This window comes from Astatotilapia calliptera, chromosome 14, assembly GCF_964374335.1.
Source record: "Astatotilapia calliptera chromosome 14, fAstCal68.1, whole genome shotgun sequence".
NCBI classification, from domain to species: domain Eukaryota; kingdom Metazoa; phylum Chordata; class Actinopteri; order Cichliformes; family Cichlidae; genus Astatotilapia; species Astatotilapia calliptera.
Genome location: NC_137435.1, coordinates 9,495,582 through 9,638,345, shown reverse-complemented (window position 1 = coordinate 9,638,345; position 142,764 = coordinate 9,495,582). Strand labels below are relative to the sequence as shown.

Genomic DNA, 142,764 nt, shown 5'->3' with positions numbered 1-142,764 from the left:
AATTAGTCTATATTAGAGATGGCACGATACCACTTCTTTATGTCCGATACCGATACCGATATCATAAATTTGGATATCTGCCGATACCGATATGAATCCGATATAGTGTTTTTTAATCAACAAAACTGTTTTTTAAAATATCTTGCTGCATTTTGCAAGTCTGCAAGTTCATACTCAAGTTTAAAACAACAACTACACTAAAGCTATTCTGTTATACCTGTATACAAAAAAAATATTTCATAGTTCAGCAATACTGATCAATCTAATAAACTTAAACCTACACCATCCTCCCTATTCTGGTATTTTAAAGAGTACTTAGCGTAAATATTAAGCAACCTAAAAGAAATAAATAAAAAATAGGGAACCACCCCTCACGCTCCACCTCATGATGCTTAATCGACGTAATCAACCTTAATTTGATGCAGTGTGAAAAAAAATGCATAGAAATCAATTATTTTTCAAGAAATATTAAATAGATTCAACATCTTTCTTCAACAAAATTGCAGACTGCACAGATGGTACCTTCCCAAAGTAAAAAGTACTATAGCTTACTAGGGTATATATTAGACTTAATAGTCACTATATACAGTAATTGACTTCTATTCATTTTACATCAAATTAAAACTTTGGGTGTCAGATAATTATTTATTAAAAGCTAGACATTTTAAATGAGAATAAGAAAGAAAAGTATGTCTTTGTGCCCCCTTTTCCCTGTTCATGCCCTATCGGCCCCCCTGGCTAAACTTTGCTAGATCCGCCCCTGCACAGTTACCAGCGTCAGCTACGTAGAAAAAGATCCTCGAGTAGAAAGTAATAATAAATAAATTGTAACAACAGCTGATCAAGCTTAAACGTGCTGCTGTTGTTCAGCCGCTGGTTTCCTCTTTCTGGTGCAAAGTGGGCCAAAAACAAACAAGAGACACGGACTCGCGACAGAAAAGCCGATCAGCTGATCATTTAAGCAGTTTCACGATTGAAGTAGCAGCCGGAGAGCGAGAGGCAGTCGCTTGTTAAGCTTAACGTGGGAATGCTTTACAAACATTCAGAGATGGACTTACACACTTGCTTTACTTCTCTCGGGGATAACTTTGTCGGAGATGAAATGCCAGGTTGCTAGCCAAGCTCCACATGCTATCCAGACCACCGACAGGTCCCGCATGCCACCGCTGCTCTATCACGTGATGCATACTGCTCCGACTGCTAACGTTCTGAGGTGAGTTACGGCGTGTTGCAAGTTTTGTGAGATGCTTTCGTGATATTTAATGGATCGGATTACATTTTTTATTTTTCTCCGATATCCGATCCAGTAATTTAGGTCAGTATCGGACCGATACCGATACGTAATATCGGATCGGTCCATCTCTAGTCTATATTGCATCAGATATTGCAAAAAGATGATATAGAATACAGGGTGGGCCATTTAGAAGTCAGCCATCTTAGATACAACTTTTGTTTTTTCAATAGGAAGAGGGTCATGTGACACATCAAACTTATTGGTAATGTCACAAGAAAAACAATGGTGTGCTTGGTTTCAACATAACTTTATTCTTTCATGAGTTATTTACAAGTTTCTGACCATTTATAAAATGTGTTCAGTGTGCTGCCCTTTGTGTTGGAATTTCAATGTAACCCTCTTCTCCCACTCTTCACACACTGATAGCAACACCGCAGAAGAAATGCTAGCACAGGCATCCAGTATCCATAGTTTCAGGTGCTGCACATCTCGTATTTTCACACCATAGACAATTGCCTTCAGATGACCCCAAAGATAAAAGTCTAAGGGGGTCAGATCGGGAGACCTTGGGGGCCATTCAACTGGCCCACGATGACCAATCCACTTTCCAGGAAACTGTTCATCTAGGAATGCTCGGACCTGGCACCAATAATGTGGTGGTGCACCATCCTGCTGGAAAAACTCAGGGAATGTGCCAGCTTCAGTGCATAAAGAGGAAACACATCATCATGTAGCAATTTCAAATATCCAGTGGCCTTGAGGTTACCATTGATGAAGAATGGACCCACTATCGTTGTACCCCATATACCACACCAAACCATCACTTTTGTTGTTCCAACAGTCTTGGAGGGCTCCATCCAATGTGGGTTAGTGTCAGACCAATAGCGATGGTTTTGATTGTTAACTTCACCATTCACATAAAAGTTTGCCTCATCACTGAACAAAATCTTCTGCATTAATTGAGGGTCCTGTTCCAATTTTTGTTGTGCCCATTCTGCAAATTCTGTGCGCCGATCTGGGTCATCCTCGTTGAGATGCTGGAGTAGCTGGAGTTTGTAAGGGTGCAATTTATGAGTAGCTAATATCTGCCGAAGGGATGTTCAACTAATGCCACTCTCCAGTGACATGCGGCGAGTGCTACGCTGAGGGCTCTTGCTGAATGAAGCTAGGACAGCCACTGATGTTTCTTCATTAGTGACAGTTTTCTTGCATCCACAACACTGAACCAGTTTCACGAAACTTAGCAAGCAGTTTGCATGGGAGATGAGTGGTCTCGTAGGGTGTCTTGCATTGGAATCTGCTGCAATGATCCAGTTACTGCGTTCACCAGATATCAACACAATTTCGATCCGCTCCTCACGTGTTAACCTCTTCGACATGTCAATGGCTGCGCTAACGGCTGTCTAAATGACTGGGGTAAAGTTTGTATCATGCGTGCTTGTTGTTTTTGTCTGCTTCCACTTGTGTTTGCACTAGGATGATGTCGGCGTAAATGTGTAGTCATATTCGTTGTGTTCCCACTAGTGCTATCAGCGTTAATCTCGTTAAAATATCATTAACGCCTTAACGCCGCAAATCTCCTTTAACGAGTTACTGCGGATCGCCCCGTGCGTGGGGCTGGACGGCGTCAACACGTTAACGAGCTAACTGCGCTAACGCACTAGTTCCCACCAATTGAGCATTGCGTGGCACATCCAACATACGGTTTTACTTTTGTCCATGACACACTTACCATCAGGGTCATGCTTCACAAGAAAACCAAAATAGTTCCAAACGCCAGATCTGAATGAGTGTGGGGGAGGTTCAATTTTGGGTAGCGTTGAGGAAGTTGCCATGTTGCAACGAGCTCAACTTCTGTCTCGCTAGCTTGCGCTGCGCTCAGTGGATCTGCACTCGACAGTGCAGCCTAGGCGGAGTAGTCGAACACTGAGCTCTCAACACAGTCAGCATCGTCAGAAGAAAAGTTGATAAAATAAATTAAACATTTTGTATTGTTCGATACATATGCGTACCGAACCGAAAGCACTGTATCGAACGGTTCAATATCGATATGAATATTGTTGCACCCCTAATGGTTACGTGTGAGTCCGGAGTTAGCGCAGTTAACCACAACTCTGTGAAGCACATCAGGCTGCACTCCCTGTAGCTCCTCTGAATTCGGGTAAGAGCCGCCAGCTCGTCTACTTTGTTGGGGAGAGATCTCACATTCCCCATAATAATAGATGGAATTGCTGGCCAGTACCTCCTAACTTTACTGCGACACCCGATCCCAGCCCGAGTACCGCGTCTCTTCCTCCTCACCTCGCAGGGAATGTTGGCTTGCTCAGCGGAGGCCCTGAGGGCTAACAGCTGATCCCTGTTTAAACAGTGTTGGGAAGGTTACTTTTAAAATCTATTCCACTATAGATTACAGAATACATTACCCAAAATGTATTTTGTAATGTATTCCGTTCTGTTACTCAATGAGAGTAACGTATTCTGAATACTTTGGATTACTTAATATATTATCATGCTTTTTTACAACCAATGAATGTCCTATTGCTGTGTGATTTAGTACTATTACTGAAGGCTACTCGCCATACCAATAGCAACTAGATTTTAAAACCTTAATATAAAATGAGTAACAGTAGGGTGGACATTACGCAAGGCTGCACTTTTTGCAGTCATCTCATATAGAAAACTATTCCGCGCGTATATAAAACAGGCCCGCAGCTCCGAACCGTAGTAAAGGGACCTTTGGCTAGTACGTTGGGTTCCGTGTCAGGCTCGTAGCCAAAAACTAGCTTTACTTTGTTGTCTGGGTCAACTTTGCTAGCGAGAGACAGAGAGAGGCATTTAAAGGCTGCTCCAGCGGAATTTATTGTTTCAGAGCAAAACAGGAACACAGTGTACAGTCGAGTCTTAATAGCTTTCCTTTCAACTGGGTTCGTCAGGCACTCTTTTTGGCTGCAGTGGTTATTATTATATTTACATGCTTCCAGCTCCCGTTTCTGGTCGGTGACAAGTCGTACTTTTCCACTCTCCCTTTTCAACCTCCCTTGCTCTCACAGACACATAACGGGTATGGCAGTCCATTCTCCCTGCAGCACGGACTACACTGCCCTTGAGGGTACATTCTTTAGGGCAATGCCTGTAACACTCTTCTATTGCCTTCATATTAAATCATTTAAAAAATGTTTCTTCATGTCATTATGAGAAGCGAGATTGAGAAACAGGCATTTGAGCCTCTTAATGTGTGTTTTGTTTGAAATTAAAAATAGAGACGGCATAGCCTAACATATGAAACAGGAAAAGACCGCCGTGTAATCCCTTTATTTCAACAAAGTAACTGTATTCTAAATACCACCCTTTCAAACCAAAGTTAGGGGTTAACGTGTGGGCCATTTTTTCGTTGTTGTGTTTTGGTTTGTTTTTTTTGGCACAACGGTACTTGAGCATCTTACTAGTGCTACTGAAGAGGAGCAAAAACCACAGAGAACAGCCTGTATACTACTGAAAAGCCACTCTCTACAATGTAGGGAACAGGAAATATGTTTTATTTTCCTTCATTTTCTTCAGATTCATTGCATAAAAATAGAGACATTGTTCTGCCTTTTATAACTTAAATTGGATATTATAGTTATAAACTGCCCTAGAGCTCCCTCTAGTGGCTGCTTTGTAATATGGGTTCGGTTACTTTGGGAAAGGAAAAAAATGAGAACGTGAAGAAGAAATAAAAGATGGCGGAAAGTGATACCATAATGTTATTGTTCTAAGCTGATACGGACCTTAAAATGTTGTTGACTTAGACAAGATATGTCTGTAAGTATGAGTGTCGATAAAATAATTATTATCTTTTGTTTTGTGTAAAAATGGTACGATAATTTGTACATTTGAAAGTTTTATCTTGTTAGCTTGCAGTAAGAGTGTAACAAGCTAGTTTACAATGTTAGTTAGCTAATACAGTATTTTGTACTTTCAGTTTTACGATGGTCAAAGAGAAGACAATGGTCAGAGGCCATTCTTCAATAAATCAGCGCAAAAAGGAAAATAAGTCTGGTTATTGGAGCATCGTTATCTCACTGTCTAGCTGGTGAAACCAAGAGACTCAGGGCGAGGACAGCATAGACATCCTCCAAAGAGATACTTTTTTACTTTCTTACTTTGAGTAGATTTCAGTGCCTGTACTTTTTTTAAATTAAATAAAGAAGTTGAATCAGTACTTCGACTTTTTAGGATTTTTTAACAATAGTATCTGTACTTTTACTTAAGTACAGATTGTCTGTACTTTTGCCAACTCTGAAGCTCACCATGCACTAAAAAATGGCCCAAGACTCCATAGCACATACAGCCTGCTCAGTTTTTTTCATTGTAAATGGCATTTGTGTTGTTAATCCAGTCAAGTTTATTGGTCAGATGAACATTCAGGTACTTATTTGCGTTCACGATCTTGATGTCCATTCCCCTCAGAGCTGATGCCATCTGGATCTGTTGCTATCCTTGTTTTGATCCTCCTGAGTTTACACTTTACCTCGTTTATTGCGGGTTGCATGTTGGAACTGGGAGCAACTGTGTATAGAGATTGACAGACCACGTGACTTTCGCGCATTGCATGCCGTGAACTCGTGGCAAAACAATCCAAGTACCGCATCAAATGCAAGCATTTGCAGCACCGCAAAACATTCATTCTTCGGTTCCAATAAATTCTTGCTTTTTCTTTGCCCCCCAAAAAGGTATGTACAAAACGAAGGAGAACAATGCCGGTCCGTACAAAGACAGACTTGATGAAAAGTCAAAGAAAAGATACGAGGAAAAAAATCAAACCAGTGAAAGGGTCAGACCCTTACGAGCACACAGAGGGACAAAATACGTTAGCGTGCTGCCCAACTTTCACCACGCTCATATTTATAATTATACGTTCTTGGAGTGAGTGCATACACTCATGAAGTTTAGTAACTTCAGGTCACTGCAACAAGCCCAGGAACAGTTTACCGACAGATGGGTACAGGACCTTGAAATGCACCGTGTAGAAAGTAAAGACCATCGTACATATCATAAGTTTACTAGTCTCACAAATCGTCTTCATAAATACACATTCGTTAACCGTTTATTAATAGGACCTTTGAGCTCAATGGTAATTAATTAGTAGTGGAAATAATTTCTGGTACGCATTACAGAAATGTAGCAGTGACAATAAAATTGTATGCTGTAATTGCACTGGGCAATTAGTGATACAAAACAACTGTTTTATCCTGTGAATAAAAGTATATGTTTTTGTCAATGTACCATGGTAATAACAGAAGCGAAACACAATATTGTGTCAGGACAATTCACTATTTATGCACAATAAACAAAGGAGCATAGCGCGACAATTTCTGTTCAGCGCCAGACTTGCTTGTAACCTATATCACTAATTATGTTAAGAAAAATGACGCATTAACTACAACAGCAGACTGACCTTTGTGGGAATGCTTGGAGCAGACTAACCTGTGAGCTGGAGTGTTCTGGGACGTTATATTTGATCTTTGAATGGCTGCAATCCAGTCGCCTCTTTGTTACTTCGGAAACATGGCTCGAACAATTTCTCTTCAACGACGTAATCCGAAAACAACCGATCTCTTTACCCGTCGGCTTCCTGTGGCTGTCATGCGACCGGCTATTTCAGTTAATAATGCAACAGCTTCTTGCCATTTTTTGTGTTTCTTTTTATCGCTGTATAACTGATTTCAATTGAAAGCCTGCGTGCGCTAGTACCTCTTGCCACGAGTTCCCAGAATTCTTTGCGGTTTTACCCCTGAGTGACGTCACATTTTCAATCTCTATTGAAAGTCATGGTTGAGGGGGAGGGGCAGCACACTGGGAATGTAGTGGAAGTGCAAAGAGGAGCTGAGGTGGGAGTAGAGCTGGGGCGCTCCCCAGGGGCGCCATGTTATGATGGCAGTAGCTGTAGGTACAACAGTGGGGACAAACATGGGAGAGGGGTTGATGATGAATCAAATGTGCTGAAAAAGGGATTCAGCTTTTTTCTGACTTAGTGTTCCTTACATACGGAGGACTGTGTTCATTATAACTGGAAATGATACTAAGACATCTCTACACTGCACTAATAGCCCCTTTCCACTAGCACCTACTCAGTTTTTAGTCGAGCCGCGTCAAGTAAAGCCGAGTAGCTCATAGTGGGAAAGGGCAATAACTCCCAATCACTGCTCTCACAGCTAGAGATTGACGAGGTACAACACAAATGCTACGGCAAGGAGGAGTCAGGACGCCAGGTCAGGGGGGCGATATCATCATCCCCACCCGAGATTGGGTACATAGCCCCAAGTGCGATAGGAGAAGGATCGTTGAGTGCGAGAGGAACTGACCTGAAAAATAGGATCATGGCCAAGCTTGAAACCTGGATCCCCCGTAGCCGGTTACCAAGATTACGTGAAGTTCCCTCAGAAGGTCTGCTAGATGATGTTAATGCAGCACTACGGACAATACCTACAACCACGATTACCAACACTAACAAGCTGATCTACAATACGGCAGCAGTGATCAGTGAGATGCTTGGCTACAAGTTGAACAGCGACAAGGGGCAGTACCCTCCATGATGAAGGAGGCTAGAGGGCAAGATCAAAGTAGCACGGAGGGAGGTTAGCCAACTAACGGAGTTGCAGAAAGGTGCGACAAATAAGGTGCCTAAGAAATACAGCAAGCTGTCCATACCTGAGGCCTTGGAAACTGCCAAGCAAAGACTCACAGCCTTGGCCAGCCGCTTGAGGAGGTACACCAGAGAGATAGAAGGCAGGAGAATAAACCAGCTGTTCTCCACAGAACCAGCAAAGGTGTACTCTGTGGCAAGGGAACAATAAGAGAACAGCACCACCAAGGCTGGAGACGGAGCAATACTGGAAGAGCATATGGGAGAAGGATGCAACCCATAACGGCAATGCTCAGTGGCTAGAGGATCTGAGGGCAGACCACAGCGACCTCCCTGAACAGGGTCCAGTAACCATCACAGTGGCAGATATCCAAGAAAGGGTCTCCAGTATGAAGAGTTGGACAGCACCAGGGCCCGACATGGTTCACGCCTACTGGCTGAAGAAGCTTACTGCACTCCACGAGCGTTTGGCAGCACAAATGAACCAGCTGCTAGTTAACGAGAGACACCCGGAATGGCTAACTGAAGGCCGGACGGTCCTGATCCCCAAGGACCCCAAGAAGGGACCGGTCCCCTCCAACTACCGACCAATAACCTGCCTCAGTACTACATGGAAGCTCCTTTCAGGCATCATAGATGAACAGGCACATGGGTCAATACATGAGCGGGACACAGAAAGGAATTGGCAAGAATGCCAGAGGCGCAAAACACCAGCTACTGGTAGACAGAACAATCAGCCGAGACTGCAAGACCAGACTGACCAACCTGTGCACTGCCTGGATTGATTACAAGAAGGCCTATGACTCAGTGCCCCACAGCTGGATACTGGAATGCCTAGAATTGTACAAGATCAATGGGACCCTAAGAGCCTTCATCAGGAACTCAATGGGGATGTGGCGTACAACACTAGAGGCCAACTCCAAGCCCATAGCCCATAGGAGATGCTCTGTCCCCACTGCTGTTCTGCATAGGCCTGAACCCCCTCAGTGAGATCATTAACAAGACTGGCTACGGATACCGACTACGGATAGGAGCAGTTGTCAGCCACCTCCTGTACATGGATGACATCAAGCTGTATGCCAAGAGTGAACGAGACATCGATTCACTGATCCACACTACCAGGCTATACAGCAATGACATTGGAATGTCGTTCGGACTGGAGAAGTGTAGTCGAATGGTAACAAAGAGAGGGAAGGTAGTCAGAACTGAGGGGATTGAACTACCAGAAGGCAACATTGCAGACATAGAGGACAGTTACAAGTACCTGGGGATCCCACAGGCGAATGGGAACCATGAAGAGGCCGCTAGAAAAGCTGCAACCACCAAGTACCTGCAGAGGGTCAGGCAAGTCCTGAGGAGTCAGCTGAATGGTAAGAACAAGATCCGGGCCATCAACACGTACGCCCTGCCCGTGATCAGGTACCCTGCTGGGGTAATAGGCTGGCCAAAGGAGGAGATAGAAGCCACTGACATAAAGACAAGAAAGCTCCTTACCATGCATGGAGGGTTTCACCCCAAGTCCAGCACCCTGAGGCTGTACGCTAAGCGGAAGGAAGGGGGCCGGGGACTGGTGAGTGTCAGCACCACAGTCCAGGATGAGACAACGAACATCCAAGAATACATTGGGAAGATGGCCCCAACTGACCGAGTGCTCAGTGAATACCTCAGGCAGCACAAACCCAAGAAAGAGGAGGGAGACGAGGAACCATCATGGAAAGACAGGCCCCTGCACGGTATGTACCACCGGCAGATAGAGGAGGTGGCTGATATCCAGAAATCCTACCAGTGGCTGGACAAAGCTGGACTGAAAGACAGCACAGAGGCACTAATCATGGCAGCACAGGAACAAGCTCTGAGCACAAGATCCATAGAGGCTGGGGTCTATCACACCAGGCAAGACCCCAGGTGCAGGCTGTGTAAAGATGCCCCAGAGACAATCCAGCACATAACAGCAGGGTGCAAGATGCTAGCAGGCAAGGCATACATGGAACGCCAAGTGGCCGGCATAGTGTACAGGAACATCTGTGCCGAGTATAACCTGGAAGTCCCGAGGTCAAAATGGGAGATGCCCCCAAGGGTGGTGAAGAATGACCGAGCTAAGATCCTGTGGGACTTCCAGATACAGACGGACAAAATGGTGGTGGCTAACCAACCGGACATAGTGGTGGTAGACAAACAGAAGAAGACGGCCGTAGTGATCGATGTAGCGGTTCCGAATGACAGCAATATCAGGAAGAAGGAACACGAGAAGATGGAGAAATACCAAGGGCTCAGAGAAGAGCTTGAGAGGATGTGGAGGGTGAAGGTAACGGTGGTCCCCGTGGTAATCGGAGCACTAGGTGCGGTGACTCCCAAGCTAGGCGAGTGGCTCCAGCAGATCCCGGGAACAACATCGGAGATCTCTGTCCAGAAGAGCGCAGTCCTGGGAACAGTTAAGATACTGCGCAGGACCCTCAAGCTCCCAGGCCTCTGGTAGAGGACCCGAGCTTGAAGGATAAACCGCCCGCAGGGGCGTGCTGGGTGTTTTTTTTTTTTTATATATATATAAAATCACTGACTTTCAGCTTGTTGTGTTTGTGGATATATGACTGACTTTAATTATTAAACATTCGCACATAAATAAGTGACGTCATATTCAGTACTTTTGACAGTTCACTCTTTGGCCGCTCCATCTTATTAGGAAAATTCCACATACATAAATGTCAATTTCAAAACTCAACCCCATCATTTAATTTGTTTTTGATTGAAGTTGAATATTACTTAAACTCTCTTAAATTAACTTCCAATAAAAAAAGGTTTATCATTGATTGAAATTCATTCAGAAATGTTTAACAAATGAGCTGTCACAACTTTCAAGTACAAAGTTGTTATGAAGTCTGTCACATTTCCCCCCTTTTTTTCTTTTTTTCTTTTGTATCCTTTATTTATTTATCCTTCTTATTTCATTGTACTGTATATTGTTACTCTTATTTGCCTTGTATGTCTACTGTACAAACTGAACTGGAATGACTGACTGTTCGCTTTATAATTTCAATAAAGTTTTGAAAAGAAAAAAAACCCCTCTTCGGCCGCTCCCTTCTGCCGTATTTTGCGGCAAAATTATCCACACCCACCGCCGCGCTATGCATTGTGGGATATATGGGACCACGAAGCGTGCACCGGACCACGCTATTTGGGGAAATCGACGGCGCATTTGGAGTATGCATTTGAAGTACACTTCAAATTGGGACAGCTATCGTCGCGTGGCGGTGACGTAACCGCACTTAAAATGCGTACTTCAAGCGTGCAGACCCTGAATTGGGACACAGCCTGTGTCTTCCCCTACTCGGTGTCACATTGTTAACGTCTGTTCTCCCTCTTACCTCCCTGTGTGTTCTGTTTACCTGCATGCCAGTTTAGTTATTTTCCGGTATAGTTAGTTTTCTGTTCAGTCACCACTGCAATAAAGCCGGTTTTTCTTAATTCACTTTCGCTTCCGCGAGTCCTGCATTTTAGGTCCTTCTCCTCTGTCACACTAACCATATGCCTGTCCTTGTTCACTTCATCCATGAACCTGCTTTGAGGCTGTCATCTTTTCCTCCTGCCTAGTAACTCCACCAATGTCCTTTGCTCAATATATTCACTGTACATACTCTGCAGATGTCGACAGTTTAAAATGATTAATGCATTTAATGATTTGTTGATTCTCAACTGTTTGGGACTCAGTGCTTTACAATTCTGATAAGAAGAAAAAAAAGTTACCAGTTAAGAGTTAAAGGTTAACAAAACTGAATAAATAATTTTTTGAATATCATATAGATTTAATTTTTTATTTCTTTTGTCCTAAGGCAGTACACAAAAGGATTTACAACAGATGGCCCAAGGATATTCGCAGTCAGGCCATTTACTTTATCAGACAAAGTAAAAGAATTTGAGAATTAAATATCATATCCACTTATAAACAGCAGCGGATTTTTCACGTGCTCAAAGCAATAGTCACTTTTCTTTGAGCTTCTCCAGTGGTCAGTCAAAAACACACTGGCTCTTTCTTTTTTATACATGAGCATAAAAGGCAATACAAGGCAAAACAAAGCTGAAAACTATCCCAAAGAGACCTTAAAGGGATAGACTGTAGAAACAAAAACAGGTACAAATTGAGGCTACAATTTTGCAGGCCTGACTACTTATCATTACCAGTTCTACCTGTTGAAGTTCAGAATCTGACTGCTGGGCTGTGGTCAGCATGCACTCAACTTTAACTTCACTGTTGGTTTTTGGCTAGCTTTATGTTAGCATGCCGTCTGTGCAGCCAAAGTTGTGTTAGCAGCCAAAGAACCAAAGAACCTTTGCAGCAATACATAATGACATGATTGTAACTCTAATGTATTTGTTTAATGTAGTACAGTAACATCTAAAATTACTGCATTACTGAAAAATATAATGTGATTACAGTAACATGTAATACCTTGCCATCATAAATGGCACATTTTATTTATATAGCAGCAAATCACAACAGCACATCACTTTCAAAAGTCGATCACTGTTATCTAGTCCACTCTAATGATATTATATATCACTGATATGATACTTTTAGTAAGAAAACTTTCTTTAGGTTTCTCATTTTTTAGGTTATGTGAATGCTATAGGTGTAATATACAATTAACTGTTGTTGTGTTCAGCTGCTGGTTAACAATCAAAAAAGTTTTGTCTTTGGGGCAAAGAAACATGTTGCCTCAGTCTACAGATACTCAGAAGCAACAACACAAATGAGCTACACAAGGGAGCTAATTACCATCTTATGGCAACAGTGGTCTCATGTGTGTAATTAAAGTGTGTGTCTTCTATATTTGTCTTTGCTCCTCACCGTATTCTATTCTCAAAACACTCTTATGCAATGTTGTTTTCACCTGAACAGCCGTGGTTATTTTTAAGTTTAGCATTTGAAAGTATCTAAGAACTATAAACATTAGCTCACCTTTTAGTTAAGTTCAACAGAAAAGTTGAAATATGAATGCTGTAAAGTGCCAAAAACAAATGAACCGAGACCACACACACACACACACACACACACACACACACACACACATATATATAGAAAAAAGAAAAAATTGGCTTTCTTACCCTTTTTCAAGTCAAAAAAAATATTAAAGCACAAAATATTAAACAGCAGGTTTCTTAAAGACCATTTTTACTGAGAGGTGTTGCTGTTTTTCAGCTTTATTTAAAAAAATTTGAAACAGTGTTAGGGCAAAAAACCTCATCATTTTTGTTGCGGGGCCTACTCATCTTCTAAGCAATTACAATAAATTTTAATCGTATTAAATGAAAGAACACAAGAAGACACATTATTGTGTGTTTCGCGCCCCTTACGTGGGCTTACAATTTTGTGCATGTTATGTGCTTATGACCTTGGGCCTTATGTTGTGAAGCAATCTAAGATGTGTGATTAGAGAGCATCATTAAACACAAAGGGGTTTCAGCACTTCTACCACAGTATCAATTTAGGTGCACATTGGGGTTTCATTAAGGTGCAGTTGTTTACTCCTGTGGGATTTATAATCCATTAGCTTCAGAGCTAATAAGCGGTAGGGTAAAGTTTTCCTCCTTAGACTGTCTGTGTCTTTTTTTTTCCTATTATAAATCACAACAAGTAATATGACCATTGCACTTTGTTACTTATCCTTACCCGTTTTGCTCAAGTAGCGAGTTGAGCATAATCAGCCGTTGTACAGTTGATTTTAAGTTCAATTCAATTCCATTTGAATTATATAATACTAAATTACAACTGACCCCCCATGGCACCCTATACTGTAAGGTAAAGACCCTACAATAATAGTCAGAAAACCCATCTCTTTCTGAAAAATAAAGACTGTTCCATGGGCAAAAGAATCAATAAAAAACCCACAAACTTTAAGATGTCATAAAATAAGATTTTAACTTTTAATTTTCCAAAATGCAGGACAAGTTCATGAATCTCTAGTTTGACAAACTGGGGCCTCACTGGTCCTCAGCAAGGATCTTTAAAAAACAAAGAAGGTGCTTTAACTTAAATCCAGCTCAAACAAAAACTGCACTTTATATAATATGATCGAGTCATACAATCTTCAGCAAATACACAACTATTCTTTTTCCTAATCTTCTGACTTATTGTTGAAGATCTTTTTTGTTTCCTAGAAAAAAAAATCATTAATCTGGGTCTGATTGACTGTATATTGAGCACTGACTGATCCACAGAGAATATAACAATGGCCTATAGCACACCTTCATCACAAAAACATACTGCGAGAAGTTTTTTAAAAAGAGAACCAGCGGGCAACTCAGCAGATTATGCTGCCACGGTGTATGAGAAAGGTAAGTTTAAAGTGAGCGAAAGGAAGTCTGAGTCATTATTATGTTATGTTATGTGTTATTCATCCCATAAAAAAGATTATGTCATGTATGTTATGCAGTCAGGAACATGTTTAGTTGTAACATAAATTCCCAGACCTAAAGGAAAAACAAATGAGAACTAAAACTTACTAAAATATTCTTAACAATATGCACAAAGTACCAAAAATTACTTTAAAGCACAATGATTTCAAGGTATTATAAATTTAAATGTTATCATTTATCTTAACATTGTGGGTTTTCCAGTGTTCTCAGGAAATTTCTGCTCTGTCATGCCTGAGAGAAATCATAGCAGTGTGACTGAGTTCATCCTTACTGGATTCGCTGGCCTTCATCAAGAATACTATGGTCTTGTCTCAGCTGTATTGTTTTTTGTATATTTGGTAACTCTGATAGCAAATGCTACAGTTATTTTTTTATTTGCAACCAACCGCAGCCTCCATAAGCCAATGTATTATATCATTTTAAATCTGAGTGTATGTGATATTCTCTTTAGCACAACCACTTTACCTAAGATCATAAGCAGATATTGGTTTCGATCAGGAAGCATTTCATTTACTGCCTGTTTTATCCAAATGTACTTTGTTCACTATCTTGGTTCAGTCAATTCGTTTATTCTCTTTCAGATGGCTTTAGATAGATATTTGGCTATTTGCTATCCTTTCAGATATTCACTTGTTCTTACAAAATCTAATATTTTAATTCTCAGTATTACTGCCTGGATTATTTCCAAGGCATTCCCTCTAATGATGGTTATTAGAGCATATCCTCTTCCTTACTGTGCCTCAAATATAATCACTCACTGTTTCTGTGACCATATTGGTATAACAGTCCTGGCGTGCACTGACAGGACCCCTTATGCCACTCCTGCCTTTACAGCAGCAATGGTTACACTACTGGGGCCTCTGGCATTTATCATTTTCTCATACTGCTCTATTCTTATAGCAGTGTATAAGATAGCAAATGTGCAAGGCCGCCTGAAATCATTGTCCACTTGTAGTACTCAGCTGATTATAATCTCCCTTTATTTTTTACCCAGATGTTTTGTATATTTAGCCAGTGTGGTTGGCATTACATTTAGTGCTGATGTGCGAATAGTGATCATCATGCTGTACAGCCTTGCCCCACCAATGATCAATCCACTCATATACTGCTTAAGAGCAAAAGACATGAGAGAAAGCTTGTTGAAGCAATTTTGCAAAAGAATTGTTCCACGAAAAGCTCAGGTTGCAGCTATTAGTAACTCATAAGTTAACATATCTTTTAAACAGGCCTTAATGTAAATCATTCTAAAGGGAAGGCAAATAGATTGTCTTCTTGTACTGCATTTATGAAAGAAACCTTTGCTGGATTTATGTAAAAAAAAAAAATTCATGTAGTTGATGTTCAGTGGTGTCTGTTGCAGGACACAGAGGAACAAAAACTAAAAAAATATTTGTAAGCACTTCCTGGAATGTGACAGAATATGTTTATTGCTTCTATTGACCCCGTTTTTCTACTGATAAAACAAACCAGGCTTTGAACTTCTCACGTGCTTTTTTTCATGTGTGTATGCCCTCACCAAATTTAAAATTCTTCTTACCTACTCTTTGTTATTAAAATCGAGTAGTTTTTTATGTCCATTTTTTTTTTATTTAAAGTTATACTAAGTAATTTCTTAAGGTTATCTAATATAAAAAAATAATAGTTTCCTGTTAAATATACTTTAATTAATGTGTAATTACACCACCCAATTATTCATTTGGAAATATAGAGGAGCAGGTGCTGGTTTGTGGAAGTTTCCCCACCATCTTGAATACAGTGGCCAAGACATTCTACCTAATAACATTTTTATGTATGTTGCTAGAGACCAGGCACATACGCAGTACTCTTTGTAAGTTTTTAAAAGTTGTAACTTTTAATTTTAGGATACCAAATATGTTTTTCAAACTATATGTGATCACTTCATATGCATCTTTCTCATAATGCCTTTCACCATGCGCTCTCTCCTGCCTTATTTCCACTTCATCCACTTTCTCCTCACTTTAAGCTTCATCTTCTGAACTAAAGTCTGGACTCTAACACAAAAAATGGCCATAAACATGCTTATTTATCCTCCATATTCCCAATCGCAATTATTTATTGTCATCAGATTACACACGCGACTCTCCAGTTTCCTGACAGCTGAAAATGGCTGACTAAACAGCAAGAACAGCTTAGCTGCGAGTGTACTAAATTCACATTTTTCCCTCTGATAAGCAGTTTGACTGTATTCTCACATCACATGAGAGTTTATTCACTAAGTTTCCAAGTGCAACAATGTTTGATCGACTTCAAAGGAAGCTTCACTAATGCTGGCTAACAGCAGATAACAGCAACAAAAACAGCATTGCGCACTGACAGCCTCCTTCAGAGTAAATCAGTAAGGACACTAACAGCGGTAAACAGAATGATGAAAGACATCTATCAAATATCTATACTGTTTCACAAGTTTAAAATGTTTTCTGACTGCCCTTGTAACAAGGTATCCATTTGTTTTTTCCTGTTTTTGCTTCATTCTGTGGCTTTAATTTTTGTTGAGTTTTTTTTTTTTTTTTAAGAAGAAAATCTTTTCACTGTAACTGTGGAATGAATTAATTCTGCTGGCTGTAAAAAAATATGCAGTTAATAAATTATTTTTTTTTAAAAACATGATTTTAACCTATTTATTATTGAATTTAAAGGACAACATTTAGAATAGTGTTATATTTAAATTATAGCACCAGTGAAAATTCACATTAAAAAAAAGCTAAAATTGCTGTTCAATGGGGGGAAAAGCAAACAACATTTTTGTGTGTCTCCATGTTGGACGAGCATGTGAGTATTTGTATGTGTGTGCATGAGGCTGGAAATGCATGCTTGTGACATAATTTCCTAGGGGTTAATAAAGTATTCTGATTCTGATTGTATATGTCTATGTGTCAGGTCAGGTCTTACACTCTCACTCTCTCAGAACATCTTAGGCTCCCTCAGGTGTGATGGCCTATTTCCCCCCACCACACTCACTGCGAGTTGCTGGTGCCAACACACACCGCTGCATTGGTGGTTCTCTGTGTCTCTGGGTGGGTGTTTGGCTGTTTAGTGGCTCACTCCTGGTGGCTGCTTGGTGGGGCCTGGCTCTATTGGGCCCCTGCTGGGGGTCTCTGGGCCCGGTACACAGTCTGCTAGCCAGATTGCCTGTGGAGCCCGCAGGCTCGCCGCTGAGGCCTCCTGTGGCTTCTGCACCATGGCCCCTGGGTGATCCCTGTCAAGGGCTCTCCTTAACACTTTTCTAGGTGGGTGCTGTGATTGCTCTTGTACTCTAGGGGGGCTATGGATGTCTGGGGCCTGGGTCTCCTCCATGCCTGCTTTATGAAATGGGGTCAAGGCTGTGGCTCCCCAAACCTACTATTAGATACTTAAATGGAGAAATCTTATGAGCACAAGCTCACACACACAGGTGCACACAAGCGTACAAGTTTTCACACATGTGTACAAACAGGTACTTACAAATGCACACTATATTAGTTTACTGCTGCCTCGAAACATGGCGTGTATCATTAATACTGTGTCAAGTTGACCAGTATAGTAAAAGCCGTAATGGTGCAGTTGGGAAAATAAATCTGTTGATCATTTTTTCTGACCTTCAAACAACTGTTCTGATTGCTACACTGCCAAACAGTACAGGCAATAAATCACATGTTTTGTAAGGCAACAAGTTAGCAAAAAAAAAAAAAAACCTGCACCAGGGCAAACCTCCACATGCCCCACTCCTGCTAAACAGGTGAAAATAGAATTATGAGCAACAGGACTTAGTGCCACTAAGTCTTTGATTTTATTTATTTTCTGCTGTGTTTTACTTGCATCTATTTGAAAGAGTGAGTGTAAAAACAAAAAATGTTATTTTATATGCTGGAATATGCAGAAAATAGGTTTAAATGTTAAACAAATTTCTTCAAGTCAAAGACTGTTGCATATAACTTTTGCTTGATGCAATGTGCATAAAGTTAAAAGATTAAAACTAATAAAACAAGTTTTAAAAAGAGACTTTTTCATTTGATTACATTTTATATGATAGATTATGCAGAATAAGTAGAAAGGTCTGGGCTAAAAGTTCTATTGCTTTATTACGTAATCAGGTTTTGTATCATATTTTTAAAATGTAATTAAGTAGCTAAGAACTTTTGAAAATAAGTGATCAGTAAAGTGATGGGGTACTTTTTTGGAGGAGTAATCAGCAATTAGTTACTGATTACTTTTTTCAACTAACTTGACCAACACTGTAAACAAACGCTGTGCTTTCAAAGCAAGAAATATCATTTTCTAACAACAACAAAAACAATCCTAGATGGCTTTCAGCTTATTTACGACTAAATTTAGTAGTAGTAAAGGACTTTTTCCTAAAAAATACCATTAATGATGCTCTCATGGACTGACTGAATATTGAGCACTGACTGATCCACAGAGAATAGAAAAATGGCCAATAGCACACCTTCATCACAAGGCCATATAGTGCAAGAAGTCTTTTTAAGCAGAGAACCAGGAGACAAGTCAGCAGAGTCTACCCCAAGGCTGTATGAGAAAGGTATATATAAACTGAGCTAATTAAAGTCTAAATCATTACTATGTTAATTTATATTGTTAAAATTTAACACAAAAAAGCTTTGGTTGTATACAAACATTCATGGATCGAAATCCTTTGTTAAAAGAAATAAGTAATCAAAAAGGATTAAAAACAATAATTTATAATCTTAGCAATATAAATGCATTAAATGGTACAATAGGGTTAACAGTACAGTGAAAAGAATCTAAATGAATTGGTTTGATGCTGTACTTTATTGTGAGTTTGAATGTCATCATGTAAATGATGAGCCTTAAGTGTTTTATCTAAAGTATTATATTTACTAGCGTTTTAAGGACGTCTCCCCTCCATCATGCCTGTGGAAAATCATAGCAGTGTGACGGAGTTTGTCCTTACCGGATTCCCTGGACTTCATCAAGAGTACTATGGTCTTGTCTCAGCTGTATTGTTTTTTGTATATTTGATAACTCTGATAGCAAATGCTACGGTTATTTTTTTATTTGCAACCAACCGCAGCCTCCATAAGCCAATGTATTTTATCATTTTAAATCTGAGTGTATGTGATATTCTCTTTAGCACAACCACTTTACCTAAGATCATAAGCAGATATTGGTTTCAGTCAGGAAGCATTTCATTTACTGCCTGTTTTATCCAAATGTACTTTGTCCATTATTTTGGCACAGCTGTTGCATACATTCTCTTTCAGATGGCTTTAGATAGGTACTTGGCTATCTGCCATCCTCTCAAATATTCACGTATTCTCACAAAATCGAATATTTTAATTCTTAGTATTACTGCATGGACTGTTGCCAAGGCATCCCCTTTAATGATGGTCATTAGAGCATATCCTCTTCCTTACTGTGCCTCAAACATAATCACTCACTGCTTCTGTGACCATATTGGTATAACAGTCCTTGCGTGCACTGACAGGACCCCTTATGCCATCCCTGCTTTAGTATTTGCAATGGTTACACTACTGGGGCCTCTGGCATTTATCATTTTCTCATACTGCTCTATTCTTATAGCAGTACATAAAATAGCAAGTGTGCAAGGTCGCCTGAAATCATTGTCCACTTGTAGTACTCAGCTGATAATAATATCCCTCTACTTTTTACCCAGATGTTTTGTATATTTAGCCCAAAATGTTGGCATTACATTTAGTGCTGATGTGCGAATAGTGATCATCATGCTGTACAGCCTTGCCCCACCAATGATCAATCCACTCATATACTGCTTAAGAGCAAAAGACATGAGAGAAAGCTTGTTGAAGGTATTTTGCAGAAGAACCATTCCACAAAAAGCACAGGTTGCAGTTATTAATATCATAAATCACAAATAACAGATCTTTTAAACAGTTTAAGTCATTGGGATTCTTGTATTGCATGAAAAAGTCCATGAGTTGTTGGAGAAAAATTACATATAAAAATTACATATACTTGAGATCCAGTGCTATTTGTTGCAGGTTACAGATGAAATAAAACCATTAGCAAGCATTTCCTTACTTGTAACCCGGTATCTTTATATGTTCTCTTGACCCCAGATATGTATGCAGAGTTCTGTCAAGTTTTTAAGGGAGCACAAACAGAGTTCGATATTCAAAAAACAGGCTGAGCTTCACACTCACAGTGTCTCACACAGCTTTCCATTTCATGTATTTGTGACCTGAATAGATTCAAATTTTGTCTTACCCACTTGTTAAAGAGCCTTTAGGCACCAGTTGTGATTTAGCACTATATAAATTAAATTGAATCAAATTGTTACTTAGATAATGTACATTTCATTTTTGACCTGAGGGCAGAATTTTCTTTTGTAAATGTCAAAACATACCACAACATTTGTACTGTCCCAGGAAGGGGGGGGGGATTCTTTGTTTTTTCTTAATGAGACAATCACTTGATGTGTAACTATAGAATAAATTTATTGTGTTGTGTGTAGAAATAAATAAATAAATAAAATAATTTTAAATTTTGCTGTCTTCCTCTGCTTGTCCACCACTGCTATGTCAGGTTGGTTAGCCACCACCAGTTTGTCTGCCTGTATCTGGGAATTCCAGGCCGTACTCGGCACAGATGTTCCATACTATGCCAGCCACGTGCTTATGGTATTCCATGTATGCCCTGACTGCTATCATTTTGTACCCTGCTGTTGTGCTGGATTGTCTCAGGGGCATCTTTATACAGCCTGCACCTAAGGTATTGCCTGGTGTGTTAAACCCCTGCCTCTATCGATCTTTTTTTTTTTTTTTTTTTTTTTCTGAACAATACAGTCACAAACAAAATAACACCTTATAGTGCAAATGAACTCTCGTGGAGGATTAAAAAAAAGAACATAGTCAATACAACAAAACTAACAGCAAGGATATGGGGGGAGGGGGCTAGACAAAAGATCCACAGTATTAATGGGGAAGAAATTAAAAGGAGCACAGGTTGATACACAATATAGGTAATAATCAAAACAGTAGCAAATGGGAAATGTCATTATAGATTGCGGCAAATCTGCTTGACTTCAGTTTTTTAAGTGACATGAAATAATGTTTAAAGTCATTGATGAACCAAGTAAAGGATGGTTTTCTATTCCTCCATTTACAACAATGTATATGGTATTTACCTAACAGGATGACAATGTTAATCACAGTACAGACAGATGGATGTTGTTTAGCCATATAGAAAATAATATCAGAAATACTAAACTGGGGAATATCGTTGATCTTGAGGGATAACCAGCTGTGTAGTTCTAACCAAAAGGCAGCTGACACAGGACATGAGAAAAACAAATGGTGTAATGTTTCACAGGCTGAATCACAAAATGCACACTGGTTAACCTCAAATTTAAACCTCCTCTTTAAAAATTCAGACACAGGATATATATTATTAATTATCTTGAAATGAGTTTCTTTTACTTTTGGGGAGACAGGCCACTGAATGAATTTTGAGAACGCCTTTTCCATGAGTGACTGGTCCCCATGAAGGGCCTGCAAATATCTACCTGAGTTAAACCCCTGGAAAAGAATAGATTTAAAATTTACACTGATAAATTTATTGTTACATTTACTATCATTTAGGATGCAGTTACCAATTTTTAGGTTTGGCAGCGCTGGATTGACCTCAGAGTGTAGCATTGTGTTGCGTATCAGCTGCCTTAGGGCCAAAGGGATAGCACAGCAAACTTTTCTGTATTCTTTTAATGGACAATTAAAGTTGTGTCTCTTTGAGAAAGACACGTAATCCAATAGAGCACCACTCAAATCCAGCAAGTCAGTTACAAACAAGATACCACTCTCAAACCAGTTCCTGATAAATAATGATTTTTTGTTAGCAGTTATCACTCTATTGTTCCATAGGGTCGACATATGAGGAGAAAAGTTGTGTGTAAACATCATTTTCCAAAAATGAAGAATCTGTTTGTGAAAATTAGAGAGAAAATTAGAGGCCCTCCTGGCCTCTATCGATCTTGTGCTAAGAGCCTGTTCCTGTGCTGCCATTATTAGTGCCTCTGTGCTGTCTTTCAGTCCAGATTTGTTCAGCCACTGGTAGGATTTCTTGATGTCAGCCACGTCTTATACCTCCCCGTGGTACATACAGTACAGGGGCCTGTCCTTCTACAATGGTTCTTCTCATTGATCCTCTTCTTTCTCAGGTTTCTGCTGCCTGAGGTATTTAGTACATACATGGTCAGTTGTGGCCATCTTCCTGATGTACTCATGGATGTTTGTTGTCATCATGTGATCATGGATAGTGGTTTTAACACTCACCAGTCCTTGGCCTCCTTCCTTCTGCTTAGCGTACAGTCCCCACAGTCTCGTGGTGGTGCATTTGGGTTAAAATCCAAGCTTCCTTGTCTTGATGTCAGTGGCTTTGATCTCCTTCTTTGGGCAGTTTATTATCCCAGCATGGAACCTAATCACCGGCAGGATACCTGATCATTGGCAGGGCGTAGGTGTTGATTGCAGGGATCTTGTTCTTACCATTCAGCTGACTACTCAGGACATGTCTTTGGGATTCCCAAGTAATTGCAGTTGTCCTTGATGTCTGAAATTGACCTCTACTATTGTTCGCCATATCCCCATTGAATCCCCGATGAAGGCTCTTAGGGTCCTGTTGATCTTTTATTGTTCTAGGCATTCCAGGATCCATGTGTGGGCCACTGAGTTATAGGCTTTCTTGTAGTCAATCCAGGCAGTACAAAGTTTGGTCACTCTAGTCTTGCAATCTCGAGACTGTTCTGTCTACCAGGAGCTGGTGTTTCACCCCTCTGTTATTCCTGCCAATTATTTACTGTGCCTCACTCATGTTTTGAGTCATATCCCTGTTCATCTTAGCCGCTATGATGCCTGGTCCTAGTGACTGGACCTACACAAGTATGTGGATATTACATTGTATGTTGTTTTATCCCATCATCGGCCTGTTTCTAACTTCATGATTTTAGATGCCGTGTTTCAGATCATAAGCTTGTGTTATTTGACATTTCATTGTCCATGCGGTGTGTTGCTTAGAGTTGTTAAAGACACCCTCCTGGCTACAACTTTAGGTAGTCATGTTATCTTGGTTTTCCAAGATAGCTGATTTTAGAACAGTAATCCATTATTTTATTACAACTCAGCTGCATTACTGTAACTTGTTGTACCTTGGTAGTAGCCAGGCACCCTTGTCATGTCTTCAACTGGTGCAAAATGCTGCTGCACGGTTTTTAACTGGTAAACGGAGAAGGGAGGGAGCATATTACTATTGTTTTATGCTCACTACACTGGCTACCTGTGCATTTTAGGGTTCAATTAATAATTCTTTAATTTGGTTTCAAAAGCCTTAAATGGTCTTGCCCCACACTACCTCTCTTAAGTACTGCACCTTCACACCCCTCGTCGGTCTCTCAGATCGGGCTTTTGCAATTGCGGCTCCCAAATTCTGGAATGCACTGCCATTACAAATTACAAAGTCTTTCCAATTTGATATCTTTCATTTTGGTCTGAAGATGCACCTTTTTGGTTTGGCTTTTAACACCGTATAGAAAGGCCAATTTTATTTGGATTTTAATGTCTTTCTGATGTTGGTGTTGTATATTGTTTACTGTCACTGTTTTTGATTTTATGTATTTTTATTTTTTATTGTTTTATTTTCAGCACTCTGGTCAGTGTTCAGTTAGAGTGCTTTATAAATAAAGTAGGCTTGGCTTGATCCACAGAGAATATAAAGTGAACCTATCGAACACCACCATCATGATACCACACTGCAAGAAGTCTTTTTAAGCAGTGAATCAGCAGGCAACACAGCGGAGCCTTCTCTCATCCTGTATGAGAAAGGTACATATAAACTGAGCTAATTAAAGTCTTTCTCATCCTTATGTTTATGTGCATAGTTAAAGATTTACAATAAAACGGAATGTTTATTTTTCACATGAAACATGATTAGATCAAAAGGCTTTGATAAAGAAAAAGAATTGAAAAAGAATTGAAAAATAATAACAATAACAATTAGTCGGATTAAATCTTTGAGTTAATACTATACTGTATTGTAAATTTAAGATTGTGTAATTGATAAGGCTTAACGGTGGTTTCTCAAGCATTGTATGTTTACCAGTGTTTTAAACAAATTTCTGTTTCATCATGCCTGAGAGAAATCATAGTGTTCTGACTGAGTTCATCCTTACTGGATTCCCTGGCCTTCATCAAGAGTACTATGGTCTTGTCTCAGCTGTATTGTTTTTTGTATATTTGGTAACTCTGATAGCAAATGCTACAGTTATTTTTTTATTTGCAACCAACCGCAGCCTCCATAAGCCAATGTATTTTATCATTTTAAATCTGAGTGTATGTGATATTCTCTTTAGCACAACCACTTTACCTAAGATCATAAGCAGATATTGGTTTCGATCAGGAAGCATTTCATTTACTGCCTGTTTTATCCAAATGTACTTTGTTCACTATCTTGGTTCAGTCAATTCGTTTATTCTCTTTCAGATGGCTTTAGATAGATATTTGGCTATTTGCTATCCTCTCAGATATTCACATATTCTTACAAAATCTAATATTTTAATTCTTAGTATTACTGCATGGATTATTTCCAAGGCATCCCCTTTAATGTCAGTTATTAGAGCATATGCTCTTCCTTACTGTGCCTCAAATATAATCACTCACTGCTACTTTGACCATATTGGTATAACAGTCCTTGCGTGCACTGACAGGACCCCTTATGCCATTCCTGCTTTTGTATTTGCAATGGTTGTGCTACTGGGGCCTCTGGCGTTTATCATTTTCTCATACTGCTCTATTCTTATAGCAGTGTATAAGATAGCAAATGTGCAAGGCCGCCTGAAATCATTGTCCACTTGTAGTACTCAGCTGATTATAATCTCCCTTTATTATTTACCCAGATGTTTTGTATATTTAGCCCAAAATGTTGGCATTACATTTAGTGCTGATGTGCGAATAGTGATCATCATGCTGTACAGCCTTGCCCCACCAATGATCAATCCACTCATATATTGCTTAAGAGCAAAAGACATGAGAGAAAGCTTGTTGAAGCAATTTTGCAAAAGACTTGTTCCACGAAAAGCTCAGGTTGCAGCTATTAGTAACTCATAAGTTAACATATCTTTCAAACAGGCCTTAATGTAAATCATTCTAAAGGGAAGGCAAATAGATTGTCTTGTTGTACTGCATTTATGAAAGAAACCTTTGCTGGATTTATGTAAAAAAAAGTTGCTGTAGTTGATGTTCAGTGGTGTCTGTTGCAGGAAACAGGGGAACAAACGTTAAAAAAAACATTTGTAAGCACTTCCTGGAATGTGACAGAATATGTTTATTGCTTCTATTGACCCCGTTTTTCTACTGATAAAACAAACCAGGCTTTGAACTTCTCACGTGCTTTTTTTCATGTGTTTATGCCCTCACCAAATTTAAAATTCTTCTTACCTACTCTTTGTTATTAAAATCGAGTAGTTTTTTATGTCCATTTTTTTTTAATTTAAAGTTATACTAAGTAATTTCTTAAGGTTATCTAATATAAAAAATAATAGTTTCCTGATAAATATACTTTAATTAATGTGTAATTACACCACCCAATTATTTATTTGGAAATATAGAGGAGCAGGTGCTGGTTTGTGGAAGTTTCCCCACCATCTTGAATACAGTGGCCAAGACATTCTACCTAATAACATTTTTATGTATGTTGCTAGAGACCAGGCACATACGCAGTACTCTTTGTAAGTTTTTAAAAGTTGTAACTTTTAATTTTAGGATACCAAATATGTTTTTCAAACTATATGTGATCACTTCATATGCATCTTTCTCATAATGCCTTTCACCATGCGCTCTCTCCTGCCTTATTTCCACTTCATCCACTTTCTCCTCACTTTAAGCTTCATCTTCTGAACTAAAGTCTGGACTCAAAAAATGGCCATAAACATGCTTATTTATCCTCCATATTCCCAATCGCAATTATTTATTGTCATCAGATTACACACGCGACTCTCCAGTTTCCTGACAGCTGAAAATGGCTGACTAACCAACAAGAACAGCTTAGCTGCGAGTGTACTAAATTCACATTTTTCCCTCTGATAAGCAGTTTGACTGTATTCTCACATCACATGAGAGTTTATTCACTAAGTTTCCAAGTGCAACAATGTTTGATCGACTTCAAAGGAAGCTTCACTAATGCTGGCTAACAGCAGATAACAGCAACAAAAACAGCATTGCGCACTGACAGCCTCCTTCAGAGTAAATCAGTAAGGACACTAACAGCGGTAAACAGAATGATGAAAGACATCTATCAAATATCTATACTGTTTCACAAGTTTAAAATGTTTTCTGACTGCCCTTGTAACAAGGTATCCATTTGTTTTTTCCTGTTTTTGCTTCATTCTGTGGCTTTAATTTTTGTTGAGTTTTTTTTTTTTTTTTTTGTTAAGAAGAAAATCTTTTCACTGTAACTGTGGAATGAATTAATTCTGCTGGCTGTAAAAAAATATGCAGTTAATAAATTATTTTTTTTTAAAAACATGATTTTAACCTATTTATTATTGAATTTAAAGGACAACATTTAGAATAGTGTTATATTTAAATTATAGCACCAGTGAAAATTCACATTAAAAAAAAGCTAAAATTGCTGTTCAATGGGGGGAAAAGCAAACAACATTTTTGTGTGTCTCCATGTTGGACGAGCATGTGAGTATTTGTATGTGTGTGCATGAGGCTGGAAATGCATGCTTGTGACATAATTTCCTAGGGGTTAATAAAGTATTCTGATTCTGATTGTATATGTCTATGTGTCAGGTCAGGTCTTACACTCTCACTCTCTCAGAACATCTTAGGCTCCTTCAGGTGTGATGGCCTATTTCCCCCCACCACACTCACTGCCAGTTGCTGGTGCCAACACACACCGCTGCATTGGTGGTTCTCTGTGTCTCTGGGTGGGTGTTTGGCTGTTTAGTGGCTCACTCCTGATGGCTGCTTGGTGGGGCCTGGCTCTATTGGGCCCCTGCTGGGGGTCTCTGGGCCCGGTACACAGTCTGCTAGCCAGATTGCCTGTGGAGCCCGCAGGCTCGCCGCTGAGGCCTCCTGTGGCTTCTGCACCATGGCCCCTGGGTGATCCCTGTCAAGGGCTCTCCTTAACACTTTTCTAGGTGGGTGCTGTGATTGCTCTTGTACTCTAGGGGGGCTATGGATGTCTGGGGCCTGGGTCTCCTCCATGCCTGCTTTATGAAATGGGGTCAAGGCTGTGGCTCCCCAAACCTACTATTAGATACTTAAATGGAGAAATCTTATGAGCACAAGCTCACACACACAGGTGCACACAAGCGTACAAGTTTTCACACATGTGTACAAACAGGTACTTACAAATGCACACTATATTAGTTTACTGCTGCCTCGAAACATGGCGTGTATCATTAATACTGTGTCAAGTTGACCAGTATAGTAAAAGCCGTAATGGTGCAGTTGGGAAAATAAATCTGTTGATCATTTTTTCTGACCTTCAAACAACTGTTCTGATTGCTACACTGCCAAACAGTACAGGCAATAAATCACATGTTTTGTAAGGCAACAAGTTAGCAAAAAAAAAAAAAACCTGCACCAGGGCAAACCTCCACATGCCCCACTCCTGCTAAACAGGTGAAAATAGAATTATGAGCAACAGGACTTAGTGCCACTAAGTCTTTGATTTTATTTATTTTCTGCTGTGTTTTACTTGCATCTATTTGAAAGAGTGAGTGTAAAAACAAAAAATGTTATTTTATATGCTGGAATATGCAGAAAATAGGTTTAAATGTTAAACAAATTTCTTCAAGTCAAAGACTGTTGCATATAACTTTTGCTTGATGCAATGTGCATAAAGTTAAGATTAAAACTAATAAAACAAGTTTTAAAAAGAGACTTTTTCATTTGATTACATTTTATATGATAGATTATGCAGAATAAGTAGAAAGGTCTGGGCTAAAAGTTCTATTGCTTTATTACGTAATCAGGTTTTGTATCATGTTTTTAAAATGTAATTAAGTAGCTAAGAACTTTTGAAAATAAGTAATCAGTAAAGTGATGGGGTACTTTTTTGGAGGAGTAATTAGCAATTAGTTACTGATTACTTTTTTCAAGTAACTTGACCAACACTGTAAACAAACGTTGTGCTTTCAAAGCAAGAAATATCATTTTCTAACAACAACAAAAACAATCCTAGATGGCTTTCAGCTTATTTACGACTAAATTTAGCTCATTTCTGTCAAGGTTGGCTGAAGGAGAACCCAAATGCTGGACTTTTAGAATGGAGAAAGTTTGTTTATTTACACAGAAAAAAGTGCCAACAATCCACAGTGTGTGCTTTTCCAATTCCCCGTGCGGTGATTCCTCTCCGTGATGCGTGGTAGTGCTTCGTCCTCCCTGGTGCTTGTGTTCAACTGTGTACTGCTCCCTGCACACGTTTCCGTAATCAACCTGGAAACAAGAGATGCCACAATGAGTACTGTCCCATCCACCGGCCAACTAAACACGTTAACCATTCCAACAAGAGAGTATTGAAAACACAAGCTCCACACTAACTGTATTTCTAGTTTAACAATCCCATGCCAACTGCTGCTCCACTGCTCTCTTAAGTAGAGCCCCTTGATTAGGCAGATCAGCAACAGGTGAGTGATTATTGCAGGTGTGGCTGGCTCCAAGGCAGGGACTCTCCAGTCCTGATCGGGCAGCAAAACTGACACGACAACACACAGGGAAACGAGGAACCAGGAGCAGATCACACCACAACCATAAATGATTAAGAAAGACGAATAAAACTCATAATATTCATTAAACTCAAAAAAATAACACATGATCCCCAGATCACAGACCCAGGACCATGACAGCTTCTACTAAATAATTATGCATAATCTTTATTGAAGTCCAAAAAGCTGAATGACACCAAATGTAAATAGATACACATATAAATACCTAAAATATACTTTTTTTTACTTAAGCATGTCACACAATTAGTACTTTGAGCATGTATACAGTTTTTAATTAATCTTAAGAGTAACTGGTAAAGTACGGAGCCCCACAAGGGACATGGGAGAAAAAAAAATTAAGACTGACTTTTGCGAGATCTCGCAAAACAAACTCGGGATCTTGCAAAACTTTTACGAGATCCCGAGTTTGTTTTGCGAGATCTCGCAAAAGTTCATCATAATTTTTTTTCTCCCATGTCCCTTGTGGGGCTCCGTAGTAAAGGACTTTTTCCTTTACTAAAAAATACCATTAATGATGCTCTCATGGACTGACTGAATATTGAGCACTGACTGATCCACAGAGAATAGAAAAATGGCCAATAGCACACCTTCATCACAAGGCCATATAGTGCAAGAAGTCTTTTTAAGCAGAGAACCAGGAGACAAGTCAGCAGAGTCTACCCCAAGGCTGTATGAGAAAGGTATATATAAACTGAGCTAATTAAAGTCTAAATCATTACTATGTTAATTTATATTGTTAAAATTTAACACAAAAAAGCTTTGGTTGTATACAAACATTCATGGATCGAAATCCTTTGTTAAAAGAAATAAGTAATCAAAAAGGATTAAAAACAATAATTCATAATCTTAGCAATATAAATGCATTAAATGGTACAATAGGGTTAACAGTACAGTGAAAAGAATCTAAATGAATTGGTTTGATGCTGTACTTTATTGTGAGTTTGAATGTCATCATGTAAATGATGAGCCTTAAGTGTTTTATCTAAAGTATTATATTTACTAGCGTTTTAAGGACGTCTCCCCTCCATCATGCCTGTGGAAAATCAAAGCAGTGTGACGGAGTTTGTCCTTACCGGATTCCCTGGACTTCATCAAGAGTACTATGGTCTTGTCTCAGCTGTATTGTTTTTTGTGTATTTGATAACTCTGATAGCAAATGCTACGGTTATTTTTTTATTTGCAACCAACCACAGCCTCCATAAGCCAATGTATTTTATCATTTTAAATCTGAGTGTATGTGATATTCTCTTTAGCACAACCACTTTACCTAAGATAATAAGCAGATATTGGTTTCGATCAGGAAGCATTTCATTTACTGCCTGTTTTATCCAAATGTACTTTGTCCATTATTTTGGCACAGCTGTTGCATACATTCTCTTTCAGATGGCTTTAGATAGATATTTGGCTATCTGCCATCCTCTCAGATATTCACATATTCTTACAAAATCGAATATTTTAATTCTTAGTATTACTGCATGGATTATTGCCAAGGCATCCCCTTTAATGATGGTCATTAGAGCATATCCTCTTCCTTACTGTGCCTCAAACATAATCACTCACTGCTTCTGTGACCATATTGGTATAACAGTCCTTGCGTGCACTGACAGGACCCCTTATGCCATCCCTGCTTTTGTATTTGCAATGGTTGTGCTACTGGGGCCTCTGGCATTCATCATTTTCTCATACGGCTCTATTCTTATAGCAGTGTATAAGATAGCAAATGTGCAAAGCCGCATGAAATCATTGTCCACTTGTAGTACTCAGCTGATTATAATCTCCCTTTATTTTTTACCCAGATGTTTTGTATATTTAGCCCAAAATGTTGGCATTACATTTAGTGCTGATGTGCGAATAGTGATCATCATGCTGTACAGCCTTGCCCCACCAATGATCAATCCACTCATATACTGCTTAAGAGCAAAAGACATGAGAGAAAGCTTGTTGAAACAATTCTGCAGAAGAATCGTTCCAGAAAAAGCTCAGGTTGCAGCTATTAGTAACTCGTTAAAAACATCACCTTAACATGCTTTAAATTATCCTATTCTAATGGGGAGCCAAAGTGATTCTTGTATTTCATTAAGGAGTCTTTTGCTTGGTTAGTGTATAGAAAAGTTTTATATAGTTGATTTTCAGTGGTATCTCTCGCAGGGTACAGAGTCGACACTTCCTGGCATGTGACTTAAATTATTTATTGCTTCTACTGAATCTAGAAAATAATCTCAGAGCACAAAGTAGTTCTATGTTAATCAAATTGGCTGTTTAACATTTAGTTCCTTAGTTTTGCTTTTTAATTTAAAAACCACACAATAACAAGAGCTTTGCTGTATAATATTAAGGTGTATGTTTTACTTTTTCTGTTTTTGGGATGCTTCACTTTGTTTATAATTTTTTTAAGGAGAAATTGTATTGGAATGTAATTATAGAAGGGATTAATTGTAGTGTCTGTTAAATCATTTTAAACAGGTATGCAACTGAATAAATTAGAGGGGGAAAATGCATCATTTCTATTATTTACTGTGATATTTTTATGTTTTAAATAATGATGCAGCTTAATCATCATTTATAACAAATTTTGCTAATATATGTATGTGTGTATGATTTCAAATTTTAATTTCAATTAAATTTAAAATTCCCCCTTTAGCACCATCCCTTTTACACCTACTGTCACAGTCTGGCGAGAGCAGACTGTATGTATTGTGAAGAGTGGACCCAAAATGCAGACACCAAGGAACTTGGATCAAAACTTGAGTAACAAAAAGCGAGCCGTTTAATGAGGCTGGCAGAAAAGGTACAAATAACGGGCAAGGCAAACAGAAATAAAACTAACATTAACCTAAACTGGGAGAACTAAACAAACAACATGGAAAAACCTGGACATGAAACCTAGAAACATGGCATGGAGAACATGGCGTGAACAACAGACGACCTGACAAACACACACTGAAAACAGAGGACTTAAATACACAGGAGGTGATTAGGGGAAGTGGAGACACATGAGGAAACAGCTGGCACACATGAACATAATGACGTCAGTGGGAAAGTAATTGAGCAGGACGAGGCAAGGGAAGCAAAACTAGAAACATTAACATAGAACAGACTGTGAAAGTAAAACAGGAAACACACTGACGGAACTCAAGACATGTGGACTTAACAGACTGGGGGAGACAGAACATAGGGATCTGAAACATGGAACAGAAAGGCACAGTAGATCAACATGAACATAACAACGCCACAGGGGAAGAGTAAAACTGAACACAGAAACACCAGACCTCTTCACAATAAAACAGGAAACATAATGAGACGTAGACATGACAACCCAAACTTCACAATGTAAGACACAGACATGAAACACATGAAAAGCAGGGGAGATTTACCATAGTTGGAAACACGAGGGGGAAATAATAACTAGAAACACTTAGGCATAATAATACAAACTTGATAACAAATGACACGCAGCATGAAACACGAAGGTTGAGGGGAAACTTAAATACAGGGGAAGAAAACACAAGGAGTCTAATAACCAAATGAACTTAGATAACCTAATGAACAAAATGAACTCAAACTTAAAACGCTGGGTCAAAAGACCCAGGATCATGACACCTACAGTTGAGATAAAGTGAGGACTTCTGAGAGTAGAAATCAACACAGTGTTCTTGGAATCTTGAATTGAAGTGTTTGAAATTGCGTAAGGAGTTTTAAACACCAGTCTGGTGGTGACTCTGTGGAGGTAACTACAGCATCTGAAAGACGGTCATTTATATGGGCAGAAATCTGTGCCATCAGAAACTGAATTTGAATAAGTTAAATTTGAATTATTCGGACTGAATCTGAATTGTAGCTTGAATAAAGGCTTTTAAAAACTAAATTTGAATTAGCCTAATTTGAAATTCAATTTATTGGTTTGAAAATTATCATCACTAAATTGAACTTCAATTTTATAGTTTGAAAATGAATTCATTTGCTTTGAAACTGTATTTTATCCTTTAAAAATTTAGTTCTCGAATAATTTCAGATTCACTTCTCACCATTCAGTTTCAGTTCTACAATTCAATTTCATTTCCAAAATTCCGTTTTCTGTGACTTGCATCCGGTTCCGGTTCAAGAGTATGAACCGGAACCAGAGCGCAGATTAATAGAACTACGTTTTACTAGTGGACCGAAAGTGTCACTGATGGGAATCTACAGCATCTTGAGCTGAATTAAGACTTCAGAAGTCATGTCGAATGACCAGCGGATAAACTCTCAGGTTGGTAATAAATGTATTACATGTATAAGAACGAGCGTCATGTTAACAAATGATAGCCATACAGTAACTTTTATGCTTATTGTAGCTTTTAGCTAAATACGCCCTGGATTCAGCTTTGACAAACAAATATGCTCGACTGTTTCTAGTAGAATTCCAAAGTTGTCATCTTGTACCCTCTTAGAGCCCTGTATGCTTGCAGAGACCCCTACAGTAGGGAAACATGCAAAACAGTGTCCAAACCTTTGTAGTTTAGCTTTATTTATGTCTTACAGCATCCCAACTCTTTAGCTAACTTAATAACTTTAGCTAAAGTGAATAGTTAGTCTAATTCATTAGTGCAGCATTACCTCTCTCAGTCAGGAATTCATAATTCAACCCTTTCAGAAAAAACAAACAAACAAAATAAAACAAAACAAATTCCTGAAGCAACTTTAAGGAAAGTATATAGTGTTCATATATGTTATTTGAGGAAAAGAGCTTTGCATCATACATGTCTCTCTTTATCTGATAAGCAAATTGGCATATTATAGATTAGTAAATGTTATTCTGACTTTGTTTTTAATTCCAAAGCACCATAAATTTCAGACACCTCCACAGACTTTTTCTGCTGTGAATTGTTTGTCTTCTATTAGCACTTGTATCACTTTCATTATGGGAAAGTCTTAAATCAATCCTCAATCAGAATAAGAACATGAACTTGGGCTCTATTAACATTTTTTTTAACCACATCAAATTTACCATTGCAGGGACGCTAGGCAAATAGCAGCAACCCCTGCAGAGGGCATCGCTCCATCACAGGGATAACAGAGAGACAGACAATCAAACACTCACTATCACATCCTACAGCCATTATAACCACTGAATTAATTCGCATTTCATATTAAATATCTCTCTCTACAACTGTCCACTCTCATCTAAATAACATCTTGAGACTCCAGCCTTATACCTCCAGCATGGACTACTGCAAAGCTGTCCAGTTTTGTCTGCCTATTAAAGCCCTGGACATGCTGCAGTTTGTTCAAAACTCAGTTGCAGAGTTCTTTCTACTGCTGTGACAAAATAAATACATAAATCCATAAATAACAAAGACAAGTAATGCCATGTTTCATACAACAATCAACAAACCATCATCTCTTATAATGAATTTCATTCAAAATACTATTATAGAAAAACATTCTCATAGGTCCCATCAAAGTATATCAGCAATAAAGCTAATAAATATTATCCAAAGTTACTCACATATATTTACAAAACTCATTTAATCACAGGTGTTGCACAACAGATTCAATAATCTCAATGGAATTTAACTCCATGCAAAATCTCATAGGCCATTTTGGCATTTCATCAGAAAAGTAACAAAAAACATCCAAAACGGACAAAACTACAAAAATCAAATCACTCGTTAACTCTAGATACATTAAGTCAACATTCGGCCATAATGGAATAAACAAAAACAACAATATTCAATAAATAAAACTAGTAATTGCACTTACTGTTGCTAGCCTAGCATTAGCTTACCGGCGATTTCGGATGTGCGATCGCAGCTCCGCATTTTCATTAATTGTGACAAAACAAAACAAACAAATAACTCACCGTTGAGTCGATTGTGAGGTAGTGTAAAGATGAATGAATCGGCCGGGTTATTGCACGCTGTCAACTGGTCTAGTGTAAAATTTGTCGATATCTGACAAGTACGCCAACCACAGGGACAACAGCAGCCAGAGGAGCAGGGACATGCAGCTGATTGACCCGGAACTTATACAGGGTTCATTCCCGCCACAATAAAGGGACTGGCGGAAGTGGGGTCAGAAGTTACCGTGGTTACACTCTCCCCCCCTAATCTCATGGACGTCCTCGTACATGGACTAGGCTGGCAGCGAATGACTGGTTGGCTGAGGTGTGAAGGCATTGTCTCCTCTTCTTCATCATCTTGAAGAGCGAAGGAGAAGACAGAACTTAACCCATGGAGAAAGGTCTGAACGCTCTTTAACAGAGGCTTACCAGGCTTGATGTATTGCAGCCGATCAGGAGGATTCCTGGTGCGGGTTGAATGCCTCAAGGGTGGTTCTGCCTCAGGACTGAGAGGCTATGATTCAGTAGGTGAGTGTTGTGACAAGTTATTTCTGGATGCTTCTGAATCACAAGACAGACTTTCTTCATCGTGTGAAGTTTCTGCAAGGTCAACTGGCTCAAAGCCAGCTTCCAAGGTTCCGTTAGCAATAACTTGTTCCTCTTCAATAGGTACAGGTTCCTCTGAGAGAATAGCATTCTCTTCCTCTGTAGCCAATACTACAGGGACATCTGGCTGGTTGATAAGTGGAACAGGTTGCGCAGTATTGGGTAAGTCAATGGTTGTTGTGAAGGTGACTGGTTCAGCAGAGAAAGGAACAGGTAGGTATGAGACGAGTTCCTCTTCGTCATTGTCATCAGCATCAGCACATACAGGAGACATGGGTAAGACAGGCATTTTTCTCTTCTGCTTAGTAAGCCTTTCCTTTTCAGGTGGTAAATACCCACAGGGCAGTAGGAGGTCTCGATGTAAAGTTCTCAGGGGCTTGTCTTGGCCTTCGGGTCGAACTGTATACACAGGAAGAGTGCCGGCTTTCTTCACTACAATGTACACAGATGACTCCCATTTATCTGCAAGCTTGTGTTTGCCTCTTAGCCACACGTTCCTCACAAGAACTCTGTCTCCAACATTCAGCTGTGATGCAGTGACATTTTTATCAAATCTGTTTTTGTTACGTTTCATCACCTTTTCTGAGCTTTCGATGGCCAGCTTGTAACTTTCTTCTAGGTGGGACTTTAGTTTTTCCACATATTGTGTGTGGGATGTTGATCCTTCTTTGGCAAGGGGTAGTCCAAAGGCCAAGTCGACCGGTAAGCAAGGTTGGCGGCCAAACATAAGCTCATATGGTGAAAAACCTGTAACATCATTTCTTGTGCAATTGTATGCATGCACCAGGGGTTTTACAAAATCTTTCCAATGGGATTTCTGTTGAGCTGTGAGTGTTCCTAGCATATCCAGTAATGTTCGGTTAAACCGTTCAACAGGATTGCTTCTTGGATGGTATGGAGTGGTTCTTATTTTGTGGATCCCAGCCATTTCACAAAGCTCTCGGATGATTCTGGATTCAAAGTCAGGGCCTTGGTCACTGTGCAAGCGTTCTGGGATACCATAATGCACAAGAAAGTTGTCCCATAAACATTGGGCAACAGTCCTGGCTTTCTGGTTTGGTGTTGGCACAGCAATGGCATATTTTGTGAAATGGTCAGTTATGACTTTGACTCCACGATCTGGTTCCACAGAGAGAAAATCCATACACACCAGTTCCATGGGATGAGAGGTTTTGATATTGACCAGAGGTGTGGCTCGTTCAGATGGAGATTTGCGTCTCACGCATCTTTCGCAGTGTCTTATTTTATTGACCACATCACTCGTCATCTTAGGCCAATAAAACCGGGAACGGACCAAGTCCAGCGTTCTGTCAATTCCCATGTGACCCATTTGATCATGTAGGTGGTGTAGTACAACTGGTCGATATTCCTCAGGTAGCACTAGCTGGTATGTGAAGTCACTTCCCACTTGTCTCTTCCTGACGAGAAGGGTGTTATGGAGCTCCAGTTTATTTACTTCTCGCAGTAATAGAGGTAAATCGGGAAGTTCTTCCCTCAGGAATGGCGGTGGGGACTCTCCTCGCTCAACCTGAGCTATGACATGCCGGATGACAGGGTCAAGGCGTTGTTTGGCTGCAAGGTCAGCTGTTGAGATTTGGGGGAGTACCATGGAGGTGAACTGGATGTCGTCCGTGAAACTGTCAGGCAGACTGTTGACATTGACAGACATGGATAACACCAGAGCAAGATCAGGATCAGTGCTTGAACTGTACACCAGATGACGGTCACAAACTGCTTTGATGGTATGCTGGTCAATAGAGACATGATCTGGTTCATTGAGATGTTGCCATGCAAATCTCCAGATTCGCTCACGTTCTTTCTGTGACAAAGGATCATCAGACAGTTCACCATGAGGTCGGCGAGACAAACCATCAGCATCCGCGTTCTGCTTTCCTGCTCTGTAGATTAATTTGAAGGTGAAAGTGGACAACGCTGAAAGCCATCTGTAACCGGTAGCGTCAAGTTTTGCTGATGATAAGAGGTATGTTAATGGGTTGCTGTCTGTCACAACTGTAAACTGAGCACCATAAAGATAGTCGTGGAATTTTTCAGTCACCGCCCATTTCAAAGCAAGAAACTCCAATTTGTGGGCGGGATACTTTGACTCACTCCAGGAAAGACCTCTGCTGGCATATGCTACGACTCTGTTTTTTCCATCCTGCTCTTGATACAGCACCGCACCAAGATCTGTGGGACTGGCATCAGTGTGGAGTGTGTATGGTTTTCTGGGATCAGCAAATGCCAGAACTGGGGCAGAAGTGAGTTTGTCAATAATGGACTCAAAAGCTTGTTGACACATTTGCGTCCATCGTCCTCCAAATGGCTCTTTGGGGTTGAGGTAATTCTCTGGCTTTACAGTTTGTCTCAGTTTCCTCTGGGAAGGTGGATAACCAGCAGTGAGATCATGCAACGGCTTGACAATGGCTGAATATCCCTGGACAAAACGTCTGTAGTACCCAGCAAAACCAAGGAAAGATCTTAATTCCTTCAAGTTTTTTGGCACTGGCCAAGAAGTGAGTGTGGAAATCTTGTCCGGATCAGTTTCAACACCAGCCTGGGACACTACATGGCCCAGATACTTCACAGATGTCTGGAAGAACACGCATTTCTCAAGTGAAAGCTTCAAGCCAAAATCTTTGAGTCTGGTGAGAACTTTCATCAGGCAAGCTTCATGTTCCTCAAGAGTTGGTGCAAAAACAATGAGATCGTCAATGAAAACCAGGACTTCTTTTAGATTCACGGCCGTGATTGCTGCGTCACTGTCACATGCCACATGGGTGGACCCCAGACAAACTCCGTGGTTGCTTCTGGACATGTAGGCAGCACCTGGACCCACCTCTTCTGACACCTCCCTGTCCCTGGCCCAGGGGCCGGGAGTGTCGACGGTCAGGGCCTATCCCTCTCCCGCTCTCGAGAGAGGACACTGTAGTGCTCACCTGGCATAAATGGTCAATTTTTAAAGGAGTTCATTGACTTTTTATCCTCCACTTTGAAGCTGTCCAAACTGGTTATAGTCAGGGATTTTAATCACACACTGGACCTTGTTTTTACCTTAGGATTGTCAGGTGTTGTGTGGAGGTGAGGAAGAAGGAACCCAAATGCAGGACTCGTAGGTAGGTGAAGACTGGTGAAGGTTTATTTTAAGGAGTGGATGAACAGAGGGTGAACGGACACTGACTGGCTGAACAACTGAATGGCTGACTGAACTGAGGGAACACACGGGAAGGACAACATAACATCAACATCAATGACACGACAGTGAACGAGTAGAAACAGAGGGCTTAAATACACAGACTGATGATAATGATGATAATGAGAGACCAGTGAGTACACAGCTGAACATAATGAACTAATGATAAATGGGAAGAGGACTGAACATAATGCACACAGACCAAGGCTAACACAATAAAACAGGAAGTGGAACAGGCAGTAGATAAACAGTGAACATGAACTGAAAATACTGGGTCAACGACCCAGAAACCCTGACAAGGATTAACCAGTGATTTTATTAGTTCTGAGGACATTTTTATTTTGGACATTGTTGTATTGTTTTTTCCTGTCTTTCCATCTGTCTCTCTCTCCTATTTGACATGTGGTTAGCTCTTGCATTTTAAATTCCTCTACTGCTGCTAAATTTTCTGATGTTTTTAATTTATTTTTACATTCCTATAACAATGTTGATTTATTAAAAAACCTTTTTAATAATCATCGTCTTTCTATCTTTAGGCTCTCTTGGTTTATTTGCAAAATCTTCTATTAGGAATCTTGGTGTTACTTTTGACCCAGCTCTGACATTGGACGCTCATGTTAAATCTCTGGTCCGCTCCTGTTTTTACCATTTAAGAAACATTGTGAAGCTGAGTCCTATTGTTTCATGCTTTGAACTGGAAATGATCATTCATGCATTTGTTTCCTCTCATTTGGACTATTGTAATTCCTTGTTCACCTGTTTATGTAATACCTCCTTGGAACATCAGCAGGATGTTCAGAATGCTGCCGCAAGGCTTTGACCAAGTCTATCAAGTACTCCCATGCCATACCCCTGCTGATCCAGCTGCACTGGCTCCCCATAAAATTCAGAGTCCACTTTAAGATTATGATTTTGACATTCAGGACTCTGCATGGACAAGCACCAAAATATGTCAGTGATCTTTTACATCCTTACATCCCCAGCAGGCCCCTGAGGTCATGTGATGAGGGCTTGCTTGTTGTCCAGCACACGAGGCTGAAAACAAAAGGTGACAGAGCTTTTGTAACTATGGCCCCCAGACTTTGGAACTCTCTCCTATTGAGTTTGAGATCTGTGGACTCACTCACCTCTTTTAAAAAACAGCTAAAAACTCATCTTTTTAAACTTGCCTTTGGCTGATTTTTGTTTTTATGTTTTAGCTTTGGTGAAGCACTTTGTGATTTTATCTTGAAAGGTGCTATATAAATAAAATTTTACTGACTTACTTTACTTATGTACACTCTTGTTTAGTACTTGTTTCTCCAGACTTCAGTTATTGGCATGGAATTTTGCAGCCAATGCACTGCCAAATCTTCAGGGAACAGCACTTTTTGACCAAGAATAATTTATCACAAGCTAGCTTAGCAGGAAGAGAGAAGGGTGTGCTGAAGGGTGTCCATTGAGGATACAACAGGTCAGACCTCATAAAAGATGGATGCTGCCTACCACCCAGACACTCTTTTGAATATAGAGCTGCAATCAGAAGCAAAAGCCATACTCAAAGTATGTAACAGAGATCATCTAATTAATTGCTTTTTTCTAAGACCACCTTTTAAATAGTTTTTTTTAATGATTTCTGGAAAATGATTAATGTATAAATGTTATAGTGCATGTTAATAGTATATTCTCATATCAATATTTCAAAGCTCTAATCAAATTTGTTACTGAAATTATGATCACCAATGTAACAAGGATGAAAAGCTTCTTCATCCTTGGATTTCCTGGACTTTCACCACAGTATTATGGACCCATATCAACTTTTCTTTTTTTTGTTTACCTAGCAATTGCATTGGGGAACATTTTCATTTTATCATTTGTTGCCTATGAAAAGTCCCTGCAAAAGCCAACATATCTGGTCTTTTGTCACCTGGCCCTGAATGACTTGACATTTGGCACTGTGACACTGCCAAAAATCATGTCAAAATATTGGTTTGACAATAGTGTTATTTCATTTTATGGCTGTTTTACGCAAATGTTCTTTGTTCATTATTTGGGATCAGTAACATCTTTCATCTTGCTGGTAATGGCTCTTGATCGATTTGTTGCAATATGTATTCCTCTTCGTTACCCTGTTCTAATTACAAACAGTGTCATATCTGTGTTGTGTGGGTTTGCTTGGTTCATACCTCTGCCTTTGATGATAGCTGTTGTACTCCATGCCCTAACTTTACCTTTCTGCAAATCAAACATCATTGTTCAGTGCTACTGTGACAACATATCCATAATAAGCCAGGCTTGTGGAGACGATGTTAGAATTGTTGTAGTCACTTCACTCTGTTTAGCCATGTTTTGTCTTTTGCTTCCTCTTGCATTCATTTTGTTTTCCTACATTTCTATTATTGTGGTTATTATGAAAATGTCCAGTTCTGCAGGGCGCAAAAGAACCTTATCCACTTGTACTTCACAAATATTTATCGCATGTCTTTTTTATCTACCCAGATGTTTTGTTTATGTGACTTATGCTGTTGGATTTTCTTTCAGTTTAGATGTCCGCATTGGGTTGATATTGCTGTACAGTCTTTTTCCTGCTGCTGTTAATCCAGTCATATACTGTTTCAAGACTCGCGACATTAAACACATGCTGATGAAGAGGCTGAAGAAAACTAAAATCGGATTAGAGATAAAGCTTTCACCTTAATATGTAACTCTGAAAAGTGAATCGATAAGTCAGAAGCAGGATATCTCTTTCTCAGACACTTATGAGAGTAAAGACGTGATGATTTTCACAATGTAGCCCCTTTTCAGTATTTTTCCTCCCAAACATGGATTCCACTCTTGTTTTTTTTTTAATTTATGTGTATATTTCATACATATTATGGCAAATTGTACTGAAAAATGTTACTTCTCTTGTAAGGTGTAATGCTCAAAATCTGTAAAAGTGTAAAAGTATGCTGTTTACCCACAATATTAAACATAGGTTGTATGAAATCAATCAAATTTTGCTATCATTGAAAATACATACATATTCCTACTTTAGTACATATTAGTAATTAGACATATCAGGATGGTTTTTGTTGAAGCTGTTGCCTTGAACCCGTAACCACAGTTACACATTTGCATGTAGGCAAGACACATTTTTTAACTTGTCTTTGTTTTGTTTTTCAAGTCAAGCCTTCATTAGTATCCTGTCATCTAATTTTTAAGATGTGCAAAATCTAATTAAATTTTTTCTTTCATTATAAAGATGTAATGATTATAAAATAGTATGTGATGTTACGGACATAGACTCAGCATATTGTTGAAACTGATCAAACTATTGGTGTATATGTTTATGATGTGTCACTGTGTATTTAGGTAGGCATACAAAGAATTAAATACAGACATATGTGTACAGCGTCTCTGTTATGATTCCATATTCTTTAAGTAACATGCTGGACTGGACACTAAGAGCTGTAGGGCCATTTTGTTTCTATAAATAAAGAGACAGGTATAGGACCAGCATGCACTGGGGTGGGCCTATGTATTTTTTTTTTTTACCAGAGCAGGAGAAGCAGCAGGAAGTAACAAAAATGGATCTTGTTATTGCTTGCCAAACTGGATAAAATAAATCATAAAAACGCAACTTTCAAGTTTGGACAGTGGACTTCTTTTGCCTGCGTACGAAATATTATCTCAGTGCAGCAGTGGCTTGTGGACTTTTAATTGTGGGATGTTTGGTCTGTCAAACAAAAGAAATCCTGGATCCTTGAAGTTCAGGTACATTCTGTACAGAAACCTTGGCAAAAAGACTGAATCTAAAAGGTAAAAAGACCAATATCCTTTTGAGAATAATGAGTCAAGATAGGATTGTTAGTGCACAAGTTCTGTCTGGTTTGGAAGCAAATGATTTCATGCCGCTGCCAGATGTTTTGACTCAAAAGACCATGCCAGTTTCTACAGTCAATATTCCCCAGCAAGGCAACATTGATCAGTGGCCTCATCTTAAACCTGTTAAACTTCACGACATTGATGCAGAGGTGGAGCTACTGATAGGCACTGATGCTTCCAATGTTTTAGAGCCATGGAAGGTGATTTTTTGATTTTCTGATGTTGTTAATTTATTTTTACATTCCTATAACAATGTTGATTTATTATAAAACCTTTTTAATAATCATCGTCTTTCTATCTTTAGGCTCTCTTGGTTTATTTGCAAAATCTTCTATTAGGAATCTTGGTGTTACTTTTGACCCAGCTCTGACATTGGACGCTCATGTTAAATCTCTGGTCCGCTCCTGTTTTTACCATTTAAGAAACATTGCGAAGCTGAGTCCTATTGTTTCATGCTTTGAACTGAAAATGATCATTCATGCATTTGTTTCCTCTCATTTGGACTCTTGTAATTCCTTGTTCACCTGTTTATGTAATACCTCCTTGGAACATCAGCAGGATGTTCAGAATGCTGCCGCAAGGCTTTGACCAAGTCTATCAAGTACTCCCATGCCACACCCCTGCTGATCCAGCTGCACTGGCTCCCCATAAAATTCAGAGTCCACTTTAAGATTATGATTTTGACATTCAGGACTCTGCATGGACAAGCACCAAAATACGTCAGTGATCTTTTACATCCTTACATCCCCAGCAGGCCCCTGAGGTCATGTGATGAGGGCTTGCTTGTTGTCCAGCACACGAGGCTGAAAACAAAAGGTGACAGAGCTTTTGTAACTATGGCCCCCAGACTTTGGAACTCTCTCCTATTGAGTTTGAGATCTGTGGACTCACTCACCTCTTTTAAAAAACAGCTAAAAACTCATCTTTTTAAACTTGCCTTTGGCTGATTTTTGTTTTTATGTTTTAGCTTTGGTGAAGCACTTTGTGATTTTATCTTGAAAGGTGCTATATAAATAAAATTTTACTGACTTACTTTACTTATGTACACTCTTGTTTAGTACTCGTTTCTCCAGACTTCAGTTATTGGCATGGAATTTTGCAGCCAATGCACTGCCAAATCTTCAGGGAACAGCACTTTTTGACCAAGAATAATTTATCACAAGCTAGCTTAGCAGGAAGAGAGAAGGATGTGCTGAAGGGTGTCCATTGAGGATACAACAGGTCAGACCTCATAAAAGATGGATGCTGCCTACCACCCAGACACTCTTTTGAATATAGAGCTGCAATCAGAAGCAAAAGCCATACTCAAAGTATGTAACAGAGATCATCTAATTAATTGCTTTTTTCTAAGACCACCTTTTAAATAGGTTTTTTTTAATGATTTCTGAAAAATGATTAATGTATAAATGTTATAGTGCATGTTAGTAGTATATTCTCATATCAATATTTCAAAGCTCTAATCAAATTTGTTACTGAAATTATGATCACCAATGTAACAAGGATGAAAAGCTTCTTCATCCTTGGATTTCCTGGACTTTCACCACAGTATTATGGACCCATATCAACTTTTCTTTTTTTTGTTTACCTAGCAATTGCATTGGGGAACATTTTCATTTTATCATTTGTTGCCTATGAAAAGTCCCTGCAAAAGCCAACATATCTGGTCTTTTGTCACCTGGCCCTGAATGACTTGACATTTGGCACTGTGACACTGCCAAAAATCATGTCAAAATATTGGTTTGACAATAGTGTTATTTCATTTTATGGCTGTTTTACGCAAATGTTCTTTGTTCATTATTTGGGATCAGTAACATCTTTCATCTTGCTGGTAATGGCTCTTGATCGATTTGTTGCAATATGTATTCCTCTTCGTTACCCTGTTCTAATTACAAACAGTGTCATATCTGTGTTGTGTGGGTTTGCTTGGTTCATACCTCTGCCTTTGATGATAGCTGTTGTACTCCATGCCCTAACTTTACCTTTCTGTAAATCAAACATCATTGTTCAGTGCTACTGTGACCACATATCCATAGTAAGCCAGGCTTGTGGAGACGATGTTAGAATTGTTGTAGTCACTTCACTCTGTTTAGCCATGTTTTGTCTTTTGCTTCCTCTTGCATTCATTTTGTTTTCCTACATTTCTATTATTGTGGTTATTATGAAAATGTCCAGTTCTGCAGGGCGCAAAAGAACCTTATCCACTTGTACTTCACAAATATTTATCGCATGTCTTTTTTATCTACCCAGATGTTTTGTTTATGTGGCTAATGCTTTTGGATTTTCTTTCAGTTTAGATGTCCGCATTGGGTTGATATTGCTGTACAGTCTTTTTCCTGCTGCTGTTAATCCAGTCATATACTGTTTCAAGACTCGCGACATTAAACACATGCTGATGAAGAGGCTGAAGAAAACTAAAATCGGATTAGAGATAAAGCTTGCCCTTTAATATGTAACTCTGAGAAATAAGTCGATAAGCCAAAATCAGGATATCTCTTTCTCAGACACTTTTATGAAAGTAGACTACTCGCTTTTCACAATGTTATTTTATGTACATATATTTTGTACATAATTATGGCGAATTGTACTGAAAAATGTTACTTCTCTTTTAAGGTGTAATGCTCAAAATCTGTAAAAGTGTAAAAGTATGCTGTTTACCCACAATATTAAACATAGGTTGTATGAAATCAATCAAATTTTGCTATCATTGAAAATACATACATATTCCTACTTTAGTACATATTAGTAATTAGACATATCAGGATGGTTTTTGTTGAAGCTGTTGCCTTGAACCCGTAACCACAGTTACACATTTGCATGTAGGCAAGACACATTTTTTAACTTGTCTTTGTTTTGTTTTTCAAGTCAAGCCTTCATTAGTATCCTGTCATCTAATTTTTAAGATGTGCAAAATCTAATTAAATTTTTTCTTTCATTATAAAGATGTAATGATTATAAAATAGTATGTGATGTTATAGACATAGACTCAGTATATTGTTGAAACTTATTAAACTATTGCTGTATATGTTTATGATGTGTCAAGCCTTCATTAGTATCCTGTCATCTAATTTTTAAGATGTGCAAAATCTAATTAAATTTTTTCTTTCATTATAAAGATGTAATGATTATAAAATAGTATGTGATGTTACGGACATAGACTCAGCATATTGTTGAAACTGATCAAACTATTGGTGTATATGTTTATGATGTGTCACTGTGTATTTAGGTAGGCATACAAAGAATTAAATACAGACATATGTGTACAGCGTCTCTGTTATGATGTGTCACTGTGTATTTAGGTAGACATACAAAGAATTAAATACAGACATATGTGTACAGCGTCTCTGTTATGATTCCATATTCTTTAAGTAACATGCTGGACAGGGTTTATCATTTTTAACCCTAGAACACTATCGCCGGGTGATTTTCACCCGAGCAAATGTATTTACATAATTTTCAATATGTTGCGTTTGTCTGAGTGTGGTGGGTCTCTGGGTAGTTTCAGCATTGTCTTTGAAGGCGTGGGTGTTTCCCTACCCCAAATCCCGCTTTTTCCTACAGGCATGTGTTTGGGTGAATTTCACCCGGCAATAGTGATAGAGGATAAAGTAGGTTTTGGGTGGATTTCACCCGGTGATAGTGTTAGTGTATAAAATCAGGCGAGCTTGCCGCATTTCAAGGGTGACAACATTCAGGCTCACCATATTTACTGTCCCTCTTCAACTACAGCTGTCACCCTGTTGCAGGTTTAGTGTTTCTGGCATCCCAGCTAGTGAGTAACACATAGGTAAGGTTTGTTTAACTTGGCAATTGTTAGCTGATTAGATTTCTTTTTCTTTTCTTTTTTTTTTTATCTAAAAGCTAGCTAGATAACTGTGCACATTATTTCTTTCAGCAAATACCTAGCAAGATAGCTAGCTGGTGAAGTTCTAGCAGTCCTCTAGGGAAAAAAATGCCAAAAAGGAAACCACTGAAGTACTTCACCCAAAAAGAAATAGAAGAGATTCTATTCAGGGAAAGCAGTGATGAAGATGTTGATCATGTGGAAGCAGAAGAGATGTATGACAGCGAAAGTGACGTGGACTACATTCCAAAACCGGGTGATGATGACAGTGATAGTGATGGCTTTGAGCCTAGCACTTCAAGTCATCGGAGAAAAAAAAATGCGACATCGTGATTCAAGTAGACTGACCACCAGGCAAATTCCCACCTCAGGACCTTTTGCCTCTAGGGTTACTGCCCATCTTACTTCCCCTGCCACACCTGATGTGGTTCTTGCCACGCCTGATGCGGTCCCTGCCACGCCTGATGTGGGTCACAGGGGGAGAGGACACCGCCATGTGAATGATGACATGGCCTATATTGTCAGACTCCAAAACAAGTCTTACAGGAGTACTTCTGGTTTCCAGGGGAGTTCTCGGCCTCAGACATTGGCAGCTACCAGGACAGCTGCACGATGCCTGCTTTTACACCAGGACCAACACCAGAAGCATCAAATGCTGACACCCCTGAGAAGTGTTTCACATTTTTTTTTTGAGGAGCAAATCATCGACGAAATTGTGACATGGACGAACATCCGTATTGATGCTGAAGTTGTGAAGTATCGGAAGATAACAGGTACTTTCCAGAGAACAACCCCAGCAGAGGTGCGTGCAATGCTGGGGATTTGTATCTTTAGTGGTTGCCAGATGGACAACCATTTGTCTACTAAAGAAATGTGGAACCCTGCTACTGCTGCACCTGTGTACCGTGCTGCTATGTCTGAGGGCCGCTTTTCATTCCTCCTTAGCTGTCTCTGATTTGATGACCCTGACACACGGCAAGAAAGACAGGCCATGGATAAATTTGCTCCCATTAGAAATATATGGCAAATATTCATTGACAACTGTAAAAACTTATATGTGCCCAGTCAAAACATAACTGTAGATGAACAGTTGCTTGGATTTAGAGGGAGGTGTCCATTTAGAATGTGCATCCCCAACAAACCTGCCAAATATGGTATCAAGCTTGTCCTTGCCAATGATTCCCAAAGCAAGTACCTGCTGACAGGAATACCATACCTGGGGAAACTTGTAACACAACGACAGGATGGACAAAGTCTTGGCCAGCATTTCACCAAGGAGCTGACCAAACAATATCACCATACAAACAGGAATGTGACCACTGATAATTGGTTCACTTCTGTGCCACTGGCGATTGATCTGCTGCAGAACTGTGGCATGACCTTAGTGGGAACAATAAAAGCAAACAAAAGGGAGATCCCACAAGTGATGAAAGTTAAAGAAAATCACGTGCCAGGCTCCAGTGCATTTCTTTTTACCAAAGAACTAACCTTGGTGTCCTTCCTCCCTGACAAAGCTTCAAAAAAGAAGGTTGTACTGCTCCTGTCATCCATGCATACACAACCAAGCATAAGACCCACTCGTAAGCCCGAAGTGATTGAATTTTACAACAAAACAAAGGGAGGTGTCGATACTTTTGACCAGATGTGCGCTCACTATGGTTATGGAAGAAAAACCAAGAGATGGCCCCTTTGCGTGTTCTATGGCATGATCAATGCTGGTGTGATAAACTCATGGATCATTCACAATGAGAATGCAATGAAGACAGGTGAAAACCAAATGCAGAGGAGGCTTTGGCATTGGCACTCATCAAACCATGGGCAGAGCAGAGGTTCCCCTCTTCAAATCTGTCACGTCAACTCAGAGTCCTGATCTGTAGCGTGCTCGACATCCCTACCCCTGGCACTCTTGAAGGTGAGGCAGGACCAGTGGCAGCAGAAAGCAGTGGTCCCTTAGTGAGGTGTGCTGACTGCTGTTAGATTATAATATTATTTTATGCCATGTTATACCCCTAATTAAAGATTGTGAATTATTATGTAGTTTTAGTTTGCATTATTCTCCTGAATTAGAAGAAGCTGACAACTATTGCATTAGTTAAACTGATTTGCATTAAAGTAGACTGCTGATTTATTGTGAATGAATGATATTGTTTTATGATGCATTATACTGCTGAGTTATAAGAAATACTGTTCGCAGAAAGTCATCGCCTTGTTTGTCTGATTAGAAGAGAGAGTATACTGGAGTTTTCTGCCCCATCTCAGCAGGAGCAGATAAACAGGGAGCCAAGGTTGTAGCTTAGGCGTCGTGTGAGAGAAAAGCATGTGAGTGTTTAGGCTTTTGAGTGTGAATGTTTAGGCTTTTTATGATAAGGTGGAGGCACCAGAGGCTATAAGAGTTTGAGTAATGCTCCACCATTTTGAGATCTGAGGCTGTCTACATACAGTGTCCATCTCCCACGCGTGTGTGCATTAAAATCATCGTTTGACTCAACCCGGCCGGACCAGTGTTGTTATTGTGGTTTTTCTCTTGTGTCCATCCCCAATTTGAACTCGTAACACTGCCCCACAGGCTTGGACAGGAAGACGCAATACAGGTGCCATGTCTGTCGTCGACCGATGTGTCCACGCCATTACTACCCTGTGTGTACTGACTGCATGTAAGGAATAGGTAAGTAAGAGTGGTCCTGGAATTTGCATGGTATCCTTATTTAGTGCAGTGGTTATGAATAAATATCAACAAGTGGTGATTTCCAAAAGAATTCATATGGTAAAAAAAAAAATTTTAGTCAACTGGTCATTTTTACCCACTCACAAAATGCTATTTTTTGTTTCTCTCTCCTGCAGCTGTTCGCGTGTCAAGGAGACTGTGCCTTTACCAGGGAAGACTCAAATATCCCAGGAATGGGTGAACCAAAACCAAGTTTCCAGCATCATTATATTTTTGTTTAGGATTTGTTTTGTTTTCCAACTACTAATTTTCCAGAAATTTTGGAGCATTTTTTAGGGTCCCCCATGAAACTTTTTTCCCCATTTTGTTAGATATGGCACAGCTGAAAATAATAGAAAACCACTCTAATTTGTCATGTGTTGTCATATATTTTAATGACAAGTACTTTTTGTTGGGTATATATTGTATTGGGTAAAAATCACCCGGCGTTAGTGATGGTGTTACTATTTTTAGCAATAGTGTTCTAAGGTTAATAATACATTTTTTTTAAATCCAAAATAAATAATTTCATAAAAAATGAGACTTCAGGAAAACACATGAGTATAACAGGTGTACATTGCCTGTGCTTTCTTGGTTTGACTGCCCTCACACCTTTATACATAGCTCATTGTCTACAAGAAGCTTTGTAACAGTTTCTCATGAGGCTTCGATGAACAGTAGTATCATGTACTGTGTGTGGACAGGCACGGTGGACCCCAAAATGCAGACTCACAGAGGCAAATGTAAACTCAAAACTCATCTTTTATTGCTGGATTGCAAAAGGAACAGAAAACTAACTATACTGGAAATTATAACAAAGCTTAAACTAGCAGAAACACACAGCATCGGATGAGGGAGACAGCAACACAGGCAAAGGAAGACACGGGGTTTAAATACACAGAGGAGGCAGTGGGAGACAGATGGGAAACACAGCTGGGACAAATCAGACCTAACGAGACAGGGACAGCAACACTAGAAACACTGACATGAGAGACAGACTTTCAGGGTTAAACAGGATGGTTAACACATAGATGTTGACGTGACAAGGGGATACAGCTCACAGGGGAGACAGAGCAACCATGGAACACAGAGACAGACACCAGAAGACAGAGAACTCTAACATAGAAACCAAAAGACTAGAAATGATAAATAATGGCAAAATCAAAGGTAAATGATAATGCAAAACTCAAAACACTGGGTCAACGACCCAGGTACGCTAACAGGTAGCAAAATAAGCTGAGGGATCAGATGGACCTCTCAGATCCTGTCCATGGCCCATGCTGGGTTTTTTTTTTTGTATTTCTTATGGCTTTTTGGATATTGTTCATCTATTTTTTAAAGCCTGACACCTTTTCTCTTTTTCTTCTACTAGTGTAGTTTCTGTGCAATGTGTTAAAGCAAACAAGCTGTTGGAGCTATCTGTTCTTTATTTTTATTATTTTGAAATTAGTTAAAGTTTGTTGTTAGTTTACTTATATTTTGGGGTTTATTTACAAGTTTATTTGTAAGTTAATATTTGTTTCAATGTTTTGTTTGTTTAATGTTACTTTGTTAAATTAGTCAGTAAGAGCTGTAGGGCCATTTTGTTTCTATAAATAAAGAGACTGGTATAGGACCAGCATGCACTGGGGTGGGCCTATGGTTTTTTACCAGAGCAGGAGAAGCAGCAGGAAGTAACAAAAAATGGATCTTGTTATTGCTTGCCAAACTGGATAAAATAAACCATAAAAACGCAACTTTCAAGTTTGGACAGTGGACTTCTTTTGCCTGCGTACGAAATATTATCTCAGTGCTGCAGTGGCTTGTGGACTTTTAATTGTGGGATGTTTGGTCTGTCAAACAAAAGGAATTGCCACTACACAAGCAAACCAAAAAATCAACAACAACAAACACACTCCATACCATGAAGGGATGTGTAAAGTTTTTAACTAACAGCTCTTGGTAGACATCTACTGGATTTCTACTTGCTGTGTCATGAAATCACGCTTTGCACAGTTACAATCCAAGTGCAAACAGACTGAGTAACACAAAGTGAGCATTTATTTTGTCTGATGCAAAGTCCAGCAAAGAGTCCACAAGAAAAAGTCAAACTGAATCCAAAGCAATAGTGATGGGATTTCCAGCTCTTTTTAGAGATCCGGCTCTTTCGGTTCGGCTCACTAAAAAGAGCTGGCTCTTTCGGCTCCGAACAGGCTCTTCAGGTTGTTTTCTTGCTTTAATTAATTTATTATTAACAATAATATGAAATTATGCACAAAAGGAATTACTAACGTAAAAAAAAGTGGTTTTATTTATATATGTTTATATATAAATACATGCGGTGGCTCCTAGAGACAAAACACGTACAAACTCCAAAACACATTTCTAGCATGAACTGAACTTCCAAAGCAGAGCTACTAGATCACTTAAATGACACAATTGAAAGCATGTGTGTATTGTTTGTGTATTACACAGGCACTCATATATATTCAAATAATTTTAAAAAAAAGTTCATTTACCTGTTACTACCACACACCAAATCCGGTTGTTGGTACTTGCTGGCTTGTGTAGCCACAAGATAACAAAAGCTCAACACTGCGCCCAGCATCCTGAAGCACTTCTGTTGTATTTTGTACGTGTTTTGAGTTTTTATGTGCTTCTGAGTTTTTACATGTTTTTACTTGTTTTGGAGTTTGTACGTTTTTTTTTTTTACGTGTTTTGGAGTTTGTACATGCTTCAGAGTTCGTATGTGATTTGAAGTTTGTATGTGCTTTGTCTCTAGGCGCCACCGTAAATATACTTTTATTTATTCACTCCACATAAAATGTAATAAATAAATCATATAATACAAAAATCAACTATTCACATTTCAACTTTTAACTATTTAAATTTTCAGCTTTTTCCTTTTACAAATTTAAAGTGAAAACAACACAAAACAATGCAAACCACAACACAATTAAATATAAATTATAATATGAAAACAAAAAGAACATGCATATTCTCTGTCATATGGGCCCGCATGAATAAACTTTCAGAATCTTTTATCATTTGCAACCAAAAATAGTTGTGGATGATTACTATACCTTTCTAATGTGATGTTGTTGTCCCTGGCTCTCTTTCTCTCTCTCTCCCTCTGGCTCTGTTCCTGTGCTACTGAGTGTAACTGCCCGTCCCCCCCCTCTTTGCAGCGTAAAGCACAAGGCTCGCGTGCAGAGTGAAGCGGGAAAAAAGTGCGAGAGAGAGGGTGAGAGAAAGAAAGAAAAAAAAACCCCACGTACGGCTTGAAGGATATAAAAAAAACAACAACAGCAATAGAATAATATTAAACACAAAGTGAACCCGTCTTCCTTCATTAAATAGGTTCTTTTAGATGTTAAGGAGGAATTGACTTAACCAGGCTGGCGGAGAATGAAGACAACCGGACACCTGCTGCAGATGGGGGAATCAGTGAACTTTTATTGAGACAGAGACAACCTCTCAACACAGCTCACATCAGGAGATTCCTCATATTTGCTGTGAGGATGGGTATATATTCTCTAAAACTTACAGGAGGGGGTTGTGAGGACAGTGCTGCATTAGCAGAAAAACAACTCCATAAAAGGAAAGCGGCCTTGGGTGTTCTAGTCTCTTCGCTTGCAGATATCTTGCACCTGCAGAATGAGGCGATCGCTTCTTATCGCTCTCAAGGCCAAAGTCGTGAGCGCATATTTTTATTACACAGTTGCACAGTAACTTTAAAGCTGAACAATATTTAAAGCTGAATAATGTTTGATCAGATTATATTTTCTTCAAATCCCCCTTTTGACCCATCTTAAATGGGTCAACACACAAAAATAAGTAACATTCAAAGGAACACAGAGACGTGTCGAAGCCTGGCTCGAAAAACTCCTCGGGTCTTATCATTTGTCTTTATCTGTCATTGCAGATGAGGAGAAAAGAGTCCAGGCACCACCCTGCCCAGGGGTCGGCTGCAAGCAGTCTCGGTTCCCGATGAAAGCAGTAACAGCTGTCCTGCACACACGGATACAACGAGTTAGTGCAACCAGGGTAGAGACACAAAATTAACAGTTCCTGTAACCCAGCAACTAAAAAACATAAGTAATGATAAAAATGTGGAGAGTACAGAGTCTACTATAATAATGAGAGATATAAACGTGAAAATGTGAAAGAATAAATCAACCGTAAAATAAACCCAGAACGGTAACTGCTAAGGACATTCAAAAGTGAATATGGTAAAACGTGAGGAAGGGGTGTGGAAAAAAAAAACAATTTATATCCAGTGGTGGGAGTACACATTCGCTCAGGCTTAGGTCCGGAGACCCTGAGAACATCGCTTAACCCTCACAACCCGACCAGACACAGTTCAACCAGATATATCCTTCAAGAGGAAGTGGGTGAGGGAAACAATTAATAACAAGCCTAATACAAAACACCACAGAGAAACAACCATTCTAGAAGCATTTAAACAAGAGAAAGACGATAATGTTCGTCACCCTCACGATCAGAGTTTTCATCATCCGTTGGCGAGGAGGTAACCGTGTCTCGTTTCTTTCTAAATGGATCGGGCGTGGGCAAAACTGGAGAGGAAGTGGTGGGCAAGACCCTAGGGGCTACATTTGTCAGATTGGGACTGTCAGAAGGGGGCGAAGCTTTTGAACTTGAAGGTGTCAGAAGTGTCGGGGGCCCTTCACAGATCAGGATTATGCCAATGGGAATGAGACCCAGGGCCAGGAAGCAAACAAAGACGCAACATCTTTGCCTGCCTGTCATTTCAGGGGGAAAGGGCCAAGACATGTTTACTTAGCTTGGATGTCGTCTAATAGAGGATGATGGGGCACAGAAAGGTGGTCCAGTTCCCCCCACCTCGCCAAGGGCGTGTTCTAGGAGTTAAAGAGCAACAACCTGAGAGAGAGAGAGAGAGAGAGAGAGAGAGAGAGAGAGAGAGAGAGAGAGAGAGAGAGAGAGAGAGAGAGAGAGAGAGAGAGAGAGAGAGAGAGAGAGAGAGAGAGAGAGCCCCTAATGGCCAGTTAGTGGGCTCTAGGTCAAACTGTCCCCAAATTTGTTATTTGTTATTATTACTTGTTTTCATGTCACTTGTCTGTTTTCTACTGCACCCCTCTCACCAAAGCAAAGCAAACATTAGCAGCACATTGACCGTAGTCAGGCATCCTCATTCCATAGGTGCTATAAAACATTTCCTGTAAATACAGTGTAATAGCATCCCCAACTCCTAACCCATAAACACCGTTTCTTCACACATCCGCCCAGAAATCCTGTAATAGAAAAACATTAAAACTGTAACCCTGTAGGGAAGAAAATGTAAATGGTAACGCTGCGCAGTTACCTCTGTAAGCAACACAAGACACAAAAATGGCATTTACAGGTTCACTCATCCTCGAATATTTTGTCATCCTTCTACTCCTGTAAAAGAAACCCACATAAATTCATCCACCCTTTTATCCTATCTAGGTGGAGGTGGTTAACCTTGAGTCATGGTCAAGTCTTGTCATCTTTTACCAGTCAGTCCGTTTGTTTTTATTCCCAGTCTTTCATCCATTCATCCGTTCTTTGCTGATAGTGAAACCTGTCGTCGCATCTAGTTTCCACACTCAGCAAAATGACGTCATCTCAAAAAGAAACAAGAACTTGAGTTTGGATTACCTCGCTGAATCCTTTTTTAAACAGGGACTCTCGTTTCTAATTGTCCCCACAAGTGTTTCCTCCAGAACCCATTTCAATGCGGAGAAACTCACTTACAACAATTTTCTCGCCGACGTGTAATGCTTGTAATTTCCGATGTGCAGATCTGCTTAAAGAAAAGATTCACAAACAAAAATCAGTAAATATAAAACAAAATAAAATGAAAAATAACAAAAACAAAATGCAGACGCCCGGGTCTTAGGACTTGTCACTGAATATTCTTCCCATCAATAAAAATACCAACCTAAACCTACACAGAGTCAAATCAACACCACCTCAACCTTTTCATATTCATAAACCTATATGTTTTGCGTTCGTGAAACAAAATTGAACCATTAAGTAAGTTGAGCTCTTGAAATGTTTTAATTCTCTTAATTCTGCCAGTTTATTTCAACACTTATTCAATGACTTTTATTCAACTGCTACTTGGTCACTCGACTTTTACCTGTTCAAATTGCCTAGGGTTCAACAAAGTCTAGATCCCCGTTATCATGAAACTTGAACGGTGTACGATGATTTACTTACAGTAATTTAGAATCATCACTCAACCTAGCTCTACTACTGGCACTGCGTGACTTTTCTCACACTGGAAACCAGAATTTAGTACAGAACTTTAATGCCTCAGGCAATCGCGTTCAAGGGCTGCCCCCCCTTCTCTTCTTCTTTGTCCGTGTGTTCCTCCTTTATTAAATCTCCATCACAATGACGTGGCGCTCTGAAATAAAACTCACACTGTTAATTCCTCGTTTTCACTCTGCACCACTGCTCAGAGTGTTTTCTTTTCTTTTTAGTGTAGAGTAAACAATTAAGTCGAGGCCTTAAGCCCCAGATATCTCGCACGGGCATCATTTTCATAACCAAACCGCTCCGGACTCTGCTCCCCAGACCACACAAATGCCCTCTGGGCTTATTATTATAGCAAATTCTGTATTTGACTTTGTTGTGTGCAGCATTGAGCCTTTGTCAGTAAAGCATTCTTCATTGCAGCAGCTAGAGCATTGTGTGTCACTTCTTAGTAAATTAAATCAACATTTTGATTTTAGTGCATGGGTATGTATCAGTTTTTACTCCCTCAACAAGTGCATAAGTGTTCATGTGTGTGTTTCCCTTCATTCTAAGTAGGCGCATGCAGAAGTGTGTGTTCGTGTGTTGGTATATGTTTGTGTTCATCACCTTCCTGTTCTGTAGTTTAGGTAAACCAGCGGCCTGACGCATGGCCTAGGGTCCTCCCCTCCTCTTTGGGTCTGTTTTCATCCGTTGTTGCAGCTGCCTGCATCTTCCTTACTTTGCTCCACGGCCTTCTGCAGCTCTGCTGTTCGGCTCTTCTCAGAGGTCAGCATCCTTCTGCTCACCGTCCCTTTTCCTCCGGGCTTAATGCGCGTCTCGTCACAGCTCTGTCAGCTGACGCAGCCTGGGAATTTCCCCCGTGTAGTGAAACGGGCTTTAGGTTTAGTGCTCTCCGTCTCTGCTGCATGAGATCACTCTTTTGCAGCACTGTTGACATCCTCAAGTTGTTGTTGTGAGTCCAGCTGCTGTGGCCTTCAGGGGTCAAAGGGTCAAAGATGGTCGCGGAGAGGGCAACGATGGTAGAGGGGAGGGTAGGAGTCCAGGTCAGCTTCGGCTCTCAGAAAAAACAAAAACAAAACAAAACAGGCGAACAGGAAAATGATGTTGTGTTGGCTGTGCTGTGTTGGCTGTGTTATCCTGAGAGGGGAGAAACAACGAGATCTCGTCTCCCCCCTTTTTTGTTTTTGTTTTTTTTTTTTTTTTTTCTCCATATAATCAACTCATAACCCCTCAAGTTGACAGGACAACACAGGTACGTGTTAAAATTCTTAAGATCCTGTTTAGAAACCTAAAAAGGAATTTCCTATCATTCAGTAGTCATTTGTCTTAAACAATCAACAAAAACATGTCCCAAGTCGACCCTTTTAACCACTAAATTTGTCGTGTCCTCACTTAATCCTCAGACCAGTGTCTTTGTCTTTTGACGTTACGTTGTTGTCCTGCAACCCAAAGCGTTTAATTGTCAGTAATGTATGAACTATATCATTTAAAAACAGGTGTATGTTAAGTGTCGCTACTTTAACCTTGCATGTACGTGCACATGTATGTAAGCTGTTTCTTCATTGCATGTATGGGTGCGTCTGTATATGGGTTACTTTAACTTTTTCTCAAACGAGGCATTTCTCTAACACGCACATGTGTCTGTTCCTCACCCTTCTCATATCTTTCTCTGGTTGTGTGTGGTTTTATTTGTTTCAGTGATTTACCAGGAACATCTTTTCCTTTTCTCCATGTCTTCCGCCAGAGGTTAACACTGGTGAGATTCAGGGACACAGCACCCAGAGCAGGTCAGCGAGAAAAACCCGCCTCAAACTACATTCTCTCTTTTTTGTTTTACCGGGAGGGGTGAGGACAACTCTGGTGTCCAGCCGTGAATTTTAGCCAAAGCTTGGCCTGTCTTCTGCTGCCGTACTCAGGCTTCCAGGTTAAGAAAAAACACCTGTATGAAGACACTAAACATACATTTAGTATTTGTATAAACATAACTGCCTAAATCATTGAACTCTTGAGGAGGGTGTATTTCAGAATCAGAATCAAAATCAAAAACTTTATTGTCATTGTCATGAGACCGACGACATTAAGAATGGTCCCTGATCATTGCATCATCCCTAGTAATATCAAATATAAAAAAACAATAAAATTCAATCAATAAAATAGATAGAATACTTAAAATACTAAGTATTCCCACCGTCATGCTTCAGACCGTGCATAGATTAACACAAGAGTGGCATGGTGGACATTTTTGTAGTATTCAGATGTGTTATTGCAGTTGGATAACAGCTGTGTTTGAGTCTATTAGTCCTTGCTCTGATTGCCCTGTACCGTCTGCCTTAGGGCAACAGTTCGAACAGGGAGTGGCCAGGATGTGAGGTGTCTTTTATGATGTTTTGGGCCTTTTTAAAACAGTGGGCGTTGTTTGACTCTTTACTAACTTTAAAACCCCACCATAACAATTTCTCACTGACAAACTTCTATGCATCCATTTAAACATGCGAAGCCAGCACAAAATCACACACATACCCCTACAGCAAAGCTTTAACATAACCACAATGCAACTCCTCCCTTAAACGGGAGAAATCACCCTGAATCAACCAACTCTATATAAAACGTCAAACAAAGATAAACCACAAACATTTCTACACTTCTGTGTCTTCCACGCAGCACAATAGGCAGAAAAACACCGATTACTCACAGTCTACAACAAAAGAAAAACCTGCTCTTTTCACAACTCTCACAGCTAAAGTCAAAACTCTTACCCAGTGCCTCTGAAATAATAAAAAATCACCAAATACTCGATTACTCTTTTCACTCGCTCCCTCTCACTCCCTTCTTCCTCATACAGCATACACGCTCGCTCCCGCGGACCCGCTCGGCCCCGCGGGCTCACTCGGCCCCCACCTTTTTCCTCTCACAGAGACAGAGAGAGACCCTTTTCCTTTTTTTTTTATTTCTCCAGCACACATACACACACAGAATCCCAACTGAGAGAAAGAGGGAGAGAAGAGAAAAGAGTTGTAGAGAGGAAGTTTTTTAGCAGGAGTTTCAGATCTAACAGATTTATACAACTTATTTACACACACCGGTAATTTATGTTCTATTTATTGATTTTAAAGGAGAATTTGGGCCAGCTGGGTTTCTGCCTCTGTTAGGCACTAACAGCTGGGGCGCTGCTTTAAAGGTGAGTCAGCACTGAAATATCCCTTCAGGTGTTACCAAGCTTCTACCAAACCGGAGTCTGGCGGGTAACCTTGCCTAGAGCTTCCTGATAGGGGTGCTAGTTGGTTGTCACCTTGTTCACACGTCTCATTCACACTTCATACATTACCTGCAGTCACTCATTACCCTCCTTATGTATGTAATAAATGTGTAAAAAAAAAAAATTCTATGTGTGGTGTATTATTTTAACCAAAAGAGGAACCTAGTTCCTTTAATTGTGTAATCTGTGAACAACGGAGAACCAAACTGTCCTGCCCAGTGTTCCACAGCAAGCATTCAGCGTGTATTTATGTGTGTCCAATATCAAACAGAACATCAAAACATTTAAAACACTAAAATCATCGGGGTTTTAAGAAGAGATCCGTTTTCTCCTATTGATCAAAGGGACCCCTCCTTTGGACTCCAACCAGTACTTCTCCTTTTTAAGTTTTAGAGGATCTTTTCTAATAAAGTCCTCTGGGCCTTCCTAACCCTTCTGTAGTTTAGAGAATATTACTAAAAAATATTCTCAAGGCCTTTAACCTTTTAATTTGTTTAGAAAGGCGTTACTAATAAACCCTTTCAAGGTCCCAGACCTGCACTGAGGTATGTATCCGACACCGGAGAGCAACCCGTCGGCTGCAACCGTGGTCAGACCTCAGTTCACTCTTATCTTTATTCACTTATTCACTTATTTCTTATTCACTTATCTCTTATTCACTTGTCTGATTCTCAACAAGCCTTAAGTAAGCCAGACAATTTTGGTTATGAATTACTAGGAGTTTGGACACTAAGTATTTTATAATGTTCAATATAGCAGAAATAAAAGGTCTGCTTACCTTGTTTTTGTGTGCACACAGCTTTTGTCCAAACTCCGTTCACTCAGACCACTGCCGATGTCCTCCCTCCGTTCCAGTTGCCCTGGAGCGGATCCTGTTCCGTGACGCCAATTGAAGGATATAAAAAAAACAACAACAGCAATAGAATAATATTAAACACAAAGTGAACCCGTCTTCCTTCATTAAATAGGTTCTTTTAGATGTTAAGGAGGAATTGACTTAACCAGGCTGGCGGAGAATGAAGACAACCGGACACCTGCTGCAGATGGGGGAATCAGTGAACTTTTATTGAGACAGAGACAACCTCTCAACACAGCTCACATCAGGAGATTCCTCATATTTGCTGTGAGGATGGGTATATATTCTCTAAAACTTACAGGAGGGGGTTGTGAGGACAGTGCTGCATTAGCAGAAAAACAACTCCATAAAAGGAAAGCGGCCTTGGGTGTTCTAGTCTCTTCGCTTGCAGATATCTTGCACCTGCAGAATGAGGCGATCGCTTCTTATCGCTCTCAAGGCCAAAGTCGTGAGCGCATATTTTTATTACACAGTTGCACAGTAACTTTAAAGCTGAACAATATTTAAAGCTGAATAATGTTTGATCAGATTATATTTTCTTCAGGCTCGCGATGAGGAGCCAGCTCGCGTCGTTCACGTCAAAGAGTCGGCTCTAAGAGCTATTTCGTTCGCGAACGACCCATCACTACAAAGCAAGCAGTGAACACAAAGGGCTGTTAACCAGACAACACACAGCTTTTGACTGCAGACATGATTTGTGAGAAGTCAAAGGAGCTTGCAAAGAAAAGCTCAGGCTCAGGCGATCCTCTAATCGCCTGAGCCAAGGTGTGAGTGGGCGTTAACACATCCTGGGCCATCTGACCTCAGGAATTCGCATGATAAGGTGGGGCCAGGTTTCACAATGAACACACCCGAAACTCTGGCTGATTGGGACCCACACCCAGTTTCACACCTTGGCTCAGGCGATTAGAGGATCATCAGGGGGTCCTTTTGTCCCTCTGTGGGGGGTTACTCCCACTAGGTTTATATCTGGGACTCTCCACCATTTGACCTTAGAACTGAAGAAGCTTCTCGGATGAGAGGTGAAACGTCTTCAAGCAACTTAAAGAAGTCCAGACGCTTTTCTTTGCAAGCTCCTTTGACTACGATGACCTGGATGACTGAGAACCTTCACAGACGATTTGTGAGAACATTTAATCATAAAGAAAAAAGAACCTAATAATTCCCCAAATTTTTAACAGAAATAAAATTACAGTTCTAAAAGAAATGAATAATTCAGGCTTTAAGGGTGATGTCAATGATGCTATGATCGTGTGTGCGTGTGTTTCCCAAGAGTAGTAATCTTCATTCAGATCAAAGACAACATGTGACAAACATGTCTCTAATAAAACTTAGAGCTACACATCAAGTTATTTCTTCTGTGATTTGTTGGATTAAATAAACTTTTTCTTTAGTTTTGCACAGTGAAGCTCTGACAATCTTCAGTGCAAATCATTTCATTATACAGTAGAAGCAACGAGTCACTTCAAAAGTTTGAGTGCACATGGGAGCTGTTTCCTCTGAGTGTTATTTACCCCACACATCATTAGTTCAGACTCTGTTGGAAACATTTACAATATAAAACCATCAACACTGTTTTGGAAAGTGGGTTATGTTCTTGCATATTTAGAGCTGAGGTGTATTGATGATATGAATAGAGCGAATTAATCATTATTATAATAGAGTATCTAATCCAAACATTTGTATCATTTTTGTCATAGGACTAAAATGTGGTTTGTTTAATTTTACCTTTGGTTTATGATTATTTCTTTGTGTATGCATAAGTGATAATCAATGAAATACACCAATATTACCACTATAAAAGAGTTCATTATTATTGGATTTCCTGGACTTCCTCCTGAATATTATGGTCCAGTGTCTGTTCTTCTTCTTCTTGTTTTCCTTGCTATTGTAATTGGAAATGGTTTCACTATAGCTGTTATCATTTTTGAGCGGACTCTGCACAAACCAATATACGTAATCTTTTCTAACCTTGCAATGACAGACATCTGCTTTGGCGTGGTGACTCTTCCAAAAATCATTGCCAGATACTGGTGGAATGACATGATCACTTCTTTTGGAGCTTGTTTTACACAGATGTATTTTGTTCATTCTTTGGGAGCTATTCAGTCTTTAAACTTGCTGATGATGGCTTTGGATCGTTTTGTTGCCATATGGTTTCCATTCAAATATCCCATTTTATTTACAAACAAAGCAGTGGCTATTGCTTGCACCATGTGCTGGGTTTTAACATTTATACGTTTGCTGGGAATTGTGCTTCTTACCTTAACTTTACCTTACTGTGACCAGAATATTATCATGCAGTGTTACTGTGATCTCATATCAATAACAAGGCTGAGTTGTAGTGATGAGCGGGACTATGTGAACAGTGTTGCACTTGCTAATGCAATGTTCACTCTCCTGGTTCCTTTAACATTCATAATTTTATCCTATTTTTCTGTCATCATAGCTGTTCTGAGGATGTCTCAAACTGAGAGACGTCACAAAGTGCTGTCCACTTGTGCCCCTCAGCTCTTTATTACCAGCCTTTTCTATGTGCCAAGATGCTTTGTTTATATTGCTACTGGTGTGGGATTCAATTTTAATCTTGTTATTCGGATTATTATTACAATGATGTACAGCCTCATACCTGCTGCTGTTAATCCAATCATATACTGTTTCAAGACTAAAGAAATAAAAAATGTTTTGATGCGGAGATTTAAAAAAGGAAAAGTGAGCACTGGATTAAAAACTGAATGCAAATAAATTGTTAATATTTTCCTGCTTCAACAAAACAAATATGTTTTTTGTATTATTTTATTTTATTTAAGAATTTTATTTAGGAATACTAACAACTGATAACGATGCTCATAAGTTATTAATTGCAATTGCATTCATTGCATTATATGTAAGTTGTCAAATGAAATATTTGGGTCTTTATTAATATATATCATTTTAAAATGTGTTTTTATGTCAAATGTTTAGTTTAATAATATTTTTAGAAAGGTTTTTGATACTCAAATTAACTTACAGAATGAAACAGAGAAACATTAACTGCTGACATGTCTTAATGTGATAACTTTATCAAGTCTTCTTCTGATATCAATTTTTTTGCATCTTTTTAAAACTGAATTTTTCGCTTCTCCGCACTTAAACTGCATTAATCCTTATATGAGTAATATGATGATCGTTCATTTTTAAAGGTTTGTCACACTTAAATTCTTCATCTCACCAAAACCTTTAAATATTAGACAAAGAAAACACAAGTTAACACAAAATGCAGTTTCTAAACCAAGGCGTTTATTATCAGGGGGGAAAACATCCTGACCTGAATTCTATTGAGATTGTGTGGCATGACAATGTTTTATGCTTGAAAACCCTCTCTAACCCTCTAGAAATCTGCGCAGATGAGTAGGCCAAAATTCTTCTACAGTGCTGTAAAAGACTCATAACCAGTTATCGCAAATGTTTGATTGCAGTTGTTGCTGCTAAGGGTTTCCCAACCAGTTAGTAGGTGTAATCACTTTTTCACACAGGGTCATGTGGTTAAGATTTTATTTTTTTGCCTTATTGATAAATACCTTCATTTAGAAACTTCATTTTATGTTTTTTATGTTTACCTTTGTTTTTGTTTAATATTTAAATTTGTTTGATGATCTGAAACATTTAAGCGTGACAAACAAAAAAATAAAGACTTTTTCACACCATTGTAGTTCTTTTGAAAATGGTTTGAAAGGTAGGTCTCTTGTTGCCTTAAGTTCCAAACTGAAACTAATCAAACATCATATATTTATCATTCTTGTCTGGGATAACAAAAATTGTCCATACTCATTCTCAAACTTTGACACATTTCATAACATGTTAACTCTATGTGCTTTTCACAGAAGACAAAAACATAGAAAACATGTAGTTTTACGATGCCTTGAAGCTAGAAAAACTGCGAAATGAAACAAAACAAAACAACAACACCTACAAAGTATAAGCCTGTGTGAATAAAAAGATTTTGAGTCTGTTTTTGAATCCATGTAGGGGCCTCTTGTTTCAAGGAATGGGACCACAATAACTGAAAGCATCATTAGCACACTTTGATCTAATTCTGGAAATAGTTATAAGATGTGCAGCTGATGAACTGAAAAATCTGACTAGATTGCAATTAGTGGGCAATTCAGATATATATTGGCTTGAACTATCTATCCATCCATCCACTTCTGCTTATCCTTGGCTGGTTTGAGGGAGCAGGAGCCTAAGCAGAGAAGTCCAGACCTCCCTCTCCCCGACCACTTCATCCGGCTTGTCAGGGGGAACACAAGGGTGTTCCCAGGCCAGCCGAGAGATATAATCTCTCCAGTATGTCCTGGGTCTGCCCCAGGGCCTCCCCCCGGTGGGAAATGCCCAGAACACCTCACCCAGGAGGTGCCCAGGAGGCATCCTTGTGAAATGCCAAACCACCTCAACTTGTTCCTGTCAATGTGGAAGAGTAGCAGCTCTACTCTGAGCCCCTCCCAAATGACTGAACTCCTCACCCTATTTCTAAGGGAGAAGCCAGCCACCCTCCGAAGGAAGCTAATTTCTGCCGCTTGTATCCACGGTCTCGTTCTTTCTGTCACTACCCACAGCTTGCAACCATAGGTGAGGGTAGAGGCGTGGATCGACTAGGACATTGAGAGCTTCGATTTTTACACTCGACTCTCTCTTCACTACAACGGACCAGTACATCATCTTCATCACTGCATCAGTGCAGCTGCACCACCAATCCGCTTTTTGATCTCCTGCTCCTTTCTCCCAGCACTTCTGAACGAGACCCAGAGACACTTAAACTCCTCCACTTGGGACAGGAACTTGTCTCTGACCCAGAGTGGGCACTTCAAGCTTTTCCGGCTGAGGACCATGGCCTCAGATTTGCAGGTGCTGATTCTCATTTCCACTGTTTCACATTTGGCTGCGAACCATTTCAGTGCAAGCTGGAGGCCATCACCTGATGAAGCCAACAGAACCACATCATCTGCGAAAGCAGAGGTAAGATTCTGACACCACTCAAGTGGAATCCTTAATCCACTCAGTTATACCTAGAAATTTTGTCCATAAAAATTCTGAACAGAATCGATGACAAAGAGCAACCCTGGCAGACTCTAACACCCACTGGAAACGAGTACGACTTTTTGCTGGCTATGTAGAACAAGCTCTTGCAACGGTTGTTTAAGGATTGAATGGCCCAAAAATTTAAAACATCCTGTCTCAGAGTGATGCTGAAAAACTAGTTCATGCATTTATTACTTCTAGGCTGGACTACTGTAATTCATTGTTACCAGGAAGTCCTAAAAACTACCTGAAAAGCCTTCAATTAATCCAAAATGCTGCAGCAAGAGTATAGGGGCTAGTACCATATCACCCCATTAGATCACTTCGCTCTCGCACTGCAGGCTTACTTGTTGTTCCTAGAGTATTTAAAAGTAGAATGGGAGGGAGAGCCTTCAGTTTTCAGGCCCCTCTTCTATTGAACCAGCTTCCAGTTTGGATTTGAGAGACAGACAGTATTTCTACTTTTAAGATTAGGCTTAAAACTTTCCTTTTTTGCTAAATCATATAGTTAGGGCTGGACCAGGTGACCCTGAACCCTCCCTTAGTTATGCTGCAATAGGCATAGGCTGCTGGGGGATTCCCATGATGCATTGAGTTTTTCCTTTTCACTCACCTTTCTCACTCACTATATGTTAATAGACCGCTCTGCATTAGATCGTACTTGTTATTAATCTCTGGGCATCTCTGGGTCGCCTGGGCGAGGGTGTATGATGTTGTGAGACCCAAAACACCTGATGACCCCAGGATACATCACTGAAGATGACCCTAGTTTTGCCAGAGGTTTCTTCCTGTTTAAAGGGAGTTTTTTCTTCCCACTGTCAGTGGTATGCTTGCTCATAGGGGCTCATTTGATTGTTGGGTTTTTCTTTGTATGTAAGTAAGTAAGTAAAATCTTATTTATATGGCACATTTCTACATAAAAAATCACAAAGTGCTTCACAAGGTATAAAACAAAAACAGACAAAAGTTAACAAAATGCAATTCTAAAAAGATGTGTTTTTAGTTGTTTTTTAAAAGTGATCACTGAGTCCGCAGATCTTAAGTTCTGAGGAAGAGAGTTCCACAGTCTGGCGGCCACAGTGGCAAAAGCTCTGTCTCCCTTGGTTTTCAGCCTTGTATGCTGAATAACAAGTAGGCCCTGATCACAAGACCTCAGGGACCTACTAGGGACATAGGGCTGTAAAAGTTCAATGATGTAGGCTGGTGCTTGTCCTTGAAGAGCTTTAAATGTCAGAACCAGTATCTTAAAATGGACTCTGAATTCAACAGGGAGCCAGTGCAGCTGTATAAGCAATGATGTTACATGAGAGTACTTAGATGTTTTTGTCAGAAGCCTTGCTGCAGCATTTTGGACAATCTGCAGACACTCCAGGGAGTTTTTGTTATACGTGTAAACAGTGAATTACAGTAAGGCAAGGCAAGGCAAGGCAAATTTATTTGTATAGCACAATTCAACAACAAGGTGATTCAAAGTGCTTTACAGAGACATTAGAAACAAAAGCAAATAAAAAGCATGATTTAAAATTGATTAAAACAAGCAAACAAACAAACAAACTAAACACACACATTTCACACCTGTTCGCGCGATCTGAACCCTTATCGTAAGGGGAGCTACCAGTCCTTCTGTGGACGAGCTACTTTCTATTTTAAATTCCCTGAATTTAAAATACTCTCTAGACCCAGTCAAGACCCAGTTGGGGAGCGACCCAGAGCTCTAATCCCACACCTGTTCGCGCGATCTGAACCCTTATCGTAAGGGGAGCTACCAGTCCTTCTGTGGACGAGCTACTTTCTATTTTAAATTCCCTGAATTTAAAATACTCTCTAGACCCAGTCTAGAGCCAGATGGGGAGCTACCCAGAGCTCTAATCCCACACCTGTTCGCGCGATCTGAACCCTTATCGTAAGGGGAGCTACCAGTCCTTCTGTGGACGAGCTACTTTCTATTTTAAATTCCCTGAATTTAAAATACTCTCTAGACCCAGTCTAGACCCAGTTGGGGAGCTACCCAGAGCTCTGAACCCACTTAACAAACAAACAAACAAAACAGTATATAAAATCAAAACAGATAAAATCAGAACAGTAGATAAAATCAGTAGTTAATGTAAGTTTTGAAATTTAAGCTTAACAAACAAACAAAACAGTATATAAAATCAAAACAGATAAAATCAGAAATAGATAAGATCAGTAGTTAGTGTAAGTTTTGAAATTTAAGCTTAAAAGTGTGGATTTGGTGCTTTATTCAAATGCAGCTGAGAATAGGTGAGTCTTCAACCTGGATTTAAATAAACTGAGTGTTTCAGCTGATCTGAGGCTTTCTGGGAGTTTGTTCCAGATATAAGGAGCATAAAAGCTGAATGCAGCTTCTCCGTGTCTGGTTCTGACTCTGGGAACTGATAAAAGACCGGATCCAGATGACCTGAGGGATCTGGAAGGTTCATACTGGGTCAGGAGGTCACTGATGTATTTTGGTCCTAAACCATTCAGAGCTTTATAGGCCAGCATCAGAACTTTAAAGTCTATCCTCTGACGGACAGGCAGCCAGTGTAAAGACCTCAGAGCTGGACTGATGTGGTCCACTTTTTTGGTCTTAGTGAGGACTCGAGCAGCAGAGTTCTGAATGAGCTGTAGTTGTCTGACTGATTTTTTAGGTAGACCTGTAAAGATGCTGTTACAGTAATCAAGCCTACTAAAAATGAATGCATGGACTAGTTTTTCCAGGTCCTGTTGAGACATCAGATCTTTTATCCTTGAAATATTCTTGAGGTGATAGTAAGCTGATTTTGTTATTGTCTTAATGTGTTTTTCTAAGTTTAGGTCTGCATCCATCACTACACCCAAATTTCTCGCCTGGTTTGTGGTTTTTAGATGTATAGATTGAAGTTCTCTGGTGACCTGTAATCGTTTTTCTTTGGCGCCAAAGACTATTACTTCAGTTTTGTTTTTGTTTAGTTGGAGAAAATTGTGGCACAACCAGTCATTAATTTCCTCAATGCATTTACCAAGAGCCTGTACAGGGCCTCGGTCTCCTGGTGACATTGTGATATATATATTTGTGTGTCATCTGCATAGCTGTGGTAGTTTATTTTGTTGTTCTTTATAATCTGTGCCAGTGGGAGCATGTAAATGTTAAACAGAGGGGGTCCCAAGATGGAACCTTGGGGAACTCCACATGTGATACTTGTCTGCTCGGATGTGAAGTTACCTATTGATACAAAGTATTTCCTGTTTTCTAAGTATGTTTTGAACCAGTTTAGTACAGCTCCTGAAAGACCTGCCCAGTTCTCCAGTCGTTTGAGTAATATGTTGTGGTCAACTGTATCAAATGCTGCACTGAGATCCAGTAAAACTAGGACTGACATTTTTCCACTGTCTGTGTTCAGACATATGTCATTAAACACTTTTGTCAGAGCGGTTTCAGTGCTGTGGTTCTGTCTAAAACCTGACTGGAAGGCATCGTAGCAGTTATTCTGTTTTAAGAAGTAACTGAGCTGTTGAGAAACTGCTTTTTCAATGATCTTACTTAAAAATGGGAGATTTGAGATCGGCCTGTAGTTTTTCATTTGTGTCTTGTCAAGATTGTCCTTTTTCAGTATAGGTTTGATTACAGCAGTTTTTAGTGGTTCTGGAAACACACCTGACATTAAAGAAAGGTTGACGATCAGTAACAGGTCTGACTCTAAAGTCTTTGAGACCTTTTTGAAAAAACTTGTTGGCAGGACATCTAAACAGCAAGAGGAGGAGTTCAGTTGAACTAAGATGTCCTCCAGGTCTTTGCTGTTAATCGGGTGAAACTGTTTGATGGTGTTTAAACTGTTTTTCGGTGGACACAGTACATATCCTGGATCTGCTGTTGATGTACCAACTGCTTGTCTAATCTTTTGGATTTTGTCTGTGAAGAATTTGGCAAAGTCATTGCAGGCCATGGTTGAATGAAGTTCAGCTGCCACTGGCACAGGAGGGTTTGTTAGCCTGTCAACTGTAGAAAATAAGACCCGAGCATTATGGCTGTTTTTAGTGATGATGTCAGAGAAGTAGGACCTTCTTGCATTCCTCAGTTGTAAATTATAATTGTGAAGTTTTTCTTTATAGATGTCATAATGAATGTTTTTCTCCATCTGCGCTCAGCTTTCCTACACTCTCTTTTTTCATTTTTCACTAGTGTGGAGTTTCTCCATGGAGACTTTTTCCTTCCAGAGATAACCTTCACCTTAATGGGGGCAATAGTATCCATTACATTTAACATTTTTGCATTAAAGCTATTGACGAGCTCATTGACTGAACCTTTGGACAGGTCAGGTGTTAATGGGAAGACCTGGTTAAAGATCTCACTACTGTTTTCAGTTATACACCGTTTTGTGATCACTGCTGTTGATATATTTGTGTGGGCTGAGATTTTACTTTCAAAGAAAACACAGTAATGATCAGATAAGCCCACATCAGACACAGTAATGTTTGAAATGCTCAGGCTTTTGGAGATCAGTAGGTCGAGAGTGTGTCCTCTATTATGTGTGGCCTCTGTTACATGCTGAGTCAGCCCAAAGTTGCCCAGAGTGTTACTCAGGTCTTTAGTCCCTTTGTCCTGAGGGTTGTCCACATGGATGTTAAAATCCCCAACAATAATTACACAGTCGAAATCAACACAGATCACAGACAGCAGTTCACTGAGGTCATTAAAAAAGTCTGTGCAGTATTTGGGAGGCCTGTAAACATTAAGAAACACAACTTTGGATGGGGCCTTCAGCTGTAAAGCCACATATTCAAAAGACTGAAAACTTCCAGGAGATAGCTGCTTACATTGAAATGATTCATTAAATAAGACAGCAACCCCTCCTCCTCTCCTGCTCACCCTGGCCTCACTGATAAAACTGTAGTTAGGAGGGGTCGTCTCGATGAGAACAGCTCCACTGTTATTTTGGTCCAACCAAGTTTCAGTTAAAAACATAAAATCAAGGCTGTGCTCAGTGATTAAATCATTAATTAAAAATGTTTTCCCAGCTAAAGATCTAACGTTTAATAAAGCCAACTTAAGTGTTTTAGAGGCATTACTTGTCCCCTCGTGTTTGGGAGCAGTCTGTGGCACACAAGGTATGTTTACTATATTTAAAGATCTTTTAGAGTGCAGCTCTCTGTGTTTTGACCAGGCCACATGTCTCCTTCTGTCACCTAAAAGTACAGAAATTTTAAAACCTTCTAGTAAACAGGGTCCCAGCTTCTCCTGGGAAAAGTCACCACTGCCATAATCCTCGCAGCCCGGACCCTCCACACATTACACATCAGACTGCGGAGACAAAGCATGAAGGTGGTAAGGAGGAACTAAGGGGGGCGAGGCTGGGCAATGTGACTTCGATTGCTCTGTTGAGGGTGGGGCTCGGTGGCGAACCTTTGGCTGCTTTGGTGGGGGGTTTATGGGGGACAAAGAGGGATTGGGCCGGGGGGTAGATCTGAGCCCAGCATTGACACGCTCCATCATCTCTTCAGTGAATTTCAGGTGTGGGGAGGAGGGAGAAAGGGAGTGAGAGGAGGGTGATGGGGGTGATGGCCTGTCAGGGGTTTGGGGGACTGGGGAAGATCCTGGTCCTGGTCGTTGGTGTTGTTGAGAGAGTTGGAGGCAAATAGGGACCCCTCTTCTTGCCTCTTCTTGCCTCAGATGTCTCTCCTTTCTGAGGCTCTTCCCGGGTGGGGGCAGATGGAGCTCCTCCTCAAGGTTTCTGCTGGGCTTTGTCTGTTCTTGGAGTACTGTTTGTTCCTCTTTATGAGATAACTCCTCGTTTATCTCAGCCTTGGCTCCAAGCACAGATGGATGACATATGGAATAAAACAAGTTGGAGGTGAACAGTTTCACCCCTGACTTGTTAAAATTAAATCCATTTGCTTTAAACAGATGCCTGCGTTCCCAAAAAATATTAAAGTTGTTGATAAAATGCACTGAGTGGTCAGCACATGCTGATATAAGCCATTTATTCAGTGTAAACAGCCTGCTGAATCTCTCGTCTCCTCCTCTGACCGGCGGTACAGGCCCACTGATGAATACAGCTGCATTCAGAGAGTTTACAGTGTTTAATAATCCAATAAAGTCCCGTTTCAGAACCTCCGATTGTTGTTTGGACACATCGTTTGACCCTGTATGCAGGACAATGTTTGTCACAGTTGGATATTCATCTGCAATTTGAAGAATTCTCTCCTTCAGGATGTTGACCATATCGTTAGGAAAGCAGAGGACTTTAGTGTTCTTACCGCACATGCTTTGTACATCCTTTACGGCAGAGTCACCCACAATCAGCGTTTCAGGCCTAGCCTTTAGCTTTCCCCGTGGATTTTCAGGCCTTACTTCGCTACTTTTAGATGGATGGTTGTCCGATATAGATCCAGGGTCCTTTGATAGTGGAGCAAATCTGTTCTGCAGTTTCACATTCAGTTGTTTTGAAGGTTTGTTGTTAACCTTCCTATTCACGGTTGTCCAGTCCTGTTTCCTCTCGTATACAGGGGTAGAAGAGCTTCTCTGTCTCGTAGGAAGTGAAGGCCAGTCGGTTTCAGAGATTTCAGCTCACTGTGCCCTGCCTGTGGTACGTCCTCCCCCTTCCAGGAGACATGATTTATGTCTTGGTTTTGCACCAAGACAGTCCAAGGGGGGATTATCGCTTGAGGATTTATAATAGTGCACAAAGTCTACTTTCTTGGTCATGTTATCTGTGCTCCTTAGCTGTGTGCTAGCTTGCTCATCGCCATTGTTTTGAGTCAAAGACAAGGTTGTTTCATTTCCACACAGTCCATTTACCTCCACGTTTACTTCTAAGCGATGAATTTTTGTCTCCAGTGCTGCAATCTTCTGCAGGAGGCTGTGGTAGTCATCTGTGGAGAGGGAAGGCATCTTGTTGCTAGTTAGCCTAGCGGTTAGCACCTTTCTAGGCTATCGAGGCTGCTCGGTGCCCAGACGCTGTAATCAGGCTTCAGCTGTGTCTAGGCCACAGACACACGGAGCGCTGAGGATAAGGTAACTATAAAAATGTTGCTGTTTCTGTTAAGAACACTTTAGTCCTAATGATCTATAAGTGTCCAGAAGCTATCGCAGGTAAGCTCATATGGAAAAAAGGGAAAAAATCAGCATAAAAATCGGTAAAAATCAATAAAAGAAGCAAAGCATTTGGAGAGCAAAGAGATGAAGCGTCCACACTCACAAAGGGGGAGGGCAGTAGTCCAATCGTGGTGAAATGAATGCATGAATAACAATCTCCAGTTCAGTATGAGATACTAAAGGGCTCAATTTAGAAATGTTTCTTAAATGATAGAAGCAGGACCGAACCAGAGATTTGATGTGAACATCCAGGGTAAGAGCAGAATCAAAGGTTACCCCTAGGTTCCTGATAGATGATTTTACAAATGTTGAAAGAGGACCAAGAGCATTCATTATGTTAGGTACATGTCTGTCTGGAGCACATACAAGGACTTCAGTCTTTTCTTCATTAAGTTGGAGGAAGTTGTCAGCCATCCAACCTTTGATGGATTCTAAGCCCTCATTTAGAATCTGCATCTTAGAAACATCTTCAGGTTTAAAAGAAATATATAGCTGGATGTTGTCTGCGTAACAATGGTAGCGAATGTCCTCAAAGGGGCTCAAAGTATGCTGGAGAGGAAGTAGATATATTAAAAACAAAAGGGCCCCAGCACAGAACCTTGTGGCACACCATAGGACAGGGACGTGGAAGATGATCTGAACTTAGAGACCGCCACAGAAAAGTATCAGTCATAGATAGGGATGGGTAACGAAAACTGGTTCTTGTTGAGAACCGGTTCCCACTGTTTCAATTCCTTGGAATTGTTTGCCATTTTTGCAAACGATTCCCTTATTGATTCCAGTTGCCCCTAATGACGTCACCACGTTGCGGAGCGTCATTTACCTGGCAGGAAACATGGCGGCTCAAACGCTCAAAAGTTTGATTATACTTTACGAGAACGGATGACAACAGGGCAACTTGCAATACTTGCAAAGTAGATATTTCATTTAAGGGAGGAAACACTACGAATATGCAAAAGCATTTGCTCACAAAACGCGTGATAACCTTAAATGAATGTCGTGTTTTTAATTCTGCTCCGGACTTGTGAATCTCAACCCAGCAGCAGCGGTAACGTTTGCACGTCCTCTCCTGTTAATGCGGCAGGTAAATAATCAACTAACAGTGCATATTATGTTAGCGCAATCTGCCTCATTACAAAATCTACCATTACTGTGCGCTGCATTTAAGTGACTACGATGAGCGAGACAGAGTCTGGCTGGCTCAGATGCTGGCAGTTCTCGCTGCAGTCTACCGGTAGCGTCTCCTTTCAGGCCAGGATAGACGAGTGTCACTGAGCAGTGACTAAGTTTGTGGTAAAAGGCTTGCACCCATTTGCCACAGCAGATGCCCCCGATTTTCGGTAAGTGAATGTGTTTAATTGTAGGCAGGGACATTACTGGATATTCTTGTGTAATTGCTACAGAATAATTTATGTTATACTTTGTTATTGCTACAGATGAATATTTATTTTTATTATTTTACATTTACAATTTTTTTCCCGGGGGCCCTGTGACCCATTGAAGAGCTGTAGGCTGGATCTCTTAAGATCTCACTGTTGGGTTTGTAAGGCCATGTTACTCCTAAATTTCTATCTTGTTCAAAGAAAAGATATACACAAAGTTCTAAGCTAATCGACCTTAGTGTTCTCCTTTTTTAAAAAGAATCGATAAGAGAATCGATAAAGAATTGAATCGTTTAACAGAATCGAAAATGGAATTGGAATCGTGAAAATCTTATCAATACCCATCCCTATTCATAGAGATATGAGGAGAACCGCTCTAAGGCAGACCCAGATACTCCAACCCAGTACTTTTGTCTTTCAAGCAAAATGTAATGGTCAACGGTGTCAAAGGCTGACGTGAGGTCCAACATTAGGAGTACAGAACATTTTCCTGCATCATTTTGCATCAGAATGTCACTGGAAACTCTAAGAAGGGATGTCTCAGTAGAATGAGCTCTATGAAAGCCAGACTGCAATTTGTCAAATATATTATGTTTGTCTAAAACTGCTGTAAGCTGCTTAGCCACAACCTTCTCTAATATCTTAGCAATTAACTGTATTTTTGAGATTGGTCTATAATTGCTAGTGAGAAATGGGTCCTGCGTGGGTTTTTTTTAACAGGGGGTGTATAGCAGCAGTTTTAAAATAAGCAGGGACTTCACCAGACCCCAGTGAGATGATAACTATGGTGTGCACACAGGGACCAATAGAGTGGAAGACATTTTTGAATAATGTTACAGGTAAAATTTAGAGTGAACAGGAGGATGCTTTCGTTGCATTAACTATTTTTACCAGCTCTGATAGTGAGGGGGATAAAAAGCTTTCTAAAATGACAGGCCGAGCTGGCGTAGGAATTGACAATGCAGATGCTGATGGGGACATTTTTTTCCTTACATTACTAATTTTTTCTAGAAAGAAAGAAAGAAATGTTTCACAGTCTTCATTAGAAGTAATAATGGCAGCAGGTGGAGCAGGAGTAATAATATCAGAAATAGTGTGAAATAACACCTTAGGATTACCTCTGCTCTTTGCGACAAGATGAGAAAAATAAGCAGCCCTCGCATCTCTAATTGCACTGTTAAAAGAGGCTAAAAGATCCTTTAAGTACAGGAGATGAACATTTAAATGAATTTTCTTCCACAAGCGCTCAGCTTTATGACAATCACGTTTTATGGAGCGGATATTGTGTCACAGTCTGGCGAGGGCAGACTGTATGAATTGAAAAAAGGACCCAAAATGCAGACTACAAGGAACAGGGAACAAAACTTGAATGTTAACAAAAGGTGAGCCGTTTAATATGGCTGGTAAAAAAGGTACAAACAAAAGGGCAAGGCAAACTGAAGCAAAATTAACACAAACCTAAACTGGGGAATCTAAACAAACAATAAGAAAAACCTAGACAAGAAACTTGGAAGCATGGCATGGCATGGACAACAGACAACCTGACAATCACACACTGAAAACAGAGGACTTAAATACACAGGAGGTGATTAGGGGAAGTGGCAACACCTGGGGAAACAGCTGGCACACATGAACATAATGACGTCACAGTGGGAGAGTAAAACTGAACACGATGAACACAGAAACGCCAGACCTCTTCACAATAAAACAGGAAACAGAGTGAGATATAGACATGACAACCTGAACTTGACAACATAAGCCACAGACATGAAATACATGAAAAGCAGGGGAGACTTAACATGGTGGAAGCACGAGGGGGAAATAATAACTAGAAACACTTAAGCATGATAACAAATGAACTTAGGAACCTGAAGGGCTTACATAAACTAAAACATCAAAATGAACTAAAACTCAAAACACTGGGTCATAAGACCCAGGATCGTGACATATTGTCATTTAGCCAGGGTAAGGACTTGGAAACAGAAACTGGTCTCATTTTAACTGGACAGATTTCATCTATGATCGAAAAACAATGGTGATTAAATAGATCTGTTAAGAAATCAACGCCGTTTTGTGGGGATAGAGTTAAATTAAAAGCATCTGAGAAATTCTCCGCTGTGGAGGAATTTATGATGCGCAAGATAATTGTCCGGTGGACAGGAGACAAAGGCTCGTGAAAAGACATGTTAAAAAGAATACAGTGATGATCAGAGATAAAAAATGTCCTCAGAACAAATAGAATCAATATTCAAACCCAAAGTAAAAACAAGGTCCAGTGTGTGTCCTTTGTTATGTGTGGGGCCTGACACATACTGGGTAAAATGAAAAGTATCCATAATGTTGATAAAACCTCTGGCAAAGAGGTCGGAGTCATCATCAACATGCATGCTAAAATCCCCAACTAAAAGCAGTCTGGACAACCTCATAGTAGAGGACAGGAAGTCGCTGACCTCTGATAAAAACAAGCTATTTGGGCCAGGTGGACGATACACCACAGCACAATAAAAAGGATCCTTACTTCCGAGTTTAATCAGCTGTAGTTCAAATGAAAGTAAGTGTCCAACTTTCACTGAGCGGCAGGAGAAATGGCCCATTAAATGCCACAGCAAGACCTCCTCCACGACCAGATCCCCGAGGCTGGTTAATGACGGAATAGCCGTTTGGGCACAGTTCAATGAGGGACGAATAGTCCAAGTCCCACTGCCAGGTCTCAGTCAGAAATAAGAAGTCCAGTTTTTTAGAAGATATAAACTCGTTAAGAACGAACAATTTATTAGTCAATGATCGGGCATTAAAAAGCGCCATGTTCAGCGGGGTGGAAGCATCATTTTTAGCAGAGGCTCAAGTTAAAGGACGCAAATACTCGGGGTTTGAACCTTCACGCTCGTAGATTCTACTCAATGAGGGGATGAAAAGCCAGTCAGCAGAAGAGTCTGGATGAATCCTCCTGAGGCAGCACGGTCTCGGAGAGCCAGGCTCTGCGTATCCAAGCAGGGACATGGAAAACAAATTCCCCTCCATGGAGCTATTCTGAGGATAGGTAATAAAGCATGCTCGACATTGCTTTCCAGTCAGACCCCGCCACCAGAAAAGCCTAAGCTTCACCTGGATACCTGCTCTTCTTCCTCTACTTCTCCGTGGTCTGCGGGGATCGCTGAGGACGCTGGCCGAGGATCCAGCCACTGGCGGAGGATGGAAAGTGCCAAAGGAGGAGGAGGATGAGACATCTTGAGCCATCATTGAAGATCGGATGGATAACAGCGTCAAACGATCATAAACCAAGACACCAGTACATCATTGACTCAAATAGAAAACAATGGCGCTATATAAATACAATTGAGTTGAATTGAATTGATCTCCATGCAACATTGTAGAGGCATGCCAACCACGACGGCCCTACAACATCCAGAGCCTCCAGGAACTACAGGAACAGGGAAAACCTCATCCACCCCAGGGGCCCTGCCACCAAAGAGTTGTTTAACTGCCTAAGTGACTTCACCCCCAAAGCTAGACAAGTCATCCCCCAGACTTTGCTTTCTCCACAAAAGGCTCGAAGTACTTCTACCACTGCCCCAAAATGTTTTCACCTGAAGCCAGCATTACTCCATCCTTGCTATACACAGTGCAGATAGAGCACTGGTTTCCCCTCCTGAGTTGCCTGATGGTTTGCCAGAATCTCTTTGAGGCAGTCTAAAAGTCTTTTTCCATCGTCTCTCCAAACTCCTCCCACATCCGAGTTTTTGCTTCAGCAACTGCCCGGGCAGCTTTCCACTTGGCCTGTCGGTACCTACCGGCTGCCTCCAAAGTCCAACTGGCTAACCAAGCCCAATAGGACTCCGTCTTTAGCCTGATGGCTCCCTTCACCTCTGGTGTCCACCATTTGGTGGACCAAACCCCCAAGTGGTGATCAGTTGACAGCTCAGCCCCTCTCTTCACCCAAGTGTCCAGAACATATAGCCACAGATCTAATGATACGTTTCCAAAATTGAGTGTCTTCTGGAGTCCGTTCCCTTATGTAAACTCTTATGTTTGAACATGGTTCTCGTTATTGACAAACTGTGGTTTGCACAAAAGTCCAGTAACTGAACACCCTTCAGGTTCAGATCCAAGAAGGCTGGGTACTTTAACCGTCGTTTGGCACATAAGCGTAGACGGCAGTCAGAACCCATTCTCCGCAGGGAGAAAATGCTCTTGTCCACCAAAAAAACCCCACGTACAGACAGCAAGCCAAGGGCATGCTAAGAGATACACCCCAGCCCGTTGACATGCGTTGAGCTGAGCTCAGCTATATCTAGCTGGTACCTCTCAACCTCACGCACTAACTCAGGCTCCTTCCCCAACAGAAAAGTGACATTCAGTGTCCCAGTTACTTGTCTCGGTAGCTAGGGATCAGTCCACCAGGGCCTCCTGGTGGCCACTGCCTGACACACAATGCACCAGACTCCTACAGCGCCTCCTATGGGTGGTGGGCAGACAGGAGGGTGGGCCCATGTCCCTTTTTTGAATTGTGCCCGGCAGGCCCATGGCCTAAGGCCCAATAACCATGGTTGAGGGGTTTGTGTGTCCCAGGGGTTGCTGGGGCTGTGTTGTGGGGGGGCTTTTGCTGCTTGGTAGGATCTCCCATGGGAAATTAGTCCTGGGTGAGGGACCAGACAAAGAGCAATTCAGAAAACCCCTATAAGTAAAAGGGCGAGGGACCAGCTCACCCTGCCCGTTATAGGGTTAACAGGGCCTCACTCTGGAGCCAGGCCTGCATAACGTGCCCAAGAGGGAGCATCTGGTAATTGGGCCTTAGGCCATGGGCCTGCCGGGCATCAAGAGCATGCTTAACAGCACAGCAAGCTATGTAATTTGAAAGATTTTATCTGTGATTTGTTGGATTAAATAAACTTTTTCTTTAGTTTTGCACAGTGAAGCTCTGACAATCTTCAGTGCAAATTGTTAGGTTTTGTATTGTTGATTGTCATTTATGCTTAGAAATATCTACTTATATATGCTTAGAGTTTTGTAATTAGTTGTAGATTGGTAGAGGTTTGATCCTTGATAGTCTGCAAACTTTGTGTGCATTAGAGAGCACTCTGGGAGCACGAGAGAGGTCGTACCTTGTCTTATTGTTTTACGGTAGGATTAACGTAGCTACGTCTGTTCTAGTCTAAAGCTACAAACCTATCACAAATCATTTCATTATACAGTAGAAGCAACGAGTCACTTCAAAAGTTTGAGTGCACATGGGAGTTGTTTCCTCTGAGTGTTATTTACCCCACACATCATTAGTTCAGACTCTGTTGGAAACATTTACAATATAAAACCATCAACACTGTTTTGGAAAGTGGGTTATGTTCTTGCATAGTTAGAGCTAAAGAGCTGAGGTGTATTGATATGAATAGAGCGAATTAATCATTATTATAATAGAGTATCTAATCCAAACATTTGTATCATTTTTGTCATAGGACTAAAATGTGGTTTGTTTAATTTTACCTTTGGTTTATGATTATTTCTTTGTATATATAATTATGAAATACACCAATATTACCACTATAAAAGAGTTCATTATTATTGGATTTCCTGGACTTCCTCCTGAATATTATGGTCCAGTGTCTGTTCTTCTTCTTGTTGTTTTCCTTGCTATTGTAATTGGAAATGGTTTCACTATAGCTGTTATCATTTTTGAGCGGACTCTGCACAAACCAATATATGTGATCTTTTCTAACCTTGCAATGACAGACATCTGCTTTGGCGTGGTGACTCTTCCAAAAATCATTGCCAGATACTGGTGGAATGACATGATCACTTCTTTTGGAGCTTGTTTTACACAGATGTATTTTGTTCATTCTTTGGGAGCTATTCAGTCTTTAAACTTGCTGATGATGGCTTTGGATCGTTTTGTTGCCATATGGTTTCCATTCAAATATCCCATTTTATTTACAAACAAAGCAGTGGCTATTGCTTGCACCATGTGCTGGGTTTTAACATTTATACGTTTGCTGGGAATTGTGCTTCATGCCTTAACTTTACCTTACTGTGACCAGAATATTATCATGCAGTGTTACTGTGATCATATATCAATAACAAGGCTGGGTTGTGGTGATGGGCTGGCATATGTGAACAGTGTTGCACTTGCTAATGCAATGGTCACTCTCCTGGTTCCTTTAACATTCATAATTTTATCCTATTTTTCTGTCATCATAGCTGTTCTGAGGATGTCTCAAACTGAGAGACGTCACAAAGTGCTGTCCACTTGTGCCCCTCAGCTCTTTATTACCTGCCTTTACTATGTGCCAAGATGCTTTGTTTATCTTGCTAATGTTTTAGGATTTAATTTTAATCTTGTTATTCGGATTATTATTACAATGATGTACAGCCTCATACCTGCTGCTGTTAATCCAATCATATACTGTTTCAAGACTAAAGACATTAAAAATGTTTTGATGCAGAGATTTAAAAAAGGAAAAGTGAGCACTGGATTAAAAACTGAATGCAAATAAATCTTTACAAAATCCAAACAGTACAACACCGAAGAAGTCTTATAATCAGGCTGTTATCTTGGCTTTCTGTAATAAATAACAAGAGTATTTGGTTCTGAAACAACTGACACTACGTCATATGACCACTAGAGGTCACTTTACAATAAGTTTTAAAACTAATTGGCTCAGTATATTTGATGGAGTGAAGACCGAGTTACACTTTTTATTTGCAAAAAATAATTTTCATTTCACAGGAGGGGATGACAGGGCATGTAGAAGGTGGGGAAATATAGTTTGTTTGTTTTTTTCAAATTTAGTGAATTCTTCAGCTGCCTTTGAAAGATGTTTTTGAAAATAAATATATTTATTCATTTTAAATTTAAATTTTTACATTATATATGATTTCAAATTTTACTCTCAATGAGAATAAATTTCCCAATGAAAAAATAACCAGGGTTGCATTTTTTTTAAACCTGTCCTGTCCAGCAGTTGTAGCAAGCAGACTTTGTTATTATTCATAGTTTTATCTGATTGGATATTATGCTGGCACAGACAGGGGGCGAAGGTCAGATTGGCAAAAGGTAGGCGAAGAGGGGGAATAGAAAAGCAGAGAAATAGAAAGCAGAGGAATTGAAAAAGAAAAGGGAAGAAAGAAAGGGAGAAAAAATGGGGTTAGGGGAGGCGGGAGCAAAGGATGAACACACATGCTGGGTCTCCAGTTCCCGCATTTGTAACAAAGCACATTCAGACGACACAACAACAAATACAATTTTACTCCCCCAAGCCAGTGGTTGACAAGGAAAGAAGAGACCCTGGCTGTCCATGGCCCCCAAGAGAGCTGAAGATCTGAGTCCATATCCTGATGACAGCCGTGCATCCACCCCAGGTTAGCGAAAAGGGAGGCCGCGGATGGAGCTCTCGCAGCCAAGGGCAGGAGTGCCAGGGGACCAGAGGCAGCAGGAAGTTGCCCTAGACTCACCTAACTCCAACCGACCCCTCACCGTGCCACGAAGAGGTCTAAGCCACCCTGTATCTATAATCCACAAGCAACCAGGCCAGCAACCACGCCAAAACAGCCCATCAAGTGTTACCAGGTGATATCCTTAATAATATTTTATCACTGAATTTTAGAAAATTAAGATACACGTGGGTATATTGAAGGTATGTGCAGGAGATTGTTTATTTATTTGAAAATTCTAAATGTTACAGGACATTATAGACTGAAACTGAGACTCTCACAGCAGATTTCCTTATCTCTTTAGTAGGGATGGGTATTGTTTAGGTTTTATCCGATACCGGTGCCAAACCGGTACTTTTGAAACGGTGCTGGTGCTTAAACGGTGCTCAAACTGGTGCTTAAAGAATGGAGAACACAAATTTGGTCCTAAAACCACTCATGTTCAGCTGTTCTTTTGTAAAAAGATAACAATGTTAGCTTTTTCTGCATCTATGGGGCATATATGGCATCACTCTTGGCTGGAAGCAGTGCTTAATCAATGAAAAAACACAAACTTTGTCCAAAAACCTCTCACGTTTAACTGTTTTCCACTTTTTCTTTGGTCATTTTAGCCTTTTTGGCCAGGGTGAAGGGAGTATCTGCCATCAAACAAGAAGACAGCCGCATGTAGCTATGAGGATGTTTGCTAGTTCACCTTACATGCATTAATGTAATAACGTGGTGAGCCTACTCAACGTAAATTACACACGAACAACATTAAGCTACTCACGCAGAGAAGAACGGCTGCTGCATCATCATCCGTCATCATTTCTGCTACACTGGCAGGGCTAGGGGCCAGGACTCTACTCTTCGGGTTTTTGGGGGATGTTGCTAACTCCGGGTCCGATAAGAGGCACCACACCCACAGTAGATGTGCTCGGTGTGAGGTCTCGCATTAAGCTATCAAATACGGCGCATTTCTCGGCTTTTAAAAAAACGCTATGCGTCGCCAGGTGTTTCATCGGATTCGAGGTGTTACCTCCTTTGACAGTATCACAGTATCACCTTAAAGCACTTGTTGCAGGCTGCTGAGTTTGCATCTTTTGCTGTGAAGTACAGCCAGACTTTTGACCGCTTCGCCTTGGGCATTTTTAATCTGTAGCTCTGCTCTAAAAGAACGTACATAGAGGAGGAGGACGGGGCAAGGGTAAGTGACGGAAGTGACGGACAAGGTAAGCGACACAAGGCAAGCGACAAGGTAAGCGACCCATGTTGTAGGTGATGTCAGACGCCGGAGATTTTGGCGGAGAAAAAGCAAATGGTAGCATAGAGTTTAACAAAGGTTTTTCAAGCTTCAGTATTACCAAATATACTAATCAATTGTCATATAACTAACAACATCTGTTTTATCATCTCTAACACCCTGGAGGACAACGGGGAGAGTTTAGACGCTCTCCAAGATTACATCGACCGCTGTTTTCAAGATTTAGTAATGAATAAGGCCCAGAGTGCATCTTCCCCAGCCAAAATTGAGACGCCGTCATCGAAGAGATGTCGCCCGGCAGACTCCCCCGGTACAACATTGCCTGCCGGCAAAGACATCGCAGACATCCTGGAGTCAATCGACAAGCGATTGTCCAGTTTCGATGCGAGGCTGTCCCTGGTGGAGATTTTACACCGGGAATTTAAATCTCTGAGAGAATCCCTGGAATTCAGCCAGCAGCAGGTGGAAACGCTTGCCGCTGAAAAGACAGGGATGCCCACTCTCCCCTTCACTTTTTGCATCACAAGATTGGTTCAGATCTCTGGATTCATATATTTCCAAATTCCTTTGGAAAGATAAACCCCCGCGTATCAGCTTAAAAACGCTACAAAGAACCAAGGATAGAGGAGGATTAGATCTGCCTAATTTTCACCAATACTTCTTAGCCAACAGGCTTCAGTTCATCTCAGAATGGTTAAAACATACCTTCTTAGTTGAGCCCTGGCTAGATGTTGAACAGGCACTATGCAAGGATCTAGAGATTTCAGACCTACCATTTATTAGCTCAAACATCAAAAGACATGAATGCTTTAAAAGTATCAACATCAGCTTTTCTCTGACAGCATGGTGGGAGTTTCTAAAAATAACGGAGTCTTCATTAATCCCATGCAAACGTACACCTATCTGGAATAACCCTGACATATTACAAAACAATAATATGATTAATTTCCCAGAATGGAGTTGTAAAGGAATTAAATACTTAGAACATATATTAGAGGGAACAGAATTTATTCCATTTGACAGACTAGTTGCACAATATGGGATCAACAAGACAAGATTTTTAGAATATCAACAAATTAAATCCATAGTAAAAAAGAAATTTAACCTCAGTCAAGTTGAATTACAAACACCACTAAGTGCGGCACATTTTCTTACTCTTAAATCCCCCAAATTATTATCTAAAATATACAGAACACTTTCTAAATTAGATGAATCAATATCCCTTCCTATTGCAAAGTGGGAAGCAGATTTATCAGTCAGCTTAGACCAAAACTTCTGGTCTCAGATTTGCTTAAAAACCTTTAAATTAATTAAAAATCCCAGTCTGCAATTAATACAATACAAAATACTACATAGAGTGCACTATACAGGTCATCGGATGTTCAAGATGGGCTTTACATCTTCCAACAACTGCTCACACTGTCAAGGCAATACACCAGACAATTACATCCACGCTCTTTGGTTCTGTCCACCAGTGCAAAAGTTTTGGCGCGAGATATGTGAAGACTTATCAAAGTGTCTGAAATGTAACATTCCAACCTCCCCCTTAGTGTGTTTACTGGGCAGCTTAGATAATGTCACTTCAGAAAAGAATATAGCCCATATGATTTTCACTGCCCTATGCATAGCCAAGAAAACAGTCCTCATGAACTGGAAAAATAAAAATAATCTTAATTCTAACCAATATAGAAATTATCTATTAGATTACATTAGTCTTGATACAGCCTCTGCCACCACATCAGATCAATTGCTCTGGACTCCTTTTATCAGCTCCATCACCTAGTGGGGGTGGGGGGTCATAATTTGGTCCCGCCTTCACTGTTGTGATTGGTGTGGGGGTAGGGACAGGCTTAGGGCGTCGGGGGGTTCCCCGGAGGCATCGTCCTTGGGGGGCTCAACCCGGGGTAGCGGTCATGTCCGGTTGGGGGCTCTGTTGGCTCTCAGGTGACTGTTTCCTCGCGGCTGCGTGCAGCGGGGCTAGGGGAGGGTCTGTGCTGACGGACGTGGGTTACTGACCTGGTAGCCTGGCTGGCCCTGGGTGGGTCCGGGATGGGCGTGAGGTTCTGGGGGCGCTCCGTCTCTGGGCTGGGGCCCGGGCCGGGCCTCGGGGGCTTGGATCCTGGTTGGTGTGTTGCCGGGGTTGTGGGCGGGTGGGTGCATGGGGGCCCGGCCCTGGAGCGGGGTGCCGCCGGTGCGTCGAACCACCTGGGGGGCTCTTCAACTGGTGGGGGAGATGGTCACATCTTGCAGGAGCTTTCCTCTCTTCAGGAACTCTCTCTGCAGGAGGGGGAGATACAGGAGAGGTGGAGGAAGATCTCAGCCTGGGCGTTTACTGTCTTATGTAGTCTGGAAGATGAGTGGATGGTGGGGTGGGTGCAGTTTTCTCTGTGGTGGGGTTGGGTGGACTGTCCCGGGCTCTGTGGGGCCGGGAGGCGCTGCTGCACTGGGCCCCGGTCTGGATGGGCCTGGGCCCCCTTTCCCTGGCGGGTCGCGGAGTGTGGGAGTGCCTACTGGGGTCAGCGGGGGAGCTGGCCCCAGGGAGGGGTTACCTGCCCCTCCCTTCCTTCCCTCCCCATCTCCAGCTGCCTCTCTCTTCCCGCTCCACCACAACCACCCACACATGCAGGGCCTTGGAGTAGGGGTATGTCACCAGGGTGCAGAGGAGGCTACCCCCCCCTCTGTCCCCTTCTGGCTGCCTCTGCCTCAATTTTATCCCACAACTTAGACATTCACATTATTCACACTCTCATTACACATACATATAGGATCTTGGGGGTGGGCACAATCACGGAGTCCAAATTACCATCAGGGTGTATACCTCACCCGTGGCGTCGTTGCCCACCTCTCAATTTTAAATACACTTAGACATTGAGGGCTATCAGGAGGGACTATGCGCTTACCTGCTGCTCCTTGGCAGGTAGCTCCATGCCCTCCTGGGTTTTAATTGCACCTTAGAACACACATGCATCAACACTACAATGAGCGGGTGGAGGGAGGTTTGGAGTCTTCTCCCACCCCCATTCTCTGCAGCCTGCTGGAGCGGGAGGGCTAGGTGGAGTTGGCCGTCCGACTGCGGTCTGGAGTGTGGGGCCTCCCTGCTGCTACGGAGTCGGGGTGGTCTGCCTCTCCCCACCGCAGGGAAAAGGGTAACACCACCTGGGTCTGGGTGCAGTTCCCCCCTCCAGGAGCAAGGGTACCTAGACCCGGTTTGTAGAGTACGCTTGGGGAGTGTGATCGTGTGTACAGCGTCTCTTTATGTCTGTCTCCACGTTGGTTGAGTGTGGAGTGAGTGCATATGAGAGCATGAGGGGGGGAATGGATGTTTGTGTCTGTGTGTGCCTGTATGTCTGTGTCTATATGTCAGGTTGGGTATCAGACGCCACCTCTCTGGGGACACCTCAGGCCCTCCAAGGTTTGGAGGCCTATCTCCACCTACCACCACTTCCCCTGCCGGTGGCGGACTCCCTCAGGTGTCGGTGCATTGGTGGTTCTTTGTGTCTGGGGGTGGGCGTCCAGGTACACACCGGCTCACTCCTTGGCGGCCGCTTATCGGGGCCTGGAGCCTGGGGCTCGCTCGGGCCCCTTCGGGGGTGGGGTGCCCCCGGCCTCTCGGCCTGGGGCTCGGTCACTCAGGCACAGCTGACGGCCGGCGGAGCTCACGGGCGCGTCACTGCAACTCCCCCTGGCTTCTGCTCCGCGGCTGCTGAGTGAACCCTCATCTGGGACTCTCCTCAGCTCTTACTGGAACAGTGGCGCGGCTGCCCCTCTGTTGGTCTTCCATGGTTTCTTGTGTTCTGGGGGCCTCTGGATGTCTGGAGTTTTGATCTCCTCCATACCTGCTTCACACCCTGGAGGACGGGGCTGTGGCCCCCCCACACTCCCTAGCAGATCGTTACATGGAGAAACCTTTGGAATACAAGCGCGCTGATCCACACAGGTATGCACACGGGTGTTCACTGCTCGTAGACCCAAATTACACCTTTCTTGGCTGCTACTTCGAAGCACATCTGTCCTGCGTGCTGCACAACAACATTGAATATTTAGTATTTACTGCTGTTTACACTTAGCTACATTAATGCGATGGTGTTGTGTTTAGTATGTTGCTTTGTTTTTTGTTTTTTTTTGTCTTTTTTTGCTTGTTTTCTATTCTTCTCTCAACAGGTGATCCAGGAGATTTTTATTTTTTTTCTCCCCCCCTTTCTCATTGTCCCTCTCCCCTTCTGTTTTTCCTTCCCTTCCTCTTTCTTTCTCCCTTTCCTATCTCTCACTCATGACTGTCCCGTCTGTAACATCTGAAAATAAAATATAATAAATAATAAAAACAAAGATCGACCAAATGGACCAATACGGCAATGCCACGATGATCCATTTGGCAAAGTAAATCCATTGGGTATCCTTGTTGGTCTTCAGACAACAATTCTGATGGCTAGAGAACCAAATGGGACAGGCGAAAAAAATAAAATAAAATAAAATAAAATAAAAAATAAAAGAACGTACATACCTGGACCCGCCTACTATCCTTGGAAACGTAAAATGATTGGCTAGAATCTAAAGTGTATCACAGCTAAGGAAAAAAAAGCACCGAAATAAAGCACCGAAATGTGCGCTGCTTTTCGGTCTGGGTACTACCGTTTATGTCAGAACCGGTGCCATCATGGCACCGGATACCGGTACCCATCCCTACTCTTTAGTATAAACCTTCCTTTTGCATGTTTTAACTAGTTCCCTATTCCCAGTATGCAAACAGCATCTTCGTGCAGCATCAAAAAACTGATTAAAAAACAATCGGTGAAAGAAATATGTCTAGATATTGAGAACAATTTGAAGCCTATGAACAATTTTATTGTCCATTAAGATTAAATGCTGTTATTGATCTATGTGTGTTCATATAAAGTGAACTGTGAGACAAAATCTCTGGCTATTCTGAAGATACATAATTAACTTTTACCTGACAAGTCTTTAAAGATAACCAGCAACACATTGATGAAGTAAAAATGAACAGGTTCTTTGTCCACTCAGTAATTAATTTATGTTGTTATGTTATTGATCAAGTAGACATTTTAACTATAGATAATAATATCAAAAATTCTAAAATGTGCAACAGTTAGACTATCCAGATGAAACCTTTGTTAAATCTATATGGGTGATATGAAAATCAAATAATTTCTTCTATGTCACTTTGCATGTCATTACTATTACTGGCTTCACTGGATAGGCATGCAATATCTTCAAATACAGGGGCATAGCTGCTAAAAGGTAGGTGCATATTTAAAATATTTTCCCACTGCTCAAATATACCTAAGGGAATACTCTCTGGGTTGAAAGGTAGGTTCTGTTGTTGCCTTAATGAATGGTCATGTATGTAATTCCCACCAGTGACAACAGAAAACTGTCTGAACTCAGACTCTGAGCACATAAGCACGCCTTGTGTTTCACTATGACATGAGTCATCCACCATTGTGATTTGGTCTGTGACTGCACATTTCAGAGCTGACTGATGCAATGTTTTTTTCACAGGTGTGTTTAGCTTGCTAATTTCTTCAAAAGTGAGACATTGCATTGGCTCCAGGAATTCTGGCTGTATGAATCTCTTTGTGTAACAAGAATCTGTCTGCTGGGACTGTTTTGAATGAAACTTATTCAGCAACTGTTCATTTATCAAAGTAACATTTTGAGGCTTTGGGGAGCTTTTGTCATTACTAGAGCTTTCTTTCTTATATCCTGCAAACAGCATCCTCAAATCTCCCCACTGTTTCGGATCAGCTTTCACACATTTTGAGCTGTATAGATGCTTCTGCCAGCTGAGTTTCAGTGAGGTATCATCTGAATGAAATGCACTACAGATGCTGCCGATTTCATAATACTCAACCTCACTCTTTGGTAATGGCTGAACATTTGACAGACTGTTATCACAGTATATCTCTGCACTTGACTTTGACTGATTGGTACTCATGAGGTCAGGTCTGTTCCCTTTTTCTGGTGACAGAGCTTCTGTGGGCATTGTGCATTTTCGTTTGTCATCAAACGAAAATGCTTTGTTGTCTGCCCCATGCTCTGTTTTCACTGGTAAGCTCGCACTCTGACATCTTGAATGAGAATGTCTTACTTTGTAAAGGCCAACACACATTACTGCAATCACCAGAATGGCAATGAGAGGAAGAACCACAGCAATGAGCCACAGTGGCAGGTTGCCTTGCATTTCAGAGCAGTGATCATGGCTATCCTTTGTGGAGATGCATATATCACAGAAATGGTCAGTAACATTGTGTAAACAGATGCAGGAGTTGTTCTGCACACCAGGTTCACATGTCCAGTGATTTTGACAGTGTGAGAGACAAGTCCTGCTGGGACCATCCTTCTCAGAGCATCCTGAAGCGAGGCAAAAATGCGGAAAGCTGCAGTTGGTCTGGGTGAGAGTCGAGCTTGGCCTGACATCCACCATTATGCTGTGTCCGCTGACAGGCAGAGAGTAACCTGTCACATTGAAATACTGCACACATCCACTGAACCCTGTCATAAAAAACAAAGAAGGTTCAGAGGTCCACTTACTTCCACGTTACTCCTTCAGTTTAACTTTACTGGTACATGTTGCTTTTAGAGTGATCAGTTTAAACAGGTAAGAAGATCCAGTCTGATTAAACAGTTATCCAAAACTCTCATCAAGTGCAATGACAAGACTGTATGCAGTGTATATTTTCTGGCCTTCATTTCACATGTTGTACAAAAGTTGGCATTTTAAAAACTGACTTTAAGAATAAACTTTACCTGATTGATTGACTGTTTCTCTTGTGGGAGCAGCACCAAGAGTGATCTTTTCTACGCTAAGTGGAGTGAGATCCATACTTTGGCCAGTGATGTTCAAAACTGGTTTACCATCCACAGAGAGGAAAGTGTTCTGTCCCCTGCTGAACAAGGAGAGGAGATGCCAAACTCCATCAGCCACAGGACGGTCCACAGAGAAGTCTGACAGGTGTCCCAAAAGTGCATCTTCAAAAATGTAGACAGGCTTCTTGTCTTTTATCTGAATAAAGGGGAAAAACAGTTTCATACTTGAATATAGAATACAAGACGTGTATATAGTTAAATGAATTTCACCTACCTTCAGCATAATATATGCTCTCTGTCCACGGATAAACATCAGCACACCATCATGTTTGGTCTTGAACTTGATGTTAATCGTTTGTTGGTCTCTGTTTAATCCCAAATTTTCATCCAAAATCTCTTTCATTAGGTAGTCTCTCTTAAATTTCTCCTTAATAACATAATCAATGTAGTCACTGCCATTAAATTTCAAAACAAGTTCCTCTGACATTTCTGTTTGAAAAAAAGAGTTTAAAAAAACTCAATTTAATCTTCTGCACCTGATTTTAAAACAGAAGCTCAATATCATATGCACTATTATTTATACCTTTGTCACAGTTTTTTCCTGTAAAAGGGCTTTTGCACTCGCAAAAATAGTTGGACCAAAGGTCATGACACACACCACCATTCTTGCATGGGACACTATAGCATAATGACACTGCTGCTCGAGGACACCTAAAGATAAACAGTAAGACATTTTATATATATATATATATATATACATATATTAGGGGCGCAACGATACACAAAATTCACGGTTCAGTTCGATACTTTGGTGTCACGGTTCGATATTTTTTCGATACAAAAAAATGTTCATGCATTTTTAATTTGTCATTTATTAAAATTATAAATATATATTTTAACTCAAAAGTACAGTTTTTAAATTTAACCCTAACCCTTGTGCGTGTTTTTTATTTTGACAGCGAATGCGCACCTGCGGACCACTTATGTGCAGCCCTGGTTATTTAGCTCGTCATATTGCAGCCACAGAAATTCTTTTGTCCATGAAACCATAAAGCTGCACTTTCTTTTTGCCTTATAGTCTGATTTGTCATAACTTCTCCGTTTTGTGGTAAGCTTTTCTTTGGCTGTCACTTCTTCACCCTGACCTGTCTTATTTGGCTCAGCAGAACTGAAATGCTTTTACACGCTCACTCACATAAGCTCAGCGATTCTCTGCGCGATCAACCTCTCACATGTTTAAGCTTGCTGCGGGAGATTTCACTTGTCATGTTTGCATAGTAAGCTAACGATTAATAAGACGATGTCAGAGGAATTGGTGCACAAATTATCATCACTCACAGATCAGTGCTGTCGCTCTCTATACACAGTTCGCACAATTGCAAAGTGAAAGCAAAAAAACAAGCGCAAATTCAAACGCGACTTCAATATGTCACATATTGACAGTGGCTCACCGATGCCAATGACATAATTACCCAGCTACATTTCTGAAAGAATGCAAAAGCATTGACATATATTTTTCCTACAATAGCCCGACGGGCAGGGCAGAGATAGATTTTGGTAGCCGGACTGAAAAAATCGCTAGCTCCGGGACGTCGGGCTAGCGATATTGCGAGCCCTGTATCTGATTGAGGAATCACTCATCTTTGGAAAAGAGAGTTTATTACAGAGAAATGGCTCTTTCCAAAATAAAAGCTATACTATCCGCTTCTTCCGGGCTATATTCTCAGCAGCATAAGGAGAATCATGTGCTAACAGCTGTCTAAATGACTCGGCTAAAGTTAGTAGCATGCTTGCTTTTTTTTGTCTGCTTCCACTTGTCTTTGCACTAGGATGATGTCGGCGTAAATGTGCAGTCATATTCGTTGTGTTCCCACTAGTGCTTTCAGGTTAATCTCGTTGAAATGACCTTAACGCCACAACACGGCAAATCTCCGTTAACGAGCTACCGCCGATCGCTCCGTGCATGGGGCTAGACGGCCAACACGTTAACGAGCTAACTGCGCTAACACACTAGTTCCCACCAATGTAATTGAGCATTGCATGGCACATCCAACATACTGTTTTACTTTAGTCCATGACTCGCTTACCTTCAGGGTCATACGTCACATGAAAACCAAAATAATTCCAAACGCCAGAACTGAATGAGGGTGGGGGAGGTGCCCTGCGCTCTTCCTTCTGACTATGCTGTCTGTGTTGAGCGCTCAGTGGATCTGCGCTGGACAGTGCAGCCTAGGCGGAGTAGTCGAACACAGATTCACTGAGCGCTCAACACAGACAGCATCGTCAGAAGGAAAATTGATAAAATAAATTACAAATGTTGTATTGTTCGATACATATGCGTACCGAACCGAAAGCACTGTATCGAACGGTTCAACGAATATCGTTGCACCCCTAATATATATATATATATATATATATATATATATATATATATATATATATATGAGCTCAAATATGTATCAAATATGTATCCAGCAATGTTTAAAGTATAAAGACATCTACATGCACTAATTTTAATAAGCCTGCCTGTCAAAGATGTTATATGCCGCTAGAGCCATTGAGGGTCTCAGGAGGATGCCATTAACATGAAAGTTTCGGATACATCCAACAAAGTCATGGGCTCTTATCTGAGAAGGATGCACTAAAATAGCTTCAGTAGTTCTTAATCCTCCAAAGGTCATATTACTGTTGCCAACATCAAGTGTCCTATTTGGCGATAAAGACAAAGAAAGAAAAAAATTGAAAAATGAAAAATATTGCTTACATGAAGATGAAAATTAGAAATGAGGAATATTCCAATTAAATATTTCACTGCTACCTTTCTGAAATACTTCCATCATTCGTTGAAAAACAGAATCTATTGTTTTCGTCATCCGTGCAGTTGTCCACATGCAGTGAACCCATCTGTGAAATGCAATAAATAATAAAAAGATATATGAATGTAACTCAAATTCAATAAAACATGCTAATGTATTAAAGTACTCAAATTACTTTTTCAATGAAGAAACAAAACATTACTTCTGCAGTTCAAGTAAACAGTCATTTTCTTATTTAAATGAGTAATCCATTGATAGTAGACATACTATTAGCCACTTTGTTGGGTACAACAGTCAAACTCATTGTTAATCAACTAATCATGGCAGCACCTCAAGGGATTAAGGCAACAGAATGGGAATGTAAGATGATTTAAATGACTTTAAACATAGCATTGTTGTTGGTGCCAGTTGGGCTGATCTAAGTGTTTCAGAAACTGCTGATCTAAAAGATCAGTATACTCAGAAGTAAATGTATTGCTAAGTTGCTCATGTAATGCAAAGTACTCTAATGAGTAAACATTTCTCTGCAGGCAACCCTGTGACCTGGCAGTTGGTTTTTTTCGTTGTTGTTTTCTTATACTGATATATTTAAAACTCACACTGCCAATCCTCCTGGCAATAACACTGTGAAAATATCCATCTGCAACTTGCTTGTATGTTTGCAACCTCACAGGTCCTGAACCCAGATCATAAGAGAGATGTACTGCTCCATCCAGTATCTCCAGTGCAAAGAACTCTCTGCTGTTTGAACCTCCTGGATTGTAGAGGAGGAGGGAGTCCCTCTGCATTGTGGCAAACTCCAAAGAGATTAAATTAGTCCTACGATCCAGTGGTGGAAACTCCATGAAGGACAGCTCCTCAAAGCCATAACTGTGATCCTCACACCGGACTCCACTGACTCCTAACATAAAGATGAGTTCCATATTATTTTTTCCCATTTAATTCTTAGAAAACCTCTTAGCATATTTCATATATGCGCATAAACAGATAGCATATATAGCCACTGATATCACCCATTGAGGTCTTAGGCTGAGCATTTTGCTGTTGCTATTTTGGTGTTTTGAAACTGTATAACAAGCAAACGGTGGATCTTGCTGATAATGCAAGGAATACTTCATATAGACAAGCTTTATCTTTCTTCTGGACACTAATATGCATCATAGTTTACACAATTAATCTCATCTTATATTCAGTATGACATGAAACTAGTGGCTCAGCCGGAATCTCATGAGGAAAGCTTTCATAGACCAAGCGAGTTGAGAACATCTTTTGCACCCAGAGGAGTCACAAACTGGTACACATGACAATGAATGCAGATTTAAGTCAATTCTGTACTGGTTTCACTTTTTAGACCGAAGCTATGTATGTCTGCTGTGGATGAAAATGAACACACACACACACAAAAAAACTGCCGTTCTTTAAATGGCTACTTGACACTGGCTCCAAAAATCAGTCTGTTCCCATTGACTTGTATGTTTTAAAATAATCAACTTAAGGATAAAATGAACATGATTATAGCCAGGTACAGAACATGAGTTTGGTCTCAATAGTTAATTTCTCTTTTTTTTTAACCACTGTACACCACCTTTGGTGATACAACCACTCTTGAATTTTGTTAAATTTCAAGTTAGGGGTAGTCACTTTGATTGACAGATGTGTTGACAAAGTTACGAGCCATAAAGTAGAGGCCTGTACATCAGTCAGTGGATAAATGACACTTTGGTACCCATGCTTCGACCTCAGTAAATATTTTTGTGTTGATTTTATACTTATTTTGTAAATTGTGGCCCCAGTTAGAGTCAAGAAGGAAAATAAAGCAGGGCATGCTTTAGGCCTGATTTAGATCTTTGTAGAGCCTACAGTGTAACCTACATGTGTCCAAGGGGACTGACGAGTTTGCACTTATGTTGGAGGTTACATTGTGAAGTTTCCAGTTGAAGCATAAATTAGGTGTTAGAGTGGGTTTACCTTGTGACTGACGAGTTATTACTCTTCCTGGATTAAAAATGATGCTAAAAAATGCTCAGCTTAAAGCTTCACAATGAGACATAACTAAAGAGTGGGTGTCATCAGCTTTGCTATGTCCATCATTTGTATACAGTTTGTTACAAGCAACCCTTTTTTTCTAAATATATGCAAGAAAGTGTGTCTTTCCTAAGATTTTACACTTTTGTAGACAAATGTACATCTAGCATTATGTATCATTCTTACCAAAGTGACAATTACAAGAGAATCCTGTTTGTGAATTAATGCAGATACCATGAACACAGGGTGATGATTTGCAGTAGTCTATGAACTCATCACAGGTTTCTCCTGAAACAATTAAATTAAAAAAAGAAGTTTTATTTTAAAAAACAAATTAACAGTTGGTTCTCACATATTAATTTTTTTCCTATCTATCTATACATGAGAAAATGTACCTCCAAATCCAGGCACACAGTGGCACTGATATCCATCCTCGGAGGGGATACAAGTCCCACCATTTTGGCACTTCACCGTCAGGCATCCATTGACATCAGCAGCGCAGTGGGAACCAGAGAAGCCAACCTGACAGTGACAGAAGAAACTTCCCACTGTATTCACACATGTGCCTTTATTCTCACAGGGATTTAGCTCACATTCATCAATTTCTTCTTCACACAGTGAACCAGTAAATCCGGATGGACAAGTACAGTTAAAAATCTCTTTCTTTGGTGCAACAAAGATGACCGCTACACTTTCAAGGACAGCAACCTCCTGGCTGATGTAAATATTTTTGTGGCATGATGCTCCATTTTGACAAGGGCTGCTCAGACATGGATCACTGGTGATGTGAGAAATTGTCACATTGCTCTGAGCCTCCAGTAATTTCTTGTGTCCAGATGATATACCACTCGCCACCTCTCTGCTAAGGTACTGACCGTTGTAATTTTTGACTGCAGCCAACAGAAGGATTTCCCACCCAATATGTTTGATTCCAAATACATGAGTCTTAGAGGCTTGTAGGTTAAACAGACTGTCCAGAGCTTTTACGAACCTCAAATAGTTATTAGACAAAAACTGCTCTACTGAAGATGATGACAAAGAGAATAATATACAATTGTCTATAGAAGCATTTGTAAAACCTTTGTAGTTAACGTAGACGCTGTTGTTTACGGGAAAGTGCAGCTGGTCTGTAGCTTCAATGGAGATGTTAAACGTAGCTTCGCCTTGAAAGGGAAAAGACCACAGCTCACATGTGCCATTAAGGATTGTGAACATGTGAGTTGGCCCACTTTTGATGGTGCAGTTGAATCTGTCAGACTCATCCTGATCCTCAGGATGGACATTACCAATCATGCCACCTTGGAAAGAACTACCAAAATATTTCACCTCAATAAAGATATTTCTTGCCATTGAAGGGTTGTCGTTTTCATCCACAACCCGGATGTGGAAGGTTGATGTTGATGATAGTGGCAAGGGAAATCCTGAATCCCTGACAGCCACAAGCACTTGATATGCAGAGATTTGTTCCCGATCAATTGGGCGGGTGGTGAGCAGAACTCCATCAGGAGTGAGAGAAAAAGCACTGGCCACCGAGGAGTCTAATAACCAGTACATAAAAGGGCCTTGGTTGGGTGGTAAATCAGAGTCAAATGCAGTTAATTTAGTGACTATGGTGCCTTCAGGTTGATTTTCTCTCACATGAGCTTCAGTTGATGTGAGTTTGGGGGCATTGTCATTAATATCACCAATAGTCACAATGACATTAGTAGTCCCAGTGGCTGGTGGAGAGCCATTATCTGTGGCTATAACAGTAAGATTATAGACTGGCCAGACTTCTCTGTCCAGTGGAGAATTCACAGAAATGATACCATTAGATGGATCAATAGAGAAGGAGAAATTGGTGTTTCCATGCTCAATGGTGAAGAAGAAATGATTCCAGTTAACAATGGAGTCCTCGTCCACAGCACTCACAGTTGCAACAGATGTCCCAATTGGGGTGTCTTCTGTAACATTCGCCATATAGCGGGGAGATGTGAACATGGGAGCTTCATTTGTGTCAATCACACTGATGTGGACAAAAGTCTCATCTATATCTGTGCCAGTAATAACACCAGAGTTCTTGGCCAGAACTTTCAAAACTACATGGCTGTTGCCTTGTTTCCTCAAACTATTGGTCGTATATACGTCTCCAGAACGTTCGTGAATTTCAAAGCTCTTTTTTTTTTTCCTGGCAAACAAAAAGTAAAACACTTGACCTTCAGTGCCTCGGTCACCATCTGTAGCCATCACTTTTCCAACAACAGTTCCAATAGGCACGTTTTTAAGTACTGAGAAGTTAAATTCTTTTTTGATGAATCTAGGCGTGAACTCATTAACATCTGAGATTTGGATGACAACATGTGCTAAACTAAATAAAGCATGTCCTCCAGTATTGGAACCTTTGATTGTTAAATCAAACATCTGCTCTTGCTCATAATCAAACATGGCCAAAGTGGTGATGGTGCCATTTCCTGAATCAACTGCAAATTTATCTATATGGCCACCAATGAGAGAGTAGAATATTTGTGCATTTGCACCTGAGTCAATATCTGTGGCTGTTACATCGAGAACATTCGTTCCAACAGCTGAGTTTTCACGAACTGATGTTATGTACTCTGAGGATGAAAAGACTGGGGGATTGTCGTTCACATCCATGACTAACACCGTGACATTTAATGTGCCAGTTTTAGAGAACCAGCCCTCATCTTTAGCTTTAATTTGGAAATGATAAATACTTTGTTCTTCAAAGTCAAGCTCTCTGATCAGTGTTATCAGTCCTGAAAATTCTCCCACAGATAGTGGTAAAAATTGATTTTCTGGGGTAATGTTGTATGTGATCTCCCCATTGGGACCATAATCCCCATCTTCTGCTTGAATATTTCCTATTACTGATCCTACAGGCAGGTCCTCAGGGACAGAGAAAGTAACATAAGATTCGCTAAAGCTCGGAGTAAATTGATTCCTCCCAGTAATTTGGAAAGTGATTTCAGCTTGGGATGTTAAAGGGGGGGTGCCCTCATCTTCAGCCACAGCTATTAAAGTGAGGATCTGATTTTCATTCTCTCCTAAAGTCTGATTTAAAATTAGTTTTCCAGTGTCACCTTGAATCCAAAAGAAATCAGATGCATTTCCTCCATTCAAAAAATACTTAATGCTACTATTGCCATTGACATCCAGATCTACTGCTGTAAACTGGACCACCTCACTTCCCACAGCCAGGTGATAAGGAATAGCCATCAAGGGTTGTAAAGGGAAAAACATAGGAGGGTGGTTGTTGTAGTGTTCCAATCTTACTCTGATAGTGACATTACTATGTAGGGGGATACTGCCACGGTCAAAAGCAGTAACCATAAATTGATAGATTTCAAAATTACAGTCACGTAACATCATGGGCTGCTTTGTATAGATTTCACCAGTGGTAGCGTTCAGCCAAAACTCCTCATGTGGAGGGTCAATAACATAGAAAATCTCACTGTTTTTCCCAATGTCTGCATCTGTAGCAAGAATCTGCAAAACAAATGCCTCTTCATCTTTTGTTTCAGGGAGGATAATGTTATAGAAATGTTCAGAAAATACTGGTCTGTTATCATTGACGTCTAAAATGACTATAGTCACATCTGTGCTTATACTCCATGCTGAATCATTTGCACTTACTTTAAAGATATAATGATCCTGCATTTCCCTGTCCAAAACTCCTTCAACGGTGATGTAGCCAGTGGTGAAATCAATATTAAAAAGCATGTCATCACTTTGCTCAACTATCAAGTAATTAATCACTGCATTGGCATCAGTGTCATCATCTGTAGAGGTGACTTTTATAATTGTCTGTCCAACAGGGGTATCTTCAGACACCTCTGTGAGAAAAATCTGAGAAAATAGAGGGGCATTATCATTTCTGTCTAAAACAGTGATGATAACAGTTGCTTTGTCTTTGTGAAGCATGTTTTCTAGTTCTTCTGCTTCAACTGTTAAATTAAATTCAGGAATATGTTCTCTGTCTAAACTTACAGTGGTACTCAAGTAACCATTTTCAGGGTCAATTGTGAAGAAGTTACCGTGGTTTCCGTCTGTTATGTTGTATTGCACTGTGCCATAATAGCCAGAATCTGCATCAATTGCAAGTACATCACAAACCACGGTAGGCGGGGAGTTCTCAAAAACCTCACACCTGTACTCAGCTTGAGTAAACTGTGGGAAATTATCATTTGCATCAGTGATGTTTATGTGAATTTCAGAAAAAGAGGAGAAAGGAGGCAGGCCTGAGTCTCTGGCTTCTATCAACAAAGGAAACTCTTTTTTGCTCTCAAAATCCAATGGTCTCTCTACTATCAGGGCTCCACTTGAATGATCGATGTGAAACATGTTTTCAAAGTTTCCAGAAGCGAGATAAAAAGTGACAGGTTCAGCTCTAATACTCAGGGCAGATACCACAGCCACCAGTGTTTCCACTCGCTCATCCTCTGTGAGGGAATAACTCAGAACATCCACGTTCATCTTTGGGAAATCAGCGGTGTTCTGAAACCTGACACTAATAGTTGTGGTGTCAAATTTGGGATCTTCCCCAGAATCTTCCACACGCACAGTGACAATAACATCATCCACTGACTGTAGAGCTGCTGAAGTGAAAACAGTGCCACTGTAAGGATCGATTGAAAACATATCAGAGCTTTCTCCCTGTAACGAATAATGTAGTTCTGCATTGATCTCAGTGTCGTCATCTAATGCTCTCACTGCACAAACAACAGAGCCTGCAGAAAAAAAAAAAAGGGTGGGGGGGGGGGGATAATACAATATTAATACGATTGCCAATATTACCCAGAATAAAACATATAGCTGTAAAATAGAAAGGTAATCTCTCACCTGGAGCTAACTCGATTGGCACATAGGCCACATAAGGCCCATTCATAAACTGGGGCCAGTGGTCATTAATATCTCCAATAAGTACAGTAACAAGCACAGAGCTGGACAGAGGCTGAATGGGATGCTTATCACTCGCAGTCACTTCCAAATTGTAAATGGCCACTGTCTCCCTGTCCAGTATGTTTGTTGTAAATAGCTCTCCAGATGTTTCATCAATGGCGAAAGGCACATTGAGGTTTTCCATAGAATAGCTAAACAAAACAAATAAAAATAAAGCAGTGCACTATGCAAAACCCTGAAAGTTACTCTAATATAACACAGTCATTAAATTCAGAAGATTATCAAAATACTATAAAAGCATTTTGTTTTAAGAAACAAATTATCACATTTACCTTACTTCCCCACTGACACCCTCGTCGACATCAGAAGCGATTATCACAGCAAACACAGTGCCTATAAGACTGTCCTCAGGCACTATGGTGTTGTAGACTTCCTCGGTAAACTCTGGGTGATTATCATTGACATCGTCAACTATGATGTGCACAGTCAAAGTGCCTGTTAGGGATGGCAGTCCTTCAAATGACAGTGGAAGTCATCATCAAACAGTGTGAAGTGAGTATTAGAAAAACATAGACCATTATTTCCATACTGAATTAAGTATCGTGCAATTTTATTTGGATATGTTACCTGAATCAACAGCAGTGATGGTGACTATATATAGCGACTCCTTCTCTCTGTCTAAGGTGTGCAAAATATGAAATGTGCCACTGGGAGTGATAGAAAATAAATTATATCCATTTCCTTTCTCTATAAAATAGGTAAGCTGACTGTTGTTTCCTAAATCTTCATCCAAAGCTGAGACCTGGCAAAATTTTAAAAACAAAAAGAAAAAAACAATAACAGAAAATAAATAAATAAATAAAAAGACAAACATTAAAATGCTGTTGTTTTTCAGCAGAATTTTACTGCACCTGATATGTTAGCTGAGTTGGATCCTCCTCATTCTCCTTCACATGAATGGTCAATGTTTCTGGAACAAACTGGGGTGCAAAGTCATTGACATCCATCACTGTGATATGGATTGCAGCACTAGCAGATCTGGGTATGTTCCCCCGATCTACAGCAGTTATCATCAATGTGTAGTTTGAGTCCCTCTCTCTATCTAGTTCATCCATGACTGTGAGAACTCCTCGAATTATGTCCACCACAAATGGACCAATCTGGGCCAACATGTACCGTACTTGTCCATTGGATCCAATGTCTTGATCGTGAGCCTGAACCTGCAGCAGGCTTGTTCCCCTGGGGATATCCTCTCTGACTGTCAGGTTATAACTGCTTTGTAAAAACTCAGGGTCATGATCATTCACATCCTCAACATGCACTGTGAGTTTCATAGTGGTTGCCAGCATGGGTAAGCCTTCATCAGTAGCTATTATAGTAACAGTCAGAGTATCTACTTCTTCTCTGTCTAATAACTCCTCCAGGTATATCTTTCCACTTCTGTTATCAATGCTGAATATCCCACCGGAGGTGTTTAAATAATACAAAACCCTCCCGTTGGATCCAGCGTCTTCATCCTCAGCATGAGCAGTTATTACAACAGAATGCAGTGCAGTGTCTTCTGGTATACTAACACTTTCGGCTGACACAAACATTGGAGCATTGTCGTTGACATCTTCAGTAATCACAATAACACGCGCTGTACTTGTGAATTGTAAAGATGCAGGCTGGGCACAGTCATTGGCTGCCACAGTCAGATTGTAGTAGGACTGTCTCTCCCTGTCCAGAGGTTTGTTAAGGCATAAGGTACCAGTTGAATCTGTGACAAACACTTCCTCGTCGTCACCACTGATCACTCTCAGTGTCATTTTTCCATTATCACCTTGCAGACAAGAAAATATAGCATGTAAATTATTAAAAAGGATAAAATGGGTTTAGACTTGTTGTCAAGTAAGATATCAGTTATAGACATCGATTATAGACCTTTCTTGGAAGCATAACTAAAAATGATAAATGCATTATATTATACTTTCTGAAAACACATTTGTATCATAATCCTTATATTTTCATTGCAGTTGTCTTAAACCTGTATAAATCGAAGGGCAAAATGAGGCGCTTGAATGTGAACTGTGAAAAATGTGTGGTTTTACATCAATGACTTACAGGGCTAAAGTTCAATCTAGCTGCTGATTCCTTTCTGTCATTTTATTTATATGAAATATGTTTTCTTAACAAATACACTATTCCACAGAATACTTGACAACAGCCTCTCATTAACTTTATCTGAACAGTGAAATACAGGGATGGTTATGGGTGTGATCCCCACTGACTAGATGAATGTATAAATCATTTGCTTGAGGAGCAGCTCCAATAAAATAATAATAATAATAATGCAATGCGGATAGAATGTATCCTGTATTACTACAAATGCAGGATTCATTTATATATTTTATGTAATATAATGTACAGTCATTGGCCATTTTGTTAGGTACAGCTGTTCAACTGCTCTTTAACACAAAGGAATCAGCCAATCACATTGCAGCAACACATTTAGGCATGTAGACATTGTCGTGACAAACTGCTGAAATTGAAACTGAGTGTCAGAAGGCAAAAGAAAGGTGATTTAAATGGTTTTGAATGTTGTGTGACTGTTAGTGCTGGATGGATCTGGAGACCATCTCTAAGGTTTGCAGAGAATGGTCTGAAAAAGAGAAAATGTCCAGTGTGGCAGTTCTGTTAGAGAAAATGCCTTGTTGATGCCAGAGGTCAGAAGAGAATGGCTGGACTGCTTCAAGCAGAGACAGCAGGACAACTGTAACTTAAATAATCACTTGCTACTACCAAAATATTTAGAAGAACATTTCTTCTGCTCTTCTACATACTTCAAAACTTTGAAGCAGATGGGTTACAAAAGCAGGTGACCACACTGAGCGTCATTCCTGTCAGTTAAGAACAGGAAACTGAGGCTAAAATTCACATTGGCTCACCAAAATTGGACAACAGAAGATTAGGAAAATGTTGCTTTAACCCTTTCGTGCATGAATTATGACAACCTCAATCAGGATTGTTTTCTTAAGTTTTCTTATTCATCTGTAGGCATGAAAAAATATTTTTGAATTTCATTTTTTCTTAACATCTTGTCTTTTAAATGCCCACTTAGGTGGACAACATCACCTTTGGAGTGGGTGGCAGGGTATGGAGTGACACATCAGTTTCCAATGTAATGGTTTATGTGCAAGTACACACTGACACAAATACAAGAAAACGGCCTTTGAATAGCTGTCCAATGTAGTGATCACTATGTGTAAAAGGGTTAAGGTGAAAGTAAAATCCATTGAACGTATGATGGTAGTAACATTTTATATTCACTTTGCACACTTACCCTCATCTTTATCTGACACATTCAGAGACAGGAAACAAGTTCCAATGTTTGTGTTCTCCAATAACACTGCAGAAAAGGTATCTTGACTGAAAACAGGGAGGTTGTCATTCACATCTAGCAAATTGAAATACACCCTGATACCAGATACCTGCAGATCCCCCTGCTGCGCCTCCACTGTGAGAATGTAGAACCTTTGTGCTTCAAAATCCAGGCTGCGGGTTAATAGGAACTCCCCCGAGAAAGGGCTGAGAAGGAATAGGTTCTCACCGTCATCCTCCTGAACTGAGTATGTGATAGCTGTGAGACTCTCAAACTGTGTTTCCACTTTTCCCACAATTGTTCCTGTGAACACAGTGGAAATAAATAAATAATAAATAATAATAATAATGGTGGATTGAGCAGCAAAGTTATGTCAAAATGGAATAATTTGAAGTATATTTGAAATGGGGACCCAAAGTTACACATTAATATTTCAAAAAAGAATCTCTCAGCTAACATGCATATGCGCTTACATGGGGAAAGATGACTAACCTGGTAGTGTGTCTTCTTTCACTTGAAACGAGTAAACAGTTTTGGAGAAAGCCATCTGTGTTTGCCATCTGTTATGAGGGTGTAGGCTTACTTCACCATGCTCCAGCACAGCATCAACAGACGAAGGATACCAGGAGGGGAGCGTATGCTGCCCTAGTATGATATCTGCAAGCTCCCTCACACTACTTACATTCACCCTATTTCCAGATGAAAGTTTATGAGATGATGTAGTAATAAACACCTGAAGAAGGCAAGGAGTCACAGTTTCGAAGCAAGCATAAATTGTCAACTTCTGAAGTAATGAAATTATTGGAGATATGTAAAATGTGCTGGAAGCCTTAAACACAAATAGACATCTAAACAAAATTTGAAGCCAGTTATCAAAACACATCAACCAACAGGCCAACTTACCACAAAGTGAATAATAATAATTATATATTTCCTCCTACATCCGGTAGAATCCATTATAAAGTTTACTTCTTCAGCACCTCTTTGTTGACCATAGTTACAAAATCAAGTAATAATAGCACACAAAACAGACGTGGCACTAAAAGGTAAAATCCCATAACTGTGCAGCCCCCACACAAGCCCAACAAATGGTAAAGTATTAAAGCTGTATCCATGGTGATTACTCAATCTGTTCAGTTTGTAATCCTGACTGACACGCCTCTTTGACATCACTCTATGCAAATCCTGCAGCTGGGGAGGAAAAAAAAGTTTCGTGGGACTTGAGAGTGAAGCAGATTACATTTTCTTTTCTATTTATTTGCTTGTGAAAAAAGCAAACGGTTGAAGAAAAATTACCAGGTAAAAAGCATTAATAGTATATCCAGCTATGGTTTACTGAATCAGTATGTTTTATATTCTCGACATGGATTTTGCTATTGAGGTTATTCAGCGTAGGCATGAAATGGACTCTCTGAACAGTTGCCTGCAGTTAGGTAGCCTAGAGGCAGACTTTGTTGTTGCATATCAGATTGGGGGGGGGGGGGGGGGGGGGGGGTCATTCAGAGACAGAATGGCATTCATTCAATTGGTAAAAAGGGAGTGAAAAGAAGGGGAAAAAACTATTCAGAATCACAGGTCTCAAAACTGACTTGACATGATACTGTAGAGCAATGTCAAACAGACAGAAACCATTTGCCAACTACAAGGCAATATCTTTTAGAGCAAATGTAATTCATTTTTAATCATTTCAACTGATATTGAATTATTAACTTTTTATTTAATATTCAAAATTCAGTTGCTGCTGGACTCACTAAACTCTTCTTTCTAAAGAAACAGGGCTTTTACCATCTTTATGCTTGCTTCCAATAAAAAACAACTGTTGTGACCCTAATGTTAACTACATGCAGGAACACTGAGCTTGTTTGTGTGTCAGACCTACTGAAAGGAGAACACAGAGGTTTCATTCATATTCGCTAACACTTCTAAGAACGGTTACTGCAAGGGAAAACACTACTGAGAAAAGCCTGATGAATGGACATGTGAACCCCCTCTAAGTGATGGTGAGGCCACCGTGCCTGTGAGCTTGCCTCCAGTTACAGGGAATTGCAACTCAATACGACCAAGGGATCACAAAAGGTCCCTGCCTTGGGAAAGAGAGCACTCGGAGAAGGAGTACTTTTCTTATGTTCATTTGGTACTTGGCTGGGAATAAAAGACATCCATAATAATATTGTGTAGTGGAGCATCTTCTTGTGCTTTTTGCATTGATTATCCAAGCCTCTGGAACTCCCCAGGAGGAAAGCAAAAACTATTCCTACAAAAGAAATTCCCTAATCTGGTGTTTTGATCATTTTTTGGGTGACTGCTAACAGCTGTCCCTTTAAACCAGGCAGTGATCCTCCGTGTCCTACAGATGGAGTCATTATCATCCTGAAAAAAAAAAAAACACTCTGTAGAACCTATATGGACTTGTCACTTGTGTGCGCATGACAAAACAAGTGTAGTTTAAAGTTTTTTAATGCCACACACACACATACACATACAGGTTTTTTATATCATGGCGCCACCTTCTGGATTGAGGTTGCTCAAACTACTGTAGCATGATCGATGTTTCTTACTTTCCAGAGAGTTTATAAAACATTGCTGAGGATGTGAATGCCTTAGCACTTTGGAAATAACAGCCATTAGGCAATATCTTTTTCTTAAATTGTTAAAATCAATAAAAGTTTGTTTATTTTCCAATAGAACAATGTGATATCCTTAATTGTGTTCGTATTACTTGCTATTGTCAAATATCTGACCTTCTGGTTTAATAATACTATGAGTCCAGTACTGGTAAGTAAGAATTATTACTTGTCAATTATCCTTAGTCATTTGTGCCATTAGCAATCTGTTTACATAAAAAGCCTCAAACTCTGAATTACTCATAGATTAACTAGTATTGTGAACTTGATTGAAAAAGGTACATTTATTATTCAAGACTTAAAAAATGGACTACTGACTTGACAGTTTTGCAGATAATGATGGTTATCCTCCACAAGAGGTTAAGTCTCATTTGTGAAAAAGGCAAGTTGTTTGCAGACTGCTGTATTTAAACATCTGTCTAAAAGGGAAGTGTGATATAAAGAGAAGATTGTCAAGGTAAGTCAAATCAGGAACTTGGGAGAGCTTTGCAAACAGAGAACTGAGGCCGGTGACAGAGGATTAAGATCCACCACACATGGACATCTAGTGGCTCAGTACTAGGAAAGGAGCTACAACTGCCGCATTCCTAATACTGAACCACTAGATTTTAGAGTACTTCTTGCTTTCCACTGCTGACAGGCTTTATAGAGATTCTTATTTCCTTTTACAGCAAGACCTAGAAGCTTCCCACAGCGCCAAAACTATCAAATAGCTTGCTGACCGCATTATTGGGCTGCTAACAAACCTGAACCCAAGAGGAAGATGAGAAACACCCAACACAGAATTACAGATGGACTGAAGGGCCCTATTTGCATGTAATGAATATAGAATACATGGAAGTTTGAAGTTTGGTAGTTTTTAGATATTGTGAGATGATTAAAATTAGGAGGAAAAAAAAAAACAAACTTGTTAAAAAAAAAAAAAAAAACGACCTTTATTGAAGACATTCTTGAATGTCGACAGCTGCATTTGATATTAGAGTGGTATTCAAAGAACAATAAAAAGACATTGGGACAGCACATAAAAAAATATTTTTCAAAATAAACAAAAATACACTAGCAACTCAGAAATCTCATTTTTGAGTTGGAACACCTAAGGACTAGTTACTTTCATACTTATTTGTAGTCCTCCTAGACTGTTACATAATATGGCAGGGATAAAGTACTACCACTAGAAAATTCCAAACGTAAGATATGTAGTGTTGACTTTACAAAAAAAACAAAAGAAAAAGAAAAGGAGAATAACACTGTACATCTTAAAAACATTAAATATACACATGATCTTGGTCAATCTGACTTCGGTTTTTCAAGATGGTGAATTGAGATATAAGGATATATGGCATAAACAAAACTGCAGGTCCCATCCCCAAGTGAGCTACTCATCATCATCATCCTCATCTTCCTCTTCTTCTTCTCCTTCCTCCTCTTCTTCTTCATTGTCATCATCATCATCATCAGCTGCAGCAGCTGGTCCTGAATCCACTTTTCCCTTTGTGCGGTAAGCAACAATATCCTGTAACAGAGAGATAGGCTCTTTTCCATGCTCCACAGACAATAACATTTTTCTATCAAATCAACAAGTTTAACTTCCATGTCATTTTGGATTATCACCTTGTCATATTTCTCCTTCAACTTGGCAGCCTTCTTCTCATATGGCTGCTTTTCTTCCGCAGATGAGCTGTTCCACATCTCTCCCAACTTCTTTGCTGTGTCCCCAATGGAAAGGCCTGGATTTTCACTTTTTATTTTTGGGCGAAAATCTGCACAGAAGAGGAAAAATGCAGACCTGTGGGGGGAAAAGAAGGAAATGGGAAAAAACCAAAAACGTTGCCGTTTAATTGCTCAAAATACCCCTATGGTCTGAAAGAAAATGAGAAAGTGTAGATTATGGCACATACGGTGGTCTCTTGGGGGCATTGGGGTCCTTGAATCGCTTCTTCTTCTGGCCCTTGGGAGGCACGTAATTCTTCATTTCCCGCTCATAACGCAACTTGTCTTGCTTGGCCATGTCTTCAAACTTGCCTTTCTCTTTTGGAGACATTGTCTTTGGAGAAACACAGCCAGTTTTAAACAATCTAAAAAATAAAATACTGAATTTAGAAAACTGAAAATAAAATCTAATATTATGAATAATTCCTTTTACCTTCCATCGCTCAGAGCATTTCTTGGAGAACTCTGAGAAGTTGACACTGGCATCAGGGTGTTTCTTCTTATGCTCCTCCCGGCACGTCTGCACAAAGTAGGCATATGAGGACATTTTGCCCCTCGGCTTCTTTGGATCCTTCCCCATTTTGGCTTACTAAATTTTAAGGAGAGAAAATACAGTTTTAAATTCAAAGTATACCAGCACTTTCATGCAATGTAAGTAATAGAATCTGAATGGCCCTCGCCAATAGTCTGCCTCCTACTCCATCAGTTCCTCACATCTATTGTTTAAACTGGGTGGTGGGAGGAGGGTGCCTGGGGTGACTGATGATCCATTGTATGAAGAGGCTAGCATTTATTAAAACTACAATCAGCTACACATTACTCTACTGGCGCGTTAGATCAAACGTTTACCTATACAAGCTAGTAAAAACAGTATAGTACTGCTTAATTTTAGCACTCCGACAATATAACGTGAAGCTAACCGGCTAAAGGTTCTACGTGAACACATTAGCGTCCACCTCATTTGATTGTTCATTAGCTTTTAGCCATCTTGCTTTGTGTCCTCTTGCTATCAGCGTTAGCCTTCAAGCTAGGCTAGCATGTCACGGTGCTCATCTCGGGAGACGATTATGAAAATGGCTGATTAGACTGCTAACAATGGCTAGCTGCCCGTTTTTCAAACACCCCTTACGTCCTTCAGAACAAATTTGCCTGTTACTGTTGTCACCTGTCTAAACGCTAAATATTATTCGACTAAAAGTTTAGTGAAAGTCGTACTAATGCCGGAGAATGATGCTCTGCCTGTATCACCGTACTCCGGTTGCCTCAGCACCAGTCAACGGTAGTAACCTACATTCAACAGCCAGCTAGTGCTAGCCTTTATGGTAGCATCCAGCCACCTTTAGCACGCACCACAGCAGCGGACGTTACGTTAAGCGAAGTGTGGCAGACAGTTAACTCGACCATCAGGGCTCTTGTCCTTTAACCCAATGGCCACTTTATTTTAGTTATTACTCATGGCCGTGGTGAATGTCACTGTACGGTAACTACTTAGCCAAGTTAGCAAGATAACGTTAAACACCAGGAGCGTGATACTGAGTTAGCATCCCATTCAGCTCAGCCATGCAACCAACTACGTACAACGTTAATGTATACTGTGCAAAGCATATCCCAGAGCATCGTTTCATTCATAAGAGCCGCACACTATTCGCTTTGTTTAAGATTACGTTTATAGTGCTTACCCCTACAGCGCTATATGAGGCCAGCCGCACGTCGGTACGTCTCAAACAATGGGACGAAAAGCACCGTCAGTGCGCGGTCTTTCGGCTGCGAGAATCCGTCTGTGTTTATTCTGTGTGTTGGGCACCGGCTGTCGGACATTGGCTGCCGCCAACTCCTTGGAGTATCTTATTGGACACGCGCTGTCAGTCCTGCTTGTTGAACGGTTGGTTGTTCAAAACACGGCGGTGTGATGGCGCTCGGCTTGAATGCCAGTGAGTTTAACTGCAGGGAAACACAAACGGAAAGAAATGCAGAGCCCATTAGTAAAAAACAAAAAGGAAAGACTAGCAATTTGAAGTTACTCCTAAGCTTACCTTAAAGGAGCATTATCAGCGAATCATATCGTTTACGTAACACACTGCTTTGAGAAAGTGTGTTTGTCCCCGTTCTGATTTATTTATTGTCTATTTTACCACATGTACATGTTAAAGCAAGTTTTAATATTAGACAAGAATAAATTAAAAAAATTTTAAATGATAGTTTCATTTATCCAGCGAAATATTAATTATTATTAAATATTAATGAATTAGGTATGATTTAACACATTTTTTGAAAAGCGGAGTTCAATTTCACTGGCTATGGAAAGCACTTAATTAGGTTTTGACAAAATGAAGTGGTCTTTAGTGATGTGCGATTCCACTGATTTCTTTTCCGATCCGATACCAAGTAAAATCCAGGGTGGTATCGAAGATACTGATCCGATACCAATACTTTGTACGAAAACTTAATGTTTCATTGTATTTCATAATACAATATATAATTGTATTATGTAATTGTAATAATAATATAATAATATAGCTTCATAATGATTACAGAACATTAGACTACTTGTTCTTATTGCTTAATAATGCAGAATTATCATATAGAAATAAAAAAAAAACTTGAAGTTGTGCTCTATTTGAGCATGTTGCCTGCCTGTAACACTAAAGGACTCCGCGAGATACGTCTGTCTCGCCCTATCAGCACCTGTCCCTCTCCTCCTCTTCAGTTCACCTCAACATAAGCTCATCATATTATGTGATATGATTTACTCTGAGGTGTTTGACGAGGTTAGTGGTGTTGCCACAACACCTCACTGTCTTGCCACATGTATCGCAAACCGCGTCTTGGCTGTTTGTGGATGTAAAATACGTCCACACATGACTCCGTTAACACTCTGCCATTGTTGTGAGTGCGTACGCCAAGGGGCTGCCACACATTTATACAGGGTGGGCCATTTATATGGATACAACGTAATAAAATGGGAATGGTTGGTGATATTAAAGTCCTGTTTGTGGCACATTAGTATATGTGAGGGGGCAAACTCCTCAAGATTGGTGGTGACCATGGTGGCCATTTAGAAGTCAGCCATCTTAGATACAACTTTTGTTTTTTCAATAGGAAGAGGGCCATGTGACACATCAGACTTATTGGTAATGTCACAAGAAAAACAATGGTGTGCTTGGTTTCAACGTAACTTTATTCTTTCATGAGTTATTTACAAGTTTCTGACCACTTATAAAATGTGTTCAATGTGCTGCCCATTGTGTTGGATTGTCAATGCAACCCTCTTCTCCCACTCATCACACACTGATAGCAACACCGAAGGAGAAATGCCAGCACAGGTATCCAGTATCCGTAGTTTTAGGTGCTGCACATCTCGTATCTTCACACCATAGACAATTGCCTTCAGATGACTCCAAAGATAAAAGTCTAAGGGGGTCAGATCGGGAGACCTTGGGGGCCATTCAACTGGCCTACGACGACCAATCCACTTTTCAGGAAACTTCATCTAGGAATGCTCGGACCTGGCACCCATAATGTGGTGGTGCACCATCTTGCTGGAAAAACTCAGGGAACGTGCCAGCTTCAGTGCATAAAGAGGGAAACACATCATCATGTAACATGTAGTATCATGTACAGCCGTGTTTCACATATGACTATGGAGGGCGTAAGAGGAAGTAGTTCCTTCCAATTTAGACGATCCAAATGATATAGTTTCTTTCTACTGTGTTCCTTTTAATGATAAACTACAAATTTACCCCAAAGTACTAAAATATCGATATTTTAATATGAGAATCGATTCTACAACATAACTTACTGGTATCAGAAGAATCGATATTTCAGTATCGATCCGCACACCACTAGTGGTCTTAAAAGATCTCAAAAAGCACATCATGCAACAACTTTGTACAGGAAACCTTCCCAGGATTTTCCAGCCTACTAAAATGACTCAAAAGAGTGGATTAACAACTCGTCCATGAGGTCATAAAAGAACCCAGAGCAATATCTAAAAAAAACTCGCAGTCTCACTTCCCTCAGTTATCCTGCATTTCAGATTAAGTCGGAATTTCCAAGTTCCCAGTTGCAATTGTTATATTTATTTCAGTTCAATTAATTAACTTTTTATTTTTGGGCGAAAATCTGCACAGAAGAGGAAAAATGCAGACCTGTGGGGGGAAAATATGACAAGGTGATAATCATTTTGGATTATCACCTTATCACAATATCCTGTAACAGAGAGATAGGCTCTTTTCCATGCTCCACAGACAATAACATTTTTCTATCAAATCAACAAGTTTAACTTCCATGTCATTTTGGATTATCACCTTGTCATATTTCTCCTTCAACTTGGCAGCCTTCTTCTCATATGGCTGCTTTTCTTCCGCAGATGAGCTGTTCCACATCTCTCCCAACTTCTTTGCTGTGTCCCCAATGGAAAGGCCTGGATTTTCACTTTTTATTTTTGGGCGAAAATCTGCACAGAAGAGGAAAAATGCAGACCTGTGGGGGGAAAAGAAGGAAACGGAAAAAAACCAAAAACGTTGCCGTTTAATTGCTCAAAATACCCCTACAGTCTGAAAGAAAATGAGAAAGTGTAGATTATGGCACATACGGTGGTCTCTTGGGGGCATTGGGGTCCTTGAATCGCTTCTTCTTCTGGCCCTTGGGAGGCACGTAATTCTTCATTTCCCGCTCATAACACAACTTGTCTTGCTTGGCCATGTCTTCAAACTTGCCTTTCTCTTTTGGAGACATTGTCTTTGGAGAAACACAGCCAATTTTAAACAATCTAAAAAATTAAATACTGAATTTAGAAAAAAAATATTTAATTACAACAACAGTTGCCTTAAGATGTTTTTTTTGTTGGTCTGGAATGTCCCTTCGACTCCAATTTTCTTTTCTGAAAGTACCAGCTCCACCAACCTGCAGCTGTGCATAATACAAATACAGCATATTACAAAAAGCAAGTATTATGCTGTATTGTTTGCGACACAGGAATGGCTCTTCCTTGTTGAGAAGCAAATCAAATCCTGTTTTTCTTTATATTTATTTTAACTCGGGAGTAACAGCCCTCCTGAGTTCTGTCACCCAACGTATGAGGTAACTGGAATGTGCCAATAAGGTCAGTGTTCATAATTCAACAATAAGAAAGAGACTGGGAAAAAAGTAGCATCCATGGGTGAGTTTACTGCTGATCAACAAGAATACATAGGCTTGTCTTGCATTTGCCAAAAAACATCCTCCAAAGAACATCCCAAAACTTTTGAGAAAATATTCTGTGGACTGATGGGACATAAGTACAACTTTTTGGAAGCCTTGCATTAAACTAGCATAGCATTTCATAAAAAGGACATCATACCAGCAGTCAGACATGGTGGTGCTAGTGTGATGATTTCAGGATGCTATACTGCTTCAGGTTCTTGTCGAAACTGATGGAACCATGAATTCTGCTTTCTATCAGAAAATCCTGAAGAATAATATCCGGCCATCAGTTTGTGACCCAAAGCTGTGAAGTACAGTTTGGTTATGCACAAGACTAAGTCTCTGAATGTCTCAAAAAATAATAAATAAAAGGATGGTTTTAGAGCGGCCCACTCAGAGACCGAGGTTAAATCCAATTGAAATGCTTTTGCGTGGCCTTAAACAGGTCATTCATGTTTTAAAATCCTTCACTGGGCCTAAATTAAAGCAATCCCAAGACTCATTGCCAGTTATCACAAATGCTTGATTGTATATACTATAGTCATTGCTGCCAAAAGTGGTCAAACTAGTTATTAGGTTTAGGAAGCACTCACTTTTAAGTTAGGGAATGTAGTGTTATCATTTTTAGCAGCAGCAAAAGTAATAATAGCAAAGCTTTGAGGTGACTTCTAATAGTAAAAACTTCTGAAGTCCATTTTTTGTGTGGACAAGGATGGATGAACAAAGCCAAAATGTTAAATGTTTACCTCCTGCAACTATGAAATATCTTATTTTATGTCATGTACTATTTTTAGAAAAAACAAATCATGATATTATCTAAAGTTTAGTTTATACAGTTAAAAGATGTGTAATACAGTTGAAAGAAGTGCAGTACAGAAGAATTGCCCATTTCTCTTTTAATGTTTTTTATTTATAAAATGTTCAGGAACTATTAAATCTATTGCTGTAAGTTATTTCTCTTTGAATTGTTGATGAGTTGAATATTGATTACCGAAAAATATACCCAAATGTACTTAGTTACTACCCACTATCACCAGTAACAGACATATAAGGCGCCTGTAACAATGCTAAATTTTTAATTCAACATCTCCCCTGCTGTGCTTCTGTTTAAATGTTGTAGGTCTCCATAACCACAGTGCATACTACATCCTGCTTGGATCAGCTTTGACACTGTGTAGATAAAGCTTGTGTACGTATAATGCTCTAATTTTAATACTCACAGGAATTGTCAGCATATGCTTTTCATCAGGATACCAATGAAGTAACTTTTCATCTAAAAATTAAATGGATTTAAGTACACTGAAATCAGCTATAAGAGGAGATGCTAGAACAAACCACCAGTCACCAATGGCAACACAAGGTAATGTTAAACCAAGGATAGGTAAACACAAAAAGAAACCCAGTATGGAACTTAAAATGTTTTCTTGCATTTATTTTGCATGTTATTGTAACATCAAAAGGTTTTGTTTAATTAACGTACATGTTATACCAGTTTTGTGTTTTTTAAACTTACTTATCTGCTTTTTTATGTTTTGTTTTTTCTTGTTTTAAAATGTTTAGTTTTTATTATTTTGGGGTGTTATTTTTAGTTGTTTGTGGTTGTAATATGAGTATTTGTCAGATTATAAGATTTGAGAAGTTAGGAATTGTTTTGCCCACTATCACCTATAGCAGACATATGCAATGTTCCCTCTAAACTGCATGCGTGCGCAATTGCGCACTGATGGCACGGTCCCTGCGCAGAAAAAATCTGCGTTGCGCACAAAAAAAAAATCTAACCTGAATTGAAATTAAAATTAAAACTTTGACAATTCTGTTTTGAAGTGTTAGTCAATAAGTGACTGGCGGCTCCAGTATGGGATTAGAACGATGCCACCTTATCCCATAGTCCAGCCAATCACGCAATTCACATTCACGTAAATGCACAGCTAATCAACGTCGTTGATAGGCTATGACAGCGTCCTTATGTGCCGACACCGGTGTTTTAGCTAGAAAAGCGGCGCCGCGTGGCTGTTGTGGAGTGAAGCCACGTTAATGACAACGTGTACAACCATTGGAGATGTGAGCAGGACAGAAGGAACAATTGACGGAAAAAGTGTGGACTTTATACCAGTTTTTAAATTGTGTTGATAGGCCACGTAAAACCAGAGTTATGATAAAAATATATGCAATGTTTGGTTTTCTTCTGGATTACTATCGTTGTTTATATTTACTGCGGGAAGGAACGGTAAAAACATATAAGGAAAACGCTTGAAAGCACTCCAGGAAGTTTTAGGAGTGACGGCGGTTTTGAAATGCCAGAGATTTGCAACGTTTAGAGCAAATTTTGTGTAGTTAGTGTGTAGTGTAGTCAATAGTTTTGTTGTGTGCGTCAGAACAATGAGGCGACTGCTGAATGTTACAGGTGTTACAGCAGTGATACATCTCCTGTTGTCAGGCCTGCAGGTATCAGGCTTTTGATGTTCTCCTTTATCTCACAGTGGACAGAAATGATTTTTTGGAGTAGCACAAATAATTTGTGTGGCATCAAATTTGATGCAGAACAGCTGGTTGTTCTGTAAATATTTTGAAATGTTTATTTAAAAAACGCCTTGGCAGCATTTTTAGGTAAACAGCTGCAAAAAACTTTGTTGTTTGCAAAACTCAGTAACTTTTTAAAGAAGTAACTATATAATTAATTACCCAACATTGATCTTTGTATACTTTATTTTGCAGACAGAGAGTTACAGGACTCTCTCCCAGACCACAGACTCATAGTCCGCTTTATTAAAAAAAAAAAAAAAAGAAAGTTTTGTTTTCAAAATTGGAGTTCAAGTTATTTTTACTTCCAATAGTGTTAACATACTACACAGGTCATGAACAAGATGTTTTTACATTTTCATTGTAAGTGGGATAAAGCAGTTAAAAGGAGTCTAACATAAATGCAAATGCTGTAATTTGATTATTTTAATAAACCATGTAACTTGGATGGATTCGATGCTGGCGTGACCACAGTGCACACGTCTACTGTTGCTCACAGTGGTCCAAGGGATCGCTCAGGGAGTTTGTGCGTTCGCTCAGACACATGAAAAATTAGAGAGAACATTGCATATAAGGCACCTTATATGTCTGTTACTATATACACTGAACAAAAATATAAACGCAACACCTTTGTTACTGCTCCCATTCCCCATGGGATGGACGTAGAGACCTAAAATTCATTCCAGATACACAATATAACCATCCCTCCCAAACAGTGGTCACAAATCAGTCCAAATGTGTGGTAGTGGGCACATCTGCTATATTGAAATAATCCATCCCACCTCACAGGTGTGCCACATCAGGATGCTGATCTGACATCATGAGTAGTGCACAGGTGTACCTCAGACTGCCCACAACAAAAGGCCACCCTGGAATATGCAGTTTTGTCTCACAGCAAAATGCCACAGATGCCACAAGCAATGAGGGAGCGTGCAATTGGCATGCTGACAGCAGGAATGTCAACCAGATCTGTCGCCCGTGCATTGAATGTTCATTTCTCAACCATAAGCCGTCTCCACAGGCGTTTCCGAGAATATGGCAGCACATCCAACCGGCCTCACAACCGCAGACCTCGTGTAACCACACCAGCCCAGGACCTCCACATCCAGCAGGTTCACCTCCAAGATCGTCTGAGACCAGCCACCCAGACAGCTGCTGGAACAATTGGTTTGCACAACCAAACAATTTCTGCACAAACTGTCAGAAACCGTCTCAGGGATGCTCAACTGCATGCCCGTCGTCCTCATTGGGGTCTTGACCTGACTCCAGCTCGTCGCCGTAACAGACTTGTGTGGGCAAATGCTCACATTCGATGGCGTCTGGCACGTTGGAGAGGTGTGCGCTTCACGGATGAATCATGGTTCACATTGTTCAGGGCAGATGGCAGCTGAGAATGTCCCAGTTCTTGCATGGCCAGCATACTCACCGGACATGTCACCCATTGAACATGTTCGGGATGTGCTTGACCGGCGTATACGACAGCGTGTACCAGTTCCCACGAATATCCAACAACCTCACACAGCCATTGAAGTGGAGTGGACCAACATTCCACAGGCCACAATTGACAATCTGATAGACTCCATGCGACGATGTGTTGCACTGAGGCAAATGGTGGTCACACCAGATACTGACCGGTTCTGGGTCCCCAGACCCCCAATAGCGCAAAAAACTGCACATTCCAGGGTGGCCTTTTGTTGTGGGCAGTCTGAGGTACACCTGTGCACTACTCATGATGTCAGATCAGCATCCTGATGTGGCACACCTGTGAGGTGGGATGGATTATCTCAATATAGCAGATGTGCCCACTACCACACATTTGGACTGATTTGTGACCACTGTTTGGGAGGGATGGTTATATTGTGTATCTGGAATGAATTTTAGGTCTCTACGTCCATCCCATGGGGAATGGGAGCAAAAACAAAAGTGTTGCGTTTATATTTTTGTTCAGTGTATATAAGGCACCTCTAACAAATCCTTATAATACAAGCACATGCACCACAGTCACAATATCCCATTTTATACTCTCTTATTAAAAAGATGCACCAATTACTACTCATGTTTTACGTGGCAATTTTGACCAAATTGACTAACAGTAAATTTTCCAGTATGCTTTTGTTTTATGTGATTTTTGTCCAAGTCCATGTTAATATTTCAAGCAAAATCTGGATAATATTAAAATTACAGAGAACAACAGAACTTAGAAGTACAGATTCATTTTTTAGTACAAGTCTACATTTTAATGGATCAAAAAGTAACATTTATTTTAAGCACAGTTACATTACAGAGGTATACAGTAGCCTTTGTTATACTGTCGTTACTATGTAGATCAAAAAGTTTAATTTGAACTCAGCTTTAGATGTGCCATGTCTACAGTGATTGAAATACTTAAAAAAGTAGTTACAGTATAGTAGTATTTTTTCCAGGGGGGAAACAGTGGTGGGATCCATATGAAACAACTCACAAAAGGCAATTCGTCTACCAGCCAAGTTCAGCTGCAGATATTTTCCTGTAAGTAAAATCATGGACTTATGAGGCTCTAAATAAGCATACACATTATGCATGGTTGTGTGTGTAATTATGTGTCTGTGCTGGTACTTATGTAGGAAGCCCCTGTCAACGTCATTGATAGACTCATATTCACAGTCTGGACCTTTTGGTTCAAGTATATACAGTAAGGACTTTAGCTGGAAGCCTGCCTGTAAACCTGAATGCATTCGTACAGGAACAGCCTCAGGGCAGAGGAGAAATAACCCGCATCCCAGCAAGGTTGGCACCAACCCTCAGTTTTTACATTTATAGTGAAATGGCATGCTTGACCTTTCACAGTGTATTGTAACCTTTAAATTAAGCTATTTTCCCCCAAGTCTTTCATGATGTGGAGGCTGCCAAGGGATGTTGCAAGAAACTCTGACCATATTGCATTCCCTTTGAAATGCCTCCCTTCTGAGGGTGAGATCCGTAAGGCCCTAACCGCACAGTACCTCTCCACTTACAAATGTGACTTCATGGGTACACCTCAAGGTACACAATTTTCAGTCAATCTCATGTACGAGAACTTGTCAGAATGGCTGACTACATCTGTGCACACACATCCAGATGTCATAACATTTCATGACATTTCTCTCTACAGTTCATTTTCCATTTGCCATTCATTTTCATTTTGTCATGGTATTTTCTTCTTGACAGAGTACAATGACACTGAAAAAGCAGCCAGATGGTTTGCACCTATGCACAACAGGCACCGCATATCACTCTCTACTGACACTGTGATGAGGGCCAATTATCGCCAGCCAAACCAAAAATCTGAACTCATGGTCAGTGTTTCTCGCTGTTGCAAAACAGATCCAAATGTGACCTGCCCCGGTATAGGTACTGTCTACTCAAAAACTATAGAAGATGCATGTAAACAGCAGCTCTGGTGATTTGCAGTGTATTAGATGGTGATTGTCTATGTTACAGTTCCCACTGTTGTACCAAGAAACTTGCAGATTCAGAAGAATCGTGCTAATGTAACAACCTATGACCATTTTTTCGGAAAGCCAGTCAATACTGTCACATCTGTGATGAAGTCTCTGACACCCCAGGAGCTGGAGCAGTTACACAGAATTTTACCTAAAAGGGGTTAGCACCAGTTTATTTTATTTATTTATTTATTTATTTATTTATTTATTTATTTATTTATTTATTTTGATGTTTTAGCTTTATAACAGATTGTTCAGTGATTGTGGTTTGACAGATGTGCTTATGTTGGTTTTTATCTTTTGGCTTTACAGAGCAGGAGGCTCTAAAAGTGGTTTTGAGTAAAGATGTCTGTCCAAACAATAAGGAGAAAGTCAATAAACTTCCAGCAGCTGTGCGTAACTCAGACTCGCCAGAGTGGAGATCAAGCTGGCCAGGACCTCACTGAATTTCATCATTTTATATTAGCTGTTTGTGTTTTTATGTAATCTCAGTTCAGTCTGTAAAATCAGCACAATAATATTATGAATTAAACATGAAAGAATTCATTTTTGCTGATTTAGTTTTTGTGTGCGTGATATTGTGACCTAACGTCTGTGCCCAATAATCAAATGTTCTCGTGCTTCTCTTAGTTTTATATAAAATATATTCCCCAATCGGACTTAACTCAATTCTTATACAGCTTGATAACAATAAAAGAAAAATGCTTAACCTTTGTTGACACATATTAGCAACTGTAGGTTTGCAATGTAAATTAAATGAAGTGAAAGTTAAAATATGGCACAGTAGTTTAAAATACAGAACAATATCTCAATAGCTTATTTCTAACCATTTGCAATGTTTACATGGTCACAGCCCTGATTCTTTGCAAGCACTGGGTCTTGTTTTAAGCTGTGTAGTCTCAGTTGTCACTTTTGGTGTCTTAGTTACCACGGGGCCACCTGCTCTGTTCAGGTGTAATGCATAAGTGAGTATCAGGTGAGCTAGTGTAAGATCTGACTGATTAACGTCTGTTTGGAGGTCTCTTTGAAGAAATGTTTAACACTAAAATGTGCCTTTTACGTCACACCAACCTTTAAGATACAGGAATTAAAAAGAATGCCTTTGGGGAAAAAGGTTCGCTCTTCTTCAGCTTCGGGAAGATTAGAGACTCAACATGTACACAGGTAATCTGCTCTGTTATTGTTTACCCTGCCGCCACTGGAAATCACATTGCTTTTAAATGTCAGCTCTAACAGAGTTTAAATGTCTAGACAAGTGATAAAAGTTGAAGCCTTGCTTTATTCTCAGTCTTGGTTACAAAATGTTTGCTGTAGTCAAGGGGCTTGTGTTGCCATCTGTGGTAGTACTTAGTAGTTATCCTGTAATGCAGGAAGCACTGTCACCTGGGAATCATAATCACATTCCTAGGATTAAACAGATCATATGCAACATCGCTAATGTTTCTTTTTCAAACATGTGAGAATTTTGATTCCTCTAATAAGTCCCTTCTTGTATAACTGAAGGTTAAACGTTACTTACCCATATATCAAATCCTCCAGCATCCTCTCAGAACTGAGTGGTTTAGAGGAGAGGACAAGAAACACATCTGGGCTGGGATATCGGGATGAGAAAGCAGATGATTCTTCAGTACCAAGACAACTGACTGACAGCGAGGATGGAAAAGAACAGCCTGACTGGTTGGTGAAAGAGCTGCTCAAACAGAGCAGACGGAGGCACTCTGTCACACTCGGAGATAATGAGAAAATCACGAGACAGCAATATTACCTCATCAATTCAACTTACAACCTCAAGGTAAAAATCTAAATATCAAGCTAAATGCGAAATTAAATGAGTGAATAAATGTTAACCAAACCATCTCTCCAAGAACAAAGTCCAGATGGGATAACATCATTATATATTTTCACCCCTTGCCCATGAGCTTTCTTTTCTAGAGTTGCTACATTTAGCCTGAAGATGTCACTAGAGTGCTGCAGTTCTGAACTTGACTTTACAGACCATGTTACAGATCTCGAAGAGCTTTTAAACTTGACTACAGCTGAAGCACATCCTACCAGTAGCAGCATGGATGTGAGCTAATGCCAAAAATGCCATTTTAAATCAAGTTGATGATCAATTTACTTGCTCCCTGACAGCACATCGGGCAGGACAATCTATCCCAGAGCCCAGGATGGCCATGTTTCAGGCCAAAGTAAAACAAACATTGTGGCTGAGCCAACTACTTAAAAGGTCCCCAGTAGATTCAAATTCAAGCTTTCAAGCTGACAAAAATGATAGAATTATGTGGGAGGCTGGTGCAAATGCAGCAGCTCAACTTTGTGGGTTTCAGTTGCAGATGTCAGTCAGACTCCTAGCTAATGTAATGAGCAGTGCGCCTTAACAGATTAGGCAGAAAAGGCTCAGGAGTTCAAAGTTATGCATCTCTTATAAAGGCATCTGCAAAGCAGTCGAGGTTATGTGAACACTTTTAGTCCTTCCATCACTCTGACTGATTAAACAATTATCTCCCCATTTCAGGAGATACCGTGGGGAAACCTCAACCCTAGTTTCATCCTTGAGGAATTAGGCTGTTTATCCGTGTTATTTATTAATGATCGATCAAAGAGCTTCATGGATCAGGGACCAGTTGCTAGGAAACCATGGAAAATCTGAGGATAGGCCATTAACACAGAGAGCATGGCCTGCCATCCGGCCTTGTGGAAGCATCTTCGAGACATGACATTGCTGGTGGTGCCTGTGGTGACCATTACAGATAGTAATTATACTCTGAGGTTGAGCCCTAATCATATGTGCTGATAATGGTTCAGTGTAAAATAAATATATACATAAAAAAAAAATACTTTTAAATTGCATTTTTAGCACTCAGATTTTAAGAACTGCTTAAATGGAGTGAAAAAAAATGGAAGTAGCATATTTGCCAATTACACTTAATTACTTGTTTTATTTTTCACCATGCTGATTTATTCTAATAATCCAGGTTGCCTTGCATAATAACTCACAATTCCCTCCTTCTGATTAAGATTGATGAGAAAATATCACTTGAGACCCTTGAGAAACTGAAACTAGCATTTGAGGTATTGTGTGATCTCTTCTGTTTTTAAAAAAAAATGTATTGTCTGGTTATTCATTTCTGAAATGTGATTTAAATTTTTTTTCTTGCAAAGGAATTTGAATCAGGTGGATTGAGATACATTGATGTGGCCAAATTTGGACCTATGATGAAGAAGTGTTTGGATTTACCTAATGCAGTAAGATAGCATCACACCTCTTTTTGCATCTCTGTCTCAGAATTTTTTTAAAATCTGCCTCGTCTGTATTTCCCTTTATCTACAATTAAGGTAATTGCCTGAAGAATTTACCGTAGAAAAGTGTCAGTTCATTCTTCCACTCTTTAAATTTCACAGACCTACATGGAGATTCAAGGGTTATTTAAGAAGATTGATTATTTAGGCAAAGGGACGATTTCATGGGTGAGATTATTTATGTTTTTTTGTGAAGCATACACCCCTTCAAAACACTTTCCCATGTATGTAAACACCAGGATTATGCAATTAAAAAAAAAACAAAAGCTAGACAGCAGTAAAATTACTTTGGCTAGTGGGGATTTGTGAACCAAGTATAACTAATAATTATCAGAGTGTTCCTAGCCCTAGGTTGACTGTAAACTAATATATTCACCTTGTGCAGTAATAGTAATGTATCTTCCCTGGACATTGGATTATGACCTTTAATTTAATTGCAAAATTTTAGGTTAGTAAAGAAAAGGCTAAAAATAATTCCTTAAAGAACTGATACAATTGTAATAATAATAATATACAGAAGAACACTGGCTTTTCTAACACACAACATAATGTGATACAGGGTGAGTTCTGCACATACATGCTGCAGCAGTATAAAGGGCAGGAGGAAACTGCAAGACGCAACAACCAGGTGGCCTTCATTCTGCCAGCCACCATGAATTCCTTTAATCACGGGATTCCTATCGTCAACATCCAGTCTACTCATGATGGCACCATCGTAACAGTGCGAGAAGACGGGTGTGCTTGCCACTGGAGTCCTGAACTTAAACCCCAGAAGACCAAACACCTGTTTGTATGTTTCAGCTTGTGCACATTTACCTGAATGCTTACTGTCAACACCATGATTACTTCCTGATGACTTTTTAAAGTCAACTTGTGGGGATAGGTTAATTGGATAATCCAAATTACCACTAGGTGTGAATGTGCGAGTGAATGTGAGTGCGAATGGTTGTCTGTCCCTGTGTGTTGGCCCTGCGACAGACTGGCGACCTGTCCAGGGTGTACCCTGCCTCTCGCCCTATGACAGCTGGGATAGGCTCCAGCGCCCCCCCGCGACCCTGAAAAGGATAAGTGGAAGCGAATGGATGGATGGACTTTTTAAAGTCTGTTGCATTCAGCCTTGAGTTAAATAGTTCCTGTTGAACATTCTTTCAAACCAGCTTGCCAGTGTATATATTTTTAAAAAGACCAGTAAATTCCTAAAAGAGGCAGGTATTGTGACACTGTGGAAATAATTACTGATACTGGAATATGCAGCACATCAGCGACGAGGGCATTTAAATAAAAAAATTTTTTTTGAAAAGCATTTAAACCTTTAAAATTGTTCTAACGGTGATTGTAGCATATTCATATTATTTAGCTAACATAACAAACAGCAAACTCAGAACAGCAGGTCAATTGTCATTTCAGAGTGACCTTGAATTTTGTAAATATGAGTTTTTAATGTATTTGTTAATTTTCACAGAATGAAGATCCAACAAATACAAAGTCAAAATGGGCAAGTGACTTTGCTCTGATGAGCGAGTACAACAAGCTGATGATCGCGACAGGGTAATGAGAAGTGGTGAAATAAAATTTAGTCTCATTAACTACAGGTCCTGGGCTCTGCTAAGTTTGTTTATGTAGATATCTTTACTATTGTGCAGGGACAGAGAGCTCCAGCTTTATAACCTTTTCTCTCTGGAGCCTTATTGTCAGATCAGTGAACTAGAAACAATACCCCTGACAGTGGACTACAGGTGAGCAGCAATTCTTCACGCTAGCATCGTCTTATGATTACCTAAATGAATTCTTTACACGGTGTTTGTTTTTCTGCTCATAGCTACAATGGCCAGGATAAATGCTGTGTTCTGTATGGAGACTCTGAAGTAGGTCTTGTTATTAAAAGCTGATTGAATTATCAAACAAAAATCTGGCAGAGATCTAACTGCTTTGTCTCTCAGGGATGTGTGACTATTATTTTAATATCCTCTGCTGGAGATACCTTCAGGTAATGTTGCTTTTTCAAATACTTACACTCACTTAAATTCAAGTTTTGTTTCTGTATATATTATGAATGCATTTGAAGATATTTTTGTGACATATTTTTGTGACTTTAAGCAAAACATTTTGGCTATTCAAATTTAAGTATTACCTCTGATTTTCTCCACTACTGGATGATCAAAAAAAGCCTGGGAGAGGCATTAACCATTCATAGACAATCATATGTCAGTACTTCAGTATTAGTTTTTCTCCCAAATTGTGATCTTGCTTGATCAAAAAGAATTTGCAAGTTAAAAAGAAATACCTCAGAAGACAAGATATATTTAAAATGTGTTTGGTGATTCTGCATAATACACAGCAATTAAAAGTTTGGGATGCTCTACTGAGTAATATCACCCACTTTACAATAACTCCCACACCACTTCAGTTGCATGGTAACTGCAATACTGAGGCTATTATAAGATGGCTATTATGATTTGCTTTCTTGAGATTTTCTTTTTCTCTCTTTTTTTTTAATTTATTTTAAAGTTAAGGTCAGTTTTTCATCCTCCACTGATTGTGGAATATGGATCATCAGTGGAGGATCCTCTACATACACTGTAAATCCAATTTACTGCTTCCTCTAGCACCGTCTAATTTTCAACGTTTATATATTTATAAAAGCCAAGTGAAGAAATTTTATCATCAGTCACTTTTGGTGCCAGCTGGTTTTTAACTCAGTGATTTTTATTAATTTATTTTGTTTTATTTTAATTATCATGCAGTTTAAAGGTAAGTTACCTTGATTTGATTCACTTTTTAACACTTTTGAGAGTTTATTTTTAGACTGTTTCACGGAGGATTAAAACGTGTATTTTACTAGTAGTGTTACTACTGCTGTCATTTAATTCAAATTATAAAGCAACAATCTGTAAACGAGAATATGATAATCTGTAAACAAGAATGTAATAGAGAATATTAGTCAAATTGGCAACTTCATGTTGCTGGTTATTTTTATGTGATTTAAAATTATACCTCAGATTCTATGTGTCCCCTAATTATACATAACTTACATGAAGTTGCATCTCTGAATGTCTGATGGTTTTCAGGCATGACTGAACATCTCCACATCTCTTTTTATAGGTTATGGAATAAACTGCCAAAGACTGAAACTATACCTAACATATCAATTAACCATGCAGTTCTTTCTCCAAACCTGGCTTTTATTAGATGGAAGGTTCATCATGACTGGGTGACACAGGTGACGTTTTACCTTTCTGTGGTTATGCTCCATACAAAGAAATATATTGAGGTTTGGTCATGGTGTGATATTTGACATATATTATGAAATGAAAGTCCTAAAACAGAAACATTTCTTTCCCAATTTAGAATAAATATTTTCATAGTCTTCAGGTTGTTGTCTCCTCATCAAATGAAGAATCTTCTTCTCTTGTTATAGGTAATTTCTGTTCAGCTCTATTTCCGTCTTTCCTATATAATATGTTCAGTACAATACCAGAAAATCATACATTTATTGTTGTTACTTGGATGTACATATTTACTTGTCTGTTTTGGATGCATACACAGTGTCTGTAATGAGAGAACCAAATTGAAAATCACGCATCCTTAGGATGGTCGTTAAAAAATAGATTTAAAAAATCAACTCCTTTGTATTCTGCAGTGTTCAGTAATTAAACTCAGTTTTGAACATTAGGTAGCCTGGATGGATAGCTGTGAGAAATGACTCATGGTGACTCATCTATCACAAATTCACCAATCTATTCCCACCTGTCTGTGTGCGTGATCACCCCGCATGTGGGCATGTCCACTTGCAGACTTGGTCATTTATTCTGATAATGACTTACCGTTGGTGCAAAAGGAATGTTTTGATTGATGCTTGTACACAAAGCCTAAATAAAATGTGTATTGTCTATGTTTTATTTTGTTTTTTCCTTCTTGAGGCTGCCTGCTGCCTTTAACAGATGCTGAGCAACAGCTGAGTGAAATTAAAGAGACCTGTTATGAAGGTAAATCCAAGAAGATCCAGCTGAGTTGGACACCACAGGTCCGGGCATCGTGTGATCAGACTGTCTTTAGCATCTACAAAGGTGTCAGGACCTTTGACCTCTGTCAGAAGCACAGATTGCTGATTACTGGAGGCATGGATAAACTTATACGCCTGTGGAATCCACATTATTCTGGGTAAGGGACCTAGAGTCACTAGGATTTTGTTCTTTGAAGTATCATGTTTTTAAAAAACAATCATTTTTTCACCTGATTCAATTTCAATTTTAGAAAACCAACTGGTATTTTGAAAGGCCACTCTGCTCCTATCATCTCCATCCGCATCTCCTCAGAAGACAATCAAATCTTCTCTGTCTCAACGGACTGCACTGTGAAAGTGACTGATGACTCATTTTTATGTTTTACGTGTGATTTTATGTTTTCCAAATTATACAAATGATTTGTGATTCTTATTATTGTACAGTCATCAAGCCCATGTGCATTTCTCCAACAGTATTAGAAAACTTGATATAAGGTTAACTTTGCCAGTTTAGTGCCACCATGTTCCAGTGGGGATACTTATACTTTTCTTTTTAGTCCACTACATTTTAAATTTGACAGTGAGTTTCAATTGTATCACATTACTTGATAGATGATTACAGATGAACCATAATAATAAGGATTCAGTGGTACAATATAATACTGATAGAAGCCTGTATATACGGTCACGTCAAAAAGAAAGTTTCTATGCTGTTCTGTGAAACAGTAAGTGCCCCGTTAGTGTTGGCCTGGGCTGCTAATGAAGCACACTTGATTGACCGATCATCATTGAGTTTGCTGATTTGGAGCAATCATTGTGTGTTAATACAATGATCAATGTTCCCAGGAGTAGACAAATTCACCCCAACTTCAGACCATGCAATTCTCAGAGAAAGTAGAAAAACTCCTAAATCTATATCTCAGAAACTACAGGTCAGAGTTAGGATATGAAATGTTCACGACGGTACAATTATTTTAAAAAAACCAAAACAACAAAAAAAAAAAGACCGTTCTTGTTGCTAGGAGAAAGCCTCTTCTTTCTACAAAGAACAGCAACATGGTTTAGGATTGCAAAGCTGCATTTTAACAAATCACAAGACATCTGAAATAATGTTCCTTGTACACACCAAACCAAAGTGGAGCTCTCTAGCCACAGTGAATGATGCTATGTTTGGCAAATATCAAACACAGCATATTAGAACAAACACCTCATGTGAACAGTCGAGCATGGTGGTGGAGGGGTGATGATTTAGGCTTGTATTGCACCAGACCTGGGCTCCTTACAGTCATAGAGTAAGCTATACATTTTGCTGTATACCAAAGTATTCTAGAGACAAATTTGAGGCCATCTGTCTCACAGCTGAAGCTTAAAGTGGATTATGCAGCAGGACGGTTATCCCAGACACATCAACAAATCTACAAAGAAAGTAATCAGGGTATCACAATGGCGAGTGGGCCAAAATTCCTGCACACCAATTTCTCACACACCAATATGAGAAGCTGATCAAGTAATACAGAAAATGATTACTTCAGGTTTTTGCTACTAAAAGTGAATCTGCGAACTATTGAACTCATAGTATTTAAATGTAAGATGTAAAAAATATTTTACTTTATTTTTCACATAAATGTATAACTCTAGTATACTTTATTCTCTCATAAGACATAATTTATACTGTGATTAAAAGCATAAACAGTAAACAGTGTGAGGTCTTTCACTGCTGTTCATCTGTTTACTTCAGATTTGGCATCTTCAGGATCAGTGTTGCCTGTTTACAGCAGACCCCAAAGCAAGCCGGATTCATGGTGATATTTCTGCATGCGCATATTCCCCTGCAATGAAGTCTCTGTATATTGCAGCGGACTGTATGACTATGCTCCCTCTGAAGTTAAGGTAGGATGTCATGCCTTTGAGCTCAGTTAGCGAGGGGATCCAATATGCTCTGAAGTTCAATACAGCTGTTGATTTTAAACTAAAATCCTACTTTCATTCTGAACATGAGATTTATAGGAGATTTATTTTTGCAGAGATGACTGTGTCTCCTTAATAATAATCTCGTTCTAGTCATTTCATTCATCTTCTTATCTTTTTCTTCTGTCAGGCAGCGGCTTCACCGCCACTTCACTGTTTCTCATAATGAGCCTGTTTTGTGCTGCGGTTACAGTAAGGAGTTTCGTCAGGTAGTCAGCTGCACTGAAGGATCTGTGAGTAAATTACTGCTTTGCAACATGTTAACCACCTTAGGAATTCTATTAATAATGATTCCAGTGTCTGTTAAAACACATACACCACCATCATATTAGATATTCTGAAAATCAAGTGTTTAATAAACCTGAGCTGTTACTGGTTTTAGGTTGTGAGAGTCTGGGATTTTGACACTGGGTGTCAACTTTTTGAGTTTGGTGGCTCTCACGAACTGTCTTCTATCACTTGTTTGACATTTGATCCCAAAGGGAGAAGGTATGATACAATATTTAGTGTCACCTTTTATATAATATAATAAGCCACTACCTTATCATACTTATATTACATTGCCATAAGATGCCATTCTCACATCGTATGTTCTCGAGTCTGCAGACTCGTCACTGGTGGAAGAGATGGATCTTTAAAGATCTGGAACTTCAACAATGGTCTATGCCTGAAGACATTAAAGAAAGGCATGGGTTTCTTTTTTCTTTTTCTCTCTCAGAAAGTTTGAAACATTAAATTATCTGATCATTGAAAAGTTACTTTGAATTTTTTTTCTCCCTGTAGATGGTGAATGTCGTGAGGTGTGTGACTGCATCTTTCTCCAAGTCCACAGGAATTTGTGAGTAATGATGTGATATTTGGAAGTGTTTTTGGCTTAGAATAAATTTGAATCCATGCTGAGCTTGTGCAATTTATGTTTGAAGCTATGTGATGTCAGTGGGAAGGGACCGGAAGATTGACATTTACCCAGTGAGTACAAAAGAAATGAACGAATTCAAGGTATTATCTGTCAGTTGTATTTCAGAAATCCCCATCCAATTATTTCTTCTTTCCTCCATCCTTCCATCATGTTGCATCCTATTTGGATTTGTTTACACTGTTATTACCAGCTAACCTCCATTCTGAAATAGAAAATAAAGACGGTTCATATCACATATGCCCTTCTTAAAATTGTTTTATAAAACCAGACAAATGAAGGAGAAAAAATGATGCACATTTTTAATCCCATGTCTAATGACATGTTTTATCCTTAAAGGATGTTTTAAAGATGAAGGAAAAAAAGGTATTGCTAATATAAAAAATTCAAAATGCCTCCCTGTTTTTCTGATTAAGCGTCTGTACTTTGTCAGGACATACCTGAGGATCTTCATCATGTCCAGAGGCCACAGGCTTCATGGCAGGATGATCTGGTAATTACGAACACTACTACAAATATTCTTTTGACAACAACAAGTCTAACAACAGAAGCTCAAGTTAAAAACATTTTTAAAAAAGTGTTTAGTGCCCTCTGAGTGAGCTTGTGTTCCTTTGTGACATGTATTTTAGGTGAAGCTGATGTCAGCCAAAGCACAGGCTTTTGTACTAAATTGAAAAAAGGGCAAAGTGAGTCTAGTGGAACACATTAAAAAACTAGAGTTGTAGTCTATCTAGCTGAATCACAGATTATTATTATTGTGTCAGATTATCATTGTGAAGTCAGTGTGTTGTTTTAAATATACATTGGAGATTATACATCAATGCACATGATCATAGCATGGAACATAATCTTATAATAACTGTTATAACCTGGTTGTATACAAAACATTGAATCACATTGACCATTAAAATGCTTTTCATACAACAATTGCAATGCATTCTCATAATGTGCCAGTGTAAATTCTTGGACTACCACAGCATTTTGCTGGTCATACGTTTGTGTGAAATTTTAAATGCGGAAAATTGACACAGTGTGGCATTGCTATATTTAAGGAAAAGAAAATAGCTACACCTACCTCTTGTATTTCTAGACAAGCTGAAGCCTGCATCTGATTTTTCAGTACCTACTTAGGTTTGTCTGTGTAATCAGAATGCTACACAACCCACCGTGGTGCATTTTATCCTTCCTGTCACAGAACAAATCATCTTTGTACATTATTTAGTAGGGGCTGCCGGGCCAGTCCTGACCATGCTTTGCCTCAGTCACTGTTGCACCTACAAACACTGAAAATAAAGCTTCCCTACTGCCCCTGTGTTCATATTATACAGACATATAAAGAATACTATAGTCTTATGAAAGTCCAAAGAATAATTTTTGCTGACTGGCTGAAAAGCTCAGAGGGAAAGATGGGTAACAAAGCTTCCCTGATCTCTGCCCTGCTGCGTAGCATTGCCTGCAGACAGATTTTAAACTCAAGCAGTGAAATATCCCTTCCCGCCTCACTCTCCTCTCCTCAGTTTTCCACCTTTACTCCTCTCATAAAATTGTCCTCATAAATGTCTGACAATACTTAATTATGCTGGCATTTTACTAATTTTATTCCATACACATCAGCGTCCTCACATCACTTCTTTGGGTCTTAGTTCCAGTGCAGCTGAACTCTAACCTGTCACCTATACTTGTATTTCATGGCACGCTCTGTTCCACACAATCTGAGATTCTGCTGAAATGATGTTTCTCTCACTGATTTAGTCCAGAATGCAGACCTTGAACACCAATATTACAGTGTCTTATAAGGTTTCTTATTATTTTGTGTATACATAAAATTATATCAAGAGTTTTATTAAAGAAAAAACACTTGTTATTGCAATACCACTAAAATGCAATCTTTTCTTAATGAAAAATCAGAAAAGATGTGTTCTTTTACCACCTTCTAGTGTATTAATAAACAAGGACTCTATGTTCTTATATAATGGCATTTGGAGACATATATGTAGTTATAAAATTCCGAAGTATGTTTTGTTCTATTATAAGACACAAAAGGAAAGCTCAACATAATCTCTTTTGATTGACCATCATATTTGGATATGATGAGACAACAAATTATGCTGCTTTGGACACTAAACATTTAATCGCCTCCGCAGACCAAGCGAATCCTGACTTCATTACCAGGTAAAACTGCCAAGTGCTCAGATTTCTTTCCATTTTTTTTGAAAGTGACTAGTGCTCTCAAAGCTGCGTAATCAACCCCCTCAAATATCAGCTCATAAATTACAGTTTTTGTTTCATCTGATCTCACCTGACTAATTTGGTGGAGTTATCTCTGACAGCGGGACACAGTTCTGCATACATGAGCTGCAGGAGAAAAACTGATTCTCATTAATGCCGTATGATTCATTGGATGAAGCAAGTCCCATGCCCTTCCATCTCTTTCATTATGCCTCATGGTTCCTTTCACCCTCAAAGACGCCCATTAACAGAGCAGAAAGGCTACATTACAGTGGCCAAGAAGAAAAGTGACCCCTTTGATTATCTACAGCGGGCTCTCTTGAAATTGTTTTTCATTAATGGCCTGGAGGAGGAAGATCAATGGGTTGTTTTATATGTACTGCTCTCCTCCCCATTACCCACTGAGCCTCCAGTTCAGTGTGAATTTTTCAGTTCCTCCAGATGGTCAGTGTTGTGTTGCATCTCATTAAACTTTAAAAACATGACCTAGTTCCGCTAAATATTTCACTTTGGCACGGAATATAATCCAAGTTCAAAATGCCATCTGCTTTTCCCGGTTAGTGGTGTATACAGTTACACATTGGCAGCATCACTCCAAGCAAAATCCTCCTGTTGAGTGCAGTGAGAAATAGGCACATGAAGAACGAGATGAATCACTTTGTATCAGTGTGTGAAGTACAGCAGCAGGACTAATGTTTGGCTTGTCTGCTTGCTCAGGGGTTTGACATCAAATGAGTTGCTAATCCATGTGTGACATATTTGGCTTGAATATTTTAGGCAAAATCAAGACTTCAGTGAAAGCTCTTTGACATTCATATTAGGCCTGAAATAACTCAAAATATTCTCCATCCTGATTCCTCCCAGCTCTTTAATCCTTTGATTTTTCATTTCCTGTAAATTATTGCTTAACAGAAGTTGACCTTTCTGGCATTTACGTATTCCATGAGGTGCACAAACTTCTTGATCATTTCTAAGCTGATAAGATTCAGGAATTGTTTTGGCAATATTTACAAAGTATTCACAATAACGCAGAGTTAAATGAGAAGACTGATATATTGTTCAAATTGAGCTAGTTGTGTAATTTGTTTCCTTTTTTCTTTCTTTTTTTAATATATGAAAGAACTGAGAAATGACATAAGTTAATCAAGCTAGCTCTTAGAGGTCCCGTATATGATTTGTATCAGTGTATATAGTACATGTGTAGGATTCATTGTTTAGTAAATGTGTTTAGTAATAAAAAATCAAGTGAAAAAAGGTTGGTTTCCAAAAGAAATAGTACTTATTCAGAAACATGTGCATGTATTCAAATTGTTATGTATTTAAGTAGTTATAAGCCGTTACTGTAATGTAGATAATGAAATACAATGAAATAACATATGTGTATGTGTATATAATCCCCATTAATAGTTCCATATCTATCTATCTATCTATCTATCTATCTATCTATCTATCTATCTATCTATCTATCTATCTATCTATCTATCTATCTATCTATCTATCTATCTATCCGTCTGTCTGTCTGTCTGTCTGTCTGTCTGTCTGTCTGTCTGTGTGTGTGTGTGTGTGTGTGTGTGTGTGTGTGTGTGTGTGTGTGTGTGTGTGTGTATGTTATCAATCCCAAAAAAATAGAACATTGTTTTACTGATCGAACATAGTGTTGCAATCACTTTGACCTTCCGTTCAGTCTATTGCCCTTAAATGAAGTGTCAGAGGTGAAATGTGACATGATATTTTAAATTTTTATATAGTACTTGTTATATATGTTAACAATACCCCCCACGCACCCACCCCCATAAATATTAGATTAGATATTTATGGGTTCCTCTGGGAAATTCGTTTTCTAAAAAAGCACAGCACCGACAGAAGTTACAGAGTTATACACACACACATATATATAAATACAGAGACAATATAAATAAAATATACGAAGGGGATAAATAGAATAAATAGGAATAAAAATAAAAATACAAGTGAATTGCACATTTCAAGTATTGAGTCTATTGCACTGTTGACTATTTACAAAAGTATTGCACAAGGTATTGTACAGTGAGGTGAAGAGGCACTACAGCTTAGTTGTTGCCCCCTCCTTTGTCCTCCTGTTTCCCCTCCCTCTCCCCTCCAGAGAGGAGTTAAACAGTCTGATGGCGTGTGGGACAAAGGAGTTTTTAAGTCTGTTAGTTCTTGTCTTTGGGAGAAGCAACCTGTCACTGAACAGACTCTTCTGATTGTTTATGGCCGTGTGCAGAGGATGCCCAGCATTGTTCATAATGTCCATCAGTTTCTCTAATGTCCTTTTCTCTGCCACTGTCACCAGAGTGTCCAGCTTCATGCCGACCACAGAGCTAGCCCTCCTGATCAGTTTCTCCAGCCTGGATGAGTCCTTCTTTGCTGTGCTGCTCCCCCAGCACACCACAGCATAGAAAAGTACTCCAGCAACCACCGACTGGTAAAACATCCTCAGGAGCTTCCTGCAGATGTTAAAAGACCTCAGCCTCCTGAGGAAGTACAGTCGGCTTTGGGCTTTTTTATACAGGTGCTCTGTGTTGCATGACCAGTCCAGTTTATTGTCCACCCACAGCCCGAGGTACTTGTACTTGTTGACCACCTCCACCTCCTCCCCCTCTATCTGAACCGGCAGTGGACCTGCTCTAGACCTCCCGAAGTCCACAACCAGTTCCCTAGTCTTTGAGGTGTTGAGTTGCAGGTGGTTTGTGTGACTCCATGCGACAAAGTTCCTCACCAGACTTCTGTACTCCTCTTCCTGATCATCCCAGATACACCCCATGATGGCTGTGTCGTCTGCAAACTTCTGAATGTGGCATAATTCAGAGTTGTAGCAGAAGTCAGAGGTGTACAGGGTGAAGAGAAGAGGGGACAGCACAGTTCCCTGTGGTGCTCCTGTGCTGCTGACCACTGTGTCAGACGTGATGTCCTTCAGCCTGACATACTGTGGTCTGTCGGTGAGGTAGTTGGAGATCCAAGGAGGAGGTTGAGGAAGAGCCGCTCTAGAGTCTTCATAAGATGTGACGTCAGTGCCACCGGTCGGAAGTCATTCAGCTCATTGGGCCGGTTCTTTTTGGGGACCGGGACGATGCAGGATGTCTTCCATAGGGCGGGCACTCTCCCCAGTCGCAGACTGAGGTTGAAGACTCGTTGTAGCGGCTCCCCAAGTTCAGCAGCACACGCCTTTAGCATCCTAGGACACACCTTGTCTGGGCCTGCTGCCTTTCTGGGGCGAAGCTTCCTCAGTTGTCTCCTGACCTGATCCACTGTGACACTGGGAGATGTTTGGGAAGAGGGGAGGGGGGGAGATGTCTTGCTGCTGAGAGAGGGATTGGAGGAGGGGGGTGTCATGGTGTCAGGAAGGGGGGAAGCGAGGGAGGTAGGAGAGTAGGGATTGGACTCTGTAGTGAAGGTGAGGGTGGGGGGGTTGTGGGCTGGTCAAACCTGTTGAAGAAGTTGTATATATATATATATATATATATATATAACCATAAGCTATGCATTTTACCTTGTGTAAAGATGGATAATTACTCTGAATCACTCAGACTGAACTGCAGTTTTGGGTTTAGGATTAACAAATTAATCTTTTTGCAATTGTACCAAGACTAACAGTTTGCCTCTCTACAGAAAAATGGCCATAAGGATGACATCCTTTGTATGGCACAGTGTCCCCCATCTTTTGTGGCCACTGGCAGCTCTGATGGCGAGATTATAGTGTGGAACGTGGATTCTGGACGTATACAGTGTCGGTTTGTTAGTCCCATTGTAGCTGAACAGCAAGATGTTAAAGGTGATTTTGGAGCTTCAAAGTGAAATTTAATGTGATCAAATCACTGCATTTGCCTCACATTTTCCCTCTCTCAATTAGGTCTGGATACGAGTGTTCCAAGCATAGTTTTCCTGAAGGATTCCTATTTAAAAGAGCTTTCCTCAACTACAGCTCTCCTGTCATCTGGGGCCGAAGGTCAGTGCTATAAACAGGTCTAATAAGCAAGACTGCACTTGTGCAACCTTACAGTGTCCTCCATTATAATGTTAATTATATATTTTTCTCTTCTTAAAGGCTGTGTAAATCTCTGGAATGTGCTCGGCAGAGGAAAGTTTGTTAGCAGCTTCAAAGCTGTAAGATCTTTTACTCTGCAATGTTTTCCTGTTTCCCTTTTGGCAATCAAGGAATACTTATTTTCTTTCTCTTATCGTTAAAACAGCTGAATAAAAATCAAGATAATATATAGTCTGCATGTTCTTTGCTTAGCTCTAGATTTTAAGAAACTCCCAGGTACATTCCTTGCAGCTAAGTAATGCAAAGCAGGGCCTCTTGCTTTGGGAGGTGGGTGAACATGAGGACATCCAAGCAGTTCTCCAACCTCCTCAAAGCTGAAATAAAATGCAATGTGTGCCTAAGCAATTCTGCTAAAGTCAGCCCAAATAACACAAGAAGCAGCACAAAAATATTAACACAAATGACCTGAAAAAATCTTCCGAATCAAAAGAGTTGTTGGCTTCACCTGTGTTTATTAACCAACCATCAATGGGTCGCATACTTGCAATTTTTTGTTAACAGTCAACACAGCTTTTATTCTATTATGTATATGTTATATTATTTGAAGAGGAACGTTATTCAGTGAAATGTAGGCTATTAAGTCCCTCGGTGGGGAAGGTAACATTTGGTCACGACGGGGGAGATAACTGTTATTGTTTGATTTTGTTCCTTTTCTTCTGTTCATTTGAGCTGAAGAGATCCATTATCAAATAATGAATTTGAATAATCAGGGATCGGTTTGTACAGAAGTATTAAGTAAATTCCAATTTTTATTTTCATCTGCACTTTTCAGTCCAAATTTCAACAAAAGATAACAAAACTGGCCAAAGCAGAGAAGGATGTTCTGCTGTACATGGCTGACAGAATTGGTTACATCTATGTCTACAGCATGGAAAAGCTAGACCCTGAGAAGAAATCACTAAGAGGTTAGTATATTATTTTTTCTTTGATTTCTTCTTTTGTTTGGCAAATGGTGAAATTTAGATATTGTCTTTATCAGGACACTTTTTTTCCTTTATTCCTTTAGCTGAAACCTTTTGGCGTGCCCACACCAACACAGTTACTGGGTATGTAAAATACAGAAATAGAGCATAGCATTAATTCAGGTGGGTCACAAAATCAAGCTCAGTCTCAAGCCAGGCAGCTGACATCAGTGCCAGCCCACACGAACCACTCTTCTAGGATCCAATTCACACATTTCATATAGGACATGGTATTTAAGATGTTTTAGTCTGCTTTACTGTGTATCTGCAAACTGCTTTGCAACCCACCTCCAGGCCAGCTCCTCTTTTCATGCTGTGTCTGACCTAATCAGTGTCATATGTGTTATCACTGGTGCCTGCTCTTTTTGCTCAGAGGTCTTGCTGCTGCTCTCCCCAGCTCTGGCTTTATATGTATCCATTTGAAAGTGTAGGAAGGCACAGAAAAGAGCCATGCCATGAAATATAAATTACTACAGTTGGAAATGCCATCCCTTTTTTGACTATAGTGGACCTGACTGAATTAGACTCTTTGTGTGTTTAACTTTTAGTTAGTTGCATGCTTAAAATTCCTCATGGGTACATCCTTAGTGAATCCACTCATTCTCAGTCTGAGGTGTCAGCAGCAGCTGCAGCAGCAGCAGCAACAGACACAGCTTACCGGTAACTTCCTGCTGCTGCAGTACATAAACAAAGTATAGAAGAGACTGCATGTGGGAAGGGCTTAAACGTACAATCAGTATAGGTGAGAAGCTGCCCACGATGCATCTGCCATCTTACGTACCAACAGGGTAGATGATTTAGTGTGTTCCTCCAGAAATGCCTTCTCCCATTTCATCTCATGTCTCTTTATTCTGCTCCAGCCTGCACATTGTTGACAATGATCAAGTGGTGCTTACCTCATCCACTGACTACACGGTGCGTCTTTGGAGTACACAAGGAGAATTCATAGGTAGGTGACATTTTGCACATGTCAATCCTCCTGTTCTAGACTTTATTAAACAAAACAGCATTAATGTTAATGAATTCAGTGTGAGAGACATGGCTCTACTGACCAACTGGAGGGGCCGGGGGTCAATTCTTTCTGTATTATGTATATGTTCTCTCAGCTTCAAATACCCATTAGGTATAATTTAAACTAGTAATTAAACAAGCAGTACCTGCTGTTTGGTTTCGTGCTGGTTTGTGTGGCAGCAACTGGAGCAGAAGAGCTGTAACAGTTTGGCTAGAATTGTAATTGCTTCTTTCCAAACCAGAAGAGGATGTTTAAACAAACCAGCTGGAAAACAGTAAAGTGGGAGCCTTCTGAAGCTGGAGTCCTTAGGAAAATGTGTTTGATATCAAGTTTTCATCACAGAGACATATAAATATCCTTCTAAAACTCAATTTGAGCCACCACTTTGAGCCAGATGCATTTTAATAAAGTTTCATCCACTGACTGAATTGCACAGAAAACTGAAAGCAAAATTCAAAAAATAATTTCCCTTTTTTTTGTTATTTACAAGACAGCAAACCTCTTAGAAGGTCTGCTGCCCAGTTGGATAGCGCTGCAGAAAAATGACTTTAAATGGATTCAGACATTGTGACATTTTAAGAAGCCGTAGTTTTGGCCATGTCACTTGTGTTCAGCACCACGCTGTGCAAACTGGTAAAATATCAAAACTGATCATTTAGTTCCCTCCCCACAGGCACCTTTGGGCAGGCTGAGAGCTGGAGCATTCACATTTCTTCATCTTGGATTCATCCTGGTGTCCCCTTTGAGGTTCTGACTGATCCACTGAGTATGCCAGATCATGAAATTTTGAATGTAAAAACAGGTCTATCTCATGCAATCAATCCCGACATGACTGAGGAGGATAGAGGGGAACTAAAGGTGAACTGCATTATTTCACAAAAACTTACCTGAGCTGTGCAAGATACAGTATCCGCCTTTTTCACTTCCCCTGCAAAAAGAAGAAGAAAAAAGATGCAAATTTTGCTGAAAGGAATAGAAGGCTGGGTGTTACAGAGTTATAACTATTCTTATGGCAAAGACTACTGTACATATGCAATGCAAGTCTTAACTCAGTCTAAGCTGAAAAAAGTGGGAGATTTAAATTTAGAGCAAGTGTGTCTTCTTTTGCATTTCAGACTTTGCGATGAAATTGTCAGGCATACTAACAAGCTATCGAACCACTCCGCTCTGAAATGCTTTGATGCTGTGGCGCCACCACACACCAGTGAACCACCTCACCTCTCCCTCGCTTCTATTGATCCTATCATAAGCAGCACTGATGAACTGAGTCAACTGAAAAAAAAATGAAACTGTATTGGCCAGTATTGGGAAACTGGGTCATTGCAGCATCCAATACTTTTAAAGACAGAACATGGAAAATACAGTAGAATGAAATAATATCAAACAATTAGGCCTCATGTAATCATATACAGTTGACTCTCTCATCAGGAAAATCAAACCAAGTTCATTAAACCAACAAAGACAGCACGAGTTCACCTAAAAGGAGATTTATAAAATTTATGGAAGATGTGAAGCTGTTCATATTCAGGAGGACGCTAGGTCACCTGCTGTTACAAAAATTAGTTCTGCTCTCATTTCTATTTTGAAACACTTTTGATCTCATCGCTGACATAAAGCAAAGTAAGCAAGAAAAGTAGGAAGGAACACTGCTGAATTTTGACACTCATGACTTTAAACTGTTAAGATGACATTTTCTTCCGTGTCACTGAGTAAACTAATTTAGCTATTGATTTTTTCAAAAAATACCTTTGTGTTGAACAAACAGAAAAAGAAACATGCTAAATTTTATTTTTATAGCCTAGTCGAATATTAAGACAGCAAACCTCTTAGAAGGTCTGCTGCCCAAAGGATGATTATTTTTCAAATCTCTGTACTTTATAATTAGTATCTAAATTCATAAGAACAGATCCCACACACTCCTGTATTTTTCTGAGAGAAGTGACAAAGCAACAGGGAATGATCACCTGACATTTCTCTTTACAACATCTCATAGCTCATACTTTTAGGTACAACCTAAAACGTTACTGTTTTCACTTCCACTGTTTTTACTCTTACATCATGAATCAGTTACTCAGAGTCACCAAAATATAATTGGCTAGTAAATATTTAAATGTACGAGAGTATGCGAAAACATGAATTCATTAATATTATTCTTTATTCCTTTTGTTGTTTGGTTGAAAATTTGACATTATTGGGGAAAAACACAAATTCATAGGAAAAAAATGTGGTTTCAATGAGCAGAACTCTGGTTTGCACAATTTAATGAGATTTTTAACCAAAATATATGTATATGTATATGCAGATTTATATGTGCATTATTCATGATTATTATTATTTTTTTTATCAGACTAACATACAGTACTGTGCAAAAGTCTTGATCCACCCCTTATTTTTTTATATTTTGGTTCCAAGAAGTCAGACTTTTGTAATTTTTTTAAAGTGGCCTTTAAAAAATAATAATAGTAATTCTCCAGGCTTTCCAAAGGTCGTTAAAAGACAGCACTGACTTATGAATCATTCAAGCATTAAAAAGTCACCCAGTGCAAGGGAAGAACCAGTGCCATAGCAAAGAACCAATTTTAATTGTATTTTAGGTGTTTAGTTAGCTGCCTGTCACAAAAACAAATAATTTGTTTATGTTTTGAATGTAGAAAACAATTACACACTACTGTGCAAAAGTTTTAGGCAGGCGAGAAAAATGCTGTAAACAAAGAATGCTTCCAAAAATGGAAATGTTAATCAGTTATTTTCATTAATCAGCAAAGTGCACTGAATTAACAAAAGACAAATCTAAATCAAATCAATATGTGGTGTGACCAAACAGCATCAATTCTTCTAGGTACACTTGCACACAGTTTTTGAAGGAATTCGGCTCGTAGATTGTTCCAAACATCCCGGAGAACTGATCACAGATCTTCTGTGGATGAAGGCTTCCTTGCATCCTTCTCTCTTCATGTAATCCCAGACACAATCAATGATGTTGAGATCTGGGCTCTGTGGGGGCCATACCTGAAGTTAGTTCTTATATTTATATATATATATATATGGAGGTCAAGAAAGAGGTACTACAATGAGTGTCTACAACCATCTGTTTGGGCAGAATTGCAGCCAGTGTTGTTGGGAATCTTGTCAAAATTGATAGAATTGGGAACACAAAAAAGTGCCACTATGCAGTACCATCTGGAAAACATCTAGCTGACAATGACTTCATTTATCAGCGTAACAATAATCCCAAAGAAGAAATGCATACCTGGATAGAAAAACACATAATGGGCCTCTATCAGCCACGGGCTGATGTCCTCAGACTTCCAACCTTAACATTACTGAAGCAGTGTGGGATCATCTTGACAAAGAATGGAACAAAACAACCAACATCCAAAGAAGAGCTTTGAATGTCCTTCAAGAAGCCTGGAGAACTATTCATGAAGACTACTTACTTAAAGAAAGTACAGGAGAGCTTATCTAAGAGAGTTCAGGCGGTTTTGAAGAATAAAGGTTCAATATTGACTTTCATGATCAATAGCACTGTATAAACATATACATCGTATGTCAGTGCATTTCAATAAATTACCCCATCCACAGTACTGTACATTGTCTTCTTAATAAAAGTCTGCTTTCAGATTTTTTATTCTTATCATTTAGAAATAAAGCATTGCAGTTTACATTAAATGCCCTTCTTTGTTTTTTCTGAGCACATGAAGGAGAAGGATCTATCTGATCCTTGAGTCTAAACAGGAGACACCTGCTTAAAGTATAACAAAGATGGAGACCTTTATCAGAATAAAGACAATGGCAAATTGAGGGAAAAAACAAAACAAAACAGAAAGTATCTTTATGTTTTAGTGACTGTGGTAAAAAGATGTGTCTAATACATCCAAAACATTCCATGTGATTCACATCACATTTTCATACTTATTAAACCATTTAGTGACCCCTATAGATTGGAGTCTCATCATCCTGGAAGAGACCACTCATCGGGATGGAAATGTTTCATCACAGGATAAAGGCTAATCTCTCACAACCATTCTGTATTGATTTCCCTCTAAGGGGACAAGTGGATCCTGATTCTCTTAGTAAAATAGCTCCAAGAGCCACCAAATCACTTCACTGTAGCGGTCAGGGGTTTTAATTTGTCACCTGCCTGTATAAACCAAGTAGCGTGGATTGCAATATTTTAGAAGGAATTGCTGCATGTATTTCAGGTAAAAGTAAGGGGAATGCACCATTGTAGACAGAGTCAACTTTGTGAAAACATAAAATGAAAAATGAGGGACTGAGATAGTGTGCATAGTGTGTAGTTCATCAAGTAAATTGTCACTGTGGTATTTATTTTTTTCTTCTGGACTGCCGTAGAAACAATATCCATGGAGAACTTTAAAACCTGCAATCCATCATCCTTTTTCTTACACACGCATTCACACAGACAGACCTGAATAGTCCCCAGTCCTTCTCTTACTGGGAAAGTATGAGGGTTTGTAATATAAGGTTAACAAACAATAATTAGAAGAGAAACCCAGGGGAGGTTATGCACATCTGATGGGTTTTTGATTACAGTAACTATTAAATCGTATAATAGTTTGTGTTTATAGTTAATAACATTATAATTACAGGTTAAAGCTCTCAGAAATTCACATTAGTTACACATTTAGTACACAAAAACATGTTAATGTTGTTATTTAATGTTTAATATAGACAGAACATGTAGTAACTTCAGTAACAGTAGACTGGGGGCAAGTTGCTTCTTATGTTAGCACTTAGAAACCAGTCAAGTCTACTTTGTCTCTGTAAAATCAAGTCACCGTCACTGTTCACAACTTGCTCTTTCATGTACTGTCACTGGAGGGAAAAAAACAAAACAAGACACTGTCCTGATTTTCTTGTTTCTAGCTGTGTTCATAGTCACAAATCTGGACAGATCTGTCAAAGTGCATCTGAATGAATGCTGCCTTCACAGGATGTTGAAAAGCGTGTTTCTCACATCCCACGTGAAAGATGAATAACAGAAAGCAGTGAATTTGAGCCACCCCAGTTGCCAAAATGTAGCATTTATGGAGTTTGGAGCACAGAGGTGATGCCACCAATTGAAATTCAAAGTCAATTGGGCCTATTCTTCTGTATAATGATAAAAAGACATTTTGATTTTCATTACTTGTCTTAGTTTTAACAGTGATTTTTCCCCAATAAGCAAATAACAATAAAACAATTAAACTACTGCTGATCTTAGATGCCTAATTTGTACATTTGTACAATGCAGCCCTCAGAAAAGCATTCCTTTTCCAAGGATGAAAAAAATGAAGAGAAAAATCTGAAAAACATATACAAGAGAAAAAAACTTAAAAAAAAAACAACAACAACTAAAATGCAATATAGCTAACATGCTATAATGTTAGTTAAGCTTCTGTTTCGGATGCAAAAATGTCCCCTCAATTTTTAGATCTGTTCCCATAATGTCACATTTTACAACATATTGACATGGCTACAGAAAGCTATTGATTTGGCTATTCATACCATACCATAAGAAGCTCAATATTACCATATTCTCAATAGAACAAAGTAATATGGTTATGCAGCTGGTTACGACATAACACAGTTTCAGACCCAGCACATAAGGGCTTTAAGTTATCGTGCTAATTAGGCCCCTGCTCACATTTTGCTGGGACTTAATGACGTAACTAATCCACTGTCTCCTAATTAGAATGATAAAGGTGTAAGCTGTCCCACTCTCACAAGTTCAAATTAGTCTTTTCAGGAGAAGTGTAATCAGGCGAAAATGCACATTGACTTTGCAGGTGTTTTACTAGATATACATTTCTTGTCATAGCAGGAAACAGTAAGACATAATAAAATGGAAACAGTAAACTAGATGCGCAACGCTATCATGACATTGAAAGAGCTAAAGAAGGGGGTTGGATCTCCTTTTGCCTTCTGAACTGCCTTTTAATTCATGGCCCAGATCCAACAAGGTGCCAAAAACATTCCTCACAAATTTTGGTCAATATTGACATGGTAGCATCCCAATTGCTGCAGATTTGTGAGCTGTGTATACATGAGCACGATCTCTGTTCCACCACACCCCACAGGTGCTCTGTTTGGATTGAGATGCGGTGACTGCAGAGGTCATTTGAATTCAGTGAACTTACCGTAGTGTTCAGAAAACTAGTATGAGATCATTTGAGTTCATGACATGGTGCATTATCCTGTTGGAAGCAGACATCATGATCCATGCTTTCATGTTGTTTGTACCAGATTTTGACCCGACCACCTGAATGCCATAGCAGAAATCAAGCCTCGTCACACCAAGTAACATTTTTTCTTTCTTCTGTTTGTCCAATTTTGGTGAGTCAGTGTGAATTTTAGCCTCAGTTTCCTCTTCTTAGCTGACATAAGTGGTGCTCAGAGTGATCTTCTTCTACTATAACCCATCTGCCTTAGGTTCAGTTGGTTGTAATGAGTGGTTATTTGAGTTATTTGGCTTCCCATCAGCTTGAAGCATTCTAGTCATTCTCCTCTGACCTCAACAAGGCCTTTTCACCCAGTTTCCCAAAGAACTGCTACTCCCTTGATTTTTCTTCTTTTGAAAAATTCTCAGTAGATCAGCAGTTAGTGAAGTACTCAGAGCAGCCTGTTTGATACCAACAAGAGTCAGAGTCACTAAAAATCCCATTCTGATGCTCATTTTGATCTTCAGCAGGTCATATATGAATATATGCCTAAATAGTCTTAACTGATATTTGAGATATAAGATATTTGCATTAGCAAATAACTGAACAAGTGCACCTAAATAAAAAACAACAACAACAACAAAACAACTAATGGCGTGTATAAAAAACAACGTGAAAAATGAAGGCTTTGCAAAATGTGAGTCAGAAACATGGAGACAGCTGCTTTATGGGGATCTATAAAAATCTACAAAGAAGTGTTGGGTGAGTGTGGAGAGTTTTTGATAAATGTCTCCCTGTGGTTTCTTTATGTGCAAAACCAACAGTCTGCAGTGCTGTATATAGCAGATCTGCACATCATTATTATCATGAATGTAAGTTGTGACCTCTTACTGACATTTTCCAGGAATATATTTCAACATAAAGCAAGGAAACCATTCGATGAAATTCAACAATAAGCTGCATCCTACTTAGGCGTCCCAGTTCCAGGATCCGGCAATTATCTAAGCTGACCTAATGGCATGGTTTATAAGAAAGCATAACTGGAACCAATTAGTTCATGTCACTAGTTGCCCGTGTGATTTCCTCTGGTAAGACATGACAAATGTTTACTGTGGGGGGAGGAAGTGACATAACTGTAGAGAAAACTGAACAGTTATCTCCAGAG

General features: G+C 39.8%; 14 protein-coding genes and 2 long non-coding RNA genes across 20 annotated transcripts; 10 read left to right on the top strand and 6 right to left on the bottom strand.

Annotated features, from left to right (window-relative positions):
• Nucleotides 1-14,497: 14,497 nt before the first annotated feature.
• On the top strand, nucleotides 14,498-15,475 carry LOC113036530 (olfactory receptor 2AT4-like). Its single transcript, XM_026192939.1, has one exon. The coding sequence runs from the start codon at nucleotides 14,498-14,500 to the stop codon at nucleotides 15,473-15,475; it is 978 nt and encodes a 325-aa protein (XP_026048724.1).
• Nucleotides 15,476-19,156: 3,681 nt separating this feature from the next.
• LOC113036369 (olfactory receptor 2AT4-like) lies at nucleotides 19,157-20,143 on the top strand. Its single transcript, XM_026192689.2, has one exon. The coding sequence runs from the start codon at nucleotides 19,157-19,159 to the stop codon at nucleotides 20,141-20,143; it is 987 nt and encodes a 328-aa protein (XP_026048474.2).
• A 4,260-nt stretch (nucleotides 20,144-24,403) lies between these two features.
• LOC113036529 (olfactory receptor 2AT4-like) lies at nucleotides 24,404-25,381 on the top strand. The gene has a single exon (XM_026192938.2). The coding sequence runs from the start codon at nucleotides 24,404-24,406 to the stop codon at nucleotides 25,379-25,381; it is 978 nt and encodes a 325-aa protein (XP_026048723.2).
• Nucleotides 25,382-28,546: 3,165 nt separating this feature from the next.
• Nucleotides 28,547-35,016, bottom strand: LOC145419942 (uncharacterized). Its single transcript, XR_013901198.1, has 2 exons — nucleotides 34,853-35,016; nucleotides 28,547-28,723 (listed from the first exon to the last, which is right to left on the bottom strand). It is a non-coding gene; the product is annotated as an uncharacterized LOC145419942 (long non-coding RNA).
• Nucleotides 29,535-31,035, top strand: LOC113037021 (olfactory receptor 2AT4-like). Its single transcript, XM_026193715.2, has one exon. It carries the CDS (start codon nucleotides 30,043-30,045, stop codon nucleotides 31,033-31,035), a length of 993 nt encoding a protein of 330 aa, XP_026049500.1. The 5' UTR covers nucleotides 29,535-30,042.
• A 4,816-nt stretch (nucleotides 35,017-39,832) lies between the features above and the next one.
• LOC113036358 (olfactory receptor 52E8-like) lies at nucleotides 39,833-42,228 on the top strand. Its single transcript, XM_026192675.2, has one exon. It carries the CDS (start codon nucleotides 40,339-40,341, stop codon nucleotides 41,302-41,304), a length of 966 nt encoding a protein of 321 aa, XP_026048460.2. The 5' UTR covers nucleotides 39,833-40,338; the 3' UTR covers nucleotides 41,305-42,228.
• A 1,665-nt stretch (nucleotides 42,229-43,893) lies between these two features.
• On the top strand, nucleotides 43,894-44,919 carry LOC113036405 (olfactory receptor 52E8-like). The gene has a single exon (XM_026192736.2). The coding sequence runs from the start codon at nucleotides 43,954-43,956 to the stop codon at nucleotides 44,917-44,919; it is 966 nt and encodes a 321-aa protein (XP_026048521.1). The 5' UTR covers nucleotides 43,894-43,953.
• Nucleotides 44,920-52,428: 7,509 nt separating this feature from the next.
• Nucleotides 52,429-59,923, bottom strand: LOC145420157 (uncharacterized). Of its 2 annotated transcripts, XR_013901466.1 has the most exons (3): nucleotides 59,524-59,923; nucleotides 59,300-59,393; nucleotides 52,429-53,900 (listed from the first exon to the last, which is right to left on the bottom strand). It is a non-coding gene; the product is annotated as an uncharacterized LOC145420157 (long non-coding RNA). The 2 variants fall into 2 exon arrangements; XR_013901465.1 differs by having other exon boundaries at nucleotides 59,300-59,923.
• A 1,202-nt stretch (nucleotides 59,924-61,125) lies between these two features.
• LOC113036683 (olfactory receptor 1500-like) lies at nucleotides 61,126-62,122 on the top strand. The gene has a single exon (XM_026193113.2). The coding sequence runs from the start codon at nucleotides 61,151-61,153 to the stop codon at nucleotides 62,120-62,122; it is 972 nt and encodes a 323-aa protein (XP_026048898.2). The 5' UTR covers nucleotides 61,126-61,150.
• A 16,283-nt stretch (nucleotides 62,123-78,405) lies between these two features.
• Nucleotides 78,406-79,377, top strand: LOC113036402 (olfactory receptor 1500-like). Its single transcript, XM_026192732.2, has one exon. It carries the CDS (start codon nucleotides 78,406-78,408, stop codon nucleotides 79,375-79,377), a length of 972 nt encoding a protein of 323 aa, XP_026048517.2.
• Nucleotides 79,378-82,312: 2,935 nt separating this feature from the next.
• Nucleotides 82,313-90,692, bottom strand: LOC113036164 (protocadherin Fat 4-like). Of its 3 annotated transcripts, XM_026192301.2 has the most exons (4): nucleotides 88,966-90,692; nucleotides 88,657-88,871; nucleotides 88,323-88,578; nucleotides 82,313-88,067 (listed from the first exon to the last, which is right to left on the bottom strand). In XM_026192301.2, exons 2-4 carry the CDS (start codon nucleotides 88,867-88,869, stop codon nucleotides 86,713-86,715), a joined length of 1,824 nt encoding a protein of 607 aa, XP_026048086.1. In that variant the 5' UTR covers nucleotides 88,870-88,871; nucleotides 88,966-90,692; the 3' UTR covers nucleotides 82,313-86,712. The 3 variants fall into 3 exon arrangements, with proteins under 3 accessions (XP_026048086.1, XP_080145174.1, XP_080145175.1); XM_080289048.1 differs by having other exon boundaries at nucleotides 88,323-88,871; nucleotides 88,966-90,691; XM_080289049.1 differs by having other exon boundaries at nucleotides 88,323-90,691.
• A 176-nt stretch (nucleotides 90,693-90,868) lies between these two features.
• On the bottom strand, nucleotides 90,869-99,952 carry LOC113036163 (protocadherin Fat 4). Its single transcript, XM_080288804.1, is given in 9 exon segments — nucleotides 90,869-91,088; nucleotides 91,201-91,286; nucleotides 91,798-92,099; nucleotides 93,410-93,511; nucleotides 93,619-97,950; nucleotides 98,063-98,313; nucleotides 98,455-98,635; nucleotides 98,750-99,031; nucleotides 99,033-99,952. Coding segments are annotated over 9 exon segments (6,627 nt in total). The 5' UTR covers nucleotides 99,931-99,952; the 3' UTR covers nucleotides 90,869-90,895.
• A 5,065-nt stretch (nucleotides 99,953-105,017) lies between these two features.
• hmgb1b (high mobility group box 1b) lies at nucleotides 105,018-107,825 on the bottom strand. 2 transcript variants are annotated; one of them, XM_026192303.2, is made up of 5 exons: nucleotides 107,497-107,825; nucleotides 106,251-106,406; nucleotides 106,006-106,151; nucleotides 105,719-105,893; nucleotides 105,018-105,620 (listed from the first exon to the last, which is right to left on the bottom strand). In XM_026192303.2, exons 2-5 carry the CDS (start codon nucleotides 106,395-106,397, stop codon nucleotides 105,483-105,485), a joined length of 606 nt encoding a protein of 201 aa, XP_026048088.1. In that variant the 5' UTR covers nucleotides 106,398-106,406; nucleotides 107,497-107,825; the 3' UTR covers nucleotides 105,018-105,482. The 2 variants fall into 2 exon arrangements, with proteins under 2 accessions (XP_026048088.1, XP_026048090.1); XM_026192305.2 differs by lacking the exon at nucleotides 107,497-107,825 and adding an exon at nucleotides 107,033-107,153.
• A 2,176-nt stretch (nucleotides 107,826-110,001) lies between these two features.
• Nucleotides 110,002-110,569, bottom strand: LOC113036525 (high mobility group protein B1-like). The gene is made up of 2 exons (XM_026192925.2): nucleotides 110,412-110,569; nucleotides 110,002-110,299 (listed from the first exon to the last, which is right to left on the bottom strand). The coding sequence occupies exons 1-2, from the start codon at nucleotides 110,552-110,554 to the stop codon at nucleotides 110,017-110,019; spliced, it is 426 nt and encodes a 141-aa protein (XP_026048710.2). The 5' UTR covers nucleotides 110,555-110,569; the 3' UTR covers nucleotides 110,002-110,016.
• A 5,529-nt stretch (nucleotides 110,570-116,098) lies between these two features.
• Nucleotides 116,099-117,720, top strand: tex26 (testis expressed 26). The gene is made up of 4 exons (XM_080289099.1): nucleotides 116,099-116,287; nucleotides 116,386-116,542; nucleotides 116,708-116,890; nucleotides 116,981-117,720. Exons 1-4 carry the CDS (start codon nucleotides 116,099-116,101, stop codon nucleotides 117,145-117,147), a joined length of 696 nt encoding a protein of 231 aa, XP_080145225.1. The 3' UTR covers nucleotides 117,148-117,720.
• A 358-nt stretch (nucleotides 117,721-118,078) lies between these two features.
• wdr95 (WD40 repeat domain 95) lies at nucleotides 118,079-139,019 on the top strand. Its single transcript, XM_080289098.1, has 28 exons — nucleotides 118,079-118,146; nucleotides 118,486-118,774; nucleotides 120,001-120,054; nucleotides 120,145-120,228; nucleotides 120,385-120,450; nucleotides 120,842-121,072; nucleotides 121,745-121,830; nucleotides 121,926-122,018; nucleotides 122,102-122,147; nucleotides 122,223-122,269; nucleotides 123,385-123,502; nucleotides 123,631-123,700; nucleotides 124,203-124,443; nucleotides 124,537-124,642; nucleotides 126,024-126,175; nucleotides 126,384-126,486; nucleotides 126,636-126,742; nucleotides 126,860-126,939; nucleotides 127,037-127,091; nucleotides 127,177-127,222; nucleotides 127,603-127,662; nucleotides 133,029-133,191; nucleotides 133,270-133,365; nucleotides 133,465-133,523; nucleotides 134,237-134,369; nucleotides 134,471-134,510; nucleotides 135,287-135,375; nucleotides 136,112-139,019. Exons 1-28 carry the CDS (start codon nucleotides 118,079-118,081, stop codon nucleotides 136,327-136,329), a joined length of 3,000 nt encoding a protein of 999 aa, XP_080145224.1. The 3' UTR covers nucleotides 136,330-139,019.
• Nucleotides 139,020-142,764: the final 3,745 nt, after the last annotated feature.

Bases quoted from the DNA above. Each gene is read 5' to 3' on its own strand.
- LOC113036530 (XM_026192939.1), top strand. From the start codon at position 14,498: ATGCCTGAGAGAAATCATAGCAGTGTGACTGAGTTCATCCTTACTGGA.
- LOC113036369 (XM_026192689.2), top strand. From the start codon at position 19,157: ATGCCTGTGGAAAATCATAGCAGTGTGACGGAGTTTGTCCTTACCGGA.
- LOC113036529 (XM_026192938.2), top strand. From the start codon at position 24,404: ATGCCTGAGAGAAATCATAGTGTTCTGACTGAGTTCATCCTTACTGGA.
- LOC113037021 (XM_026193715.2), top strand. From the start codon at position 30,043: ATGCCTGTGGAAAATCAAAGCAGTGTGACGGAGTTTGTCCTTACCGGA.
- LOC113036358 (XM_026192675.2), top strand. From the start codon at position 40,339: ATGATCACCAATGTAACAAGGATGAAAAGCTTCTTCATCCTTGGATTT.
- LOC113036405 (XM_026192736.2), top strand. From the start codon at position 43,954: ATGATCACCAATGTAACAAGGATGAAAAGCTTCTTCATCCTTGGATTT.
- LOC113036683 (XM_026193113.2), top strand. From the start codon at position 61,151: ATGAAATACACCAATATTACCACTATAAAAGAGTTCATTATTATTGGA.
- LOC113036402 (XM_026192732.2), top strand. From the start codon at position 78,406: ATGAAATACACCAATATTACCACTATAAAAGAGTTCATTATTATTGGA.
- LOC113036164 (XM_080289049.1), bottom strand. From the start codon at position 88,869: ATGTCAGAGGAACTTGTTTTGAAATTTAATGGCAGTGACTACATTGAT. The intron at 88,068-88,322 runs GTAAAGTTTATT...TTTTTATGACAG, and splicing joins AGAAACAGTCAATCAATCAG to GGTTCAGTGGATGTGTGCAG.
- hmgb1b (XM_026192303.2), bottom strand. From the start codon at position 106,397: ATGGGGAAGGATCCAAAGAAGCCGAGGGGCAAAATGTCCTCATATGCC. The intron at 106,152-106,250 runs GTAAAAGGAATT...GTTTCTCCAAAG, and splicing joins AATGCTCTGAGCGATGGAAG to ACAATGTCTCCAAAAGAGAA. The intron at 105,621-105,718 runs GTGATAATCCAA...TCTCTGTTACAG, and splicing joins TGAAGGAGAAATATGACAAG to GATATTGTTGCTTACCGCAC.
- LOC113036525 (XM_026192925.2), bottom strand. From the start codon at position 110,554: ATGTCTCCAAAAGAGAAAGGCAAGTTTGAAGACATGGCCAAGCAAGAC. The intron at 110,300-110,411 runs GTATGTGCCATA...TTCCCCCCACAG, and splicing joins AATGCCCCCAAGAGACCACC to GTCTGCATTTTTCCTCTTCT.
- tex26 (XM_080289099.1), top strand. From the start codon at position 116,099: ATGTGTCTGTGCTGGTACTTATGTAGGAAGCCCCTGTCAACGTCATTG. The intron at 116,543-116,707 runs GTACACAATTTT...TCTTCTTGACAG, and splicing joins CTTCATGGGTACACCTCAAG to AGTACAATGACACTGAAAAA. The intron at 116,891-116,980 runs GTACTGTCTACT...TCTATGTTACAG, and splicing joins TGTGACCTGCCCCGGTATAG to TTCCCACTGTTGTACCAAGA.
- wdr95 (XM_080289098.1), top strand. From the start codon at position 118,079: ATGCCTTTGGGGAAAAAGGTTCGCTCTTCTTCAGCTTCGGGAAGATTA. The intron at 133,366-133,464 runs GTCAGTGCTATA...CTCTTCTTAAAG, and splicing joins CCTGTCATCTGGGGCCGAAG to GCTGTGTAAATCTCTGGAAT. The intron at 134,511-135,286 runs GTATGTAAAATA...ATTCTGCTCCAG, and splicing joins CACACCAACACAGTTACTGG to CCTGCACATTGTTGACAATG.